Below are 144,179 nucleotides of genomic sequence, written 5' to 3'. Positions count from 1 at the left end.
AATTATAAAATCATTATTTTTCTTTAAACGTTTTCTGTATGCTTCAACCAGGGACATCAGAGGAAAGATTGAAGAAAAAAAAATTTTTCCTCGTGGAACACCAAATTTTTATTAGGCCATCTCTTAATGTAGAAGGTTTGCCTTCTGATGTCAAAAGACAGAATTCCAAAGAAATAGTTCTTGAAAAGTGAAATTTTAATTATTAAGCTCTGGGCACTTGGTCTTGCAGCACTTCCAATTCTCCTCAATAACTAATTTTACTAATGGACCAAGCTTTGTACTGAGTGCACTCTGGATCAAGGTAGATGTGATGGGAGCAAGCATGTTTCAATATTCTTGTGTCTGTCATTCAAAGGAGGGCAAGGGGTGTCCTTATTTTTATAACCAAAGATTATGAAAGGACCTGCGTCCTTCCCACACCTTGCCCAGTCATTTCAGACACTTGATATTAAGCAGCCCTGGGAGACCCCCTGAAAACGAGGAACTGTTGAATTTGGAATCCAGTTCCAAGCTAAAGTTGCACCTTACATACTATGTCAAAATGGGGCAATCAAGCCCCATAGAACTATCAAGCACCCACTTATTCCACACACTCTGGAAAGTCAGTGTTGCAAGACTGCATGGTTTGAAAACAATCTCCGGGCATTCTGAACAGGTAGAAGAACAAAAAGCATAGTAGGCAAGATGGAGAGTACTAAATGAGAAGCAGCTTGTTTGTATGGTATTTAATGGGCCCCAGTGGGAGCAGGGACAGCTGTGAAGAGCTTGGCTGCCCAATTTTTTTCCCTCTGTATTTACCTGGCACCTTCATTTTCTGGCTTGCAAATATCCAGGGAGTTTACAGACATTAATCTGATTATATTTAATACGGCAGGTTTATCAAACTCCACCTTACTGAAGACCTGTGGCCAGAGTGATGCAAGAACCGTGAGCGCATAAACAAGGGAAAGGCACAAGCAGGGCAACTGACCCAGTTTCAATGGGACCAGGATATTTCATGTGCCAGAGGGAGGGAACAAAAAAATAAAAGAAAAGGGTTACCATACTCTGGAATAGGAACAGTTTCCACAGTACAATCTTGTGCATGTTTATTCAGTAACAAATCCCACTGAGTTCAGTGGGACATACTCTCAGATATGTGTAGAGGGGATTGTAACCTTAGATGCATCCCGAAACTTTGTGTAAACTTTGGCTATTGGGTGGCACAGAAACGTAATAACAGTGATCATGTTATTACTAGCACACCTTTCACATAAATGCTCGTAGCTGAGTCAAGGAAAAGATGTCAGGGCAGAAGAGTCAAATGCTTAACCTATCACATGTCAGGGAAAAACACCAGAGAGCAGGAAACCCCAAACTAATGTTTGCTTCTATTGGAAATTCCTGAATGCCTGTATCAGGGATGCAAAGCTGTGTCCTGCCAAACTCTTTCAGGGCAAACAAGAAACGCCCCCCCCCCCGGGGGGGGATCGCATGCATGCCCCCCTCCACTGCTATCTTTGAGACACAGCACTTGCACCCCTTCCCTAAATAATCATATGACTGGGAGAGATAAGCAATTTTCAATTTAATCCTGATGAGAAAAAAGCAAAACCAGAAAAGCATCCATCTTAGCAAAGTCAAGAGGTAACGAGGAGTATTAACTGGGAGTAATTTGCATGGAAAGAGCAGTAACATAAAACAGACAACTTGATGAACCCATGAAGAGATTTTGTTGTAAAGGAAGGGCTTTGGGTACCAAAACAACTTTTCAAAATTCTACCCAATAAATTATACTTAGTGTCCCATGTTAACCAATAATTTAAAAGGAATGTTATGTTGGTGTTTCAACCTAACTTTTGGCCTCAATACCTGCATCTGTCGGAACAAGCTGATATATATATATTTTAAAAGAAGTAATATTTGTGGAACTGTTTCAGGCAATCTTTTAGCATTCTTGCAGCCCATTCTCTCCTAGAGCTAGAACTGTAGCATAAAGCACCTTCCAGAGACTCTTCACACCGATCTGCTGCATGCAGACCAAGCCTAAAAGAAAACCCTCGGTGATGAATATAAGAAGGGTGCAAGATTGAGCCCACAGGAAATTTTCTGAACGTACTTCTAAGAAGTGTGCTATGGATCTAAACAAAGCCACTGTGACTACGCTTCAGATATTAATTTCTCTATTTCCTATGAAATTAAGAGGACATCACCCTACAAAGTCTCATTTGAACAGAAAGGCACAGAGCAGACCTTCAGCTAGGTTCTGGCCTGTGTTTGCTCAGATTCATTCTGAGTTCTCCATCAGTGTTGCTGGTGCTGAACTGGTCCTGGTCTGTGAGGGCAGGAGCAATTGTGTCCATCGGCCTCCTTATTGCTCCTTTCCAGAGATCACCCAGCTCTTTGTCAGAGTCACCTGCTGAGGCAACGTGAAAGTCTCCATTGGCCTTTAGAAAACCATTCAGATGCATCAGCCTCTGGGATAGGCTATCTTAACTGGCCCTCTACCCCAGCAGAGCTTCTGAGTGGCAGTAAGTCTAAGCCCCACCAGGCAGTGACCTGTCCCTGGCAACTGAAAGGACTACAGAGCGTTTCTCCACTCTCAGAGCACTATCAACCCATCCAGCATAGAAAACAAGATCTAGAGGGTGCCCAGAAACAGGGGTAGGGCCAGATACCACTAGGACAAACCCATGGCTGCCATGGCAGACATGAAGTCCTGAGCTGCTCCTATCAGGACAATCCCAGCATGGATGTTGAGGTCCCCCAGCACAACAAGCCAAGAGGTTTCCAACACCAACGTCAACGCCACACTGACTAGCTCAGTGGGGTGTACCAACAGAATCCGTATTCTGTCCTGGGCTCCCAGCCTTCAGATATACACTTGAATCCAGCAGACTGTGGGGCAGGGGAATAGAATCCCAGGAGACCTGCCCCCCAGGTCTTTGCTGCCGGACAGAGAACCCTGGGCTGGGAGAGGTTCCAAGCAACCCAGCTTCATCCAGCCAGGCCTTGGGGATGCAGGCCAACTCAGTACGCTAATTCAGGATCAGGTCCTGGATAGTAGTCACTGAGTCAGCATTCAGCAGCAGCAGCAACCATCAGCCCTGGGGGTCTGTGGCCAGTGCCATCCAGGTTATTGGAATGGTGTGACAAAGCGGGGACAATCATCTCTGTTGACATTTCCCAGAAGAGGCTCCAAATGGCATTTTCCTTTTTTTTTTTTTTAAACCTTTCTGGTGAAAGGTGAGCTGTCAAGAGGAACAAACGGTGCAAGGGATCTCTGCATGCAAAAAGGGGGCATTCTGTGATCCCCCCCCCACCTCCTTCGCAGCAAGATCCTTATCTCTCCCTGCCCACTCAGCTAGGCCACATGCTGGTGCGCATTCTGCACTTTTCCCCAGGACTGTAGGTACTCAGGAGGGTGCAAAGGTGCACTCCCCCCCTTTTTTCTAGGGAAAAGGCATTCTGACAGCTAGCTAGGTCTCTTTTTTTTTAAAAAAAAAATCCTGCCTAGGCCATTTTTATAGGAACACAAACATATCACCACAAGTCCTTGTCAAAGCCACAGAGTGTCCTGAGGATCATGAAGGACTGTGATCCTGATCTCTTGCCCAGCCACCCCCCCCCCGCACCCCACGCCCAGTGAACGCTAAAGGGACAGCAAGCTGTTGCAAGCTGTCAACTGTACACACACAGGGCAGGAAGTGGAGAAAAGTGGCTCCTGTCACTGCTTTGCTCACTGGAAGGTCCAGGGTATGGGTGGCAGGCAACTCTGACTGGAACAGCAGGGCCAGGACACGGGTACTGGGCAGAATCTTGCCGCAGGCTCAGAGGGCCAGAAGCACAAGGCACGTCCAGAGTCAAGCCAGGCAGAGGAAAGATTCGAGCAACGCAGATTTCACAGTCCAAAAGCACAGTCCAAGGGACAAGCTCCGCCATGACCATAATGTCCTGGAGCAAGCAAGGTCAGGGAGGATGGATGCCTGGGGAGGCAGGGTCAGGCTGGAGACAAGGGCTGGGGCAGGAATAGGCAGGCCAGGCTGGAGCGAGGCAGAAGATGGGCAGGGCAGGGCTCAGCCAAGACGGTGCAGGGAACCAGAGCACAAGGAAGGCACCAGCACAGTTTGTGTTGGTGTGGCAAAGAGCAGCAGAGCAGGGAAGCTTCTTATGCTGGTCTCCAGGCCCTCCAGCTGCACTGAGCAATTGCTCATCGGAGGCGCTTCAGCAGGCACTTACCCTGACAGCTCACAACACAAGTACGGAAGAAAAGCCATGCTGGATCCACCATCCAAAGGTCTATCCAGTCCAGTAGTCCATCCACACAGTGTCCAACCAGCTGCCCACAAAAGCCCTCAAAAACAGGATGGGTACAAGAATCCCCCTGCCCAAGACCCTCAGCAACTGGTATATGAAAGCATGCCACCTCCAGTAAAAGAGGTAGCACCTCCCCAGCAAGGCTAGTCATCTCGGATATCCTTCTCCTCCATGATGGCCTTTTTAAGGCCAGCCCAGTTGCTGGACATCAGTACTTCCTGTGGCAGTGAATTCCATCTTTCCCTACAACGCCTCTCCTTCCATCACAGCTGATCACAGTGAGAGGCTTCTGACTACAATCTTTCTTGTAGCAAGGTCAGTAGCAAGAGACATCCGTCAAGTTAAGATGCTCTCATTTAGGAAGTTAGTTCTTACCCAAACTAGGTGCAGATTCCAAAGTGAATTTCCCATCTCCCTTCCCCACCAAATAAAGTTGGCTTCACCCTCAGAGAGGTTTGCATGGCTTGTAGGCAGATGGTAGGTTAACATTATACCAATATTTGCAGAGCTCCAAGATTGACTCAGATGGTGAGTCTTTCTGGATCTTTTAAATGCTGTAGCACTTGTACAACTCTACCGCTTTGCTTAAGGTATATGATTAAGACAGTGAAAGTACATTTATATTTTCTTTCTTTATTCCATGCCACAGATGGTTGATTGCAGTCTGTAAAATGCTGTCCATCTGAGTCCAAATGATTTTGCTCCTGTTCTGCTCAAAAGTCTAATGGTTATGTTCAAAAAGATGACAGGGAAAGAAATTGTTGACTAGAGTGGAACTGAAAGGGTAGATGGCTTTAAAATAGAAAATAATACTTCTGGAATGGATGTGGAATTAATGAACAAAAGGATTTACAAAACTAGATGGAATGCCTTGTATATTTTTAGTACATTGTTGAATCAGCCACACAATATCCAAAGCACAAGCCCCAAGCAGTGAATAGTGTGTGATTTCTAGATGCCTTAAAGGTTGTAGTTTAAATTGAAAATGCTAATAATTAATACTCATGTTACACCTACTAATACTAGATGTCCAAAAGACCTAGAACTGGTTTTGATGAATCATGAAGCAGAGGTGAACTGGTCCCAAACGGCACTTCACATGCAGCTGCTTGGGACAACAGTGTGTGATCCCGTGCAAGCTGATCTGTTTCCTTCTGTGAATGAAGGTGCTTCCAGAAGACAGGAGAAGAGGTAGGAAATACAAGAATACATGAACCAGTGGGAGATGACTCCAGACCGCCTTCCCTCAAATGATTATGTGAATGAGGCAGGACGAATACACAAGAAAAGCCTCCTCAGGAAGTAACCCAGAAAAAAAGAAGAGGAGTCTGCCTGTGATGTGCAGATCTGACCAGTCCATGGCTGTTGAGGGATAATGAAATATCATACCTGTATGAAAAACCAGGATGGCAGAATGCAGTTGGCTGGTGGTAGCGGACTACCTCCAAAATCAGCGATATGTGGGAAGTGAGGGGACATCATCAGGGATGCCTAACGACATTAGTGTAATTATAAATAAATACCAATGAATTGCTGAAATACTCTGGAGTCCCAGCCATATTTCCTGATATAAGCAGAATATTAGATGAACATAGCAACCAGTGCAGCAGTTTTTCCTGTGTCAGTGCTATGATGCTGCCAGGAGCAAGGTTCCCTCCTTCTCTCTTTTCAAAACAGACCATTCTTTGGCAAAAGCTCTTTATTTCCAATGTACATCCAGCAAACTACAGCCACTGAAGAAAGAGTCTTTGAGCAGGCACAGAGCGGTTAACTAGAAACTATTTTCGAGAACCCTCCCTTTGAATAACCACAGCTCCCACCCTCTGGGGGTGCTCCTCTGGAAACTGGCAAGCCTCCTGGCTGAATACCGCCCCTCTCGCTGGCCTGCATCATGGAGTAAAGGATCATTCCAGGCTTCTCCAGCTCCTGTGAGACCTCTCCATGGCCTCTCCTGGCACTTGCAGACGCTGATGGTTTCAGGGTCTTCCTGAACACTCAGAGACGGCAGCCTTGAGATAAGCTCTCCCACTTCTTCCATCTCTACACCTGGAGGTCTCATTTCTCAGGCCCATCCTCCACATCGGCAGAGTTCATGTCACCCTGGCCCTGAAATGCCATCCAGGACCACTTGCCTCTTTCATCCCCAGCTGATGCACAGCCGTGACTCATACCAGTAAGGTTTCCAACCCCACTACAGACTCAAGAGCTTCTCCCTAAATGGGTCCTCAGGCCCAGTGGACAGTACTTATGTAAAATATGGTGCTACTTCCCTGCTTCAACCAATGACTTGAAACCATACCAAGAGTCATTAAACAAGTGGAAACCGTTCCCCGTGCAACATACAACAGTATCAAGCTGTTAGCAATACCAGGAATTACAAGACTGCTTGTACTGCTTCACCCAATTGTTCTCAAGCTGTCATTAGTTTCCTGGTCTGTTATGATGAGAACTGAAAAAAATCAAAACAAGTTCTAGCTTGAAGGTAAAATCTTACTTATAACAAAGCCACTAAGCTGTAAACCCAAAGCCTAGCAATTACAGTAACAAATATATGTAATTGAAAATAACACTGCCTCTCCTCTGTGATGAAGGAAAGCAGAGCTTCCTGATTAAGGTGGCCATGTGTCCTTTTTTACAAAGAATACTCCTCTACCTGAAAAGCTGTCCATTTCAGGTCCAGTTTAAAGATAAAGAAGGAAGAGTCAAAGACAAGCTTGTCAGCGGACTCAGAAAGTCTTTCCCAGTATGGTGAGATTGTATCTATAAGTACTGCTAAATTTACAATTATACACATATATTAGCATATGCAAATTATATGCAAATCTACACCTTTGATTGGGTGGCACAGTTCCTCTTATTTGAAGATGTGTAAGTGGTTATCCTATTCCTGACTGTTGTGGGCATTAGTTCAAAAAGAATGGGCAATGGTCCCAGAGGGATGGACTTGTTGCTCTTGAAAAGAATTGCCTCAAAATATAGTGTTAATGGCATATGAAACCTTACATCTGTCTTTATCCTCAGTCTCAGTCCATTACCTCTAAATGGCCTCCCATCCCATCATCTCTAAATTTCCTTTTGACTATCCATGCTACCCATGCAGAATGCATTACATTTGCTATAGAAATGCTTGCAAATTTTCCTCCTTGTGCCATATAATAACTCCCTCTAACACACTGAATTATAATTACCTCCAGGAGCTTTAGCATTGTTCTGGCACACCATACCAGACCCACATTCCTGGCAACCACCAAATGTAAAGAGGAGATTCACAACGCAGAAATTCATGTTACAAGCAGTTCAACACACTATGGGGGAAGCAGACATTACTCACCACAAAGTGGCCACATTTGATAGTGTTGTGTTGTGTTATGTTCAGTTGCAAAGTCGTGCCCGACTCTCTGTGACCTGATGGACAATATTCCTCCAGGCATTTGATGGCATCCCCATAGCAAATACAATATATGTTTAAATTATAATGCAGGCATACTTACAAGGTAACCATCTTAGAGATGGGAAAGCATGGGGGGTCCACAATAAACTTCACAGGCACTGATTCTACAACTATTCCATCTAATGCTGTGCATATTTGAGAATGTAAGAGACCATTCTAGCACAGATTCCATGCAGTAATGGATAAAAGGGCCCATCCCTACAAAATCTGAACAATTTGTAGGTAAGAATTTTAAGCTACTATGCAGAATATTGTCTGTGCTCTCCTTTTCCCAATAACCATAATTAATCCAGAAGTGTTAATCCATGGCCTTCCTAGACTGCTATGTACCCCATCCTTAAATCTAAGCCTGGGAGCATCTTTTTCCTTAAAAATGAACATCCTTTTTCATAGTAACTTCAATAAATAGACTTTGACTAGACTGAGCTCTATTTTTACAAATTCTGTTCTATTTTATAAATTCTATGTTCAGTTTTCTGGGCAGGTGCATTGCTATAATTATGGCCTAAAATGACATCAAACAAATGTGCAGAAATGTTAAAAATGTGCTGCTAGCTAAAACAGATGAAGTCCATAGTAATAACTTGAATTTTATGAATAGTCTAGAGAACACCAAAGTTCAACTATCTATTTAATAAAAGACAGTTGATAGCAGTTATATCTCCCCCTCATAATTCATACCAGTAATTGTTGGCACACCAATATACAGTTTCTTATAACTTATAATTGATTTCAATTTCTCTTTAAAAAAGATGGCTGCAGAATCTGTACAATCCAAGAAGAAAGGTTTATACAATTGTTTCCTAACAAACATGGGAAAGAATCAGAGAAAGGACAGGGGACTAGACTTTTCCAGTATTTTCACCCTTGGAGAACCATTCGAAAAAAGGTTGCTATCAACAGTCGCTTGGCAAGCATTAAGAGGCAGAAATATACTTTTCAAAGGAAGCTTTCCTTTTGTAGCATTCCCCACAGCAACCCATTGTTTATTGGAAACTTTGCTGAAGAAATTAAGGACTTGTCTAAGCTGATGTGCTTGATGATGTAAAATTAGATGGTGCCAAGTCGTCTTTTTAACTGTTCACTTTCTGGCAGAGTTTGCAGTTGAGGCTTCTTGTTGCTATCTCCAAGAAAGTCAGCAAATGCAAGTAGGGAAATGTACTGATAAAGTGTTATTCTCCAAAAAAAGACAAAGGGATTAGAACTACGGTGACATTTTATGAGTAGTAATACCGCCTATGTGAGAGAGCTTGTCTTTTTCCAAAAACAGTAATTCCCTTGTCAACTTGCTAATTGTCTAAAGTTGGCATAGATAATGTACTGTAAACTGGTTCTAATCCCTATGTCTCTTTATGACAAAAGAAAAAGAGTAAGAGAAATACATTCCCCCATGCCTTTTATCACTCACAAGCAAGACTAGGCTAAAATAGTTCACTCTGAAGATTAACACAGAATAGTTGCCACCACTCCACCCTTTGCTTAAAGCCAGGGATTGCTCTGATTCCACAGTCAGATGTAAATTCCATGTGCACTCTTATTACTGAGTATTTTCATCCTACTGTTTAACTCTTCTCTGTAAAATGAGAGCAGTAATGCTTGCGCTATCAAAGGAAGAAATCTGAGCTCTGATAGGTCTTGGCTAACCAAAACCGAACACATATTCAAGTAAACTAGAAACACCAATGGTATTTTAATAAATACAAAGTCTCAGATTTTAAACTAGATTCATTTCAGTCAGGCTTTAGGCATGGTTTTGGAGTGGAAATTACTTTGGTTGACCTATGGAATGATGTATTCCAAGAGAAGAACAAGAGAAATGCAACGGTATTGATTTTCTTGGACCTTTCAACTGCTTTCAGAACCATTGGCCATGGTATCCTTCTGGATAGGCTGTCAGAATGGGAGCACTTTAATGCAGTAATTTTGCCCCTTCTGGGAAGGCCAATTCCAGAAGGTGGAGGGGGAGTTACGTGTTTGGGCTCCACGGGGTTCTATTCTGTCCCCAATGTTGTTTAACATCTACATGAAACAGCTGTGTGAGGTCATTTGGACATCTGGAATCTGATGTCACCAGTACATTCTAGAAACACCCTCTCTTATTCATCTAATCCAGCTGAAGGAGTAGATGTTCCTGAAATGGACTGGATGAGGGCCAATACAAAGAGACAATTCAGACTGGATAAATGGGGCTGCTTGCATGGTTCTTCTGTACAGATCTTCCTCCAGATCTGGAGGCACAGGGGGTGTCAGTGAGGCCACTGGTTAAATCAATCCTGGCTAGTCTAGTGCCTTTCAAATGCTTTGGACTTCTCTCATCAACCTCAGCCATCATGGCCAATTGTCAGGAAACATCTGGAGAGCACCAGGTTGGAGAAAGCTAGCTTAGGCTAATATGCCATTTGCAACCCTATCTAGAAAGAGAGAATTTTGTTTCAATTATCCATGCTTTGGTAATGTTCCACTTGGATTAGTAGAGTACATGATATGTGGGGCTGTCTTTGAAAACAATCCAGAAATGTTGGCTGCTCCAAAACAGGGTAGCAAGAGTGTTGACTAAAGTTTGCTGTTTCAATCAGATCACACCAGTGCCTTTCATCAATAACAGCTGCTAATCTGTTTCTGGGCCCAATTCAAAGTGCAGACTTTAACCTATCAGTCCAAAATGGCTTGAGGAAACATTACCTGAATGATCATCTTGTTTCCACATTTATATACCTGGATGCTAGGATTGGATTCAGAGGTCCTTCCCAAGGGGTTCTCATCAAGGTTGGGTGGGTACCTCCCAAAGAAAGGACCTTTTCGGAGAAGCCACCATGATTGTGGTATGCCCTTTTCAGAGGTGCTCACCTGATGCCTAGGTTGTGCTCTTGTGAGCACCAGGTGAAAATCTTTACACTCCCAGCATTTAAAGAGCTTTTTAAGCTCATTTAAAAATGAATATTTACAACCTTTTAAATTCACCAGTGTTTACACTTCCAACACAGGTATTATTGTCTGATTGTTCAAGATTTATGTTATTTAGTTAGTTTGTACTGTGCATGCATGTGGGGGTGATCTATTTATTTATTCTTAATGTTTAAAGACTGCCCAATAGCCCAGATGGCTCTCTGGGCAGTTTACAGTAAAATACAGTAAGATCAACGGTACATTACTAAAACAATTAATAAAACAGTAAGTTGCTATAATAATTGGCCTTGCCCCCATCAAAGGGCCTGGCACCTGAACCCCGTGTCGAACCAGCTCCGCTGAAGAAGAATGGATGTTGGGGAAGCCCAGTCCCCAGCCAACAGATGGGCTTGGCTTGGCTCTCTCCTGCTCTCGCGCTTTCTCCCTCTCCCTCACCACGTCATGGCCATGGTAGAAGGCTAGTCTAGACTTGTAGACTAGGTTTTGGGTTTTGATCCAAAATCCATTCCACCTCCCCTATTAATCCCTCTCCCTCATGAGGCAGAGGAGCCAGGCTGGCCACATTTGATCTATTACAGTTCAGTGAAAAAGGATAACCATGATAAATCTTAACACATTTAAAGTATGAAGCTAAAATAGGTCATTGCTTTTCATAGCCATAAAACACATCCTTGCAAGATCTGAGGTTATGAGGGGCCACATATACTATTGTAACTCATCATTATGGCCAATGATTTCTTAGTCCATAAAACAGGAACCTATATTCCAAGTACCTTCTGCTCAACACAGGCTCAAAGGAATGAACACGTGCCTTCCTTTACAAAATAAGATATTTGTAGATGGAAGATATGAGAACGGAATTGATTCTGCTTGCATCTAAACAGCAAAGGGATCATTCCATCACATAAACAAAATCACATTCATTGATACATGCACTGCTTCAAAAGGAAATTATTGCTTGTAATTACTGTCAAACATGCTAACTGCAGGTTTGCAAATGCACACAAACTGCATAATCCTCAACTTGGTTTATTATTTATTTCATTTCTATACCGCCGTGCAGCTGAAGTCGATGTTTATAAAAATGTATAAAAGTTTGTAGTGGTGCTTTGGTAAGCCCTGCACTGAAGGACTTAGATGGAAACCATTAAAGAGTTCAGACAACTTTATCGGCTTGCCCAAATAGGCATAACATCTTCACTGAAAAAGAAAAGATTCGGTCTGGATGTGCAATCATACGCATGCACAGCAGGAGAGATCAAGTGGCATGCACAACCGATCACATTCACAACCCCAGGTTTTAGAAAAATCATGCTGTGACATGTGAACCAGGTACTAATGTACCATAGCAACTTTTCCAGATTGGGAACTGTTACATTTTTTTCATGAGTTGTTACACAGGCAAAAAGCTGGAAATTTACTGAAATGACTCAGAAAGGTTTTGTCCAGGGTGGATAAACAACCATTTTTTAAAATTAAAAAATGAGATTTTTTATTTAAATCAGACATTTTATTTAAATCAGATTTTTAATTTAAATTGATTTTTTTTAAAAATAAATTGCTTTTTGAGGAAAAATCTATTGAAAGACAGTTTTTATTTAAGATACGTTCTACTCCTTCATGGATCACTGCCTTGTCGTGGCAAAGGGGCTTGAGTAGCTCAATGAATCTATGAGCTATGCCGTGCAGGGCCACCCAAGACGGACAGGTCATAGCAGATGGCAACCCACTCCAGTGTCTTTCCCATGAAAACCCCATGGACAGTACCAAAAGGCAAAAAGATATGATGCCGGAAGATGAGCTCCTCAGGTCGGAAGGTGTCCAATATGCTACTGGGGAAGAGCAGAGGGCTAGTACTAGTAGCGCCAGAAAGAATGAAGCGACTGGGTCAAAGCCAAAAGGACACTCAGTTGCAGATGTATCTGGTGGTGAAAGGAGAGTCCAATGCTGCAAAGATCTATACTCCATAGGAACCTGGAATGTAAGATCCATGAATCAAGGCAAGCTGGACGTGGTCAAACAAGAGATGACAAGACTGAACATCGACATCTTAGGAATCAGTGAACTAAAATGGACAGGAATGGGTGAATTTAATTCAGATGACCATCAGGTATACTACTGCGGGCAAGAATCCCTCAGAAGAAATGGAGTAGCCTTCATAGTCAATAAAAGAGTAGGAAAAGCAGTACTGGGATTTATCGGCCCTCGTTATTTGTTTATCGGCGCCAGGCGAAGACCTTTTTATTTAAGCAGTATTTTAAACGTTAATATTATTGAATTTTATCTGGCCAGGGCGGCTTGTTTTATATTGTATGTTTTATATCGTATATTTGTATTTTATTTAATGTATATATTTTAAAATGTTATTTTAATTTATTGTTGTAAGACGCCCCGAGGTTTCGGCGAATGGGGCGGCATAAAAATGTTTTAATAAATAAATAAATCCCAGCTTACTAAAAAGCAGAGACATCACCCTGCCAACAAAAGTGCGTATAGTCAAGGCTATGGTTTTCCCAGTTGCAATGTATGGCTGTGAAAGCTGGACCATAAGGAAGGCTGAGCGCTGAAGGATGGAGGCCTTTGAATTGTGGTGCTGGAGAAGACTCCTGCGAGTCTCTTGGACAGCAAGGTGCTCAAACCGGTCAGTCCTAGAGGAGATCAACCCTGACTGCTCTTTAGAAGGCCAGATACTGAAGATGAAACTCAAATACTTTGGCCACCTGTTGAGAAGGAAGGACTCCCTGGAGAAGAGTCTAATGCTGGGAACAATAGATGGCAAAAGAAGAGGGGATGGCAGAGGATGAGGTGGCTGGATGGAGTCACTGAAGCAGTCGGTGTGAGCTTAAGTGGACTCTGGGGGATGGTGGAGGACAGGAAGGCCTGGGGGAATGTGGTCCATGGGGTCGCGATGGGTTGGACATGACTTCATGACTAACAACAAATAACAACATAGTTCAAAGGTTATTCATCATGAAATAAGGATTAGTTTTTAAATATGTAGCATGAGGCTGTATATTCACGCAATGTTTTAATTTTTTAGTAAATGAATGCTATTAATCCAGTCACAATGTCATGCTCTTCCAAAGTTTTCTGTAAGATTATTAAGCATTTTTTCTGTCTAGAAGATATTATCACAGATGCTTGCTTTTACAGTTCTCAAACTGTGAATTTGAGTCTGCAGAAATCACGTCTCCTCTTCACAGCAAATATGTTATAAAATAAACAGAGCTGAGAAAAATCCCATTGTCCCTTTACAAATTATGCACACAGATTCAACCCTTACCTCTTAAGTAGTACTTTTCAAAACAATTCAGTGAATAGAAAGAGATTGTTGGGAGTGGAATAGCTCTGCACAAGAAGCTAAGTGTGAGGAGGGAGGGACAAGCACTAAAATGAAAGTGAAACCGTTTGAGCAGAACACTCCACAAGTCTTTGGATCTTTTTGTGTCCAGCCTGAGGTTTGTCATGTTATTCTTTCCCTGGAGGAGAAGACCTATAATGGCAGCGGGCCATAAAAGCAACCCAGTTTGGGAATATTTTAATAAAGTTCCTTTGCCTACAGGTAAGGCGGGCGTGCATGCAAATCATGTACAAAACCATGATTTAAATGTAGGTCTACCCACTAGTGATTTAAATCAAATCGAATCTACCCTGGTTTTGTCTGTGGTGGAATTTAAATACAGGCCTCAATTCTAAGTCCAAATTTAGCATTGCACCTACTTAACCACTTATAGCAGCTTTCACATACGGTATTTCCTAAGAATCAGTGTTCGCTGCCAAGAACAACGTGGAGACAGAGTTCTCTATCCATGCTGTGCTGTGCTGTATTGTACATACATAAATCATGGGTTAAGGTAAAAAAAAAAAAACAGCTCAAGAGCAATCTTTACTTATGCTGAGAATCAGACAGCCTGCTTATTCTACCAATAAATGGCCTTATTTACATTTTCAAATTTAAAATAGAAACTGCAGATCCTCATCCATCATTTTGGAATCTATTTCAATTATTATGAAATGCCAGGATTATAAGATAATCCAGCACCTAATTTAATAATCTCTTCTAAATGTTCTGAAATGTAAAAAAGGATAAACTATAATGTCATCACTCGTTCAAAGGTACGACCATTCAAAAAGAAAAAAGGAAAGAAAGAAGACAAAAGTTTCCAGCTGTAGCATGATCTGGAAGCAGATCTCGCAGTACCTATTATCCTGCTTCTACCTCAGTAATAAGTCTGTTTTGATATGGAATAGACTATAGTGCTGCCAAACATTTGTTTACTCATTCTGCTACTAATGAATACAAACAAAAGCATTCTGTTTGAATGCTGTTAAGTCAGACAGCTAATTTAGATGTATTTAGCTCTTATTTTAGCATATACAGAACACACAAGCCTTTGGTGTTTTCTGTGCACTCTTCTAGGAGAAGTTTTTGATATACTGGATGATTTAATAGGAGAGCTGCTGTGATTTATTTGTTTCTTGCTCTTCAGTAATCCATTTGGATTATTGATATTTTGCCTAAAAAAGGACAACCTCTTACTAAGATCTTGCTTGGATTGTCTGCTGTCACTTTACTTTTCTCTAATAATCTCTTCTTGCATGAAGGAGGGAGGGAGGGAAGGAGGGAGGGAGGGAAAAGAAAGGAATAAAAAACATTCCAGCGTACTTCCTACTCTTCTTCTCAGTCTTGCAAAGAACCGAGAAAATGTATTGCCACTAGGAGGCAATAGTCTTAGCAAGCTCTATTTTTACCCTGCTACAAATAACAGTTGGAGGGACCAGTGAGGTGTTTTAAGGTGTGATCCTATTCAAGGTTAGACAGCGATAAAAACCTACAAATCCTAGCATGCCTCAAGACAGTAGTGAAAGCACACACAACCACACAGGGACCAAAGGGCCTCCTAAAGTTTGCCACCTTAATGAAAATGGTAACTGCCTGGGGGGCTTCAGCTGTGGGTCAATATAGAAATGACATTAATATTAATTATAATGTTGTTGTTATTAAATATATGGACTTGCTTGAATTGTTAACAATATAAGCTTTAAAATCCCCCAGATATGTAACCCACAATTTTTGTCACTGTTCTCAAGCCACACACTTTATTGAAAGGCTAATTTCCAAAAGCAATTAATTTCACAACATCTTAATTGTCTGCTTATCAGTAGGAGTCAAAAGAATATAGTATAAGAAACATAGCTTCAGTTATATAATTTTCCCCCCTACAGATTCTTCCAACCAAAGGTTGCCCCCGCCACCCATTATTTCTTTCTGTGCCAAGAATGGACCCAACAGATGCATTTACTCTTGAGATGCTGAGCCTACACATCGCTTCAGGGAGATGAGTGACAACCGTAAAAACAATTCACTCCCTGGTTAATTGCAAGAGCTTTGAAGTTGTACTAATACAGAGTCAAACCATGACTTGTAATTCATCAAATAAGGAAAGCAAAAGAAACACGCACTGCCTTCAAACCACCACCATTTCTGCAGCTTAGGCATTCAGTAGCCTGGGCCCACCTGCTCCCTGAAGCAGCAATGGCGTCAGCATGGCTATTTCCTATACTCTGAACTGTCAAGCTGAAGGTCACATCTGAGAACAGCACTGCCAGCCTCCCACCACCAGTTAGGGGCCTGAGGGGTGCTGGGGAGGCCTTTTGCAAATCTGCTCTGCACCCCAGGCAAGGTAATGGCCCACTTTCTTACTGTGGCCCCACTGAATATTAATTCCCACATGATTTCCCTTTTATTTGTTTCATACTGTGTTGCACGTATCCCTCCCTGCTCCAAACTCACTCTATTTTAAACAAAACCATGGCATTTTGAAAGGATCAGTGCAACTGGCCTGATATTATATTGCTATTTCCTGCCTTACAGGGACAGGCAAATGCAACCAGTATGCAAAAACCAATTAAGGCCATCACTGGCTTTTCCATGACCAAATAATGTACCCAGAAATTTGTGGAACAGGATCCATAAAATAATGTCAGTTTCCTGAATTTATAAATGCTTTAAAATATGCTCAGCTATAGCTAACAGAAAAAATCAATTATCCACAAACATTTTACACAGAATGGCAATTCTCTCATTTTATTAAGTACCCCTCTTTCATTTGAGTTTGGGTAAGTACTTAGTTGCCTTTGAGAAGTAGACTGTGTGTAGTATCATGACAATTTCTCAAAACATTAAAAAGATACATAGCAACCCTGGCTAAAAATAAATGCCGGTCTGTACAAGAGCCATGAAGAATTATATGAGCCCAGTTTAAAAAGACAGGCATTTTAGAATGCAACTCCGAGTGTCACCCGCTTTGCTGGGGAAAGCTGCTTATGGCCTTTTAAGGGTCAGAGAAGAAGATTAGTTAATTAGATGGAGTCCCCAGCCCTGAGTTAACTTGCAAGTGAACAGTGCAGTTGAAAGGCAGCTAGTGACAGCTGTCAAGGAAGTGTGGAGAAAATAACAGGCAAAAAGAGAAGTAACACTACAGAAAAAAGCATGATATATCAATCCAGTATATTCAGCTCTTTTAATGGAGTTTGCCTCTGTAATGCAAACAGATAGTTTATATAAAGAAGCCATGAAAAGAACATGAATTACAAGTCTCTTGTTAGGCAAAAGGTAACATTCCAAGCAACACTGCTAATCAAAATAAATCTAATGCTACATGCCACTGAGTTGCTTTTAAATGTTCTTATTTGAGGCACACAAAAGTTATTGTGAATAGCATATACATCTGGAAGCTTTCTCAGGGATATGCTAACAAAGGTGACCTATATAACAGAAACAATATAATAGCTTGCTTATTGTTATTTAGTTCCCTTAGAAATGTATGGTATAGTAGTTAGTTAAATTTCCTGGTTCTTCTGTCCAAGCAAAATCTACTCAGAGAAAAGAACACATCCAAAACACAGTTCACAGAAAAATGTTAAGGATTTATTTTCAATAATAAAGTCCTTAGTAAAACTCAGGACTAATGAGATACAAACAATGAAATTGTATGAACATTATTATTTGAACTGCATACATATTATTCAAAAATTATTTTGGCCCCTGCTATAAAATGGAATAGTGAGCTATAGCAGATATGGTACCATCCAGTCTAATATCTTATTTCCAATGATGGTCCATACTCAGAGCATATTTGCTTATACAGAAGCTACTAGTAATCAGTTACAGAAGAGGTTTCTCCTAGGGGATGTGTCTTCCTCTATTGTAAGTATTGGAGGCATAAGAGACATTATTTTATAATTCTTAATTCGTATAAGCACAGCTAATCTAACTGTGAATGCTTTCCCAGTCTACAGAATTGCCTTATGTAAGCTCCACCAAGCTCTTGAAGATAAAACTGCTGGCACAGTGCACCTCCTCTTGGAAAAGAACAAGACGACTTTTTTGAAATATTCATTTTATGTGATCTTTGCCATTAGGGGAACATAACCCTAGCTATGCAAGACCATCTCGAGATCTCCAGGCAGTATCGCCGGAGGCACCACCGGGAGGAATGCGGCTTCTTGGTTTGACAGCTGTGATTGCTCGCCAAGTTGGGTTCGCTGCAAGTATCCAGCAGCTCATGCCCCGAAGCAGAGCAGAGCAGAGCAGTTGGTCAGGCACCCTCCCTTCCTGTTAAAGTGGGGCTGCTGAAGCGGGAGGGGGTGCCCAATCCACATTCAGGCAAGAGGGAAGGGAAAATTTGCTGGGCAGTGCTGCGGAAGGGAGCAGTTCTGCTCAACTGATTCCCCCTCTGCCCTTTGGGCTGGTTGGGGAATGTGAGCTGCAGATTTCCCCATATCATGCCTTTGCATGCACCAGAGCAAAGCTCCTTAAGGGTATGAATGAGCCAGCAGCAGGGCACAGAAACAATTGAGGGGCAGTGCCCAGCTGGGGGCTGCATGCGGCAGCAGATTCCCCCCCCCCCCCCCACTGTTCTGCTCTCTCATCCTGGCTCCCACTTTGCAGGTGCGCTCCTTTGGCAAGCCAGAGCAAGAAGCAGAAGCACCTCCTTCCCCATCGCCACTGCCCAGCTGCCTCTTGCTTCGGCCACTGGGTCATCGGCACATGCAAGTCACTCCACTCTAGCATGTGCAAAGGGGCAGAGGGGGAATTCATTGCCCAAGCTGCTCCTTTCTGTAGCGCTGTCTAGCTGTTTCTTGTCCCTGCTGCTGACTCACAAGGAATGGCATGAGGAGTGTTGCTGTGGTGCATGCAAAGGCATGACATGGGAAACCTGCGGCATGCATTCCTCAACCAGCCACTAGCACCCACCCGCTTCTCGCCCTGCTGTTCAAGCGAGACATTGACGTGGGTGGGGATGCCCTGCAGAGCAACCAGGCACCGCTGTCCAAGGGATTCTGGTCACTCCCAGCGATGGTGGCAAGAGAATCAACTGAGCAGTGCAGCTCTTCTTTCAGTGCTGATCGCCTGCTGCTGCCCCAAAGAAGATCTTTAGGGCAGGAGGTGGGAGGAGCGGGGTGGCTCTGACAGCTTCACTAAATAGCAGCTGTCAGTGGCACTCTCAGTTTAGCTACTGGGCAAGAACAGCAGTGGGCCACTCTTGCCAAGTGGCTCTATGATTCTGGCCTCCATGAAAGGCTGAGAGGTGCTTTCTGGTTTGGAGGACCCAAGCACTTGTACTACTGAGAAATCATAGAATAGACACTTGTTTCTATTTGTAGTTTCTTAAAACCAAACATGCCACACTAAAATGCTGTGGTGGGGTTTGGATGACATGACCAACCAAAACAGGTAAAAGATCACTGTTGTTTGTTGTGTTGTGTGAACCCACCCAATTTCTTCTATCCTACACATAGCATGATTGCAGAATTAAGGAAATCATACGACTTGCTTTTTTAATCCTTTCCCTGTTCAGAAGGTGAGGTTTGTATGTTGCATAATTGTGAAAATGCACTATATAAGCTTCAGTGCAACATAAGTAACCATTTTTAAAGTTGTGATATTACTGATGAAAGCTTATTTCCCCATAAACATTTTAAAAGGGCAACATGAAGATACTAGAAACATGAATGTATGCATATTTATTCAGAATATTTTGGATCATCCTTCTATTCATTGAGAGTTTGAGGCATACAATAAAAAACAACAAATAAAATATACAAAATCTTGGAAAACCAGGAATTAATGATAAAAATAGACTAATTTTTATCCTTATAGTTTTCTGCCATATTCTGGTTTTGAAAAACAGATGACCCCATTCTTCTGTTCCCATTTATTACCATTCCCTTGTATATCTTTGTAATTTAGTTAGTACATCTGACAACAGGCCCGTGTCTCTTTTTTATGTTAGCCACTTTGACAGACAATTGTCTGAAACCTGTGATAAGAATGTAGTAAAATGAACATAAATAAATGGAACCTATGCATGTGGAGTAAAACTCACTGAGTACAATGATGCTTATTCTTAAATGAGTGTTCATTATACTGTAGTCTAGATGATTTTTATTTCTCCAGGATTTTCTGTTGACATGGAAGCTAACATCAATAAGAAAGGAACTGAGCAAGTAGTAAACATCAAACCTTTGCAAACCAACATGCTATCTAACATCATGACAACCTATAAACTTCATCATGCCATTTAATCACCATTATGTATAGACTTTGACCTTGCTTCATGATATCCAATATTTCTTTTCAGCAGCTGAAGGAATAAAAATAATGTTGCTTGGTTCACATTGTTGTGCACTCACTTTTTGTTAAAGCAACAATGAGCCTTCTTACCATATTATCTCTTACAGTGACAATGGATTATTTCCTAAGGACTTGTCTTCCTCTTCCTACTAATATGAAATATTTTGCAGCTATGGAGATTTATACACACTTAAATAAACCCCACCTTATTGAACAGAACCTATTACGATTGCTTGGAATTGTTGTCATTCCTTTCTAAATACTTGTCTTATTGTACAAGATTATATTTCATGGGGTGTTTTAATGCTACATTAAATGCATACACAGGTATGAAGAGTGGAAATGGATAGAAATAATGGATAAATTATGTGACGCATAGCATATCATACTGTTTTGCATTCCTTAAACTCCAATTGTTTCATTTAATTAGGAAACTTAAGCCAGATGGTAATAAAATACCATACAAATGTAAAGAGTATTGCTCAGTGCAATTTCTACACACAGTGCCAGAAAGGAAGCAGCAGAGCAAGGCTCCCGAGAAAGCAATTTTATGAAACCATTGTCTAATAGCTGGCACACAGAATCACAATAGCTGGCACACTGAATCACAGCAACTATTGCACTTCAGTGATGCAGTTTGCTGTCCCCAAAAGCTAGGGGAATGCATTTCCTATCTGATGAGAATTTTCCTTCTTGACATCTCTCTGCACTTTCCATTTCATCTCCTATCCCATGCCCAGTGAATGCTGCGGCAGCAGTAGTGCAACATTGTGGTCCAGAGCAGCAGTGATTGGAGAAAATCATGACACTGTATTTTTAACTTGTTTACTGACCTTTATGAATCATATTAAAAAAAGAAATTTCTAAGTGATGTACAACCAATAAAGCCATAAAATATATTGTATAAAACTGAAAAGAGCCAATAGTGTGTCAAGGACAAATAAGACTATTATTCTGAGAAAGCATGGGGAAACAAATACCTTTATAGTAGGTACTATAACCTCAGAAGAGTCAATGCCTAATTTGTACTGGTAGCAAATCTCAGAGAATGATACTAAAGGCTGTATTCCAAGCCATCACAGACCAGGCCTGTTTTACCTCAGGCATCACCAGGACAGTATCTTTTGATAAGCTCACAGGTTATGGGATCTGGCAGTCTCTTAAATACCCAGGTCCTGAATTTTTTAGGGCTTTGGAAAAAGTTTCAAAATCTTGAACTTGACCTAACATCCAGTGCAGTTCCTTCAACATAAGCCTAAAATGCCAGCTTAAGGTGTTTGCATTACCAAGTTGACTGTGGCATTCTGTGTCATCTGCAGTTTATGGACCAATCTTAAAGGCAATTCTACTTGGGATGCATTAGGTTGTATTATTCCTTACAGTGTTTGTATACCACTCCATATCTAGATAGATTTCAGAGTGGTGAATGATAAAAAGATAAAACTGATAAAATAAAAACATTGAAAGCAAGATTACTTTAAAACCATGGCTAGTCAGTGAGGAAGACACCCCAGAACAAAGATATTTCCAATAGGCACAATGTTGGAGCCTGCCACCTCTCCAGAAGCAGGGAGCTTCAAGAAGCAGAGCTGCTACACTGAAGGCTCTTCTCCTGGTGGACTCCAGTCAGGTCCCAAGTCCATGTGAAACCACAAAGAGAATACTCTCCAATGACCTCAGTGACCAGGCAAGTTGGTAAGGAAGAAGACAATCACTTGGGAATCCTGGACCCAAGGGTTTTGTATACTCATAGCAAAACCTTAAACTAGGCCTGATAGTGAAAAGACTACAGGCCAGGGACTCAAGAGATCTGAGTTCTAGTCTCCACTCAACCATGGAGCTAACTAGGTGACTTTGGGCGAAAGACTCTCAGCCCAACCTGCCATGATGAGCTGTAGTATGAGCCGGCACATGCCAAGCAGGATTTAACTGTTCTTCTAAAACAAGTGATAGGTTAAGGGTTGTTTAACCCTTGGCACAAGCCCTGCAGCCACAACATGTGCTGTTTGTAGAACATGAAAAATTGTAGTAGGATATTCAAAATGGCCACAGCCCACCAAAGCTTAAATAAGACACATATCTGTCTCTGTATATTGCAAGTGTATATAAAGTATATTGTTCTTTGCATTTCCAGGTATTCCTCTTCTCTCTTAACAGCCTGACAACCAGGAGGTGGATTTTTCCCATCAGTTTATTTCCTTGTCAAGAAAAGTTGTGCTATTAATTCGGGTCGTCACTTTCTCCCAAGGTTTAGCTCATATATAGAGCACGATTCTCATTTTGATTGCTTGCAGAGTCTAGATCTCACCCTTCTGGCTCATTCTCATACAATAAGCATCCTGGTGCATCTACCACACATCCCAAGCAACCAGAGTCTTTTTATAACACCCAAGTACTATAATTTGATTTGCAAGCCATTGTTTTCTGTGAGAAATGGGTGTTTTGGTATGTTGTTCTGAGCAACGTCCTTATGCTCCAGGGGTTTTTAATTACACAGAAGAGTAAGAGAAGTGTGTTTACATCTGCACTTAGACTCTAGGGGCAATGAGCTTGCCCCAGGAGTGACTTAAGGTAAACGCACTGTATTCTGCATTTAAGAAAGGTACTGCCTGTACCCAGGCGGCCATGATTCCAGCAACAGCAGCCTGAAGTTGACATGCAGTGATGGCTTTTAACGAAGGGCTAGTCTTTTACTTTGGTGATACCCTCACGGGTCTAAAATTCGCCGCAGCAAAACTCGCCCCTCAAAAAGCAAAGGCGTCAAAAAACGACGAAGGCTGCTGAGCAAACGGGCTTCTCCCTTCCCTTTCGTCTACTGCAATCCAATCCACGCACTTTAACCTCCACCAACCCATCTAAATCTCTCAGCAGCCTCCTCCATTTTACAGCCAGTTATTCCTCTACGTCCCCCCCCCGAACCTCCGCCTCTTGGCCTGGGTGACGTCACACGCACGCTCCCCTTCGTTCCTCGGCGTATGCAAATACGGCCCCTGGTTAGCGCCGTCAAATTTGCCCGGATGTTGGAAGCGCCTCCCCTTTGCTGTCGATCGCGATTTCGCGTTCCCTCCGCTTGGCTTTTCCTCCCCCTCCCCTTTCATGAGGCTGCGGGTCAGCGCGAGCCACTGCAGTGAAACCGTCGGCAACCGACACAAGCTGCTCGAGCCCCGTAGTAAATAACAGCCAAGCCCGGACGCAGGAGCTGCGGCAGAGCCTCACGGAAGGAAGGAGGAAGGAAGGGAGCGAGCGAGCAGAGAGGTGCGCGCGCTGCGGCTGCGGCGGCGGCGGGAGAAGAGGAGGAGGAGGAGGCCGGCACTCGGCGGTGGATTCAGCTGCGGGAAGGCTCTCGACACCCACCCGCCACCATGGTAAGGAAGTGTCGCCTCGCGTCCCCCCATCAGAGGCCCGGCGGAACGCAGCGCCCCCGACCCGGAGCGGGGAGAAGGCGGATTCTTCCTCCCCCCAGGAAAGGAAGGCAGCGAAGTCTCCCTCCAGCGTATTTATTTTTACGCCCACAGAAATTACGGGCGCAGTTTTCTCCGCCCTCCCTTTCTGTCAGGCCTGCGTGGAGTGCCGAGACCCTCTGTATAAGGCTTTTCTTCTCACGCCCCCCCCCCCCGGCAGCCCCTTCTCCCATAGTTCCCCACAAGCTTAGTGACGTCCTTTTCACATCCTCCCCGGTCCCCTCAGAGACGGTCTCTCTTTCCCCGCAACTCTCCTCCCCAGGGACCGCATGCGTTTTCTTTTCCCCTTACTAAAATTGGCTTCCCGCTTTTCCGGTAGTTGCCTTTACCCAGCGGTGACCTCTTCCCCGCAGTGCCCCACCCCTAGCAAGGAATCGTCTTTTCATTAGCCCCTTTTCACGCAGTAGATTTCTTCCTCCCCATCCACATTCTTTTAAGCACCCTGCTTTTCTGTTCTGAACTCCTCCTCATCTCCATATGAAAAAAATCCTGCGAATTCTCTTCATCCCACGCAGCTTCTTTTGCGTATTCACGTTGCTTCCTACAGCACCCCTCTGCAACCTTTTCTACCTAGAACAGTTCCTTGTCTCCTACTATGAGCTCTTTCTTCTCTCCTCCGTTATTCTCCCATAGGAATATATAATGCTGTATGTCGCATAAGGAGAACATGCTTCTCTGTTTTGTGCTAACTAGTCTGGAATAACAGCTGCTCTGTGAGTGGTTTTTGGGAATCACAATCACAGTGTATAGACCTCTGTATTTAACGGATAAATATGGTTAGAAGTAATTGGAAAACATTGCATTTTGGGAAAGGGAAAGTATTTTAAACCACTATGACTAGTAGTAAAAGTGTTGGATAATGGGTAAATCATTCTAAAGGGATAACCTTCTTAGGTTCTTGGTAGTAGAAAATTGGCTTGCGGCACCTTATGGATATAAACATTTATTATGGCATAAGCTTTCATGGACTCTAGTCCACTTCATCAGAAAGGTAACTAAAGCTGCAATCCTGTGCAACATTTATGTGGAAATAGGTCATAGTAAGTATAGACTGATTTCAAATAAACATGCATTGTCCTATGCATTTGTATTAACTGGTCTTGACTATACTCACATGCAGCACACTACTGTGATGTTTCCTTGCAAGAAGTCATGTTGTGTTCATTGGGACTTGCTTTGAAGTAAATATGTATAGGATCCTGCCTGCCATCCTGTTTTACCCTATGGCCATCCCGGATTCTGCAGTATTCACTAGTAGCCACTAGCACTATTCTATGTGAATCCCCACATATTGAAAGCTGCCTTGAATTCAAGTTTCATTGCTGCTGTATTTATATTTTTTTCTAGTGGCCCTTACTTTCTGCCTTTGATATCTATGTCCCCTGGGCAATTTCTTTCTCTTAATATCCTCTCCCACTTGCCTACCAGTCATCATCTTTCATTTGCTCCACCTTCCACATACTCCTATCAGAAAGGTCATCCTTCACTCCAGTAAAAATAAAGGCATTCAGGTGTTTTGCAGAGGGTCTTTTCTTCTGGGCTTACTGTTAAAGTAGGCTACTCTTTCCCTTAGTAACCTAGTCAGAATTCTTCTAATGCTATAGTGCCCAACAAAACAAAAACATTTTTGCTCAGCCCCATTTTTTCAGTGAATTGTAAAATAAAGAAGCCTTCCCTTCCACTAATCTTGTGTTAGGTGCCAGTAATCATCTGTTTTAGTACCTGAGTTATCCATTTTCCAGCAAAGGAATATAAGTGGTCTCCTCCCCTGAACTCTTTAGTCTCTTGAGTGAGACTTGAATTTGTCATCCCCACCACCACCCAAATGCATAAAAGGCAATATTTTAATATATGTTTGGTTGTAGGGTGCTGGTTTTGTGGTGGCTCTTTACTGTGGTGGCTCTTTACTTTGTATTTAAATGCAGCATTGACTATTGCAGGAGACTGCCTCATACTTTGTATTAGGGGAAGTTAACTTTGCATTAGGACAGCCAAGATTGATGATAGCCATTCAGTGGATAAGAAAGAAGAGGCAGAAAGGAGCTGCCTGGCTAAAAACTATGGCAATTAAAATTTGTCATTCACTGCTATGTAATTAATCTAGTGATAGTACTCCTGTAGTATTTTATGTCAACACTAGGGGTGTCTCCTGCTTGCAGCTCCTTCCAAGAATCAACGCCCTTTTGCACAAACATTTATGTTAGCATAAATTATCTATTAACTTTCCTTTTGTAACAAAGCATTGCATTTATTTAGTAAATTAATAGTAAACTAGTGTACTGTGTGTTTCATCATAACTTAATTGTTTAAAGTTTTAACCTTTCTAACTTGACATGTACTTTTTTGTTTTTTATTTTTTTAAAAATGGGGGAATGTAGTTCATGGAGCAACTTTGTGGGGAGACACTCTGAATATTAAGAATGCAGTTATAGTTATACTGTGTGTTAAATGTATGTGTCAGAGAAATTGGCAGTTTAAAGGCTACCTTTGTTACAAAATGAGCCTTAAATAGAAAGCATTAAAAGAATATAATAGTCACAAACTGTAACAAGGTCCAGTATATTGCACTCTGCTTTATTACTGAAAACAAAACTAAGATTTCATTCTTGAATATGCCTGCTTAAAAGAAAGTTTCATCATAATCAGATTCATTTCTGAGTAAATCTGGTTTGGAGAGAGTGACAAGATTGAGGAAAAATAATACTTTTAGGCAGATCTTCAGTAAATTCAAGAAAATTAAGGACAGTACATCATCTTGAGAATTTTTGTGTATAAACTTCTTAATATTTTATGAAACCACCTTTATTGAGGAGGTATATGTGCTACTGCATAAATTTCTAAATTTCTTTAATTTTGTTCAGGTGGTGATCAGTCTGGGTAAGAGTTCGATAGAGTAAACTATGTGAAGCTTATAGTCTCAACCAGATTGACCAGTAAAGTTCCATATGTAAAGCCTAATATTTGTCTCCATAGTAAGATCTGCAGGCATATAGGCCTTATTTTCAAAGTTAAGTGCATCCTGGGGCTGTGAATGGTGCAGTTTTTACCTGTAAAACAGAACTTCTTGCCCCATCACAGCCTGCTTTTTGGGGAATAAAAGAATTAAGCATGCCTGGTTGAGCCAAACTAGCATTATACTTTCACTGTTTGTTGCAGCTTCAGTACTAATGAAAGAATAAAAGCCACTTAAGGCATTCTGTGTACAGCTGGTGGCCATGGCCCATTTTTTTGAGAACTGTGCACTAAATATGTGTATTTCTCTGTATTTTTACAGGTGAGTTGTGTTTCACAAACTTGGTCATGTAAGGCCTTTTTGTAGGTTTGTTTTTGTGTGTATAGAGAAAATGTAGGCTTTTTTGCAGCACCTTTTTATTTCTGTAGGTAGAATATATGCTCCATCACTCTGGTTTTAGTGGTCAAAGTTTCTTCTGAATAAAGCCTTCAAACTTGTTACTGTCTTCTGCTCTTGCTGGCATCTGCATGTTTTCTGTGATATAACTAGTATTAAGTGATAACCCTTTAGTTTCTTCTGAAGCTTTCCAGTAATAAAATTCTGCAGAGATTATGTATTCCTCCATTTCTTTGTAGGAATGCTTATCCAGGCCTACTTCACAAACCCAAAAAACTAAACTTATTTTATTAACTACAATTATATCCCACTCCTTTCTCACAATAAATATATTGGAAGCTATGTTTTCCCCTCCCTTGTGCTAAAGTATACATCCAGTGAGCTTTAAAGGTAAGGGTGGGAGGAAAAGTGTTCAGTAGCAGGGAGAATGTTTCTCACACTGCCTTAGTGATGCTATTGTTCTTCTTCCCACCATGTCTGTTATAAGATGACATACGAAATTGCAGATTTGCCATGTTAAAGTCTTATAATTAAAGGAATATTGGACATATGTGATTGTGGAAGACCTGGCTGCATTGAAAGGTCCTTCATTATTTATGTTTATCTAAATAACTGATACCATTAGAACTTATAGTTGATTCCATAAAATGAGGTTTTTTATAATTAAAAAAAACCCTTAATATATTCATGGTGGGGGGGAGTGAAGTAACTTCTACTGCATTTTTGCAGGATCAAAAAATGATGACATATGCCAGAATATACTTTGGCATACATAGTAAATGATCGGAAGTAAATAATTTCAGTATCAGTAATAGGATTTTTAAAAGATAAAAGGCTATACTTTGAATTGAACTAGTAATAACCAAATTTGTTGCACATGTGTGGTAACTAAGTGCATTTAAATTCTTGTGGCATGGCAATAGGTTAGGTTCCAATTGCACGCTATTGATAAAGGTTTGTATTTAGTTATTCATTAATGTTCTGGTAAGGTATCTAGCTATTGTCTGTTCTTTTGATAGTTGGCCCTGTTATGTATAAGTTGTTACAATTATTTTTTAATATGAACTTGGGTGGTGAAGCACCTATTCTGGAAGTGAAAGAGCACAACTCAACAAGGGTAGTTACTGCATACTCAAGGAATATCTTAGATATGTGGAAATATATTGGTTATGGAACACATACCTGTAAGGTTCCAGGATTTACAGAATATTAATGGCACTTAGGCCAGTAGTGGTGAGCCAGTGTGATGGAGCGGTTAAGAGCACAGCACTGAGACTCAGGCAATGTGAATTCCAGTCCCCACTAAGCCTGGAGCCAATTGGGAGACTTTGGGCCAGTCACAGACTGTCAGCCCAAGCTACCTTACAGGGTAGTTATTGTGGGGATAAGATGGAGAGTAGGAAGAGGATGATGATGTAAACCACTTTTGAGTTCTTCAAAAGAAAAAAATGGTGGGATATAAATTGAATAAATAAAAACATGGAAAAGGGGAAGGGTCTAAAGTAGAGGTACAACTTGTGACCCATCTGATATTTTGTCCTACAACTTTCATCACCCCTAACCAGCATAGCCAGTGATGAGAGGTGATGGGAATAAGATTCTAACAATCCCTGGAAGGTTCCTGAATTTAGATCTATGGCAAAAATGAGTTGAAACATGGCAATGTTGGATATAGTGGGAGGGAAATGATCTGTTTAGTGTCCTAATAGGTTGTGGGGTGGTGATAAGGGTTTGTAGGGCATATATGTTATGAAGTTAACAAACACATAACTGCATGTATTATATTTTCCACAAATGATTGCTTATACACTTGAGGTACATTAAACAAGCAATTTATAGAACAGTGGCATTTTTACAGTGGTATTTTATATAAACTTGGAAAACTATGGAGAAAAAAACTTTCTGGGAATTAGACTATTGAATTCACTTGGCTTGCATTACAACCATGGGTTAAACAAGCCTGCTTGGCTTGTTTACACTGTGATGCAGACTGGGCAACATTTATCTCATCACCCACTCAACCATAACTTGTGTCATCTCAATGTGGGTGGCATGGTTTTTGGAACAGGAAATAACCAGCCCATGCTATTGATCAAACAAATGACACCCAGCATGCACTGTTGGCTAAACAATCCACTGTGGCTTGTTTAACACACTTTGATTGTTCAAATTTCTCCTTACATTTTAGAAGTACTAGAGCAATATTTTTATAGGGAGTTAGGCTTTATCTGCTGTAATTTGTGTAGATGGTGAACTACTATAGAGCTGGTTACAGTCATCAAAGGTATATCTAACCTAAGTCCTGAGTATGGTTTGAAGGCAAATAAGGTATCTCCATGTTGAAGCTATGCAGATTTGAGGCTGGCCTGAGCTTGGAGGGAAGATTACCTGGGAACCACATGTAGCCACCTTGAGTTTCACAATAGGAGGCTGATGGACTATAAATATTAAAATTGATTTAAACATCTGGTATGTTATACTCTTGAAAGTTTGACTATGAAACAGAAAATTCAGCATTTAAAAACTTAGTCACATCAGCTATCCTAATGGTGAAATTTTTTACTTGTCACATCATCTGATTAGTTAGAGGAGTTTATTGATCTGAAGCTAGTTAAAAGTGACCATCCTGGTTATAGACCTTTAGATACCCTTTTCCTCAAAGCCATTTGGGGCTGTAAGCAGAGAAAGCTAGCTGTTTTAAAGAAGAGCAGTGCACTCTTTGATGACAGATAATCTTTAGCACAGCTTCAGGATGTTTTCAAGCTAATTTGTTTCTAAAGAAATGCAGCATTCCTTGGTAATTGGAAATGCCAATTACATTGATGCAGAAACTTGGGGGTTCAGAAATAATGTGTGAAAAAGGGGTTGGATTCCAAGATTTATACCTGAGTCTTTGAAATAGAACTTGAATTATTTCCTAACGTCAGTTATCCCAATGAGTTGACACTAGAGGCTTCACAAATATTCTCAGTCCAGCATAATAAAAATAAGCCTTTCTTAATGATACAGTTTCAGGGTTCTATTGATGTTTGGAACACTAGCAGTGAGAGTTCTTAAATAACCTTACTTAGCCTGCTGAAAATTGCTTGGACTGGCATAGCATTTGTATGTAGAAGGAGGACGGAGGGTGTGGAAGCATGTGAGCCTAAGGCCTTCTGAGTCTCATTCTCATAATAGGAAACTATGGTTTCCTGTCATGTCTGAATCAAGCTAGTTAGTTCTGGTGCCTGTGCATGCATGAGTAGTAAAGCAGTAGTACAATCAATGTAGAGGATAACATGTGGTTCAAAACCAAGAAAGCAGAAACTAGTCACACTGTGTGACAGTCAGTAGTGAGTTACACGCGCAGACATTTGTGTCACATTTTCCTAAGTCAGAGTGCAGCAATTTCATGTTCAGTGGTCCAGGAGTTCCAAGGTGGTCAGCACAAACAGGGATCAGACAGAAGACAGAGGGCAACAAGGTTCTAAGCAGCAGGCAGTTCAGAAAGATTCACTTTAGGAAGCAGTCCAGTAGCAAGGCAAAAGAAACTGGATTCAGAAAGGTCTGGTCAATGTTGTTTCCAGCAGCTCTTATCCTTCCATCACTGTTTTCATGCAGAGGCTGTCAGAGCCATACCCTAACCTCAGTTGTTAGTGACTACAGTTTTAAAGGTCCCCCTTGGGAACAAGTCTCTTATGGTGCAAGCAGGGAAGGTGGCTACAAGGGAAGTGCCTTCTCAACTGTGGCATCCTGTCTGTGGAGCCAGTTCTACAAGGAGGCATGCCTGGTGCCAACCCTATATACATTTTGGTGTCAGGTTAAAAAATTATTATTCTCCCATTATTTTAATTGTTGAATAGGATGTTTTGTTTTTATATTGGTTTTCATTCATTTGATGATTGGTGCTGTGGATTAGTTGTTATATTGTCGTTTATCTGTTTAATTGCTGTTTATTATATTTGAACTTTTATGATTGTGTTATTGATATGCAATGTTTTCTTTTAATGTTTGGACTGATTATGCACCATTCTGAGAATTTTCCCTATAGAATGGTATATAAAAGTTAAAAATAAGTAAGAAGACTTTTTCTCACAAAGAAGCCTTTCATTCATTCTAGCACTTTTTCTTATTTTGTTTTGTTTTCAGGCAATGTCTCTTTTAAGGGCTTAGGGCATGAGTCCTCAAACTATAACCCGGGGGCTGGATCTGGCCCGCCATGCCCATTTGGATCCGCTGCTCGCACGCACGCTACTGCCCACCTCGCCCCGCGCACGGGGAGGCAATGGTTTGCTCACTTGGAGAAAACGATCTCCAAGCGAGCAAGCTGCTCTCATGCGCCTGCCTCACGGTGCATGCCCACCCTTGCCTTGCCTCCCCTTGCTGCACACCTTGCCTCAGCGAGCGCGCCTGCACACACCTCCCCCGCCCCCTCGCCAGTCCACACGCACCGCTGGCACCACCTTTCTGGCCCATGCCCAGCACTGGCACCTTTCAGCTGGCCCCTGGTGAAAAAGTTTGAGGACCCCTGGCTTAGGGGTTTCTCTGCCTGTACCTTTGAAGGGAGAGTCTTTTTCCTTCACAGGAGGGCAGGGGGATACTTTCCTAATCTGGTGGCAGAGCATGGGCATTGATGATTCTTCCTCCTCTAGCTTTTCCTCCTGGGTATGACAATGTATACCTTGGGAGTTGCTCTTCCCATTTTCCCTTTGTGTATATACCAAATCTACCCTGGAGGATCTCCGGACCCAATTCATTCTAGTAACAGGGTTGGTTTCACTGGTGAATGTGGAAGGAATGACATGGTTAGGTGCAGCCTATTGCAATGCTGTCCCTATATCTTTATATTAAATAAATTATGTATTAAACACAGTCCATAAATGATTGATTTTTTGTGATCTGCCACTTAAAGTAAGTAGCAAACACAAACTTGCTTGACATTTCTTAGAAAACATAGCAATACCAGATATTACCAAAAGCTAAAATTATTAGACTACTTTCAGATATTTAAAAAGCTTGGGTTTTCAGTCTTTATCCAGGTTTGCATGGGGTTATTCTGTCTTAAGGAGAATGACATTTGTTTTTTGAGATTTGTTGTTATATGTTTACTAATCAATAAACTTTGAAGGAATATTAATTGGAAAACTCTTAAGGATAATTCAAGTACCTTCTTAGATAAAGAAATAAGTAAAATTGGCAAACAAGATGTATTTTCTATGATGTATTCTATGGCCCATCATTTCACATTGAATTGTAATTAAGCCTTCAAAAATACTCAAATATTTTTATGAACACGGTAGGATGAATATAAGTTGAGTAAAAATAGTTCCAGTTTTTAAATATTATCTTTGGTGTAATAGTGAAATCAGAATAGTCAAAGCAGGTAACCACTAGATTTTCTAGGAAAACCCCATGGTGTATTAAATCAGATCTTGCATAGACTTCAGCTCTTTTGGTGGAATAGATGGCCATGTTTCTGCCTCATGCTTTTCTTAAGATTTCAATCCTACCAGCACTGAGCATAGTTTGAACTCTATTTCTTCTGTGTGCTTTGATAATACTTAACAGTCCAGAAACAGTTTGACAGCCCTTTAGCATGGTTAGCTTCACATACAAACCTTGCTTATAAACCTTTCTGTATGACCTTTTCCTGAAATCATTGCAGCTGTTTGTGTGAAAAATCAGCCTGCCATGAGTTATTTAACCGTGGTGAATGTCTGTGGTGAGATCAGCTGCCATTTTGAATAAGTAATCCTTGCTCAGGGTTTGTTTCATGTAGACCAGGGGTCTCAAACTCAACTTACCTGGGGGCCGCTGGAAGTAGAGTCTGGGTGAGGCTGGGCCGCATCAAGCATTCCACCACCGCGGTGGTGGTGGGCCGCTCATCCCGCCGCTGGCCCGTGCCCCACCCATCCCGGCAATTGGCCTGCGGGCCATGAGTTTGAGACCCCTGATGTAGACCCAGTGAGCATGGTTCACCTGTTTGCACAACATGACAGTCCTCAATTTGGGGATTGCCTATACTAGTCATAGTTTGAATAAATAAAACTGTGATTTCTACTTACCTGTCCTGTTCCAGAGGTAAGTGTTTCCACTTACTTCCAGTTACTGTATATATCTGCATATAAGATGACCCTCAAAAATGAAAATAGCAAAACAGAAATCAGTGGTTGTCTTACATGACCCACATATATAAACAGCACAAAATAGTAACCTCTTCTTATATACTGCAACAGCATGTCTAACAAGCGAATAGGAAGTATGTTTCAGAAAAATGCTGTATGTATTGGCGCATAAGGCAACTTGCATATATCAGCATATAAGATAACCCTTGAAGCCAAAATTAGCAAAGCAAAATTTAGGAGGGGGGCATCTTGTACACCCAACATATGACAGACACCAAAAAAATAGAGCAAATTATCGACCTAGCCGTAAATGCTGGTATATATGGTGTTTTAAGAAATGCTGTCTCCCCTTTGTGCTAGTGGTGGGCCCCACTGCTGCTCCTTAAGTGTAGTTAGTGGACAGAGATCATTTATGGTATTGTGGTGGTGGTTTGGTCTTTGCAGGAAAGCAATAGTTGTTCAAGGATAGGCTAGACATGCACATGATAGACATGACATGAGTGGAGCTGACTGGAGCCGGAGGTCAGACTAGATGGCCTGGGAGACCCCTTCTGACTCAATCAGTTTCTATGTTTCAAATGATCCTTTGCAGTGAACTTTTGGGAGAGTTTAGCCTGTGCTCCTGTGATCAGAATTTTCTTCAAAACATTGTAGCCTGTACATACATTTCTTAGTATAAGTCCTTGTAATAGGCTTTCTTGTGTGTTTAAATGCCCAAATTAACATTATTGAATGGGGTTTTTGTCTTAAGAAAATGATAGTATAAATTGTGAGCTTTATGTGAGCTTCCTAGACAAATAGTACAACCAGCTGCACTGGATTGTTACGTTTGGATAATTAATAAATTGAAAATGTAAAATTAACACTTTCAGATGGTATAAGTTGTTTGTATGTACTGTGGCAATTTCATCTTGATAATATAGATGAAATTTCTTTATTGACTTAATGATTTATTTATCAGGTACAGACTAGTTTCACATGGCACAACAACCCACTGTGGGTAAATAGCCATCCTGACCACTAGTGACTCGTTCTAGTGGCTGTTGGACCCACAGTGGGTTGATACGTTATCTAATCCTGGCACATGAACGTCTGGAAGCTGTGAGCTGTTGAGTTTCCTTACTCTTCTTCCAATCACAAATCCTTTTGCAGTCCCCCCCACCTTTTGAGATCACTTTTTTGAAGTGACAGCCTGTGATAGCTACTCAAAAGTGACCAAATGGAAAGTAGTTTGCCTTTTTTGCACCAGAAATGTGCACAGATATTTTGTTAGTTTTCAAGATAAAATTTCCTCTGTGCTTAGTCTAGAAAGCAACAGAAAGATTAATGGCATAGCTTTTAATTAATTGGCCTATTAAGATTGCCACAAAGTTGAGTGAGGGTATTCTATGGGTAGAAGATTTTGGAGCAATTATTTTACCTATATTAGGAATGATCAGATTACTTGCAAAATGCATAGTATGTGAAAGAGAAGTAATAAGCTTTCTTTCGAGGAAAAATCCTGTTGACATAAGACCCATTTTTTGAATTAGGATCAGGCAGCAGGAGTACTGCACATTTTATATAGGAAAAATACCTTTAATAATTTCTTGGGATTATATTTAATATAAAATTAAAACAAATAGAAATTTGCCCTGTTTTCAACATTATCAAGTATTTGCTACATAAATCTAGTTTCCCAGATAATTGGATTATACAGTGTTTAATAATTTATTGCATGTATAGTAGATGGACTATAGTGTGCCAAACCAAGGTGAAGTTGGGCAGGGGCTTAAAATTGTTAGGATGTGATGTTTGAATATTTATGCCAGCAACCCAGTGGCTCAATACAACATACAAAATGTAGGCCAGTAGATCAGCACTGTATTATGCAATATTATATGTATTATATAAGTACTTGTATTATACCAGTGTAATAAAATGGACTTGCAACTAAAACAAAAACAAGACAAACTTTCCCTTTATTATTAGCCAGTAATAGCAAATATAAAAAGGAAAGGTCTAGAGGACTAAATTGTACTTTCAAAGGAGTAAGAATACAGTTCTATAGAAACTACACATGGTATTGCCTTGGAACAAAGATTGCTGTAGGAAATGATCCTCAGCTTTCCTCAAGGCCAGGGAGGAACTTTCAGATTTTAAGAATTTGACCAAAAACCTATAATTTGGGTTAGGTGTAAATAATTTTCATAGGGATTTATGTTTCTTTTTTTGTATTACAAAGAAGTCCTCAGTTAATGCCTTAGTGTTCAGGAGCCTGCCTCCAGACACTTGCCTACCTAAATCTATGAATGTTACTAGTTTTATGGTTCCATTAGTTGCCTCAAAGGATAACACAAACAAAATCAGTTATCTCTAGTAGACTACAAACTTATATCTCAGATTATCAACAGAACTCTTCATCATGTGCAAGTAGGTACGTCTATCTGCATGCCTGCACTATGGGAAAGACATATGTGGGGCTTGCTTAGTTCATAATTTTCTGAAAATGCAGAAAAATTATACTTGGATTACACAAAGTTCAGGTATTTATGCCTACATAAATATTTAGAAGAATCTTGATGAAAATCTTCATGACCAGATTAGCAGATAGGTAGAGGAGCTACATTCCCCAGTCCACCATCACAGGGCAAGAGAAAAGGACCAGTTAATCCAGATTCACAGCTTTCAGGTTGAGTTTAAGACTACTATATAGTGCTTTACATGGAGCTCCCTCTTCAGACAATTAGAAGCTTAAGCTGGTCCATAACGTTTCAGTCAGATCTTTGGTTGGCAGTGGTTCCTGGGGGCATCTATACTACTAGTTTATTTCCAAGTAGAAATCAAAGTGCTAGTTATGACTTAGAACGCCTTATACAGCTTGGGACCAGGCTGCTTAAAAGATCACCTTCTCTCATATGAATGTACTGATTCTTAAGGTCCTTTGGAGAAGCCCTTTTTTGGAGACTGCTGCCCTTAGAGACACAATCAGTGGTGACCCAAGAAAGTCTTTTTGGTGGTTGCTCTCAAGCTGTGGAGCTCCCCACAAAAGGAAGCTAGGTTCATTCCCTTCCACTGGCAGGCAAAGGCTGCTTTATTCAAGAATACCTTTTCCGTGTAGGTGAGTTTCTTTGTTTTTTTGCCATTGGTGGTGTTGGTGTTCTGTAATTATGCTTTTCTTGTACTAATGTATTGTTTATATCAGTTTTATTTATTCCTCTAAGCTGCCTTTAGTGTCATTTTTGGTAGAAAAGTGTGGCATAAACAAATAAGTCTAGCCCAGTGTTAAGTTGCTTAATGCCCTCCTCATTCTTTGAATTAAACTCCCATAAACTTCAGTCATTATGGTCCATAGTGAACAGTTGTTCCAACTGTAGCCCAGAACATCTGAAGGTCAGCAGGTTATCTAAGGCAATTGCATTTTTAAGTTTATCTTTTTTCTTCTGAAAATTATACTCTTTCTCCAGGAACGAAAGGCCTCCTCTTTTAAAAAAAAAATTCTCACAACCTGGTATGCACTTCACAGCCATTTCCATTTTTAATTGACAATTGGGGAATTCGTTCCTGGGTTGTTTCATGGTGTACAGACCTGGAAATTCTGGGTTGTTTATGGATCAGAGAACTAACTTGAACCCATAAATATCAGGCAGCTCCCTTTACCCCACATTTCCTGGGGTTGTGCAGTATTGACTGGTCTACCCAAGGCAGCAAAATGTCTTTGGGCAGATCTGTCCATTTCTGTGTGCATGTTCTACCCCTGTCGTGTCCTATTGGGATGTTCTGTCTGGGGCTGTGAGTCAGTCTGCCATTTCTGAATATGCAATGTTTGCGTGTTTGTGTTTCTCTCTGTATTTAGATCTCCTGTGTTTGTATTCTGTGTATTATAATAGGGAAAAGTAATTCTTAGGAATATGTGTTTGTATTTGAGTCTTGGCATTGTCTTTTGGATATGGTATTAGTCTTGGCTTCCCAGGAAAAAGCTGAAGATTATTTTTACTAAAATAAGTTTAGATTTTTTTGCATTAGACAACAAATAGCTTTCTTTGACGCTGTGTGTAAGTGGACAAATTTGGGGACTGAGTCAGGTGGCCAATACAGCCCTTGACTTATAATGGGTATTGCACAGATGATTTTGAAATTAATATCCAAAACAGTGTGTGCTTGGAACAATCCAAGGAGGCCATGTGAGTACACAGAGTAGAATTGTACAGTTCTGTTTTTTTGCAATTTCACTGAAAATGCTCAGGCTTCTAAAGATCCAAGCTGTTTTTAAAAGGAGTTGCCTCCGAGATTCATATAGGACTGTGCAGTTGTTTCAAATCTAATTCAGATGCAAAATCGGGGATGCCACATAGGCACTTTAAAACTAAGCTGGCAGCATGCTAAGCATGGATGAAGTAGCAGAAACTGAAGTGCTTGAAAAATGATGCTCCATTGCTTTATACACAGCTTTGCTTGTGCTTTAGAAGATTTTTTTTTTATCTTTAACTTTGTAACAATTACCAGTCAACTTTAGAGCTTTTTCCTATTAAGGAATACACCAAGAGGAGGACAGAAAATTATGAGGCTTATACCTATGGAATGATGCGTGACAGAGCCTGCAGATTTGAAAGACTCTTGTTATTGGGCTTGACTACTTTGAGATCCTCTTCTCCCTTTCTAAGTGATGTGATTTGGGAAGGTTAATAAGGCCTCTGTTCTTCTAGCTTAATTGAACCATAATTTCTAGAGATGGTTTTCCTAGGAACTCCTGCAGTTATTGTTACTGTTAAGAAAATTTTGCAAGGCACTTCCTTAATTCACTTCTGTTCTGTATTGTCTGATTTTATAGTCAGTTTTGCACTTCATGCTAACCCACACTACAGATAACCAAAAGCAGAATTGGTTGTTCCCAGAACACATCATGGTGTGTCTGAAAGATTAATTGGGTTCATCATGGTTGTTTCTCCCTGCCCCCTCCTCCAGCTGGTATCCCAGAAGACTTGGCAGCTAAAGCTGCATTATCCTCTTTCCACAGTGTACCGTTTTTTGCTCACTGCAACTTTTTTCATGATTTCTCAGCTGACAACCAGTGACAGCCTCTTCAAAGTAGTACATTGGAGGGGTTGTTACTAGCTTGCCACCCCATTTTTATTTTTAAGTGCAAGACATTTGTGTGATTTTTAATTAAATTTTAATTTGTTATTGGTTGGACTTGTACAAGTGTAGAGGTGCATACTTGTGGAGTTAGGATATGGGAAAACTCACCTAGGTCATGTACTGGGAGGTGTCTGCTGTCAAAGTGCAGCCATGAATATTGACCCAAAGAGACTGCCAGTAGGCCCTTTGCATTCTCTTGACAGATGTCAAAAGGGAAGCTATCAAGGGAGTGCAAAAAGCTATAAATGATCTTTGTTCATGAAAGGCAATGGTGAGTAGGTATGCCCTTCATGGCAGCCTGTAGTGTTTTCGGTCAGACCTGACTCTTAGTGTTTTCACTGCAGCGTGGAGCCTGCTTTCAAAGTTCAGACTTCCTCTTAAAGTTTTTACAACTGCTGTTGTTTCAAGGAGGAATGTTCCATGTACAAAGGTATGGGTTATTGGAGGATGTCAACCCTGGAACAGACCATGGGCTAATTGATGGCTGTTTTTCTCTCCAGTGACTCCTTCCACCAAACATTTCAAATACAGGCTGCTATGTCAGAAAATAACATTTAACATATTTCAAAACCTGGTTATCAGTGGTGTTAAGCCAGGGGTCTCAAACTCAACTTCCCTGGGGGCCGCTGGAAGTAGAGGCTGGGTGAGGCTGGGTGGCATCAAGTATCCCACCACTGCGATGGTGGTCGCTCATCCGGAGGCCGGCCCGGGTGCCGCGGGCCGCGAGTTTGAGACCCCTGTAAGCTGGATTTTGCAAGGTCAGTTTAGCTTTTGGCATGATATGAACCTGATTTTGTCTATCCGCTCCCTATTGTTGTTTAGCTAGTTACTCTTGAGTGCCCCTGAATGGTGTGTTTTGCCTGTTCCATAGTGGGCATTTTTCTTGTACCACAGTGTCATCTGGCTTTTACAGTTGGATTGGGATGTAGCGATGTGACTTTACCTGGTGAAAAAGAGGTGGCGTACATGACCTTTGGTCCACTCCAATTCATATAAGAGAATATTTGAGGACAGCACTTCTGATCTAATATTAGAGGCTTTTCAAATACAAATATATGCATAGCTCTTGAAAAGAAAATATCATGGGTTCTATTTCTGGTATTTGATTATGGAAATACTTTATAGTGTTCTATACATTATAAAGTTCTGTAAATTTTACTTGTAATTCTGGTTTTGGAAAGATGTTAACAGGAGTTATGTAGCATACTCATGCTACAGGACTCTTGACAGGAGTTAAAGAATGTTATAACTCTCAGCTGTTCTTGTAGTAGGTTGTCTACATTATGTTTTGATTTGATTTTTCTGCCTCAGTCCTGGTTGAAATTCAGATACTGGTATGGGATATGGGTTTCCATTTTCTATGTTACCATCTTTATAATTGTGTGTTTCATAATATACCATTATGTATCTGTATTTTGATCTCAGTGGTGTTTACAAAAGTATTCAGGCTGAGATTGAAAATGGATTAGCGATTTATATTAGCAAAAGCATATTAAGAGATTCTCAGTATATCATAAAACTGATAATCATGTAATGCAATTCATAAAAGCAAAAAACATGTTTTGTGGTACAGTAGTTCAATAGCATGAAAGCTGAGCTTGAATTATCTTAATCTGAAAACTTATAAAAGTTTTGGTGATGGCAGTGATCCCTCTTCTGATACTAAACTAGGAATATGCAGGGGTTTATAATTTTCATTTAGGGAAGGTATGGACTTGTTTTACTGAGTAGAAACCATAGAACTCCTTAAGGTTCATCAACTAGAGCCAAATGCAAAACAGTGGCATTTCCTACTGTAACTAGTAACCACATTAACAATGTATCACAACAGCAATATACAAGAACAAATCTGCATCTGAGTTTGCTGCATATCGGGGATCCATCAGCTGGCCTGAGTAGGCAAACCTTTGTTAGTCAAACCTGTGCTGCTGTATTGTGAGTCCTCTGGTGATGTGCCAGTAGATCTAGATGTGCCCTGTTTTCCTAGCTGACAGTGTCAGTGGATCTGTGGCTATACAAACCGGGATTTTATTTGTGTGATTGCGTTAATGTTTGTGGGGAAGGTAAAAGAGCTTGGTAGAATACTTCATTCTCTTTCCTACTAATCACACAAAGTCTTCCATTTTAAGTATTTCTGCAACCTACAGAACTGGAGTGGACCAGTATATAGTCTTAAGAAATCTCAAATAGCAAACTATGCTATTTGCAGTTTATACATCTTGCATTAACTGGAATAGACTTCTCATGCAACAAGACTCCTTTACCTTCAGCCTCCTGGGTGCCCCTCAGATCTGCCTGGGAGGTACAATTCACTTAGGAGCAAATTTGAAGGGTGCAGAAAGCAGACATTGGTAGTTTCTGTTTTGTTGAGAGACTTAGATAAAGTGCTTGATTTAGCTACTTTGTTTCATGCAAACTTAGAGATGTTGAAAAAATAAATGTAAGTTGGATTCTTCATCTGCTTTTTGTTCATTTGTTGTAGCATCTGAAAATTAGAAGTAAAGGTGTAAGATCTATGTGAACAGCTAAGGGCCAGCACGTGCATGATATTCTACTCAAATATTCCACTGTATTGGTAACATCTCTAAACATTACATAGATAGTAAATCTGGGAAATAAGACTTTGGTCCCATTGTTGCATAGTTTACATCTATAAATATTACCAATTTAGCCTTATAGTGACTTATTAGAAAGCATATTACTATAACATCTCATTGGGGTCTCAGTTTCCCTGGGTAGTTTACAAGCCACTCTGCAAATATTCCTCAAACATATTTGATCACCAGACCTACCTGGGTTCAATATCTATTACTGCAGCAGGAGTGGGCAGTTTTTACATTTATAATGTGAACTTTGTTTTTACTAAGAAGCTTTTAAACTTTGTACACCCCTCATTTAAGCACAGAAACAGTATTTTAAATGATTAAGTGGAAAGACAGTGCCAGGTAGGGCTTAGAAAAATAAAATACTTCGTAAGATACCTGTCATAATTATTTCTGCCGTTTCCTGTGAAAAATATTGTACTGAAATATTTTTTTCTGATAGGCATTTAAGGATGCTCCATGTGATGCTATCTTCCCAACAGAACTGGAGAGACTTGACAGTTTGGTTTCAATCTGTTGAGTCCTGTGTTCCTGGCATCACTCTCATTAGATGCTCTATTAGTCAATGAATGCAACGTTAAAACCACATGTAAGAGAAACCCTGTGGTGTTATTGTCACCACATGTGGTAGAACAAAGCATGGGTTATCCCAGCTATATTTCTTTGGAACCCATTGCTACAGTTTTAATAAAGCTGTGAACTGGACCTTGCCATTGGATAATGCTGCTTTATCTATCAAATCTTTAACTGCTGCAGCCAAATTACAATACATTTTGGTGATGCAGGTGCTAAATCAGTTTGTGGATATAGTCATGGACTGGATTAGGGCCAGTAAAGTGAAATTGGATCCATACATGATGGAGGTTCTAAGAAATTGGTGTTTAATCTATCTTTGATGTGGCTGTACTTTCTGAAAGAGCAGGTTTGGAGGCGTAAGGGTGCTCCTAGATCTGGCCTTTTCATTAGAGGCCCGGGTGTTATTGGTGCCATTAAGTACCTTTTACTAGCTTCATCAGGCCAACTTTAACTGTTTCTCAACATTCCATGTCTCCTAGAATGCATCTCTAGTGACTGATTCCATTATAACTATGGGTATGAGACCCAAGAGTATTCAGATCCATGGGCTATAAAACATTTCTTTATAAAGCGATGCAGCATTATGCATATAAAGGCAAATCCTAACCCATCATTAATAACTCCTATAAGCAAAAAGAAAAAGAAAAAAAGAAAAAAGGAGGAGGAATCTTGAAATCTGTTTGTAATTGCCTATGCAGCTGTAAAGTAGACAGGACTTGGCAAAAGTCATGCTGGGTTATTTTGTACTTGGACAACCACTTAATTGTATAAATGAAATTAGTACCTTGAGGCAGGTCAATCCTATTGCCCCACTGTGCTAGTGTTTGTATGAACTACACTGATATTTTTTCTTACCTTAAGTACAGGAGACTAGCAGGTTTTTGGGAAAGCTGCACCTCTAGGAAGGGAATGTCTGACATGAGCTTTCCAGAGGAGGCAGGGCCATCCTCAAGATGCCAGTTTTAAGCTTGTACCTTGTGAGACGTAATGCTTTCTATTGTAATGCTCTACAATAAAAATAAAATAAAGAAGCAGCACCAACACTTTTTCACTTGACATGCATAAACCTTGGAGAAATGAGTGGCCTTTCTATTGCTGTTGCACAGGCTGCACCAGGAGGAGTTTGGGTAGCATATACTGGTTTTGCTAATTGAATGGCAGCCATTACATTAATTGATTGATTTAATTGATTAATTACATCAATGTAATGTAAGATTGTGTGCCCATTGCCTCATAAGTATGTGTTCCAGAGAAGCCACTCTGAGCCATGCAGGAGATGTACAGACACAGTGGAGAACACTAAGGCTCCACCCACAGAAGAATGAAGCAAAGCTTGCCAAGTCCAGGTGGCAGCCTCAACCTTCATCACTTCTCTGGGATCCAGACAGTATCAATTGGATAAGCCACCCTGCTACCCATCCGTAGGCCTAAGCAGGCCTTATGGTTGGGAGAACTCTTCCAGCCTTCCTGGGGCCCAGCAAAGGGCCTGTCATGAGCAGGTGTCTTGTTCTTTCCAGCAGACTCAGATGACACCAGAAACATAATCCTTTTATTAAAATTTCACAGGTTACAAAACAGTATACATCAAAATAGTCCTCTCTTTGAGATATGGGATATCTCCCGTGTGAAGGGTCAAATACTAACTGGAAGTTTCCTTCCTTTCCTCCCTTTTGGAAAGAGTCAGACTCCAACCTCAGATTGGCTCCTGGTTATGAGTTGGGATTTTCTTCCCTTCGCACATTCAAGGCAACAGGCTGTTGCATTGCAAAAAGGTCTTTAATTTACCAAAGTTTACTCAATAAACTCAATCAGCACAAAATGTATCCCTGAGCATGCACAGAGCAGGCCATTGAACCCAATCTAACCAACCACTTCCCGAAATCCTCCTTTTATGTATGTGGGGTCCTGATCCCTTCAGGTTGATCCATTTGAAAGTGAGCATGCTTTTTCTTTGTATGCCAGCCCTCTAATTGGCTGTCTTTTCCCTGACACCATGCCATGGGGTCAAGGGTTGTACCTGGTTTATCTTACTCCAAAAATTCCTCTTCTATGTCCCCACCCAGTAACTATACATTCTGGTTATTCTTAGAGCCTTCCCGAGCACCTCTTCTACAATTTCCTAGTCTGGTGGCCCCCTTTCCAGGCCCCCTCCATCTTCTTCTCTTCATTCTCTGATGTAGAATCCAGAAAGCCATGATCCAGGAGTAGATGCTAAGGGCAATTGTCACTCTCATGCCCAACACTTCTGCAGCTGGAGGGCTAGATAGCAGGAATGTTGGCCACTTCTTATTAGGTTCATTTGCTTTACCTGTCATCTTTTTACAAGGTCAAGGAACTTCCCTGTATTTCTTCCTGAAGCTCTGAAATGTCTCCCTGCCCTTTTGAGGTGGGCTAGTTTTCATAGTCTGTCTGAGAATCTCCACTAGGTAACTTTGAAACTGCAGAGGCGTTGTAAACAAACATAAATCAGCCAAGTTGCCCACTCCTGGTTTTATGAAGGGCCCCTTAACAATTCTACAGGGTTTGGCTCATGAAAAGTTCTTCAGGATTAAGTAGTATTCTTATGTACCCTTCCCTGCAAACCTCACATACACACTGATGGGGTCTAAAGCTGTCAGTGACTAACCAAGAAAGGGATTGTGCAGTTGTGGTGGTTAGTTCAATGAAAATGTCTACTTGGTATCTACTTGGTATGACTGAGTTTGCACATTGTGGCTTAGTGTGTTGTCTAAACTCAGCATGCTCCCTGCTCCCCTACAGGCTGGCTTCTTTGTAACAACACCCCAAGAAACCATGGCTTGTTGTAGGATTTCATAGTCACTAGTGAGCTTGCTGTGAACCCTGATGACATAACAAACCCAGGTGAGACCCTGAAGTCTGCAACGCATCCTAGCACGAGTAGCAGAAACATTTGCTGCTCTGGCCAGTCAGCTCTGATGACCATTGTCCAATGTGTCCAAGTAGTATTTTGGGCAGCTGTCATGGGCTTCTCTGCTACCTTGCACTGGTACCAGTGTCTGTCCTGCACTGCCTTCCTAGGCCCCTCTCTGGGTCTGATGAGGTGTTGGTACTGCCAGCATCCACCACACACTACCTTCCCAAGCCCTGCTCAAGGCTGAACAAGGCTGCATGTGGCAAAGGAATGCTCTGCTGGGTCTGTTCTGGAGGTGACCCTCAGAGCCCACCTGCTGCCGTGATTGCAGGGCTATCTCAGCTTGCTTGCAGTATGCTGTGGATCTAACTTGTAGTTCCATAAATATTTGGTACTCCAAGGAGAGTTCATACTTGTCAGCAGTAATAGTAGTTTGGGATGGGTATATTTTGTTAAAGAGGACCATGTTTGTGTTAATGTTGATAAGTATAATTTCAGTGCATTGTCTCCGATTGCAAAAATGCTGTTTGTGCCAATGTGCAAACCCTTTCCCATAGTATTGGTACATAGCAATAAATAAAAGCTACTCTGCATGTGCTGAAGTATGGGTATCTAATGGCTGAGATTTTGCTCTAAATACAGATTTTGGAACTAAGCCCTCAGTCTAAAAGATTACCTTCTAGTTTTGAGAATGACTGAGAGATAGTTTCAGAATAATTACATGAGCTGTTCAAGGGCAGCTACATATTATTATGTATTTTTTTAACTAATGCAACAATATCTTTGAGGTTCTAGTGAATTTCAGAATATTCTCTAAGTCATATAGTCAGCTAAATGTTTCTGTGATACATCAATTCTGTATTATAAATGGCATTGGAAGATCTGATGAAGTATTCTATAAGAAAGCTCATGCCACAGTAAACTGTTAGCTGCTCAACTTGATACAAAGTGGTTGCTCATAATTTTAATAGTGAAGGAGTAAGGAAGAGAACACTGAGTTATGAATTTAGAAAAGATTGGGAAAGAGTGTAGTTTTGTAGGGACACATGGTTCATATTTTATAAAGAGGAAAGAAATGTAACAGTTGTATTATGTTACATCTGCAGCAGCAACGCCAGGCAGGTGCAACACCAGTACCAGGCAGGTCCAGCAGCAGCAAGCAGCAGCGTCATTGTTCAGTGAGTTAAATAACATCAGAAGTAGTGTTTTTCTTTTCCTTTACTACATAATACATTGTCTTTATCATATCAACAGCTCTTTGAGAGGAAAACTATTACTATTCATATTTTATAAACAGAAACTGAGGCTAAGAGAGACTTGTGTAATGAATTTGTAGTAGTGCAGCAGTAGGGTGGGTATAAATCCAAAATCTTCCAGATAAAGGATTAGACCTCTTCCTTGGGGGTGTTAAAGCCAATGTTGCACCAGCAGAAATCAGCTAGCATGATGGGGCTTTCTCCCTTTCACTTACCCATTGCATCCCTCTAGAGCAGATTTTGAGGCTTCATGGAAGCTGCAACATGAGGGGAATCATCACCTTCCTGGTTCCACAGATGGAACTGTTTTCATCAGTAGGATGGCAGGTGTTGGATTGAACCATGGCCCCATATTATACAAACCCTTTCTTGATTTTTAAAATGGAATTCACCAAAGCTATACAAAAGAAAAATACATGATAGTTTTGTTAAAGAAATTAAAGTAACTCAATATATATTTATGAAATATATATTCATAAATATTACTATATAATTACATATCCAAGTATTAATAGAAATAGTTATGCATAAGCTTCAGAAAAAGTGGACCAAATTTTCATTTATCCATGGGTGACTGAATACCACCCATTCAAATATTGAAAGCATCACTTGGTCCTCAATGCATTGTGTTATAGGAGGTGGGCATTTCTTTTTCCTGTGTTGTAATACCAGTCATTTGGCTGTCCAATGGTGTGAAAAAGCTACTTTCATTGTCCCTGTGATAAGTTTCAAACAGCAGGTAAATAATTTAGAAGAACATGTGCCTCATTAAAGCTTAAAGAACATTCTATTACTAAGCTTATCCATACTGTGAATACCACTCCAAAAAAAAAAAAAAAAAAAAAGCAACTACTGGACTTGGAGTTAAGCAAGTCATTAATACTATTACATCTCCAACACTTACTGACTTTGACAAGCCCTTTTTAAAAAGTTCTTGTGCTGTCCAATAAACACTTTTTTATTTTTTGGCTGAATAATATGTAACCAAGATCCCTAGACTCTTCTGAAACAGATGCAAAAAAAATGTTTCATAGATTAGGCAAAATGGGACTTCTAATTCCTTGTTCCATTTGTCTTTAAGACTCTGTCATATTCATTCATAAACATTTGTAAAAATGAATCGTGTGATGTTATAACTGCTTAGCCTCAATCAATGCTTCCAGCTTTAAAAAGGGCATTAAAGCAGTTCAATCAGCACAGCCAAATCCAGATTCTAACAAATGTTACAATTGCAACTATTGTCATTCAGCTGAGGAAGGGAAATCATATTTGGCACACAGATCTGAAAATGACAGCAGTTCATCCACACCCACTAATTGAAAAATCAATCTGTCCAAGTTTTCTGCATGAACATTTTTTAAAACAGTTTTAAAATCTGGAGTCAATTTAGCATGAGAAAATGGGTCAAATTGTAACTGACAAAATATATGTCATACCTCTCTGACTGCTGTGATTGTGGGGAGCACCATGTCTGTTTTAGCATGCTGAGAACCTAATGGCATCCACTTGGAATTCAGATAAAGAATTCCAAAACTGACCAAGGTGGACAGTTTGATCTAAGTGGAAAAGGTCAAAATTCAGAACTGGTCAGCAAATAAGCTCTATGATATAAGGCAAGATTTGAAAAGCTAAACCCACTCTCTTTTGTTGAAAACTGCATCCATTTCAAATAAATTTGTGGGGGGAGGACCCCCATTTCAAAACAAAGCATTACATTTTTCAAAATGGTTGCCAGGTATAATAGGGGTATAATATAAGCAAATCATATACAATCCTATGTTCAAGGTTCAGCTTAAATGTATTATCCTTGCCCAACAAACTCAGCTTAAGAGATGCCCAACAGTCTGTGTCCTGTGAGACCCCATTGGTGAACTTGATCAGATTTAACTTGCTCATTTGGGATGGCTTTCTAGGGATAAGTATTCCCAATGGTAATAACATTTGAACACCATCAAAATTCCAGTGAGCTAATATAAGATACAGTATCTCCAACTGACATCCATTCTGGTGTCACCGATGAATTAAATAGACAAACCACCAAAATTATTAATCACCAGCATCAAAGGTGGAACTAATGATTAGAGTTTTAAGATAAATGGTAGAAGACTATTAGCATGCAGCATAATTATAAATTCTACATAATCATATACAAATTTATGAATGCTACTATTCTAATAGTAGATGCTAGGGGTTCAAACATAAATATTGGTGGAGAAAGTGGATACCCCTCTCCCAAGTGTAAATAATCCAAGGAAAAACACTGGTTTTGATACTAGTTTGCAGAGTTAGATATAAATTTTTGACACATTTTTAAAATTCTGCTGGAAGACTAATATTTTCAAGGTAGCAAAGATAAATTCCCAGTGAATTTTGTCTGAAGTGTTCTGAGCATCCAAGTCAAAAGGCTTTGAAATATGTGATTATGAAAGCTTGCTCATGGTTCCAGTGTGAGACAGAAAATAATGTTGTGAAGGACATTAGGAGGGTGAGCACCCGGAGGAGGGCTTTCTCTGCGGTGGTACCCAACCTATGGAATGTGCTCCCCAGAGAGGTCTGCCTGGTGCCGTTGTTATTTGCTTTTTGGCGCCAGGCCAAGACCTTTTTATTTAAACGTCATTTTAATTGTTGATTTTATTTATTGATTTTAACAACTTTGGCCAGGACGTCTCCAACTGTATTTTATTGTACTAATGATACTTATTTATTTGTAAGCCGCCCCAAGGCTTAGGCGAATGGGGCGGCTTATAAGTCTGCTAAATAAATAAATAAAAAAACAGAAATCCTTTTGGGTAAACAGATGTGCTCAAAACAAATGTACTGACTTTATTGCTTGCTTAGAAAAAATATTCCACCAAATATAATTTATTTAAACAAGCATTCAGAAGTTAAGTTTTTTCTTCCCTTAGTAGACCTGGGTTGTGTGAAGAAACTTGTGTAAATGATATGGAAGTAAATATAGAAATACTGTACATGCCATATATTGGAAAACATATATAGGAAGGGCTTCCACCATATTCCCCACTTCTCATGAGACCAACATTTTGGCCTCAGAACTGGAGAAGAAGGCTGGGTAATGGCCCAACCTTGCACCATCCCAGTACGGGTCCTGAGGGAAAGAAACTACAGGAACCAGGGCTGTTGACACCAACATGGGTCTGGTGGGTGGGTTACATGAATGCACAGATGACCACTCAAAGAACATCAGTTACAGGTAAGCAACTTTACTTTATCAAAGCATGGTTTTACTCCTATTCAGGAGAGATTGCAGTGACTGCAACAGAATTATCTGCAAGAAGGAATTTCGTACAGTGGTGGCCACTTGGCATTCGTTGGGACATGGGTGGAAAATCCAGAGTTGATGAAGATGAAAACCACCTATTAAATCAATGATTTAGGAAAAAAGAGAAATAGAAGACTTAACTACAAATTAAGGGTGCTATTAGATGATTTTGTGGGAGACACTGGATTTCTCATGAGGTCAGGCTCCCCCTTTTCCTATGTAGCCCCCGAACTATCCAGAGCGAATTTGGAAGGCATGAAGGGTGGAGAGGGTATCAGTTCCACCAGTAATGTCCATTCTGTAGGTGGACAGATACAATTGGATACAGCCCAATTGGTTTTGCTATGGAATTAACCAATAATAATAACTGAGTTCTTTCTGATAAGGATAATGGCAAATATTTCTGAATCAGCTGCCTTCTGATTGGCTGTATATGGAAGTTGCTTTCATAAATTTGGAGATGTGGACCTCAAACTTGAGATGTTTAACCCACTTTCTATCAGGAAATTCACAGCTTACATTGGGCACTCAGCAGCACTGACTAGGTTCCTACCTCCTTAATGTTTACATAGTAAAGTGTTGGTATTTGCAGATTAATCAGCTATATCCTACAAAACAAAGATGAAAGGTAGAGATTACTTACTCGCAAAGGTTGTTGAGTGTAACTCACCAGATCCCCCTATGTGTGGACTAAGCATTTATTTCATCACATTAGTTTTCCACCCTTCCTCCAAGGAGCTTAATTGTAGTGTACATGGGGTCCCTTCCCCCATATTACTTGAAATAATTGTGTGAAGTAGGCTTAGCAGAAAGAGTGACTTGACTAAGCCTACTTACTGAGTGAGATTTAGTTCTTCTTGATGCAAGTACAACATTATGTTATAACATCCTTTGGCTAGTGGTACTTGCTTCAAAATAGAAAAGGTAGTCTGAGGAACAGGAAGGAGAAGCGGGGGTTCTCCTCTTCCTTCATTCTGACTGTGTCTTATGGAATGAAAAGGATTTTCAGAAAGAATATGACTTATACAATTCAGTGGTTAATTCTGTCAGCAGTACCCATGCAAATATATAAATTGAAGCACTTCCCTCCCTCCCTCCCTCCCTCCCGTAATGATGAAGGGAAGCATATTGGGCAGGTACACTGTGTCCTTTGCCACATAAATATGGGAGTTTACTGAGTACATGTTCTCTGATTTTCCTTTTCCTCCAGAAATACAACCAGAATAATAATGGAAGAAAAGCTTGCAAAAAGACAACAAATAATGAGGCAGTTTGGAAGCATCTTATGTGTTATCTGAATCTGCTGTTAGAATATTTTACAAGAGTTCATACAAATTGCGATAATCCAGCCAATGTTTGTAAGCTAAGTTTTGTAGGCAGTGTTATTTTATAGGTGAAATAAATTTATTTAACTTCCGTGTATGCACAGGTCACTTCCAAGCTCCCAAGCAGATGTCTGAAACCACCGATAATATAGCAAACACTAAATAGTGCACTATAAAATAGCAAGTGGGCACCCATTGGTGGTGGCAGTGGCGAATTTATGGCACTTTACAACTTCTCTTTCAGGCTGCGGTTAACTGCAGTTAACTGAAATTGTGGTATCTGAGCCAGCAGATATTCTGCTGTATTCAAAGTGGGTGTTTTCCAATAAATCAAACTGAATACAGTAATTCATCTGGATACATCAAGCATCCAAGATAATGTGGCTTTTTGATTAAAAACGTTTTAGATGGCTTTTCTCAATCATTTTTATTTTGGTGTTGTGTTTTATATTGTCCGTTGTGTTGCTATAAATTACTTTAGGTTTTTGAAAATGGGAAGTGGTATAAACTTTTAAAAAATGACAAGTGACCTTGCATTTTGGCCTTGTAACCAGTGGGTTTTATCCAAAAAAAGGCTCCTGTGAATGGGAAGCTTTTGATTCAGGGGAGCTTTTCCACAAAATTGGTGATTCCCTCCAGAACAATGGGGGAGCTAGCGCAGGGGATTCATAACTAGTGGTAAACCTTCCAATATTTCCTTCCACTGCATTTCAGTGGCAGAAGCAGTCTGAGTGGAACCATGTTCAAGGACTTTCTTACTATCTGGATCCATCCCAACAGCCCCCCCCCCCCAAAAAAAGTGGGATTCTACCTTGAGGATCTTGCAATTTATATGGTGAGTGAGAGAACAAAGGGAGAAAAGCATCGTAAACTATTTCTCTTCTCTGTCCAACCAACCCCATCAAGATTCCCAGCAGTAATGACTGCCTCTGAGTTAAATGCAGGTTGTACTTAACTAAAATAAAACAGTTGTTACAGAAAATGGTGCAAAGCCCTACATGTCACAAATAGGCCTGTTGTTCTTCCTTCAAAATAGCTGTTGGTTTGAGCTATTCCTAGAGAAAGATGAACCACATGCACAAAGTATCATAAGGATTCTAGGAGAGTGTTTTGGAAAGTTACATCAAAATGGCTTCCATGTGTATAAAATTGTAATTTAATTCCTAAACATTGTATTTTCATAGTAATTTTTTGTGAAGAGAAATTGGTTAAGCTTTCTAGAAAGATTAGAAATTTGAAGCACCATCAAAACCCCCAACTGTTTGTGGTACATACTACTTCTCTTACATTAGTTGAGTAATGTAAAAAGTAAATAGCTTCTTGTCCTTTGAAATGTGCTGTAATCAGTACCAATGATTTTTGATAAAGTTGTAAACTGCAAGAGTGCCTGAATACTGTAACAGCTTTAACCTGACCTGATCCTGGCTATAATCCTAAATCCTGCAATCTCCTTTGCCGTGATTCATTATCTTTGATGTCTATACTTTTAAATGCTCTGTTCAAGAGGTATTAATCTTCATTTGAATTCTTTCAGTACCAAAGGTCATTTAACTAGAGTTTAAAAAAGGAAATCATAACTAATTAATTTTGTTGGGCATGAGAATGTTGAATGCTGAAATCTTCGTCTGTTAAGTTCACTTAACTCATTTTATAAAATTTCAAAAGCATCTGATTTTCCAGAAACATGCTACTTCAGCCATAGTTTTTAAGAGTTTCCATTCAACTTGGAAGGAAGGTACACCCATGATTTGTTCTTTGGATGTTGGAATTGTTGTTTGAACATTAAACAGGAAATAGAGAGATGGGGAAAGGATATGAGCTCATGATTCTTTTCTAATCTTCCTAACCATGTATAGTGGATGAATTCGCCATTTCTAATTCAGCATTTCAAAGAGAATGAATGACGTTTTGGTAAGAATGACCAAATAAATGATGTTCAAACTTATTAAGATTCCTTAAATGTCAACTTGCTGTTTTTCTCCTTGACCCACACTCACATCTGTGATCAAAGTCAGTTTGTTTTTGCGTGAACAAGAGAATTGCATGAAATGAACAGCCATTGACTATAACATGTTAAACATCCAGTCTAAAGTGTGGATGTTTAAAATTTGAGCATTTTGCAGATGGTGTTTATTTTGCAAGTACACTTTGCACAGTCATGAAGGCAAGTTTGGGAATTTGTGATTGTCTTTGGAGAAAATGAGCTTCTATTTATGCTTCTGTATATAGAAACAGCGAGTCGGAAGGGGCCGCCCAGGCCATCTAGTCTGACCCCCGGCTCCAGCTGGCTCCGTTCAAGACATGCCCACCATGTGCATGTCCAGCCTATCTTTGAACACCCTCACCAATGGGGCCTCAACAACCTCCCATGGAAGCCCATTCCATACCCTTTGGGTCCTAACTGTCAGGAAGTGCTTCCTGGCATCCAAGTGGAACCTTGGTTCTCTGAGCTTTGCTCTGTTGGAGCATATCCTGCCTTCCTCTGCAGGGGAGAACAGGTCTCTACCCATCTCCATGTGACATCCCCTCACATACCTGTATGTCGCCAACATATCCCCTCTGAGTCTCCTCTTCTCCAGGCTGAAGAGACCCAGTTTCCTCGATCTCACCTCATACGGCATCCCAGCCACCAACCTTGTGGCCCTACACTGCACTGACTCTAACCTGGCTATATCCTTTCTGTAATGAGGGGCCCAAAACTGAACACAATACTCCAGTTGTGGGTATACCAGAGTCGTATAGAGTGGTAGTAATACCTCTCTCAATCTAGAAGCCACACTTCTGGCTATGCAACTAAGGGTGGCGTTCACCCTCTTAACCACCGCATCAACCTGCTGACTCAGGTTTAGCTTGCAGTCAACCAGTACCCCAAGGTCCCTTTCACAAGTGCTGCTCTCCAGCCACTTCCTGTGCCCCAAGTGCAAGACCTTGCACTTATCCACATTGAACGCCATCCTGTTGTCTTCTGCCCACTTCCATAGTCTGTCCAGATCCTTTTGGATCTGGAGTACCTGCTCCTCAGTTGTGGCCACTGCTCTGGTTTTAGTGTCGTCTGCGAATTTGATCAGCAGACTGTTCACCCCTTCTTCCATGTCATTTATGAAAAGATTAAACAGAATTGGCCCCAGGACAGAGCCCTGGGGGACCCCGCTTGTCACTGGCCGCCATCCCAATGATTCCCCTCTAATGGTTACCCTCTGCTTTCAGTCAGTCAACCATGCCCTAATCCACCGGAGAGTGCTTTGGTGTATCCCAAAACTCCTCAGTTTCTCCACCAGGAGATCATGGGGCACTTTGTCAAAGGCCTTGCTGAAATCCAGGTAAACCACATCCACTGCATCCCCTCCATCTGGCCACCTCGATCCACTGCATCCCCTCCATCTAGCCATCTTGGAACTCCTGTCATAGAATTCCACAAGGTTTGTCTGGCAGGACCTGTTTTTGCGGAAGCCATGTTGTGTGGCTGCCAGCCTCCCTTCCTTATCTAGCATCACTTGATCTCTCACTATTATGAGCCTTTCCATTGCTTTTCCTACAATGGATGTAAGGCTAACTCATCTGTAATTCCCCATGTCCCTTCTACTGCCCTTTTTGAAAATTGGGACCACTGATGCCATCCTCCAGTCCTCTGGAACTTCACCTGCTCTCCACGAGGCCTCAAAAATGGAGGCCAGCGAGGGATTTTTTGAAGAGGGCTTTTTTGGAGTGATTTGTGAAGTAAAATAAAAGTTCTCATACATTGCTCCTTTTGGATAGGGAAGGTGAATATAGTGTTAGCTACTTTAAGAAAGAGGTAAGCCATGAGAACAGAGATTCAAAGTTGATTATAGCTAGTCAGTGAAGCAAAAATTACATCTTAATTGTAGTGGGTTCAAGAAGAATGGGGGAAATACAGTTGTAAACTTGTGAAATTTATTGCTATAAATAGGATTGAGATTGGATTTGGTGGGGTTTGTTAAATTCTAGACTTGCTGCAAACTTTGGTTCCCAATATCAGCTTGCAAGTATCAAGCATGCAAAAGGCATCTGGTCTTGGCTATACTAAAACAGCTATTTAAAATGTTGCAAAAATGATTTCCTATTGCAGAATAATAAGAGCAATAGCTGTTTGTGTGTGTGTGTGTGTGTTTGGCATGTCAAGCTCAAAATGTAGGCCTAAATTCTATTTTGACACTAATAAGTATTCCAAGTGGATTAAAGTAATGTCTGTAAAAATACAATAAATGTCAAAAATGCATTTCTCAATTCCATTGGAAAATTAATAATAGTAATATGTGTGTTAAAGTACCAGTATAGGTAGCATTGATCGGGCCTTAGCCGGAGTCTAGGCAAGCTATAATTATATTTCAACAGCACTATATAAATTGGGGATGGTTCATAGAACACTAGGGGCAAATTTCTTGTAACCTGTGATACATAGGAAAAGTTGGACAATTTTGTTTTTAGTTCATCTCTCATCCTCCCGTATATCCAGAACAATATTTTGTCTCTTTGGTAGCATGTGACATAATTAGGATTGCTGTTTTTTGTTTGGTGGTGTTTTTATGTTTTTTCTGGTAGACGAAGGAGGCAGAAATTAAAACAGCCAAACCCCTTTCTGGTGTAGAAATAGAGGGGCAGGGGGGAAATGGTTCTGCCTGTTGAAGGTCTGGCTGTTACATTGGCAGAGCAGCTCTATTGGTGGGGGAAATGGCATTTTAAGATGTAGCTCCTTAAGCACTTACATGAACTGGAAGCTTTTTTAAAAATCTGAAAATGGCAGACAAAGAAAATCTTAATCTTTTATTCCTCCATTAGTTTCTTCATCCGTGTCTGAAAATAAGATCATTCTCGATAGTCAGAGTACTGCCTTTCACAAAGGGCACAACTTAAAACACTTTGGACAGGTTTAAATATTGACTTAAGTCTGTTGTGCTTTAAATAGAATAGACTTGGTTCTTGGCTTTATATAGTGCATTGTCATAGGTACAGATAACATTATTTCCTTTGGCATGTGAGGAGGGATTTATGAATTTTTGGCACTGACACAGTAGAATAATCAAATGTCAAGTAAATGAAAACAAATTATAAAAATAGTTCTAAAAACTTTTCTGTGAATTGAAGCAACTAAAATGGTATTAATGTTTAAAATAGCTAAAATGAGCATGTAAAGGTAAAAATGCTTTACATGTCATTGTAAAGGAGAGTAAATTGGGCAGAATTCCACAAATGCATTATCTGTTGCCTTTCTCTTAGGCATAGTTGTTGAGTCATACCTTTTCCTTATTTTCATTTTGGCCAGCAAGAAACATTCAAAGCATAGAAGTAAATCTCTTAATTTTCATATCAGAAATTACAAGAATAGTTGGAAGACAGGTGAAAATCTGACATCCTTTTGGTGTAGGCCATTGATTTTTGGAAAATTTTGAAATGGGAAGGTTTGCATTTGTTTAAGAAACTTTTCAGATTTTTTACCATTGGGTAAGCTGACTCTAGCTGATGGGAGCAATAAGCAAAACATCTCATAGGCCACAAGTTGGCCACCTCTGCCCTAGAGAGATCTAATTTAGTATGTTTATTGTACTTGTACTTAGTAGACGAGTTTAAGAGGAAACCCTTTGGTTGGTTGGGTGGTTGGTTGGTTGGTTGGTTGGTTGGTTTTTTGTCCCAATACAATGATAGATAGGAATGAGCTAGTTTAAAGTCTGGTTTTAAGGGTGAAGATGCTTTTTTCTTACTAACTCACAAAACTGTCTCCATTAGCAACTACTAATGTAGAGAATTACAAACAATGGTTACAATTATTTTACATCCGTAGATCAAACTTGGCTGCAAGGATTCTTGGAAATTGGGCAGAAGTTTATCTTGCATCCTTCCTGTGTTAACTTTTTGGCGCTAGTGTACCTTCCTTTCACTCTGTCAGATTTTGAGTCAAAGAAGGGGCAAAGTACTTTCCCTCTAGTGCTTATTTTCGGAGGGAAGGAGTGGTGATTAGCTTTGGCTGCGTCCATATGATCCCCAGTATAGTCAACACTAATTTATGATGGTGACTCATCCAAGTTGGTCTAGGAAACTAAGGGTCCCATCAGAACCTGATCAATTTGCTTCTGCTTCCCTGGGTCTAATTTGAGCATCAGCACCATCTTTTCTTAATTTTTATCATACAGTAAAAATAAAAGTCCCACACCCCATTTTTAAAATTTTTTGTCTCCATTATTATTTTAGCTCATTTTGTCATTCTTCTCTGGTTTCTTGATCTCTTTCCTACTTAGAGCATAACGCACTAAGAGAGCATAACACACTTAGAAGTCTATGTAATCTTCCTTCTGCTCTCCCATTCTGTCTTCTTATGTTTCCCCTTTTTACCATCATTTTTCTATAAGTTTATTGGCAAAAATTAATGTAGTTACACCATTAGGGAAAAAATTTGAGTAGCAGCACTATCATGTCTTCAACTATTAAGTAGTTCTAATAAAGCAGCAACTTTCTGATGTTCATACAGCACTTACATTAACAAAATTTAGGATGAATTTTAGATTATACATCTTTGCAGTAACAGATACATCAGCCCTGTTAGCTGGTCGCACTACTTGATGTAGAAAAAGTGAAGAATGCCGTGTCACTGTGTAGCACATTTTCAGTTGTTATGTACCCCTCATACTCAGTGTTGCCTGGCCTACCTTGCAGATTAACCCATTTGTGGCAAAGCTGTTCATTTGCTTGAATATGGAAAAGTGGCTTTTCCTTTGAACATATTGAGACTTTCTTTGCTACTCAATCCCAGACTGAGGAGCAGCCGCTGAATTTATATCACGTCATGATGAGAGGGAATGATGCCTTTTCCTGTGCTTAAAGAGTATGGCTGTTTAAAGAGTGCGGCTGTTCTATTCGATGCCTACACTTTGAGTACACTGTCACTCCTCAAGGGCTGTGTAACAGCACATACTCTTTGTGCTCTCCAAATCTGCTGCAGAAAGTTGGGACAGATTTGGGGCACATGTGAGGAGGCTCCAGTGGTGAAGGGAAAGGAGAGGATGAAAGAAGTTTTAGTCTTCCTCATGCTGAAGAACATTACCAGATGCATCAACTGTATACTGCTGTTTGGTAGCATGCATAGCTTTCCTCCTAGTTTTTTAGTGGTTCAGTGAAAGGTGTGTTCAGTATTTGTATCTATGCTAACTAACCTTGGAATTTCTTGACACCAAAGGTGGGCCAGGCAGGTATTAGATTTGTAACAGAAGCTACCTAGCCTGAAGTTCGCTTTCAGTTCTTTCTGGGTATCTGCAGCCAATTTAGATGGATACTAAAGTAAGATCTTCTCATTATTACATTTTCTTAGCTTGATTATTTCCTCTTATAATTGTTTAAATATATTCTGCATACCTTTCAAAGACACAAGTAATATAAACTGATTCCTCCATTCCTGAGGTCTCCTACTTGGTTAGATCTGTGCATTACAGCCAAGTCTTAAGTTGATTCCTCTCTGTCACTATAAATAGTTAGTGAATCATAGACAACTGCTCCCCAGGTTAAGTGTCTGTCAGCTGTAGACCTCTCTTTCTGTCATCTGGTTTTCAGTGATCTTACTACTAACCTTTTACTGTCAAGTTAGAACAACTTCATTGCTTGAGGTCTCCTTATTCAGAAGGCTAAGTAGGGTTAGGGCCCTCTGTCACTAAGAAAAATAAAAACGTGACATGTGCCTGGGTTAGCTGTGCACCTTCCTGGGTTCTAATTGAGACTGGTCAGATGTCAACCATTACCTTTTTCTGGCTAATAAATGCTTCTTCAAACTGTCAGCTTACAAATCATGAAGAAAATAAAATTTCGCAACTGGAAAGCCAGCAGTGCTTTTAAGATAATCAGCATATAAGCTTTGATGCATTTAAATATGCAAGGTTTCAAAAGAAAACATAAGAAAATGTACTATTAGTTTCATGATCCTGCATTTAAATATTGAAAAAGGCAAATTTAGTACAAATGAAGCAAATGGAAATATTGTAAATATTCCAAAAATTCTGCTGTCATCAGCATTTGAAGAATAGTAAGAAACTTCATTGTCTCTCAGTAGTGGAAGTTGAGTGTTTGAAATTTGGAGAGATACAATGCTATGCTTGAAATATAATAAATATATAATAAGTTGGTTATGACTCGGAGTAAAGGGCTGAATTTAATCTATTCTCAAATGAGCGAGTGGACAACTAGAAGGGGGAATTGAAAAGAGAGTAAGGGGTTGAAAGAAAGAAGCAAAGCTCTTGAAGGCTAATGAATGTGGAATTATATACCTCCGTGACCTAGTTACAGACTTCAGCAAAAACAATTGATTTGTAGAAATGTTTGTAGCCCAGTTATAGTGTATGCATACCAGATTTCTTACAGATAGGCAGTGTTGATGAATGCTACTTATTTTTTGTTAGACAGTGTTGTCTAATACAAACACACATAGAGAAATCACGTAATATTTTCTGTGGCATAATATAGATAATTTTTCTGAACCTATTCTTTACTTCTTAATGAACTAAAGTTTTTAGTTTTTTCAGCAGGCCATCTCAATGATAGAAACCAGGGTTCCTAAATATTGTCAGGCACATTTAGAATTCTGAGCCATGGTTCTGGGCACAGTCACCAAATGGCTGCCATGGAGGTTGCCAGTCACAGATCTCCCCATTTATAAAAGTTAAACATGTGAGGATGAAAGGCAAGTACCATACCGAAGTAGGGTATTGGACACAAAAACATGTTTTTGATCCAGTGGAATATTTGTTCCCTCTCCCAGTTGCTTTTTTCACACTCCACCTGCCCCTGATTTGGGTTACTATGCTTTCTCCCTACAACCCATTCCATATACCATTTTCTTTCTGTTATTTTGAACATTTTTACAGGCTGCTTTCCTCATTGTCACTCTTGTTTTCTGCACAGCTATTTGCATGTCAGGCTCAGCCTAAAAAGTTATATTGACCTGACAGAGGAAAGTGGGAAACAGCAACATTTTGTTCTCTTCTTTCACCTGTTGTACTTTCCAGTCTAAGACTAGTAGCCCAGGTAGCCATCTCAGTCTTGGAAAGTATATAGAGCTGAAAGAGAAAGTGAGAGAAGGTACAGTTCTCGCTTGCTTTCTCTGTTAGCACTGTGTACTGTACTTTGCAAGACTGAGATTGCTCCCTGTGCTTTTCTGAATGCAGGGAAGACAGTGAGCAGGGGAGCAGGAACACAGAGGTGTTGTAGTTGCCAGGAAAGTTTTTAATGATATAATTTATGCTGCAAAGACTATTGAAACCCCACACGTATACTACTGATTTACTTTTTCTGGAAAGGAGTGTGTGTGTTTAGTTCCTAACCTGTAGCTCCTAATAGTTTTAACCAGTATGCTGTATTGGATAATGTTAGGCTGGTACTGAAGACTCCTTGAAACTGAACTGGATTTTCTTGGTTGAACCATAGGGTTTATTTAACCCACTTACAGGGGAGTTTTGAGGATAAAATAAGAAATCTCTGAATTCTTTGGAGGAAAAAAAATTGTTTGTTCACGAAGTTTTAGATCACTTTGCATCAAAAATAGGACAATATATATCATGAGATGTAGATGGGCATATAATCATAAAATATATGGAAAAATATAATCACAAAGTATATTAAAAGGCAATAAAATAGATTAATTAAAAGGCAGTGAAAAGGACAGACTAACTAGATCAAATGCTGGGGTACACAGAAAATATTTCATTTGGAACTGACTATTAACCAGCTGGGGCTGATGGGAATTTGTCCAGAACATCTGGAGGGTACCAGCTCAGGGAAGATGACTTTTATTCAGGATTACTGTTATGCATTCTATGAGCACTCCTTTAAAGGCTGTTTAGAAACTTCATCTGGGACAAAATGCAGCCATTCAAATGCTTTTAAGTAGAAGGTAGTCAGATTATGTGACTCATACATGCTGTAACTGGCTGCCAGTGCATTTCTGATTCCAAATTAATGTGTTGGCATTGGCCTTAATAGCCCAGAAAGCAGTTTTGCCCTCAAACCACACAAGTGTGAATTCTGGTCACAAGAAGGGTATCCTGAATGACTGTTCTAGAATGGTCATAAAATCTTGGGCTTAATCCTTTAAGTTGTACCTAGGTTTTTGGTACAAGAATTAAGTGGTACTGAACTAGTTGTGATGCTACTAAAACAACTGAAAATAGTGACTACCATGCTATTTGAATTTATAATTAATTTGTAGGATCCATGTAATCATGGAGTATACCTGTTTGTATAGTGTATTCCCTGCTGTCTTTTGCAGATGCATAAGTTCAATTTATGTCAAGTACAAATACATTCACAGCACTATAGCAATATTACTTAGATGGGAAATACAGAGTTCTTAGTGCATAGCACTGCATGAATGGAGTAGAATTTAAGATTTTTTTTAGGGTGTGAGGCTTCAAGCACCAGGCTTCAAGCAGAAGCCTTACTAGAAGTAATATGAACAAGTTCCTTTGAGATAGTTGCTTCATATGTATGACAATAAAAATGAGCCCAAGATGGCATTTTTCTTTGGATGTGTGTTTGCAGAAACTATCTTTAAGCATAATGCTTTGTCTTTCTGAAAGACTAGCAAAATTAACCATCATAAACAAGTACTCATCACTTGCTAAATCAACTCATGTTGCAGAGTTCAACATTGATCTGGATTCTGGATTTATGGAATACTCTTTTAGTTCAGGCACAGCTTTGCCTATGTGAAATATCAAGTGAGGAAAAGAATAATTAAAGACCTTGCCAGCCTATTTGTTGATTCTAATTGTTGGTAATTTAAACATTGTTGCCTTTTTTAAAAGAGTGCATGGTTGAAGTGTATCTTACAATTGGATTAGGTAGAATAATTCCATACATAAAATAGTTTTTAGCACTTGAGAGGTTTTCCTGGTTCTTTTGAAACAAACAAACTGAGAACTGTATATATCCTGCTATGAGTCCTTTAAAATGGGTACCCTTCAAATAAAACAAAGTCTGTATAATCAAAGAAATGTGGAATATAGTGTTTCAGCATGTATGATATTTACTTAATGTTTAATTTTGTACTAACTTGAATTTACAAACTGTGTAAATTGATTTAATATTTTAAGATGTATTTTAAAACTATGGTATGTGTGTTCTTATTTCAGGGAAATGAGGCAAGCTACCCACTGGAAATGTGCTCGCACTGTAAGTTTATGCTTAAATAATTTATTTAAAAATGTGTGTTAAATGTTTTATATTGGATAATTGTAATTTATTTAAAACATTTCTATGCTGTCCCATTCGCAAAAAGCCTTGGGGCGGCTTACAAAACAGAAACCATTCACATAATTAACCTTAAAAATTTTGGAGACATTTTGGCACAATATAAAACCCAATAAATAATCAGTTAACAATTAAAATAACTTTTAAATAAAAAGGTCTTGGCCTGGTGCCAAAAAACAAATAACGACAGCGCCAGGCGGACCTCTCTGGGGAGCACATTCCATAGGTGGGGTGCCACCACAGAGAAGGCCCTCCTCTGGGTACTCACCCTCCTAATATCTTTCACGGAGGGTTGCCGGAGGAGGGCCTCTCCCGCAGATCTCAGGGAGCGGGAGGGCATATATGGATGCAAGCACTCCTTTAGATAACCAGGTCCCAAGCTGTTGAGGACTTTGTAGGTGATCTTCAGTGTTCATGTGTTTCATAGTCATAAAAGTAAGATTTGATGCAGTATCTTTTATACAAAAATTTGTTTACATTCCCATATTCCTTTTTACTGCAAATATTTGGAGTATTTATAGTAGAGACTAACTCAGGGATTAAAAGCACCCTCACTTCTTTTTCTGAAAACGCTTCTTCCATCCTAATATATCATACGTTATGGTAGCCATTCAGAAACCTCTTTTATAGCCATAGTCCTGAGAGTGCAACTCCCCAACATAAGATTAAGAGCATGTGTGAAAGTTAAAGTTAATAATAATCTAGTTATGACAATTCTTTTTTCTACCCAAAGGTCAGGCTTCTGCCATTTGAGGCATGAATGCCGCTAAGATAGGACCTTGCCCTCTTCGCTTGATGGGATAGAGGTTCTACATATTCCAGTTTGAGCATGCAAAGATAGTACTTACCTGACCTCAGTGCTTTTAAAAAAGTATTGAGCATTGAGGGAAGTGCATAACACACACACACACAGAATGAGAGACAGAGAGAGAGAGAGAACAGTTTTCTTCAAATGCCTGAAAGTTGGTTTGGTTTGAATCCAGACTTAGTCATGCTTAGAATACATCTGTTGGAATCATTAGACACACGAGCAGTAACTAAATGAAGTCCCATTTTGATTTCAATGGATCTACCTCCTCCAAACTTAGTTTAAGTTGGCAACTAGCCTATTCTGTATTTAAATTATTATGTTGCTGCATACCACCTGTATATGTTTTATATTCAAGTGGTATACAGTATGGTATAGTAATTAGTGTTTGTTGTGGCTAGTCGCAAAGTCATGTCTGACCCATTGTGACCCCATGGACAACATTCCTCCAGGCCTTCCTGTCCTCCACCATCCCCCAGAGTCCACTTAAGCTCACACCAACTGCTTCAGTGACTCCATCTAGTCACCTCATTCTCTGCCGTCCCCTTCTTTCGCCCTCAATTGTTCCCAGCATCAGGGTCTTCTCCAGGGAGTCCTTCCTTCTCATTAGCTGGCCAAAGTATTTGAGTTTCATCTTCAGGATCTGGCCTTCTAAAAAGCAGTCAGGGTTGATCTCCTCTGGGACTGACCGGTTTGATCGCCTTGCTGTCCAAGGGACTCGCAGGAGTCTCCTCCAGCACCACAATTCAAAGGCTTCAGTTCTACAGCACTCAGACTTCCTTATGGTCCAACGTTCACAACCATACATTGCAACTGGAAAAGCCATAGCCTTGACTATATGCACTTTTGTTGACAGGGTGATGTCTCTGCTTTTTAGTATGCTGTCTAGATTTGCCATAGCTTTCTTCCCTAGGAGCAAGCGTCTTTTAACTTGTTGGCTACAGTCCCCATCTGCGGTGATCTTGGCGCCCAGGAAATTTTCTGCTAAATGATCATGCTTATAGAATGCTTGTGAATCCAGACAGCTGAGTGTGATGTGTCTTGCCTTCTCCTTGCTGCACCCACTCTCAAAGGTGCCTCAAAACTGGGAGAAACTTTGAAACATGGTGTGGTGTTGTATGGGTGGGCACATCAACTCTGCCTCCATGCAGACATTCACAGAAATGAAATGACTTACATCATTTTCTTTGATGAGCGCAGAACACAAATGTAGCTCGGAAATAGTTGTGGTATTTCATTTTCACATTTCCTCTTGATCTGCCTTAGCCAATATGCCCTTATACCTTTGACCCATGCTCCCCAAGTTTCACAATAGGCACCTCAAAACATGTTCTGCAGCTCACCAGTTTTAACTATCCAGTAGCACTCATTCTTTGTGAACACTGCTTCTGAGATCATATGAATTCTCTTGACTTGTATTCAGTGGAACAGATACTGTTTGCATATCAAATTGATCCTTCCCCACACAGTCACTTTGCAGCCCTTTCTGCTTCAGAGCATTTGGAGCAGATCTGGAGTATACATGTGTGGGGGAGGAAGCAAAGAAAAATGCTTATTGGGTGAGTGAAGTTCACATAACATTTGATTAAACATGACTTTTCAAAACAGGTAAGCATCTTGTACTTCAGTTGCTGCTTTTGAATTCTTCCGTCATTTGAATTCTTCCTCCTTCCTTTGAGCTAAATCTCAGAGCCATTTTAAATCAGATGTCTTTTTAAGAAAAAAATGCAGTTGGAGACAGTCCTTCAACTTAAAAGAAAAAAAAAATGATCTTGCATAAACTGTGTTCACCAGGTTTGCATGCCCCAGGAATCCCTGTTCAGGATTTGGATATGCAGAAAGGCAGTTGCATGCACTGAAGTCTCAACATTTGTTAAATAATACCACAATGGGCTGTCACTTTATGTTAACTGGCGCAATACTTACCCATCAGTTGAAAAATCATATTGAATGTATTTACTATTCAGGAGGTATAAGACTCCAATCCATTGTTTGGGAATCCCTGTTCATTATGATAAAGCTAGTATCTAAGCACTACCTATTTGATTTTAATAGAAATAGAAATTGATGAGATTTAAGAAGTACATCACTGTTCTATGCATCGTAACTGACTCCTTTAAAATCCTTCAGAGTTAAATATTTATGGCTTAAAGAGAAAGTCCGTGATCAAACATGACAGATGTTAATATAGCTTGTCTATAGTAGCCATGTGACTGGAATTACCTAAGTACTATCAGGCTTCTGAATGCTTGACCTAACATTCAGTGGTTATAGTGAGCTGTAAGGCTAAATGTGTCATGGCATGTACTGTGAAAAAGTAAAGCAATTTTACTGGATTATATGTAAAGGTAACCTCTTGGTGTAAAGGTATATGCAATTACTATTCACTCTTAAGGAGAGTTTAATTTGTTTATCCAGGAAAGACATGTCCTTGTATCACAAGAATGCTCTATGGAGTTACTATGCAGTGAATTATTTCTGAAAAATACTTTTCCTTATCTCTCATCTTCCTTTAGTTGATGCAGATGAGATTAAACGATTGGGGAAGCGGTTTAAAAAGCTTGATCTGGATAACTCTGGTTCTTTAAGTGTGGAAGAGTTCATGTCTTTGCCTGAATTACAACAGAATCCACTGGTACAACGAGTAATAGATATATTTGATACAGATGGAAATGGTGAAGTGGACTTCAAAGGTAAGAAGCAGTTTTCTTTTATTAGAGAGATATTTATTAGCAGATGCAAATAGTGTATTCTTGCATGCATATATTCAGGAACATTCCCCTGAGAATGGGCTCTTTGGTTTATATTAAGTACAAGTCCTACTTGGAATAGACTCTTTGTGATAAATTGGACTTAACAGAGTGACCTTTTGTGTATGGGTTTGTTGTTGTTGTTGTTTTTGGGCAGTGTCTTGCAGAAGTCTTCACCCTCCCCCTTTGCTTTTCCACATTTTCTTTTATTACAACCTGGAAATGAAGTGGATTTAATTAGCATTGTTACATTGGATGTACACAAGATGCTCAACACTGTGGAAGTAGAGAATAGTTTATTGTGGCCCAAAGGTTAAATAAACAAAAACAAACTGGCTTTTTTGAGTTGCACAAGTATTCACCCTTCTTTCCCAGTTAACACTTGATAGAAGCACCTTTGGCAGGAATTACAGCTGTGAGTCTTCTTGGATAAATATCATTTTGGTGCTTCTGGGTCTTGCAGTGTTTGCCCATTCTGCCAGACAAAACTGTGCCAGTTCTGTCAAGTTGGTGAAAAGCAGCTTTCAAATCTTGCCACAGATTCTCATTGGGCTTTGACTGGGCATTAAAACACTCACTTTCTTGTTTTTAAACTACCTCATTTTTACTTTGGCCATCTATTTAAGAACATTGTCCTTCTGGAAGGTGAACCTCCACCTCAGTATTAGGTCTTCATTAGTTTTCTTCCAGGATTCCCTATATTTGGTTCTTCCATCTTTCCCTCAGCCCTAACTAGTTTTCCAGTCTCTGCCATGAAAAAACATGCTACTACCATGTACTCATTGCAGCCACAAGCATACTTTCAACCATTCAAACCGTACATATACCATCAACCAGACATACACAGCCAACCTAAACACAGCCACAGAATTTCATCCACAAGTCACAGATGGGACATTCAGTCTACCAACTCTCTAAACAACATAAAAGATGACTTCCTCTACTACAGTCTCATCCTCAGTTCAACTCTTGCTTGGAGTGTTCTTGCTACTCCTCCCATCCCACTCTCAACAAGAGGGAGTTTTCTTTTTTTCTTTTCCATAGGCTTCTGCCCATAACAGAAGAAGCAGCACAAAATGCAAGCCTCTGACCCAGCATGGGCAATAGTCCCTAAGCCTATGGATCACTTCCCATCCCATTGTGAATCTAAGCACACAACCATGCAGCACAAACTTACAAGAAAGAAAAAAAGGACATCATTGTGGCATCCTAAAGAGGCACACTAAAGGGATGTGCCCCTTTTGGTGTTGTCCCTGCTAGCTTGTTCTTGTTCACTTAACTTTTGTTCCATGATTAAGATACTTTACAACTTCACGGTACTGAGTGTTGTGTATATCAAGTGGGAGTAATGCCAATTAAATCCATTCCATTTCTGGGTTATAGCACAACCAAATGTGGACAAGTCAAAGATGGGGAGTGAATACTTCTTGAAGGCTGTGTCTATAGTTATACCTTTAATTATTCTTGATTGAACTAGCACATCCTCATGTTTGGTAATTGAACATCCCAATTGAGAAATATACAAAAAGCTAGAAAGAAACAGAATGTTTAACATGACAATTTACTTCAGTTTAGAAAATACTTTACAAAAAAATACATGCAGCCACTTCAATTTGTGCAGGGACTTCACGTAAAATAGGTGTATTTGTTTGTGCTACTTTATGACATTTACATTATTCCTCAGTTGCTTGATGAAAAACATGTCATTTTCTAAGTGCACAGAGTGATTGCAGAAAATAATTTTGTCTCTAACAATGTGGGGAACTCTCTAATAAAAATAATGGTAGTGTTATATAGAATGATTTCAGCTAAGATCCAACATATGACTAGGGTTGCAATCCTGTATTTACCTAGAAGTAAGCCCCATTACTTCTAAGTAGACATATAAAGAAGTCAACTGTTTTAAGTTGAGCTTAATGTAAGGTTGGGAATTGCCAGTTTCATATTTGAAAATTAATTTTGGCTCTAAACTTTATAGTCTTTCTCAGAAATATTAAGGGTTAGGGATGTTCAACACTTCTCAGTGGCAAGAATTCTAAGTATGTTCTTTGTTTTCTCATGAAATCAATTTGACTTTAAAATATTTAATTTTGGCTGGATTGTCCTAATGTTGTAAATGTATTACTTAAAAAAAAATTTACCTTAACTTGGAGAGAGGCAAATCCTAATATGCACAGTTGAAAACTTGCTTCTAGCTCTTTAGGAACTGACATATTACAGTTATGGAAATCTCTAGTGGGCATTGCTTATTCTTGCAGGGAAAAATGTATACAATTTAGAATACAACTGAGTAGTATGCTTTCATGCACATGAATAACTGAACAGTTATTCCCAGATAAATAATTTTATTCAATTCAGGAAAGGGGAATAATAATCTACAGTTTATTTTAACCATCTGTAAATGGTTTTTGCATATACATCCTGCAAGAGTAGTTCATGGAAAGCTTAAAATGACACACCCTCAACAGTAGGAATAGATTCATCAAACTAAAATACATGAACTATTGTATATTTTTAGTCTTTATTTGGCCTTAGACAAGCCTCATAAAATGAATTCCAGATTTGGTGGTACAACAACAGAAAAGGCCCCATCCTGTTCCATTCCTTATGCCATTGCAGATGACACAGAAACTGCAGCAGGGTCTCTGAAGAACAAAATACACAGTCAGATAAGGGTGGAAAGAAGTGCCCTTTGAGGTATCCTAGTCCCAATGGTTTAGGGTCCTGAAAATTAAAAACAGTAATTTAAAATGTGCTAGGAAATGGACCGGTAGCAAGTATCACTGTTTCAAGACTGGTAAGATGCTCTGTCCTAGTTAATAACCTAGCTGCAATATTCTTTACTAAACGTAGTTTGTAGTCAGACTTCAAGGGCAGCTGCACATTCAGTGCATTAGAATAGATCATTATAGTCAGATTATTTCTGTCTACAGGAGGCTGCGTCTTGACACACAAAACCAAGCAGCATCTCCAAGGTGTGAACTTGATCCGAAAATGGAGTATAGCCTCATCCAGAACAGGACATACTTTGTGTCCAAAGGCATCTTACTGCGACTGAGGTTTAGTTAATTGGCTCTCAGTCCATTACCAGTTCCAAATACAATTGGTATTGACACAAAGTTTTCTCCCATTGTAGATCTAGAAGGAAGCGGTGGCATCTGAAATAAGAGCCCTAAGAGTAGCATATCAGAACATAACTTTTTCTGTTTGTTTCTTGATAGTTTCGCGCTAAGTTCCAGTTCAGCCCAGCTAATTATCTGAATTTAAATTTCCTGTAGGTATTACCTTCTATTCCAAGAAAGGGAAAGGCATATATAGCTATGGAAGCACCTTAGTTACTAAGTCACATGCTTATATCACGGGATGCTTTCTTCTTACTATATACCTTAGATTACTACCTACTTTTGATTTGCCCTTGATATTTAAAAAAATAATAATATATATCTCTTCACCTGATAAATTTTTGCATTACTCTTGTATTTAATGTGCTACTTGTATGTAGCTTATTAATAGCCATATTATTACCACACTGGAAATGTGTAAAAGCTGGAGAATTTTTATGTTTGGTAGATATGATTTTACTGAACCTGGTTATCTCAAACTGTAGTTCGTGGATGTGGTAAACATGACCTTGAGTACCCTTCATCCCCTTCTTAAAATGCAGAATATTATCCTGGAGTTATTGTAGTAGGTATTCAAAAATAATAGGAACAGAAATACAGTGAACTTGAGTTACCTCAGTTCTTACCTAATCTCTCTTACCTTATAGTTCCTGTCATCATGATAAGAATTCTGTCAAACTGTGAGTTAAAAAATATAGGTATCATTTTCACTAGGAAGGTTTTCTTATCCCCTCCTCTTTCACCAGCACTCAGAAACCTGCCTCTCCACTGAACACTTTGCCATAGGTCAGGTTGTGGCCTAGGAAAAGGAATTGGTAGAAAATCTATGAGTGGAGCAGAGGGTGTTTCTGCCCAATTTTGCACAAACTGGCTTTTGGGCATTTTGGGGGACTCTGGGTATTTCTTGAGAGAGAAAGTCACTGTTCACCTACGTCTTTCTGAGAGGAGATAGCTGCATCTACCACATACCAGTTTTTTCTTCACAATACTTGGGAAAATCCCAGCTTTTATTGAAGCCGAAGTTGCTCACAGGAAAGTGTGGCACCAAAAAATCACCCAAGACAAAACAAGCTATATTAGCGTTTAAAACTTATTTCTGGAGGATGCTAGTCAAGCATTACTAAATTCCACAGGGAGAGACAATTTAACTTGAATGTATTTTGGGATATGTAAAATATGTTATAAATGCTCTTCTTGTCTATGTTCTGTAGAATTTATAGAAGGCGTCTCCCAATTCAGTGTCAAAGGTGACAAAGAACAGAAGTTGAGGTGTAAGTATTTTATGTTTTCTAGTTTGTCAATAAAACATTCATAGTTGGAAACTTTTCTTTGTTTCTCCATGAAATCATACTTGACATCTGTAAAGAGATACTATTTTGAAACTCAGACTTAATCCTTAATTAAGTGAGGAATGGAAGGTTGCCATTAACTGTATTCTGGCCTCTATCCTAACTGTACCCTGGACTCACCAGAACACCCCAATTCTCTTTTTCTTTTGACATCAGGGGGAGCATAGGATATTCATACTCCAATGAGTATTTTAGATTTGAAGGCTCTTAAATAAGGAAATCCTTTTCCATTTCCTGTTGGCATTTTTACATGATCAAACACTGCATTCACAGTTTATTAAGGCTTTTACCAAGCAAATAAACATGTATGTTGTGATATAAATTTGATCTTAGAGCTAGCCTAGAAGAGTGTCACTATGTTGTGGGGTTGGTTTTAGTACTCAAGAAGTCCCATGGAAGTAAATGTGACACATTTCCAGCTAAATGGGTCCAAAATTTTACTTGTAATTTTATTAACTTTGAATGGGAGCATACCAGTCTATTTATGAAGTCAAGCCAGCTTTGCATAGTTTTTGGACATTTAAACAATGGTTATAGAAAGATAATTCCGATGGAACACAGACTTCCAGAAAAAATGTTTTTACTTTTATTCTTTTCACCTCTCCTAACAAAATAAGATGAAAGAAGGTCAAACATTCAGTCTTTGCAACTTCACTAAGTGAAGAATGTAAAAGCTTTTACTGTAATTAGTGAAGTATTCCTACCATTTGCTCAGCTTCTGAGATAAAAATGTTTATGAACCCTCAGCTGCTCAGAACTTATTAAATCACCAGTACTCGAGTCCTTAGGACAGATCATAGGAAAAGGAGCAGAGAAGGTTGGAAGCATTATTACCACATCATTAGAAAATGGTTAACATGGGTGTAAAGGGAAAATCATGGAGTGGAATGGGTGATGTTATGAATAGAATAAATATCTTGGCAGATTTCAAATTTGCTACTGAGTTTTTCTTAATTTTCTTGCAGTTGCTTTTCGCATTTATGACATGGACAAAGATGGTTATATCTCAAATGGGGAGCTGTTCCAGGTACTGAAGATGATGGTTGGGAACAATCTGAAAGACACTCAGTTGCAGCAGATCGTAGATAAAACCATAATAAATGCAGATAAAGATGGTGATGGAAGAATATCCTTTGAGGAATTCTGTGCTGTAAGTGTATTTTTACCAAAATGTCCCCCCCCCACACACACACACAGTGTTCCGTTTTATTTTCACTTTGAATTTGGTGTTATTTCCCATCAAATGCCTTACTTAGATAACTTAGCTAGTTATTAAAGAATTGTGTGTGTGTGTGACTCATCCTATGCCTTCACTACTTTTCTTTTCATCTTCTTGATATGGACTTCTTGCTTACTTGACATAATTGTACTTTTCTCACTAATGTGGCTTTCTAAGGAGTCCACTAAGACTACTTTGCAGTGAACATATTCTCCAGGGCACATGTGGGATGACTCCGCACATGCTTTCTTCCCCTGCAGCATTCTGCTCCAGCCAGCCTGCCAAACAATTGTTTGGCACTTTGTCAAGATAATTATTAAGGGAAATAAAGCATTTGTCTCCGTTCCCTGGAGAATCGCTGCAGTGGGGCAAGGTTAAAAGCTCCTCATCACCTTTGTTATGCTGCTAAAGATTTCTGTGATTCAGAGGAGAGTGTAAATTTGCACTATCAGACTGATTCTTGAGAAAGATTTGGCATCTCTGCTCCCCTTCCCTCCCTGTTGAATGAACCTTTTGGCAGCCCAAACAGCTTGCAGCAGCTATGGAGATTGTGGTGGGAGGTGGGTACATAGGGGCTCTACTCTAACTGATGTGGTAATATCACTCTAATTCTCACCTTGTAATCTTAAATCAACATTTCAGGTTGTAGGAGGCCTAGATATCCACAAAAAGATGGTGGTAGATGTGTGACTCTTTAGGATACCACCCAACACTTTTGCTTTCTTCTCCATCTCTGAAGATCTGCTCAAGACGTCCAGCAACGCTCTCTGTGTATTTAAATGGAAGTATTTTTCTCTGTGAAGCCACATTTTCCAACATGAGCCTCATGAAGCCAACTAAGTGTTATTGAACTTTTATTCTCTCAATAACTCAAGTGTAGCACTTTAAGGTCTGAAGGACAGCAAGATGGAAAGAGCATATCAGTGTGGTGGAGAAAGGGAAGGGGGTTGGCTTTTTAATTTATTTTTCTCATCTTTTATAACAAGAAAATATCTATCTATATATATATGTGTGTATTTATATATAGATATATATGTAGCTTTCTATATGTAGTAGCTAGGTGGGCTTTAATTTAATATACTTGATTCAGAAACAAAACTAGAGTACAAAGTGCCAAGCAGAACATTAACAGTTCAATATAAGGATATACATCTTTACTTTTATGTCACACAATTTTATATATATATAGTAGAAGAATGTAAAGTTTTAAATGGTTGTTGGGTCAACTCTTTCCTTTTTCCTGTGACTATTTCAGATATTTATATATTGACTGGCTGAGATAGCATTGCTTCCTGTTAATTTACTTAATTACTTTTTTGTAAGACAGGAAACTTAAGTTTGTTTATATACCTGTTGATATATTACCAGACACTGCATCTTTGCTTGATAGCTTTTAATAGAATTCTACTCAATAGTATGACAAAATGTAATTTAATGTTTATGCCAAGAACTAGTCATGGTGTGCAAATGCTTATGCACAAGATGCTTATGGCCATTTCATCTTTTCACATACTAAATAGGTGTTGTTGCCCATAATATACCCAAGTAAACATCAGCAGTTCCATTAATTACAGATAAAACAGTTGAAAACATTTATTTTTGTCAGCACTTAGCTTAAGAATTTAAGATTAACAAGATTGTGTAGGATTCCTTTTGCACAGTGAGACTATAAAGCCTCTCTTGCCATTAAGTTATGTTCCAACTATATAGTTTCCCTTATTCATTTAATGTAGTACTTAAAAGTTGCATAGAAAAACTGGTAATATTTTATATATGTGTATATAGGATTATTACAGGGAAAACATTTACCTATGCCATAGGGAAGGAGGAAAGCTTCACATTATCTAAATTTATACCTCTTGTTTTTCTCTAGTTCTTCACTGGAGAATTTTTTCTAGATTTTTCCATATCATGACTTGTAATGGATACTAACTTGATATGTGTGATATAAAAGTAGCGAGCCATGTTATACAACTTTATATCATCCCTTTCCTTTTCTGCAATGGTACTTATTGGCTAGAAGAAAAATACATTAGATTTTTTAGACTAGTACACCCTTTCCCATATAGCAGTTTTTCTATTTAAAAAGGTTTTATAATCAGCAATGGAAGGGGCAGGTTGTATGAACTTTAAATCACTTGCCTGCCTGCCACAGCTGTTCCTTCAACTGAGTGCTGCACATCATGGGCTCTGTCTGTGAGAGAGAAATCCAGGTGCTTGGTGTCCTTGCATGACATGAAGTTTTGCATGTAGATCGATTTGAAATGTTCCTCTTGTTTACATGATTTGCAGAATTTTAAAAAAGATACTGTTGCCAAACTTTGGTAAATGTTAAAACAGAGAATCTCCACTACGTGTAACTTTCTTCCTCTGGATCAGTACGTGGCTTATAATCCCAGCCAGTGGTTGTATCTGTTCCAGTGTCAACTGCCATGTGCTCTGCTTCAAGGGGGAACTAGTCTTTTTGTGAATTTTTTGTACATAAGTATTTGTTACAAACATTTTAGCAAATGCTTTCTATTTCTTAATTGCTTGTGCATATCCTGGCTGGCGTTATAGAAAATAGTGCTAACATTACTTTCTTATTGGGGGATAAGCCTTTTTTAGTTTGTGTGTGAAAAATGGATTACCTTGAATGTTTAGTTTTTCCTCTGCATGCTACATCATACAATGTTGGAACTATAGGAACCTTCATGATGTATGAATAAAAAATAAAATATTTGAACTTTACCATAGTATTGTGCTTAAGCCTCCATGGAACTAAAGAATGGAGTTTTAGGTTAATTAAAACTTGATTCTAGCGTATGCATAAATAATTGGTGCTATTTTATTCTCTCAATGGTAACTGTATCAGTGTTGTGCATTCATAGGAGTACTTGGTCCTGAAACCAGTAGAATGGTGTGGACAGACGCTAACAGATCTACATGTCATTTCACTAATCCAATAGTGGGGCCTAATAAACTTTAAAAACATAAGTAACTGCATTTGGGCTAGAAATGGGGAATCTTGTTTGGTCTTAATTTTTAACGAAACTGAGTTATACAGTGTCTAGACTAATTTGTGGATTTTAACAGCAATCCTTAGGACTACATGCTTCTCCAAATTTTGCAATGGTCTTTGGCTCAAATTGCATTGAAATGTAGAATGTAAATTCTTGTGCAGTTTAAGTAAGTTGCAGTTGATACAGAAATTATATGGAACACAGATTTTGGCTTGAAAACTGGCAAGATCTATATACAGATTGGTTTGCCTAACTCTAAGATGGACTTTCATACCTTTCTGATAGTGTTCTCATCTATGATTTCATCTGTGCTGTATCACATTACCAGAATTCCCTCACTCTTCACTGAGCTTTTAGAGAACATGAGCTGTTGCAGCTGGGCACCACTTTGTACATACAAAAAAGCATTATTTGCAAGCCAGGGGTACAAGTGCACAAGTACTTGCAGTCAGACTCTCACATTTAATTCTTACAAGCACTTAACTGAAATATGGAACTAACAAAGTTAGAGGTTTTTTACTACACCAAACCCTGGTGGAAAAACAAGAGTATTCACTACATTGTAAATTATTTTCAGGACAAATAATGTACTTGGTATACTGGAGGTAGGAACATAGGAGAAATGTGTAACTGTTGTGAGCTGGGTTCCGCTTTTCACACAAAGTCACAGTCCTTTCTTGAAAAACGTTCTTTATTCACCAAAGCATTTTTCAGATGCACAAATACCCAGAATGAATTTGAGCATGCACCGAGCAGTTTGATTTCAATTTAGTATACACCTCCAAGAACTTTCCTTATGAGCATGCTTGGGCCCCATCCCTTAAGGAGGGGCCTTCTGAAGGCAAACACGCCGCCTCTCTTTATGATGATTCACTATTTGGGCTGCCCTCTGCCGATGTCAGGTCATGGGGCTGAGAATTGTACCTGTTTCGTCTCTCTATGAGAAACTCCCCTCCCATTAACTCGGCATCTTGGATATTCCCAGGCTACCTGCCCACCTGGAGAGCTTGACCTTGATATAAGCACCTCTGCTTCTCTCACCTTAATATCTGGAACTGACTCACATTCTGAGGCCCCTTCTGCTATTCCTCCAGCTAGGCAGCCTTGAGATGGTGCACCAAGAGCAACTGACTTTCACATACCCAAGAATAGTAGTTGCCTGTTTATCCATCACCATGCTTGTAAAACACTGTCATGCATATGAAAGGGTTCTGTGAGTACACACTGCAGGATTTTTAAAATGCATTAATTTTAATGTGTCTAATAAGTTCATGTGCTTGAAGCCTGCATTTTCGGCCTTTATAGGCAGATGACTATAACCAGTACAGTTTTCCAGGCCACAGTTTGAAACTGGGAAGTTTAGCATGGGCTTGCCACCCCTTCCCCGGGGCATGGAGCAGGAAGTCCTTGATTGCAGGGGCACAAATAAGCATAGCTTCACTTTGACAGGTGTGGTTATTTGCTTTCACTGTGTCAAAGTAAGGGCTAGTCTCACCATTGCAAAAGCCAGGTTCCATTGCTAGTTCAGAAGAGTTAAAAATCCCCCGATTCAAACCATCATAAAAATGAATTCATTTACAGTAAAAATGTGTAAATAAAGTCATGGTCTAATTTTTGGTAGTGCTCCCTTGCTGTAGCTTGCATTCACTACAGTTAGCAGTAAAAGGGTCAACTGCCCTGGTTCAGTCAGCTGTTCCCACCACTCTTTCAAAACCATGGAGGAAACTGTTTAGCCAGAGCTTAAGTATATTGTACAACTCAGGTTGATACATTTAACAAACTTTTTGCATCCCCATCTCAGTCCCCCAAATTTTAAGAGCTAGCCTGCTGATGGTGCAGTGGTTAAGAGAATGGGACTGGGACTCAGAGGATCTGGGTTCTAGTCCCCGCTCAGCCATTGAGCCAACTGGGTGACTTTGGGCCAGTCACAGACTCTCAGCCCAACCTACCTCACAGGGTTGTTGTGGGGATGAGATGAGAGGAGGAGAGATGATGTAAGCTGCCTTGAGTCCTTTGCAGGAAAAAGGCAGGATATAAATCACAATAGAAATCACAATAAGAACTTGGTATTATGGCTTGCAAGATTTTGGTGTTACATTACTGGGGGAATCATACAAGGATTCTTTTGTTTTTGGTGTTCCCTGAAAGTACCTGGATAATGGCTAATAAAACTCTCAGGGTCAAGAGAAAGATTCCCTAGAAAGTGGCTCCAGTAGATGCTGGAATAATAGCTAGGCCTCAACAGTCTGCTCCTTATGCTGGGTCTTCCCATTGGGGGATGGACAAGATAGCATCCTGAGCAGATACACTGGTGCATTGCTCCCACCTGCATTTTGGTTTTAAGTGTTCCTGTGTCTTCTCTGACCTATCTTCCTTTGAACTGAAGCTGACTTGTTGCTTGCCAAAGAATGAAGAACATCTCTTTGGTACTTATCCTCAGCTTTTTCCTCCTGAGGACATTCCCCAGAAAGTGGAAAAAGCATTCTTTATTTTATCATCAGCTCATGAGATTTTTAACCAAAAAAATATATTAAAAAGACATATATGAAGGTTGTGCCTGTCTACTATTTTCCATTCGGAAATAAAATACACAGTAGGAAAAGTTTTTTAATGCTGTTGGGGGGGGGGGTTTAACCCCCAGGAAATTAAAACATACTGCATACTGTGAACAGCCTGAGATCCATTTCTCATTGATGGGTTTCTGTGTTGGAGGTGAACTTCCAGACATGCTTAGTAAGAAAAGGAAAATGCTGGCTTAAGCACAGTGCAGGCTACAAAACTCTAATACAGGCAGCCCACAGTTCACTGCACAGAATTGGTAACCTCGGTTTACTAGCTAAAAATGCATTCAATTTGAAACATGGACGCATTAGACAAGATAGAGTGAAAGCCAACATGTGCTACCTTTTATTACACATACCAGTTAACCCAAATACATTCAAGAATCTGACAGTATGGCTGGCTTTGAACACAACTGTAGTAGCTGTCCTTTGGAGTCATGTTGGAGCTGTCAGTCTGTTCCTGTGATTCTGCTTCTGCATACATGTTGTTTCTTGTGTAAAAATTCCTATAGCACCAAACTGAGAGTCCTTGGTTTTAAAACCTTTCCGCTGCTCTACTAGCCACTGCTCTAATATTGCCATAAACCTTTGATGGAGGACTTCCTGTAGAAGAAGGAAATATGTTAATACTACTGATCATAAATACATTATATCATCGATTAGAACAATTGAACATCTCACTAGACAGTCTTGAGCTGCAAGAAATGCTCACACCAAAAGCAAAAGGAGTCATGGCACTGGAGTTTTCTACAAAGCAGCATATCCTAACTCTGAGTGTAAATTAGCCACTGTACAATGCTTATGTAGTCAAGTGTCTACTACTGCTGCCATCCCATCTTTCTACTAAAAAAATCAGTCTTTTCTCTGCAGCAGTATGTTACTAAGATATACTTAACCCCAACTAGAAGGGAACATTACTTCGACGACTATCCCAAATCCAGAGTATCAAAGAAATACACTACATTAACACTAGTATTTAAAAGCTATTCACAAGTGTGAATACAATTTCATTTCAATTTCTCTAAATAACAAACAAACATGGGACCCTCAAGATATGGCTATACTGCAATTCTCTTTAGCCTTAGTATAGGCTGTATAGGTGAGGGATGATAAAGGTAAAGGTTTCCGCTTGACATTAAGTCCAGTCATGCCTGACTCCAGGGGGCGGTGCTCATCTCCATTTCCTAGCGGAGGGAGCCAGCGTTTGTCTGCCATGACTAAACCCCAAAGTGCACGGAATGCTGTTACCTGCCCACCGAAGTGGTACCTTTTTATCTTCTTGCATTTGCATGCTTTCGAACTGCAAGGTGGGCAGGAGCTGGGACAGAGTATGGGAGCTCACCCCATTGTGCAGATTCGAACCGGCAACCTTTCAATCAACCAGCCCAGCAGCACAGCGGTTTAAACCACTGCGCCACCTGAAAGTATCTTTCTTGTAAGCTACAGTCCATAGCTTACAAGCCTATTTGCCTATGGTGGCGATGCCTACCTTTATCACCTTTTCTACTTTTTTGCACCATAAATGCACTTTTGTCATTCACCTCTCCAGTATTTATTTAGATGTGAAGTGATATTTACATGTTGTAAAGAAATATGTAAGCTATCACAGTGAAGTTTTGCCAACCATTGGAAGAAGTGAAGTTAGTTATAGCCTACAGCCAGGAGCCACAAGACAAAGTGCATTTAATTCAAATTTTATTTTGTTAAATTAAGCTTACCTAAAATGAGATTGCAAATTGCTGTTCGCGCCATTTTAATATTCTGGAAAGATCCTAAAATATGAATTTTCCTGTAATTTAAAACAAGTATTATTTACCATGAAATATATTTGTGTTATTTAAAAATACTTCCACGTATTCCCCTTTTACTGACTCAACAATCTTGTTCAGTGCTTTTCAGCACCTAGCTGAATGCTAATATAAGGAGAGATTTCAGCCACTAATTAGATGATCATCCTGCTTTACAAATCCTAAGCATTAAAAGTAGACATGACATACTACTATCCCCATCTACTTCATTTCAGATCCACTTTGCTGCATTGCATGGTAACACCTGCACCATCTGCCAGAGTACACTGGAGCCATCTTAATTGGGGCTAATCCATTCTTCACTTATCTCTTCATGTAGTACTCTGTAATACAGTACCATTCCACCATTAACTAAACTACAGCTGTTTGCCTTCCTGCCAACTTTCCTGTAATTGCAAACAGGAATTAATTCCATCAAGGTAATTTATACACGTATTGGGATCACTCAGACAACACAGTATTCCAACAGGATTCCTCTGCTGCACACAAATAAACCATGCATACATTAACCTACATATTCATTTAAGCTGCAAAATACTCTACAATAATGCCTTCAATATTTCTCAGGATTCAGCAAGGCCACAAACATTCTGTTCGCAGAATACAGTGGGCCAAACTGTACTGAAAGGCAGCGTTATCGGTCTGTCAGACTATTCGAGAATGTTCTGTGCTTTTGACAACCATCATGCAAATGTTTCCAACATGGGGATTAATCAAGATAAGTCTTCCAGAACTAAATCTGACCCAACAAATGTAAGACCTTGTTAAGATACATCCAGAATGCATCATATTCACCACATATATGTGAAGGCTCCAGATATATGCAAAATCATGGAGTTATATTAGAAACTCTCCTTTACTGAAAGCATGCCAAAATTGCCTCAAAATTTACAGTAAAGTAAGGAAGATGCACTTCTTTATACTTACGAGTCTGCAAGAACTATTCGTGTTCTTGTTACATTTTCAATAGTGAATTTTGTTTTTCCACCTTTCCCTGCAATTCTTCCTATTGCTCTAGAAAGATGATCTCCTTTTAAAGGCTTGACTAAAGAGAAAAGACCATGTTAATGCATCACATATACATTACACTAGACCTAAATATGTTTATGCTGGCATTCAATGAATGGTCTGGGAGCACCTGATGCTGCATGGTTGCTAATGCTGAATATGTACGAATCTACTTAATCTTTAGGATGGAAGGTCACTGTGAATCACGTGAGAATGAGATAATATTGTAAAGTGCTTATTCCAAAATGAATCATCTAGGATAATGAGACTTACTGGAATGAATACTTAGGAGTGCATTCTCAGATGAGATTAAAAAATATTCAGAGAAAAATCCACTTGGAAGATGGAATTATAACCTTCAGAAAGCTAGGCTACAGTAGGATTCTCTTGTATACACTAATTTCCACAGGCAGGGAAAGCCTTTGGATCTAAATTCCTCTGTGCACTTTCTGAAGTGGTCCAGGCATAGGAAAACTGTGTTTTGCTGAACATTTGAATTGTTTCAATAAATAAGGGGGCAAAGCAGTAGTCTATTAAAATCATGCCCACATCTTAGTTGCATGAACTGGAGTTGTGATGGGAAGTTAGGAGAGCATTGATTTTTTCACTTATATGGCTGAAAGACTGCTATGAATAAAGTCGGGTGAGGGGATGCATATGAAAGGATCAAAAGACATATTAACATGCTCTCAGAAGGCTTCTTGTATAGATTTTACTGAGGGGCAATAGTTCCACTTTCATAAAGATGATCCATAATATCTTGTGTAACAACAAAAATGTAGTAATATTTCAATAGCCCTGTATTGTTTTAAGGCATGTCAAGGTAGCGTAACAAAATGGGAAAAGCTGATACTGCTGCAGTAGTCAGTTAGATAACAAAGATACTATTATCTCAGAAATTTTAAGACATGTTCCAAGTCCCAGAAACAGAAATCAAGAAACAATTGACTTGTATAAAAGGAAATAAAATTAATAAATTCTATAAGGCTGCTTAACATTTTTAAGTTCTTACACGATCTATACATTTGGTTTAGTTGCTCCAATATCCTGACATGGAATACTCACCATCTGTTACTTCAAATGATTCTAGAAAAAGGTCATCTAATCTGATGAGAGCAAGTGCATCCTAGAAGAGAGTGATGGAAACTTACAACTTCGCACATCAAACCAAAAGAAAAAAAAATCTGAAAGATTACTTATAGCTTGTATAAAAGTTCCAGAGCAGGCATATTGACATTAGCATGACATTCAGATAACACTAATTTGTCAATGTTAGTTCTGAACACTGTTGCTTTAAAAAACTAGACATCCACTCTGCTAGCCAAATTCTGCTTTTGTACCATAAAAAGGTAAAGGTTTCCCCTTAAAGGTGACATTAAGTCCACTCACGCCTGACTCTAGGGGGTGGTGCTCATCTCCGTTTCCTAGCCGAGGCAGCCAGCGTTTGTCCGTAGACAGTCTCTGTGGTCATGTGGGTGGCATGACTAAACACCGAAGTGCACGGAATGCTGTTACCTGCCCACTGAAGTGGTACCTTTTTATCTACTTGCATTTGCATGCTTTCGAACTGCAAGGTGGGCAGGAGCTGGGATGGAGCAATGGGAACTCACCCCGTTGTGCAGATTTGAACCGGCGACCTTTCGATCTACCAGACCAGCAGCGCAGCGGTTTAAACCACTGCGCCACCTGCAGTCCTCAAAAAAAAATCCAAGTGAAACTCTGTTACACAGGACACATTTGGTCCTTTACGGATTGATTAAAAATATTTAGCCTAGAGCCATCTTTAGGAAACTCTGCACATTAACAGATGAAACAGAAATTCTGCCTGAAAATCATCTGAATAAATCTCTCAGCACTCATGATTATACCTCATGGCAAAGCCAAAGAGGAGTCAAATTTTGCATTTGGATTACAAATTACTAAACTATATATATTCAATTATCCAAAAAGCAAGGTAAAGTCCCATACCTACAAAGGCAATTAGATTTTGGGGGTACCTCAATTTCACTTTAATGAAGTTATTCAAGATGAAATGAACACTCACCTCTACTTGGAATCCAAGTATAAAAGCTTTCACAAAATCAGCTGCTTTTGTCAATGCACTTATGTCTTTAGTTTCTTTACAAGTCTAGAAGACAAAGTAAGTATTAAGAAGGCTTGCAGAAAGAAGGCACCTGTTTCACCCCTGGCTTCCCTCCCTCCACTTTAAAAGATAACTCCATACATTTGCCTGTAATTGGTGAAGTTAGGGTTTTCCCATGTCAGGACATGGTTCCAAACTGAATCCCCTCCTCCCTTCAAAAGGGGCTGGTTCCACCCAGTGGGAACACCAGACATTACTTAACTTGTCTGTTCATTTGTTTGATAATAAATCACTGAGTTGATGAACTCCCACCCTCCCTCTCTGACCCTCCTTGTTCTACAGTGTCTCCCCTTGAACCAGGAGTTGTCAGGCATTCACCAGCCATCTAGCTAATCTTACTATTTAACCTTGACATTTCAGTAACACATTCCAACCTGTCCTCTTCTTCTAGCTCACCTTCAGAGTTTGAGCTTTCTGACTTGAAATGTTGCATTTTGAGATAAATGGGCTCAATCCCTCAAGTCTCCATAAAGCAGATAAATAATTTAAAAGCTTGTGCATTAGTGAATATTAACGATTGTCCCAGGGCGGAGAGAGGGAGGGAGGGAACCTTGCAAAAAGAAGCCACTGCTGGATAAAAGCAGCATTAGGTGTATTCCACCCACCTGCACTTAGACAATCCCTTATTTAAAAGACGGTGTAGTGTGCTATAGGGATGAAACGAACTGGTTTTATTGAAAAATACCCAGTCTAAGTTCTGTAGATGCAACAGACAGAAACAAAGCAGCAATCCACTGATCAGTCATTTGTGGTGCTTCTCTAATTCCCAAATATGCCCACAGTCCTAAAAGGTCATCCTCTGCACCGTCTGGAACCTTCTCTTCCCCCATACTTAAGATGGAATGTCTCTCCCCATATGCACATGCATATGACTGCAAACATCCTGCAGAGACTCTTCTTCCAAGCTTCTCCTTATTTTAATATGCAGAAGATGGCAAAAACAGAAGGGGGTTTCTTTCTGAAAGAAAACTCATTTAACTTTTTGTACTTCAGGCTAAGACTTCTATGTTTTCCTCAGGCATACAAAATATTTTTCAGTATTTAATGTCTACAATTGTAGGCAGTGTAATGCAATTCAAATTTTGTACCTGCTGGTAGGTTTTGCTTGGAATATGAAGAGATTCAGTTTATTGGGAAGCATGAAAATATAGCAAATATACAAACTGTACTATATTTTATGCTGTATAGTGGTTTTACAGTGTTAGATGTTGTTGTACTATTATGATTTTGCAATATTATTTTACTACTGTTTTGTTTTGATTAAATTTAACCTGGAAAAGTCCTTTCATTATGAGTTTAGCAAACACCAAAGAAAAATAAATATTCTTAGTGCTGAGAAGCATACCAACTAAGGTACAACATATAACCAATGCAAATGCAGAAATGAGAGTGATAACCTTTCACACACAGCAAATCTTCTAACTCACCTTTATCTCTACATTCCTTGTTTTTAAATTAAATCTAATCTGAAGCTGCAAGTGTTCTACAATTGGTGTAAAAATTTTCATCCAGTTCTCTTTCAATGGTGTGTATCTGTTTGCTGGTACTGGAATTTTCCTCATTTCAGCTTTTCCACCCTTGATGAGACAACCAAGAAAAGACTAATTTGCAATCCAAACAAAACTGCTTAACAAGTAGTTAAATATTAACATTTAATCTATTATTAAATAAAATGGTTTACCTTAATTTACATTCAGTAAGAATAAGCATATATGGTTATGGCAAACAGAAATCCATTTTCCCCCAACTTTTAGCAGATTACAGAAATACTTGCTTCTAAAGTAAGAGAATTTTACTTTCCCTTAGAACTGGTATCCATGTTTATACAGTACTGATTTAAAACATTATCTTTGGTTTCCATCACATTTATTGCAGACAGGAAAAATCATCCTGTCAGAACCTCTTCAGAAATACCAAGCAGATGCTCAAACGTAAAGGTGATAAATGCTAATAGTCCCCCATATAAGTTTGACAAATATTCATCGACTAATTCCACTGAAATGCATGTGGGAGGAACGCGGAAAAACAGTGTACATCTGACCAAAGATTAAAACTGTACTTAAAAGCCACTCGGTACAGCAGCTGACGCACAGAGAGTCGACACCGGAATACACATTTGGGGCGACAGCTAAGCACGGCTCCTCAGCTACTACAGAGGTGTTAAACACGCGTCTGCCATTCACCTTTCAAATCTATGGGAAATAGATTCAGGCGGCTGAGGTCCACCTACAGTAGTCTATAGGCGGCTGAGGGCCACCTAACCCGCCACCAAAGACTTCCACGGCCAGGCTTCCCATGCAACTGCGCGGGAGGCAACAGGGATGACCTACCTCGAGAGCTTCGCCGCGAAGCGGTGGGAAATCGGGCCTCTTCCTGGGCGTAGGACCCCCGCTCGTGTCCATGGGGACCTCGGCCGCTCGCCTCTTCCGTTTGCGGACACTGGTGAAGCCCTCCCCACCGGCCCCATCTTCCACTTCCATCACGGCGGCGGGCGCAGGACGCCTGTAAGCACTTGCAGAGCCCCTCTACTCCACGCACATGTCGAAAGGAAGAGGCGGAGCCGCCTGGCAGCTGGTCTCAATTGTCCCCTCTTGCCTTACGTCACTTCCACCGATCGTTCTTGTGCTCTCTCTTGGCTCTAGGGCTGTGCCCCACTTGTCTCCTCCCCCCTGCAACAAAGGCGTGTTAGGCTCCGCTCTTCCGCCAATGCCCCCTGCTTCCGGCGTCCCTGGCAAGAGGGGGGCGTATCTCGAAAGAAGAAGGAAGTGTCTCGCCTCTCGTTCGGCTTAGCCAATGGGGCGGGGGTTGGTGTGGCGAGCCGGGAATGGCACAGCCGACCGTCTTGCTCATCTCTGTGGTTCGGTGCCCCGGATGTTGGGGGTTGCCTGACGGCCGCGCATGCGCGGAGCCGCTGAGGGTGGAACGCTCACGGGCGGGAGGGGAGCGGGAGGAGTAAGAGGGGGCGAGAGCCGTTGCACTCGGGCCGCGGCAGCGTTATGTCGACGGCAAACTTGCTAGAGAAGCCGCAGATAATCGCGCACACGCAGCAGGGCCTGAACTACACCGTCTTCGATTGCAAGTGGGTGCCGTGCAGCGCCCGCCTCGTCTGCCTGGGCAGCTTCCCGCGAGGCACCGGCGTCATCCAGCTCTACGAGCTGCAGAGCGGCCGCCTCAGCCTCCTCCGCGAAGTGAGTGAGGGGAGCCGGCTCTTGCTGGGAGGCGCCTTCCCCTTCCGCCCTCCCTTTCCTTGCAGGCGCCCCGCTTCTCACGCCGCAGCAAGGCGCCGGTGCGTGCTTGGAGAGCGAGGGGGAAGCGACCGCTAGAGAAGCGGGGCCTCTGCAAGCAACCCCTGCAAGTTTACTCCGAAGTAAGCCCCACTGTGCTCAGTGAGGCGTACACCTAGGTCGGATTGTAGTCACCATGCTGCCTACAAGGCAGAGCACATGTCCCTGAAGCCATGAATTAGCACTAGGAAATCCATTCTCCGTATTGTGTCAGCTCATGTAATAAATCATAATAATATAATGCGAGGGGTTCAACTGGAATCACAGCTGTGGATGGGGATCTCCCTTTCATCCTCCACTATACAGAAAACTTAGAAGATTTCATACTTCTCCAGCGAGGGTTGCTCCAGATGTATTTGGCTATAGTGCACAGATTAGTTGATGTACTTGAATACACACCTTACCTCTGTCCTTGCAGTTGTTGAACTGTGTTGGTGCCTGCTAGGAGATGAAAACTGAACCTGTTACTGCTCTTTGTGTCTATGCTTGTGTGTGTATTTATATAGATAATCATTGGAAAAGACTTGAAACAGTCAATTATTTGAAATCAGGGTGGCTGATTAGATATTAGAGCTCAGTTCAGTCACAGCCTTGATTTCTTACACTGTGTTGCATTTGTCTTAGGTTCTGTCAATAGTTTATGGCCAGTTTGCCATCAAGTTAGTGTTTATGGCAGTAGCATCATCAATGTATTTCACAAGCATGAGCCAGTAATAACCATTATGCCAAGTTCACCTCATTTTCTGTAGAAACCCTGACCATAATTTGGTTGAACTTCAGGACCTATTTGAAGTTAAGTTCGTTTGGAAGCATGTGGTTTATGGATCTGACTTAGAACTTGTAGTGCTTTAACATCGTTTTGAGACAATGGTGAATTAGGGCCTTCAGTGTGTTTACACTGTAACTAAACAGTTCTAGTCATCTGTATCATTCTGCCAAGGAGGTGCAAATTTATAGTAAGGTAGTCATTCTTTTTAATCTTCTGAAAGATTGATGCTTTCAGGTTGTGATGGCACCCTTCAGTTCTTAATTTTGTATCAAATATTATTATTATAAGGTTGTGGTACAATAGCTTACCATTTGTTATGTAAGTTGCTTCTTCAAGACTGTAGAGCACAGAAATAGATGCATCTTCTAGGCTGAGTTTGTGTATTCAGAAGTAAGCCCCCTTAATTTTAAGGGGCTTTCTGCCAAAGAAGTGCACTTTGGATTGCAGCCTTAACTAAATTAGCTCCTGTGTGCAAGAGACAAAACAGAATGGACCTGGCCTGACAAATGAAAGGGTATTCCAGATTGTAGTGCGACATAGTTTGAAAACTACTGGTATTCACTGAAATGTAGCAGCTAAACAATTTGAGGCTGGAGTGCTGTACAAATGCTCTTCAGATGGATGAAGGTCTGTAATTACTAACATAGTTTAAGAAGGTGGGTGGCTAACTTCAGTTTTAACCATTTAAATTAAGATGAATTTCCAGTGAACTGAACACACATTAGTGCGTTCCAGATCAAGATCAAACAATAAAAGAAATGCATATATATGGGCATCCTAGCCGTGTTTTTTCTTCTATCCTAGCCCACCACTTGCCAAGCTAGTGTTCAGGAATCAAGAACAGGTTTAATAATGATGAGGAGCACCATGCTGGTCACCATGGTGATAACCATTAACTGCTTGTATACACAGCATTCTGCTTCCCACACCACAGAGCACTGGTTGCTGTAACTATAGCAATACAAGAACACAACACATTGACCTTATAATGGATTATGAAGAATTATTGCTCGCCTGCTTCTGAGATCTTGCAATGATAATGTTTTACTTAGTTGTAAGGACTTTCAGTGACTAGCAACCTGGTTTATACCAGTAATCTAGAAACTGATTTTTGATATACATTCCTACCCAAGACCTTATTGCTAAATAACAGGTACTGGTTCTTTATATATATTTGCTATATAAAACTAAAGAAGATAAAAGTGAAGATGGGAGGCAAGATCTAAGAAAAGGCTTTTTCATATAATTTTTTTTGGTCAGAATTTCACATCTTTTCATGACAACTAATTTTTTTAGGCTATACACTATAAAAATCAATGATAGGACATCTTAGCAGTACAAGCTGCTAATGTGCAAGAGATATTTTGAATTATACTTGTATTTACACTCATTACAATGTTGAACTTGTGTTGGTTTGATTTGATTTATTCAAATTGGGCTCCAGGCTTGTGGTCTGTTGATCTTCTTGAATTAGGGTGCTAAGTTCTTAGATTTATGGATTTATGTTTACTGGTTGCCAGAATGTAAACTCTTGGAAATAAATCCAGCTGGTTGATTATGAGTAACCTGTTTAAGATTAGGCCCTTAATAATAAAGGGGGAATTAAAAGGAAAAAAAGTTATTTTGCAATATTGGAACATCAGGGAGAGTATTAGACATCTATACAAATAATCAAAGCATCAACTCTATTCGGATGTAGTTCTGCCGTGATTATCCTCAGTCCCTGAAGTTGGAGGCTTAGCTCTTCCAGTGCTGGATGAGAGGAGTGGCAGAGGTGGTCTTCACCCTCAGGACCTTTTTCACGGGACAGGCTTTGTCACTGTCTAGGCAAAATGTTTTAGAAGATGGGGGAGGGGACCGCAGAGGCTGGAGAGGCCTCCAGATAGCTGGTATCCTGACCTCTGCAATGTCTGCCCCTCCTTGACCATTGAAGTGTCCACTTTTCCTCCTCTCCCACTTTTTCTCCCAGGCATATAGGGGCAGCCAGCATGCTCAGAGTGTGGATTCCCAGCTCTGAAGTCTACTAAAACTTGAAAAACATATTATTGTTTCTCTTCTGCTTGCTAGAACTCACTTGACCTGCCTCACGCTTTGTTAACTGTTGGAGGTAACAGTCAGGATCAGGCTTCTAAAAACACAATCCAGGGATCCCCAAAGCTCCAAGACCAAAGGTTTCCTTCTGGCAGATGATAATTCAGTATGACACCATGGTAGCTAGATTACAATGACAATACAATTCAGGGCATACCCAGTTAAGAGGTAAACCTCATTGAGTTCAGTGGAGCTTGCTCCCAGCTAATGCATATATGATTGCAACAACTATAATTTAAACGTCACTCCATGTTCCTTGGCAAACCAATTAAATTCCAAACCATGACTCATACTAAAGATATAATGTACCCTTGTTCCTATTAACAGCAGTTTTTTGGGTTTTTATATATACACATGTATGTATGTATGTATGTATGTATGCATGCTTTGCTAAAATGTATCAACAGTCATCTTATATTTTAAGGTTAGAGTAATAAGTTCAATTTTTAAAAAGTCTGTTTTCCAGTGCTTAATTTTAATGGAAACTATCTATTAGATAGAGCAAAACAATAGATATAAAACTGTTAAGGATTCCTCCTAAAATTGTTTGCTTCTGATTCTTTCCAGATTGAAAAGTCAAGGCCTATTAAATGTGGAACCTTTGGTGCATCTTCCCTTCAACAAAGATATTTAGCTACAGGCGATTTTGGAGGAAACTTAAATATATGGTAAGAAATGCTGGATTTGCAGATTAATAATTTGCATGTTCCTGTTTCATGCTTGACTTCATTCTGTTTTCAGATCATTCAAAATTAGGATGCTAACAAATCGTTTTAGAACAGCGAAATTTAGATTTTAGGTAGCAGTAATCTAATACAGAGATTCAGATGTGTAGATGTTGAATTAATTTTATCACTGCTGTCCGCTTTTATGGATGCTTACATTTTTATTGTTGCTCTTGTTCATAAAATTAAATTGCATTTTTATCCCACCTCATTTTCCTCTTGTGAGAAACTTAAGGCTGCTTACATAGTTCTCCTTCACTGCATTTTATCCTCACAACAACAATCCTGTGATGTAGTTTAGGCAGAGAGACCATGATTGACCAAAAGTAACCCAGTAAGTTTCCTGGCTGAGTGAGGAGCAGAATCTGGATCTCTCAGATCCCCAGTCCCACCCAACCTGCTCTCATTGTTTTAAAATTCGAAAGTTGTCTGGATTCCATAATCATACAACTGGTTCCACACAATCAGGGGCTGCATTTCCCTCAAACAATATTGCCTTCCTTCTCCTTCCTCCTACGTCAGCCACATGGCAAACTGCTTTTGAAACTCTGGCTGGGTTAATGCAGCACGCTAAGCCACAGTGGGCTTTGAGCTTTTTAGAGGCAGCAGGACTTACCAGGATATGCAAATGTGGCACAAAAGATGCAGCAGTGGTTGTCCTTTGCTAGCGAGCCCCCCTGAGCACCCATGGTTTATACTAGGACTGTTGAGGGTAACTTCTTCTCAGGTGGGTTGTGATGTGCAAATTCAACAGTGTGGTTTTTATCAAGTGGCAGTAGAGCCTTTGCCACTCTTCTTGTCCTGCTAGTGCCACCTCCAGCCCCGCTTGCCAGCAGCTGCCCTTCCATTTCCACTGATGTAGGAATGGCGTTTTGCAGGGACTAAGTCGCTCTCCACTTTTTCCCCCTGGTACTTCAGGAGTACACGAATGGGTTCACAATTTTTAATTAAAACATCCCTGGCTTTCCACAAGCGCACAAGCATGCAGATTCTCTGTGTGTATTGCCCTGTCGATTTCCTTTTATGTTACAGCTGTCAAGTGAAATAGCTAATATATCGGAAAGTGACCACAGTAGATTTTGCACAGGCTAAACACTTTTTAAGGACTGGGAGAAAATAATACCAAATGTGACTGTAAAGCCATTTGTGCAAATCAGGGCATTGAAAAAACGCTAATCAAGCGAGCCGCTGTAAGCATTTTGTTTCAGGACCTTTTCAGGTTTTCTCATATACCATGTCAATGCATTTTTCAGTCTCATTCTGCCTTCTTTTCTAGTTTCTATATTTGCCTACTGGATTTTGCAAAAGGTTGAGGGGGATTTTTTAAAATTATGAGTGATTCTTTGCGCACTGTTTCATAATTCCTTACTGAAGATTATGATAAATTGTGAGACTCAGAAGGAATAAAGAAGGATAGAAGTTATGGAAGCTTCAGAAGCACGGAGGACCAGTACTGACAAGAGTTAGTTCAAGGCTTACTAGAGATATCATGACATTGCCCAGGGGTAGTTGACCCTCCACTCCTCCTGTGTGTCCTTTTTGGACCAATTACTTCACCCACATTGCTTTTTTCTTTTGTGGGGGTGGGGGAGAGAGGAGGCTTTGCACAAGGGCACACAATTAGTCTTTGTGAAGTCTCCCCGCATTGTTTTCCTGCTTCTCTTGACAGCTAATGCATTTATTTCTTTATTTAAAACATTTCTATCCTGTCGTATATCTGCTTGGGATCTCTAGATGTCTGTAATCAACAAGGAAACTGACAAGATGAGTCTGTGCATAGCAGATGTGTGAATATGTGCACATGTCAAGGAGTGGGGAAAGAAGGAAAAACACATTTGTGTGCTTCCAAAGAGCCAGGCGTGGGAGCGTGGAAGGTGGTGGATGAAGTATGTGCTCTGAAAAGGGGTAATGATTAGAGTGAGGAGGGGACTGAGAATTTCCAGCTATAGAAATGAGGACATGAGAGGGATGGCCACAGAAAGTCCCCGGGGAAAAAATGAGTCACAGCGAGCTGCCCAGCAGGCAGTCGTTTATCAAGGAGCAATGTGGGTTGGCAAACAACCTGTGGTGGCTTGTCCACAGCATAGCTTATCGTAACATTCGAACCAGCCCTGTGGCGGTCTTTTAAAGGAGCTTGCGATACGGTTTGGTACCCTACTGTTTAAAGAGATGGGTGAGGTTTCATTGTCTCCACTGGGAATGCCTAGAGTAGTTCTTCGGACACTAGTCTTTGGTTTTGCAAGTTCACATTCTGAAATGCAAGTAGAAGCCTATTCTGAAGTCTTTCACTGGTGGAATACAATGAAACAGAATGATATTTGTCTATCCTCTCCTTTTCTCTTGCACCTGCTTAGAGTGTGGGGTTTCTTTTTGTTTTAATCTTTTAATGGTGTCACTAGAGGAAGGTCCTTGAGAAGCCTAGAGTTAGTCTTAAACTTTTTAATGTATACTGTTACAAGGTAAAGCTTAAAAATAAACATAAACTATAGGCAGAAAGAGTATTTCTTTTTCTAAGTAGCAAAAATCATATTTGGTGTCAACAGTTCTGTGTAGAGTTTAACAGAAAACTTCAAATGTTGATGTGTAACTAATATTTGGTTGATTAATAGTCTAGCTTTTTTTTTCTGGCCCCATTGTAAAGCTTCAGAAAGATTAAGAAAAACAACCTTTTTCAAGTCCTCACTTGAAGAAAAACTAAATAACAAGACCATCAGACCTTTCAGTATTTGTGAGCCCAACATCCTGAACTTGAACTGTAATATTACATCTTTATTTCATTGATTTTTTAAAAAACTTTTATAATTCTACCAATTTTTGGGAGGAAAAAGAGAACTTTTTAAAAGGTTTCAACCAGATTTGCTGTTGAATATTAATAAAAAAAAATTCTTCTGCTGCTTTATGGCTCAGGTAAATGAAGATCTTGAATAACCAATCTTTATTTCCAAAACTTCTTGACATTGGTTCTTCACAAATGGCATTTCATATCATATAGATGACCACTACAGTATGAAAGTAAATTGGGGCTAGTTTAAATGAACACAAAATAATTGTTCCATTTCTGCTATTAAGGAATTTGGAAGCTCCAGAAATTCCAGTATACTCTGTAAAGGGACATGAAGAAATCATAAATAGTATTGATGGTGTTGGTGGCTTAAGGATTGGGGAAGGAGCACCGGAAATTGTGACAGGAAGTCGCGATGGTGAGTTTACCCTGTTGCTCTGCTGTTGATCAGGAGGAAAAAGGGAAATGGGTCAGGTTAAACGCTGCCAATAGCCTCCTATGACGTTGATTCTTCAGTCTTATGATCAGGCAGCTTAGATATTTGTTTTAATGAGCCCATTTAGTTCTATCACAAACCCAGAAGGAATACAGTCTCCATTGCTTGATGGTTCAGTCTTAATTTTTGATGGTTCAATCTTATATGATTCCTGGAGAGTCCAGGACTTTGTAGGATTTTTTGGCATCCCTGCTTCAAGACCTTAGATACAGCTACAACCTTCAAAGGGGGTTCTGATTTCAGATCTCTCCTCTCACAGCTACTCTGGAAAGCACTGCAGTGCCTACATTAAGAGGTTGTAAAAGTTGTCTCAGAAGAACCTAAAGAAGTCTGCTATGATTTAGGAAGGGAAGGGAGAGGAAAAGCCATGATGCAAGAAATCCTATGGCCACTGCAGCCCTAGAGACATGTAGAGAAAAAACACAGAGAGGTGGCCAGACAGGTGAAAATTGCCTCCATTTCTCTTCCTGTCATGTTGGGCACAGCCTGGTAGGGCATTATATGCTTGGGAGCCTTGGCATGGGAGAGTTTTGTCTACTAAGGGCGCAACCCTTAGGATTGCACACTAAAACAGAGTTGTTTCTAGAGAAATAGTTACATGTATTTTACTGGAAAAGAAGCAGTATACTGACTACATCTGTATTCTTGCTTGCAGAATCTAGCTAAAAGAACTGTTTTCACTCATTATTGTGCTTTGGCTTCATAATGCTAATATCTGCTCCCTCAGAAGATAGCGTGTAGCTGATTCTGGCCTCCGGGGTGGCAAACAGGAATCTAGCCCCTTCTGCATGGCAGTTTCCATTGTAGGAAAAGGGGGTAAGAGGAGATGGGCATACATGTAAGAGGACATGTGGATGCACGTGGACATGCAGAGGAAGGACAAAAGGATACAGTCCTGCTTCCTTGCTTTCTCCCATTTTCTTGACAGTTCTCTGAAAGAAGTGGCCCGTTGCTTTTACTAAGTCCCTATTTCATGACCATGCCAATGGCTGCAATGTCAGCAGAGTGGAGGACTGAATAGTAATCTGTCTGGGCGCACCTGGTGATTGCAGCAGTGCTGAAATGATGAATGCTGCAAATGTTTTGCTACTGCTTGCCTGGAACAAAAGGCACAGCAGAGGCAGGGGATTTCTTGTGGGTGGACTGCAAGTTGTGTGCGTCCATTTTAAAGAAGCCTGCTAGTTCTCATAGAAGCACCAAAGTGTGCTGCACCAGGTAAGGGATTTTTTTTTTATGACAGACAAGCCTTGGCGGCATCTCATTGGCCAGCAACCGGAAATGCCATTTCCCCTGCAGTTGGGCAGATTGTTCACCCTAAGAATCAATGTTTGTCTCCCTTATTTTGTTAACATAGTTTTTCCACATTAGCTAGTGCACAAAGATACTAATAGTTTAAGGAAATTTGATTTCAGTGGGTATATACCTTGTTTTTAATAGATTTAGATTCTATCCAATATCAGAGGAAAGCGAATTAACTGTTTAGATATATTTGAGGACTCATAAAAATGTATTGATTTCTGTTTCAAGTCACTTTAAGATAGCTGATTAGTGAACTTATATTATGAAGCAGTGTTGTCCTGTATGATGTTTGGTGAAGTGGTTGATATTAGCAACATACTGGGTTAAAGGAATGTTAGGGGAAGACCAGAGTGGTCTTTTTGTGTATAAAAGCTGAGTAGTAACAGTTCTTGTAGAGGTGAAAGAGGACAGTTTTATAGCTCCAGCTATAAAGACTGCACTTACTGATGAGTCCAGTCCATCACTGCCATGCCATAGATTTTTTTCTTAGCTAGTATATACTTGGTAACAGCAGTATTGGCCAGCCCTTTTACATTCTAGGTTCCTCTGCTGCCATATGATATGGTTACAAGGATACTGCAATTGGATCTACATATGCTGTATATTCTATTTTGAGCCCCACATGGAAAGGGGTTTTCACATAAGTCATTAGAGGGCTGCAGCAAGCTGATATCTTGCATGATGATGTGAAAAGAGGAACATAAGACAGTTGCAAACAGCTCTGTGTAATATATCAATATATAGTATGAGTAGTCCTGTCACTGACTGAAGATTACATCTTCCAAGCACTGGAAACTAATATTTTAATTGAGTTACATTTTATTTAGGTTTATCAGTTATACCGTTCCTTGGATAAAGCTGAAAGACTCTATCCGTCAAACTTTTGAAAACATGGAAACAGACTGTTCTGTTCTGGGGCTTTTGCCCATAAAATAAATATGAATAACTGTGAAGGAGAAGTAAAGAATGTTTTCTTAAAAAGCAAATTGAAGGAGCTGAAGCTGTAGTGGAAGAATGAATGCCACAAGCCTTTTTGTCAGTAGGAAAATAATGCAATACAATGATTGCAGGGACTGTGAAGGTGTGGGACCCAAGGCAAAAAGACATTCCCGTTGCCAATATGGAGCCAGCACAAGGAGAGAGCAAGAGAGACTGCTGGACAGTAGCATTTGGTAAGTTCAGTGAACTTGTTACTCCTTAATGGCATACAAAAGTGTATCATGGAACTTGTCTCGCTCCCACCACTTTAGTCTCACATTGTTGTGACATTGAGGTTCCAGGTGCTTTGCTTTGCTTCTTTCCTTTTGCAATCAGTTGGACATTATCATGGTAGTCATAGCACACAATGAGATTTAAAAACTTTTATCTGAAATGCAACCAGTAAATTTCTTTTTCTAGAAAACCAGTTTCTAACTGCTGCCTCTTCTCTTTGAACCTCTGCCATTTTTTTTGCAGTAACATCAGTTCAAGTGCTTCTATTTTGTGGCACAGAATGCAACATGAGAATTTGAAATTAGACAGACAGACAGACAAACTGGTGTTGGCATTAAGTTTTCTAGCTGATAAGTTTTTCGTCTTTGAAATATCTTCATATCCGCTAGGGTCAGAGGAAGACTGAAATTTGTTCATGCATTTCCTTTCCGGAGCTGTTTCCTGCCACAGATGTACAACCCTAAAAAAGTTGGTGTAGGAATGTAGACTTGCTGTAAGAAAATTTAGTCATATGGTGATGAACTAAACAGTAGTCCTTTTTCCCTTATTCAGGCAATGCATATAATCAAGAGGAACGTGTTGTGTGTGCTGGCTATGACAATGGGGACATCAAGTTGTTTGACCTTAAGAACATGTCATTGCGATGGGAGACCAACATTAAGAATGGGGTGAGATTTCACAAAGACATGGCAGAATCTTAATATCTTGTAATTAAGAAGCTCAGTGCTTCCAGAGGATTACACTGCACATGATAAAAATTACATAGTACATTGTGATTTTGCCATTGGTCTAATTTAAGATAGTTAATTTATGATTTGCCTTGTGGATAATGGCCACATTCCTTTCCTAAGCAATGAGATCTCAGAGGCAGAGAACTTTGTTCCATATGATTTCTCTCCGTAGATACAATTTTTTACTGTTAAACTACTCTTGTAGATTGGGCTTTTGAAATGCCTCTGAAGGAATCCTTGCTACATGCCATCAGTGAACTGTTAAATAATGTAAATTCACCCAGAGAAAATGAGATATGTAAGAATATGATTCTACGCAAAATTTCGGCATGGTTAAAAGAATCCCACAACTGACCTCGCATCCATGGAAAGGCATGGACTTCTGTTTTTCAAATGGCAGCCCCTGGCAATGGACTTTTGAAACTGCAGAGAGTTTCAGAACCTGTTTGTTTGTTTGTTTGTTACAAACATTTATATCCTTACGACAAGCGCTCAGGACGGCTTACATAATATAAAATTACAATAATACAGTAATAAAACCACAATTATTAAAACAATATAAAACAGGACATCATAAGCTAAGAAAAAAGAAAAGGGAGGAAAAGAATAGAAAATAGATTAGAGCATGACATTGGCATCTCCCATAAAGAAGAAACACACTCAGGAATCCCAGTAGGGGTAGTTTACCTCTTGGTTGCCATCATGAGTCCACAACTGTGCTCACCATGGTATGGACTCTGCTGCCCTCTGGTGGTCATGATGAGCCCCTGCCTTCCTGCAGTCTCATCAACTGGCAGTTGTTCCTGCGGTTCTACTGTACTTTGGTGCTCAGAATGCCTTTGAAGGGCAGTACAACTGCAGAGGGAAATCCTCACATCTACCCTAGCTCCATGGTTGGAAGGGAGGTTTGGAAGGACAGCTACAAAAGCAACTCTTTGAATCTTTAGCAATCTCTAACTCTGCATAAGACTGGACTGTTTGGTTTCAGTCTAACTTTAATGGGACTTGCTTTACTTAGGATTGCACAGCACTGTAATGTCTCATGGTTCAGCTGAAAGCTAATGCATGCTTTGCATTTCTAGGTTTGCAGTGTTGAATTTGACAGGAAAGATATAAATATGAACAAATTGGTAGCCACATCACTTGAAGGGAAGTTTCATGTTTTTGACTTGAGAACTCAGCATCCAACAAAAGGCTTTGCTTCCGTTTCAGAGAAGGTATGGTATAAAATACAGACTGTTCTGATGAAAGTTTTTCTAACGTCCCTGCACACCACAGGGAAGAGGCAAACAATGTTTGTGGGACAGATACATTAAGGAACAGGAGCCCTATGTTCCTGGGAGATTTTTTTCTCTTCAATATCCCACTATAATCTAAGATTGACTAAGGAAATCTTTTTGATGAACAAATCTATTCATCAAATTTAAACGTTGGTTAATACATAGATAGAATCTTAGAAACTACTGTACATTTGTAGAGTTTCCTTTCTCCCTTTTTTAAAAACATTCTGATCATTTCCCGGAAGCGGTACGCCCACCCTTTTGCATATCATGCCATGTTAGGAACGGCGGAGCATCAGCCAGGGTCTCTGCTGCCTTTGCGTTGGGCGGTGCTCAAGCACACACATTCAGTCGCATTGGCCCTCCTGGCATGGTCAGTCATCGGGGATGCTGGGAGTTGCAGTTCAGAAGAGCGCAGGGCTACACCTCAGAGAAGGCTGCAGTGCATGTAGAGAGACTGCAGCACCATGGCAACTGTACCTGCAGCACTCCCCCCACTCCACGGATTGCTTGTGCATAATGTTAGCTTGTCACAGGCCGCTGGCTGTGTAGAGCAAACAGATCCTGTTTGTTATTTTTATTATCTAATATCCTTCATTGGCGTTTCAGGTTGACTCATTCCGTGTAAGAGTATAACTTAACATATAACAGTAAACAAGTGTGATAATACCCAAGAATAAATGTTTGCCATATTTACATCTAACAGAAATCGTTAGACTAATTTATGTCCATTTTTGCTCCACGTTGCTGTTAGGCCCACAAGTCTACCATGTGGCAAGTCCGGCACCTTCCACAGAACAGAGATGTCTTTGTGACTAGTGGAGGAGCTGGAAACCTTCATCTCTGGAAATAGTAAGCATTTAATTTTCCAGCAAGGGCAGGGGATGGGGTGTGGGGGAGATGACTCTTTTCTGTGTGCTTCAAACACCATATGTGGTTATATGGAAGCTCTATAGATAAGTAGGCAGCTTTTCCTGCCTAGGAGAGCTTGCAGTAAGTATTCCCTGGTAGCTGGCTTAGTTTGCATCTGCTCCAGTCCTTTGGGTGTAGATATTTATTTAAACTTGTCACAGAGATGTTGCTACCACTTGAAATGGGTTGGATCCAGATGTGGTCTGTCTTAAAGTAGATCCACTGAAATAAGTAGGTCTTAAATATGACCAAATCTGGATCCAGAACATTGTGTTGAAAACATACTATTGATTGCTTTATGTTTTTTCTGCTGCTTTTATAAGATGTTGTAACTTCATGAAAAATTATTGAGTGCTTAGTGCCTTACTCATATTCCGAACAAATCCTTGACATAATAATTACTGTGGCTTGGTCCTTCTCTGCTTAGTTCAGATCCTATAAGCTGATCTAGCCTTAGTTCCCCCCATTGCAGGGTGGTTAATCTTAACTCAGGTAGTACTTGGGAAAGTGACAGCAGAGTTACTGGGTGTTTCCAGCACTGGAATGATGGCATGCGTTCTTACTCCAGCCTTCTTTGTTCCTGCGCAGCTGTCATTTGAAAAGACCTCCTCTCCAAACAGAATCACGGGTCCCCTCTGATCTTGGGTGAGGCCGAGGCTTAGCCTTTACAAATGGCTGTATTGAATGAAAATACTGACTGTACGTGCGCTGAAATGTAACCTTTTAACATTAAGAATGCTCAGCTAAGAACACTTATCAAGAGCGCCTTCCTCTCTAGTTTCCTCCTTAGTTTTTGTCTAAGTTGCTAGTCCTAAAATGTTGATGTCTTCTGCATCCTGCACAGATTTTCCCCTCTTTTCTTTTTTCTGAAGAGAAGAAGTAAGCTGCTGTTGCTGGAGGGTTGGTTTTGAATGTAAAGAAAGCTGTTGTGGAAGGTCGACTGTGAAATTAATGGAGTGACCTGTAGTCTAACCTGACCTCATGGAATTGTGAGGATCAAATGAGAGACCAGCCTTGTAAGCCAGCCTTAATTCTTTGCAGGAATGGCAAAAGGAACATGAAATAGATGTGGAATTAGATGTAGCAAATGTACATGGTATCTGTTTATGGCACGAGATTTGTTTGTTCTTTTCCCCTAGTGAGTATCCTGCACAACGCTCTAAGAAGGATTCAGAGGGAACCGAGATGGGAGTAGCAGGTTCAGTTAGCCTCCTCCAGAATGTGACATTGTCAACCCAACCGATTTCTAGTCTTGACTGGAGTCCTGACAAAAGTGGTCTCTGCGTTTGTAGTTCATTTGACCAGACTGTGAGAGTACTCATTGTCACTAAACTGAACAGGATTTGATCAACTGAGTTCTAACAAAGGAAAACTTTCATACATGTTCCTGAACCAGCTTTTAGAAGTTTAATGAAATGGCACTATATGCCATGCAACAACACATGGAAAACGTTTTTTACCTCTTCAAGTCAAATCATACTTTTCTGCAAACTGTGCCTTTGATTTCAGCACACTGAAAAAAAGTACTGTTTGATCTGCCCTACAACACCCAGAATTCCCCAGCCAACATGGCCAGCTGAGGAATGCTGGCAGTTGTGGGGTATTTTTTCTGTCTGAACATGCATAGGAGTGTACCTTTAATGTCAGAGTACCTTATGTTCTTTACTACTTTGTGCAGTAGTATCCATTTATTGACACTAGTAAACATGGTTCTGAATATGTATTTCATGTGTGTTTCGCTCACGAGTTCTTTGATATCCTAGAAAGCGTCTTTCACAATTGACACATTTTAGTACTGTAAAAATAGTATCTTTGTTATGTTTGTCAGTGTGGTTTTGACAGTGCTTACCTTGTGCATTTGAAATTTGAATGGTTATACTTTAATGGAATAAAATCAAATACTTGATGTTCTGTTACAGACAACGGTGTGTTTAAAATGCTATGACTGTACATGAATGAAGTAACATTGTTTTAATTTATGCATTTTCTATACCCCTGCCAAAGAGAGAAATTCATGCTTGGATGCATCTCAGTTTTGATATTAAAAACATTTTCTCAAATTAGTAAACATTTTGTGTTTAATATTACATTGGATTAAATTGATGTCCCATTTGTGGTACATTAAATATTAATGAAATAGATCCCCCCACACAAGAAGTGTAATTTATGTAGGGGTTTGGTATAAGCTTGTACCCTTCTGCAGTCCCTCAAGCAGGGATTAGGCAGCATCTGTCCAGGTCCATTTAAACTGGATTCCTCTAATGGGTTGAACAGCCCTTTCCAACTCTGATTCTGATTCTCTAATAGCAGTGTGACATCAAACCTGTCCAATAAAACAACATATAAAAATGTATATTTAACAAATCAAGGGAAAATACTATAATATGGCAGACATTTTAAAGGAGTGTATAAATACATGTACCACGGTTGACTAACTTCCATGCTTTTAGGGATTGTAATTAGAGTTCTGCTTTGGTTCACTGAGTAACCTCTGGTTTCCCATGTGTAAGCACAATGCATTGAGCACCTCTGCCTGAAAAACTTTTCTACATGACTTTTCACATAGGAAAATCATAGTCCGCTTAAGTGCATGCACATGCAATGGGAAGCTATGATAGGTTTTTGTTAGGCACAGATCTAACAAAGTGGAGATGTTGATTTTGTCACACTGTGTGCATGAATGTGACATAAATAGTTCAGTGGACTGCCATCTTATTTTTAACGAAAATGCAGAGAAGTACTTCAACTTACGGAAAAGATCTGTGTCTGAGCTTTTCCAATATAGAAGAGTTTTTTTAAAAAGAAACTTGTACATGTAATGATTTCCAGAGCTTCCCCAGAGGCTGTGAGGTACCATCATGCCTTAGCCCGATAAAACATTTCTTTTACCTGATAACCTTTGGCAGTATAGTATTTGTGGCAAACATTTTTATCTTTCCATTGTTCTGTGTGGATGGGACTTACAAATAAATGTAAATACAGGTGTTTATACCTTTACTAGAATGCAACTGAGAACCCTATTAACAAGTTTCTAAAGTATATTGGAGTCCCATCAGTTTGTCAGTCTGTAAGTAGTATGAGAATGCTTTCTTGGAGCATATACAATAGATTTCAGTCTCTAAATGCAAGTGAATATGCAACTCGGACCTGCTGGATGTAAGAAGCTTTAATGTACTATCTCCTTCTGGAACTAGTGTGTATCTTGACAGTTCTTGCTATGCACTGTCATCTTTGCCTCACGGCAACCCTATGGAGGAGTGCGCTCCAAAATATCTTGTCCTTCACAGCCCTGCTCACCTCATGTAAGCTCAAGGCTGTGGCTTCCTTTACGGAATCAATTCATATGTTATTTTTTTCTTCTTCTGCCTTCAATTTTCCCTAGCATGATTGTCTTCTTCAGTGAGCTGCCTTCTCATGATGTGTCTGAAGTACAACAGCTTCAGTACCACCTGTTTTGCTTCTGGGGCTTGATTTGATCTAGGATCCACTTGCTCATCCTTTTGGTGTCCAGGGTATTCACAAAGCTCTTCCCCAGCACTGCATTTCAAATGCATCCATTTTTATACATGTCAGCTTTCTTCATGTCCAGCTTTCTATGTGCACATAAGTGAATGCGAATACAATAGTGTGTGCTACACCTGACGATCTTTTCTTGTTCCTTCATTGCTGCTCTTCCAGGTCTCAGTCTTCTTCATATTTCTTGGCTGCAGTCTCTCTTCAAATTGATAACTGAGCCAAGGTATGTGAAATCTTTCACCAGTTCCATATCTTCATTGTTAACAGTCTTCTATAGCCATGATTTTCATTAATGTTCAGCTGCAATCCTGCTTCTGCACTTCATTCTTTCACTTTTATCAGGTGTCGTTTCAATCCATTGGTGCTTTCCGTCGTTAATAAAGCTTTACCGGCAAAGCATACATTATTGCTGTATCTTCCCCCAATTCTCACTTCTTTTTTCTCTGATCCTTATCTAACTTTCCTAATCTAGCCTTCATTCCCTCTTCCCCTTCGGTGTATACTTCACAAGCCTGGGTAAGACTCCTTCCCACAGTCTCCAAACTACTCCTAGGCCTGGGGCCCAGCTTTGCCAGCGATGCAACTCCATCTAAGCATAATTTGGTGAAGGGTGGAGCATCCCTGGTTGCTGTCAATGTTAACAACTTTTGCTCAGCTAATTGCCCCCAGGCCAACTTGTGCACTTCAAATGCTGCAAACTTGACTAAACATGCCCCGTGGTGTTACCCTCTTGAACACTTTCTGAGTAGTGATCTCTTTGGGTGGAAATTAGCCATAGACACTCTGTTCACCCATGTGGTACCTTATAAGCCCAGGTATCGAAACATGTGGGAGTCTGTACATGGCTCCAACAAAGGCACATCGTGTAACAAGATGCTGGGCATGAACATGGGCAGTTTCGGCATGCAAAACAGGTTCTATGACTGAATTCGGGTCCCCCCAGAAGGATTAATCCCCCCAGAAGGATTAGCGATTTAGAATCGCTAATCTATTTTTTAAAAATGAAGTGTTCTGTAATTTGAGCTTTCATGATCTGATGTGATATTAGGAGAATATAGAACTAGCTAAGCTGACAACAAAGATCAGTGGCTGTGTATTTGATACATGTAGCCTGAACTCTACCTTTATTTCTGAGCAGCTGTAGGATTTCAAATGGACAATGCAGTGAAGGCCTCATATATCCTTTGTTCCCTACAGCAGCGCTAGAGATGATCACCCTTGCCTCTAGTGGCAGAGAGCATGTATCACATAAAATGAAGCCAACATAAAGCCAGGGTCTGACGGTTAAGATATGCAGCGCAGGAACGTGAGGAGAGCCATGCTGGATCGGACCAAGGGTCCATGTCAACGGCTCAAATGCTAAATAAGACAGGCGTGCAGCCTCGCTCCAGCCCACCTCTGATTTCTTACGGATAGTCCCAGTTGATTCCGTGATGGAGAGCAACCTGCATAAGGCGCAGAGCAGAGTGGAGAATTTTAGGATTGTTCCAGGAGAGGTGAGCAGGCGCCTTGCTCCCTCCCCAGACAATCCTCATGCAGATTGCTCTTTCCCCACTGCTGCCACGGTCAGGGAATCCTGGTTTCGCAGCCTGCAGGAATGTACACTTGGATCCCTGGGGAGACCTCTGTGTTACAAACCTCAGCAGTTTTCTTGGTAAGAACATCCAGGAAAAAACCCTCTGCAGAGACAAACCTACAACAGCACTGCTGGGTAGAGGTATGTAAACCAGCTTCAAGTTTCCAGAACATACACAGAGTGTTTTATTTATTTAAAGTTTTTTATATGCTGTCCCATTACTAAAAGTCTCTGGATGGCTTACAAAGAAGCCGTTTCATAGGTTTCTAGTCACATACACAGGAACAGGGCAGATGATGAGGGACAAATGGGTACCTAATGTATTTATAGTCAAAACAATGTGAGAAAGCTGCAGAGGGGACATGACCTCATGATAAAGGAAATAGCAGTGATTACAGAATATTGATATGGCAAAGAGAAAGGGACATGGATCATAACAGGGTCTGAGTGGGGGTATTGATATGCAAGAAGGCTACTCAGGATTGTTTGATGCAGCCCAATATGCAGATTAACAGAGCCAAGGCCTCAATGCAGTGAAATGCCCAAGGTTAAAACATAACCAGCTTAACTTTGCAACTAAATGTAGCAGCTGTCTCAGGCCAGTGGAGAGTCTCAGTCTCTTAAAGAGACAGATGACTAATAAAGCTTCAGGGAAACAAAAGAGCCTGGCTTGGAATTCTGGTTCTTTCTGGGCAAGAGAAGCAGCGCCACTGCAGATTTGATTTTATATCATGAAGGGATATATAAGGAACCTTTCTCTATAAAAGATTTATTTGGATTTTCCCAACACCAGCAAAGCTATTTTTGTCAGAATTGTTGGTGTGTGTGTGTGTGCCGGTGGCCAATCGGGCTGAAAAGATTGTGCATTCCTGTTAGACAGAAATAAACAGTCCCAAAGGTATGATGAGTTCCAACCAAACTCAAGAGCCTGAGATACTATTAAGAAGACATTGTCATTGGCTCCATGATAGCATTGTTATACAAAGTGAGTTCTAGGTACATATCAGATTCTTGTTGGTCAATTTGGGGAAAACTGGCACTTAATGATTTCCAAATTAAGCTGCCCCTGACTGCTCACTTACCCACAATGTGCCTATTACATTAAAAATAACTGGTGTGGGGTTCTTCCAATGAATGCACAATGCTCAATTGCTTTTCTTGTAAATTTTGTAATTTGTTTTTCTCCAAGTGTGGTGTTTCTTGCTTGGGCGGCATGAGAGATAGGTACATGGGCATCCTCAGCTTCCACCTGGCCCAAAAACCGGGGTTGGCTGAATCACTGATCAGACCTGGGCAACCCCAGTGCCACCCCCTTCCTCCCACTGCCAATAAATCAGGTGTTCTATCCTCTCCACATTCTTTGGGAAGCTGGAAGCTCAGGAAGAGCTGGCATGTGAGTACCTTCAATCCACATCCTCACATGTGGCATCGCCACTGGTACCCATGCATGAAACTTGCCAAGCAACAGGGGGCAGACCAGTGAGATCCCTACAGTTTATCCCTTCTGGGAGTGAGGGGAAGAGAGAGGAGAAGCAGTACTTGCTGCTACTTAGTACTCCGGTATCAGCGTGCTTGCCAATAAAGCTCTTTTCACCTGCTGTAAGTTATGGCTGTTCAATTTGTTCAGGAGCACGTATAGATTGTGTGGCTTATGGTTAGCACAGTTTATAGCAGAACAGCTACTAAATCATGCCATTACCATTTTTCATTCCAATAAAGTTGTCTAACTGAAAGGAGTTCCTATTGACAATCTGACAGGAAGAACCCAATCTTGATAATAAAATTTGAATTACTTTGCCTACATTTCCTAAATCCAGACATTGTGGCCATTTGTTCCCGAAACAGAGCAAAGGAACAGCTTTCTCCAGGCTCAAGCAGAATTTGTTCCTCGGCTAGACTATAGGATGGGCAGGATGCTTGTATGTTGCTGACATGAATGTTGCCCTACACACAGCCCCGAACATACATCCCTATTCTCTACATATATACTCTATAATGAACCTCACTGAATTCTGTGGCACGGTAGGGAAGCCACTGTGGGGCTGAGAATGGGCTGCGATCTGAAATGGTGGCGTACTAGCTCACACCCTAGGGTGCAATCCTGTACATGCATATGTCGAGGTCAACCTTGCTGTGTCAGTGGGACTTACCAACTAGGCCAGTGTCAATGAATTTGCAAAGAATCCTAACTGGCCGATCTTCCACCTGCAGGAGGAGCTGGAGTGAGGCAGACACCCTCCTGGAAAATGCCTGCAGTCTGGCTGCAGCAGCCAGATATCCATCCTCTAGCAGACCCCTGGGATGGGGCAGAATGGGGGAAGCACATGCCCCCATCCGCAGCCCACAGCTGCCTCCCCAGTGCAGCCCCCAAGGGTGCAGGCTAGTCTTTTGGGTCTTGCAGGGATAGGGCCCGTGAGTGCAAGGCTGTGTGAGCCGGCCCTCTGCACGGAAGCTCTTCTCCACATCCTAGGGGCAAAAAGGATGGGCGAGAGTACTCATTGCATTCCCCTTCCTCTCAGCCACACTCTTTCTGTGGACGTCCCTCCTTGCACGATGCAATGCGGCAGCAACTCTGGCTGCTGACTGGTGCATCGTCACCCCACTGCACCTCCCTCTCTTGCCCACCACATCTTGATCACAACCCCCACATTACCAGGCTAATCACATGGGAAACAACTTGCTGCTGTTCTCTTGGGCCCCCAGGCAGGCAGGAATGGGTGGATGAGTGTGCGTATGTGGGAATCATGTGTGGTGCATTGCAGCTCCACACTGGCAGGTTGTCTGGCTGTATTAGGTGGCAATTCCTGAGTCAATTCCTCTGCCCTGCCTTGGCTGCCTCTCCCATCTGGGAATAGAAAATAATTGCATCAAGTGGCTATTCCACTAGTTTAACAGGGCTGGACTTGATCCCAGTGGATTTCTATACTTAAGACTGATCAGTCTGCCACTAGACAGGCATAAACAATTTTAATTTGTTTCTGGTTTGTAAAGTATAACAAGTCATAATAAAAGTTTGTGTTTTCCAACGAATTCTTTCACATACCACGTGGCTGTGGGTGCCCCAACACATGGCCACATCCTGTCTTTGAATCTAGCTGATGTCCAGGATATTCCTTTTGATATATGTTAATTATCCTTATCTCAGTGGAGATCTCTGTTCTGCCTGCTTCTTTAAAAGAAAAGGAAAAAGAAAGAAAAGGCTTTAATCAGAAAGGATAATCTCAGAAAAATAACCCTAAAGCTAAATCATGTGCTTGTTTACTTTTGCATTTATATTTTGATGAGAAACACTCTCTTGTAAAAGGAGGGAGGGTTCATTCAGAGATAGGGAATCTTTCTAATATAATTAAAATGAGAGGAAATACACTCGTTTGACTCAAAGGTTAATGTAAGGTCACTAAGGCGGGCAGGAAGGCAGGCAGTTTTCCACACTGGCTTATATGTCATCATATCTGACAGCAGTCTGTGTACTGGCATGGCAGAAAGCCTCTAGGCCTGCCTTCCTGAACCAGGTATTTTGAACTAGAAGCCACAGCATCCTTGCACATCCATCACGCTGTGTACATTTATGGAACTTGGAGCCCAAAGCTTCTGGAGGGCACCAGGTTGGGGAAGACGACTCTGGTGGCAGTGTGCAGCTGTTCTCTGATGTTTGCAAGTTCACTTTGGCCTTCTTCCCATTTCCTGTGCTGCACTCCTGTTACTGAGCTCAACCAGGATGACTTGTGTGTCGTTTGCTTTATTCTAGCTTTGTCAAAATCGTCCTAGTCTAATATGTGTCACTGTGGTGTAGTGGTTAAGAGCATGGGATTGGGACTCAGGAGATCTGGGTTCTAGTCCCCACTTGGCAGTGAAACTCAGTGGCTGACTTTGGGCCACTCATGGCATTTCAATCTAACCTACAGGGTTCTTGTAAGAAGTAAACGCAGAGGAGGAGAATCTTGTAAGTTCCCTTGGGTTCCTTGCAAAAGGAAAAGTTAAGGTGTAAATATAAAAATAAAAATAATATACATTTCGTTCTGGCTGCCTGAACAAGGGTCTGATTGCATCCAGGGGCAAAATGATCCTGCTGATTGTATGCTAGGCTACCTGCCTTCAAATTACTGCAAGAAATATTGCAAGGAAGAAGATTTGACAATCAATTATCAAAAAGCAAAAATCATGACCTTTGCAAGAAGACCAAAAACTTGGTCATGGAAGATAAATCAGCACAAGATCGAGCAGGTTTCCCAGTTCAAATATTTGGGTGTAGACCTACAAGCAAATGACTCCAGGAAGACCCATGGCGAATATGTGGCATTAAGTGCCCAGAGAAGCTCATCAGTCATAATACAGTTCATGAGATCTAAAGGTGGCCATTATAGCCCCCTAGCCCTCCAACTATACCAAGCAAAAGTACTATCTCAACTACTGTATGGATCTCAACTGGGGCCTTTCCCGAACACCCAAGTACTACAGTGTGTCCAATCAAAATTTCTGAGGGCAATACCGGGTATTCCTAGGGACGTCTCCAATGCAAAGATAAGATTGGAGACGGGTCAGATCCAAACTGAAGCCAGGATCTGGGGGACCATTCTTGTGCACTGGCTCAAATTGGTATACTTTCCAGTTGGCCTTGTTCCACTAATCCTGCAAGATGACTTCAAATCCAACTGGATTAAATCAATTGAGCAGAAAATAGCCCTCTTGGGCCTTCACCTGTGGACTGTACTAAACATGAGGTTTGAACAGGCAATGGAAACCGTCAAGCAGCATATTACAGATATTGAAAGACAAAGTGATCTCAATTTAGCCCCTGAATTCTATCTTGGGGAGGACTACAGACACATTGTAATAGCTGCACCATATCTCAAACAGTTGGAACTCCATAAACACAGAAGGGCTTTTTCCTTGGTCCACCTTAACGGACTCCCCTCAGCAGTTTTGGAGGGACCGTACAAAAAGATCCCCTGGTCAGAGCTCCTTTGCCCCTGTGCAATGGAACAGATAGAAACCACAGAGCATGTTTGCTGAGGTGCACATTTTACAGGGATATTAGCACTGCACTCATTTCCCCACTGATGAATTGCTTCCCAGGCAGTATGGAACAACAATATATTCATATATTGCAGCTTGACATTAACCCGACAGTAACATAGTGTCGCCAAATTCTTTGTGGCCCCGATGGATGTCCCAAGACAAATCCTGGGGGACTGTGGCTCTACCTAGTCGAACAAGGACAAAGTCTGGGACTGTCACCAATTTAAGATGACAGATATTGTGTTGAAGCATTTGTTAATCTGAGTGGGGTTTTAATATGTTTTATGTATTAACTTTTTAAATCTACCGTATGCATTTATTGAACGGAGCTGGTCTTTGACCGAAATAAAGTTTATGTATCAGCCTTCAAATTTATGAACTGCATGCTTCCTCTTTAAGAGTGATTTCCCTTCGCAAATAGTGTGGGGACTCCGTAGAACTGCAAAAGCCTTTCTGGCACTCATGCCATGAGAACGAGAAAAGCACGACCCTTTGGCTGACCCTTTATTAATGGACAGAATAGTGCGGAATGCTGGGAGTTGTGGGCCTAGCCCTTCCACGCATCGGATTGCCCCTAGAAGGCGCGGTTCCACGGCGGGAAGCGGCTACTCTCGCGGCTCGTGCTCGGCCTCCCGCGCTTGCTCCGATGCAAGCCGCGCTTGCCGAGCAAAGAAAGCAAGGCGGAAGGTCGCGATCGACTGCGGAACAGCCATCCGCGCCCTCGCCGGCGCTCGCCAGGCAGGAACTCTGCCCAGCCCAGCCTGCGCCCGCCCCGCTTCGCCGAAACTGCCAGTGGAGGCCCGCCCCGGCGCCCCGCCACGCCACGTTCGTCTCCACGCCGCAGGTAGGAAGCGCCGCCTTCGCAGGACCTTGGCTGCTCGCCGGCTGCACGGGCGCGACCCGCTTGGCGGCGCGTTGGCCGTGAAGGGGTGGCGGCGCCCCGGGGGCCTGGAGCAAAAAAAACGTGGGGGGCGGGGGGCGAAAGGCTGTGAGTGCGCGCGCGCGCCAGTGTCACTCCTGCCGGCGGGGGGAGCTTGGCCTCACTGGCCACTGGAGGGGGAGTAATTATTGCTGCTGTTCTTACGTTACAGTTACACCCCGCCTTGGCTTCTCTTGCAAGGTTCTCCTCTCCCCTTTCCCCTCACAACAACCACCTTGTGAGGTAGGTTACCCTGATAATCTGTGACTGGCCCAGAATCCCTCTGTGAGCTCCTGGCCTATTGGGGGCTAGAACCTCCGGGGTTCTGCCCAAGCACTCTAACCATTATGCCACACTGGTTCCCTGTGTAGTTGTGTGCTTGTGTGAGAGAGGCAAGCTGAGCAAACAAGACTCCTGTTGCATCAGCTTGCACAGAAAGCATGGCCATAACGCTGTTTTCCCACTTTTCCTCTCGGTTCTCACCGTTGTCTGGTATCCAGAGGCTACACGGCTCTGACCCTGCAAGTCCCAATTTGCTATTGCAGCTAATGTTGTGGTCCTTTCTTTTCCGGGTTACAGCCAGTCATGGTTTGTGCTGATTTGGTACCTCTCAGGTCTCTTGGATGTTTTCTGATGGTTGAGGATGCAAGCTAAGTCTATTAGGGAAATATAGATAAACAAGTCCAAAGTATCTGTGGGGCACTAGTCCTAGTAGAAAGCATTCTTGGGCCCATTTTATAAGATTTTTGCACCATTCAACCTCCTCTTAATCATCTGTTGATCCCATCTGTAATTATTTGATGTTGCAAATCTGTTAACAGCAGGTTACAGTCTTCAGGAGGCCCTGTAACCCTCCAGATGTTGTGGAAGTAGAGCTGCCTTTTTCCCTCCATGTTAGTGAGGACTGAGGGCATTGCAGTCCATTAAGATCTGGAGAGCCGCAAGCTACCCACTGTGTCAAGAAATTTGCTTACTGAAATACTGTATCTCGGTTAAACTCTGAGTGACACAAGAGAAAAAGTAATGAATGAGCCTTGGAGTTATGTATTCACGGAATAACTTCTCAGGTTGGCAGTTTTTTGGCCAAAAGTATGTTGAAGAAGACCAGTCTTTTAAAGAGTTAGAGATACAAGAGCAAAATGTAAGAAACGGCCTATTTAGCAAGTAGAAAGTGGCTTTCTCTTGAAAACAGAGGTTTAGGTTAAGTATCTTTGCAACATCAGAATTGTTAGCCCATTGTTGAATGTTTCATACTTATTTGGACCTTACTGCACATCTTTTCATAAAAAGACTTGTGACATCTTAAAGGCTAACTTATTCTGGTGTTTTAGAATGTTTTATTTCTTAACATTTCCGTTTCCTCCAACTCTCCTCCCTCTGCCCCTGCATGTGTGTATAATTTGACAATTTGAGGTTAATTCATCATGCATCTGATGGAACATTGCTTCCAAAAGAAAACATAAGGTTCCTCCTGTTAAATTATTCTGGTAACATCTTTCAGGTTCCATTACCAGCTGGGATTACTTCCGTCTTGTCTGGACTAGTTAGTAAATAAAATCTGATTCAGACAGTGTGCCTCTTTACAGAATAGTTTACCCCATTACACATTCCTTGCCTAGTGGCTCTCTAGAATATTCTACTTTTTTTGGCCTTCTCTCATGACTGGAATTATTTGGAAACACATTTTTGTTTTTCTTTTATAGGGCACCCATCCAGTTTTGGCAACACTGTTTTGTTGTTAAAAAAAATGAGGCTGGAAAGTAATCAAGTTTCTGCTTGTTATAAGAAATACCTTTTTTGTATGGTTTAAGTAATTGCTTTGGTGGATTAAATAAATGAAATAAACAAGGAGTCCAAGATTGCCTCTAGATATATGGAATCATTAATCCATTATTTTCCCTTGGCAACATCTGTTCCATAGCTACAAACATACCATATGTGTTGATTTTGGCAACCAAATATTTTGTAATAACGGGCAGTGATCTGACTCATTCAGTGCCAGAGTTTGTGTATATTTGTTTGAACTAAAATTTTAATAGGAGTTTTAACTGCTGAACTAATAGATTAAATACAAGTGTCTTCTTAGAAGCTGCCATTTTAGAAGAGGGCATCTAACCAGGCATCCCTCTTCTCTCACACAAATCCAGAGGGGTAACTGTTAGCCTGCTTCAGCAAAACAAGTCTTGTGGAATCTTCAAAACAAATTTACCATGTCATAAGCATTTGTGGACTATAGTCAACTTGCATAAAAGTGCTATCCTAAACTGCGAGTGTGTGCATATAATCTCCACCTCCCCGCCACATGCACATACAGAGGTTAGTGAGGTCAGAGGGGAACAAAATGCAGAAACTACAGACAGTGATGATTATATTATTAGCAATGGTCATTTATAAAACAGTTGTTGCTGATAGCAAAGAAATACTGGCACTAGGTAAGTTAATTAACATGAAGTTACCTGCACAGCTAGCAGCTTTTGTAAGCACTTATGGTAAATTAAATATCTACTGCCTGATTCATTGGGGACACCTACTTATTGGAGGGAAAGATTTTAATTGATCCAAACAATCAATTGAATCCACACGGGAGCCCTCGCTGAAACATCCCAAGCCTTGCCTTAGTGCAAGTGAGTGACTGGGGCAACGAGTTCTCTGTGGCTGGGCTCCTCCAGCCTGCCTCTGTGTCAAGGGGAGGCCTCTGGGGCACTTGCGAAGGGCCTTACCTTTGCAGAGGCCCATCAGCAAGGGGACCCTAGCAGCCTCCTTGCTCACCTGCCTCTTGCTCTGCTGGTGGGAAGGAGGAGCAGGAGTGGCCGCTAGCTACTTGTTCACTGGCCTGCTGGGCCAGCTGGTGGTGGCAGTGATGGAGCAGCGGTGCCTGGAAGCACACGCCAGGCAGAAAGTCGATTCAGGTAAGTTTGTCTCCAGGGTAAGAAGAGTAGCACTGGTCCTTTCCCACCCACTCGGTGGATGTGCACAACTGCTTGCTGGGTAGACCCAACTGAAGGCAGTCATTCTTTTCTGTTTCAGTCACCTTGTAGCTAGAATTGAAAACATGCAGTGGGCCCAAGTGGGCCTGCTCCATGCCTTTTCTTTTGAAAAATCAGATCAAGACAGTGTGCTTCCACTGCTGCTTCTGCACAGGCAGGTTTCCATATATCGAATTATGTCCTGGGCGAGAATCTCCCATGCCCACACGCAGTGGAGAGCAAGACCTGGCGTGGGGGGCAGCCATGGGATCTGGGCTCTCCATTGGAAAGAATCCTTCAGATGTTGCCATTACCATCTGCCAACTAAAACAACTGAAGGAAGTGGGGAGGGAGGTGGAAGCAGGCAGTGGGAACCTCGAGGTCTGCTCTGGTTGGGCTGCCCACTTTCTCCCCACTGGATGAAAGAGGCAAGGCTATTCCACCAGCTTTACTGCAGACCTGCTTAGGGAGCAATCTGATGCATGTCTACGCACGAAAAAGCTTTGCCACGCCCAGCATTCCACACTGCCTGGGGATGCTGGGAGCCCTGGGTTTTTTTCCTATCTAACCATGCATAGGATAGCACCCTCAATTTTCTTCTTTTCCCTCTCCCTACCCTTGCCCTCGTGTGTTGTGTCTCATGAGATTGTAAACCTGTGGGCTGGGACTGATTGAGTGTAAGGTATTCTGGGAGCCTTTTTTAATTTTTTAAAAATGCTGGCAAGATAGCCATGGAGTGAGATATAAAAACTCATTTGAAATGAAGGGTTTGGCTTTTGTGGCTCTCCTGGAATGGGCCAAGAAACTTGCATTGTGCGTCAATGGCAGTGCTTTTGTTCATGGCTTGCCGTCCTTTGCTGCTGTTGCACACAGCAGATGATTACAGTGTTATCTGCCATTACCAATAGTGAAAACTGTTCTGATTCTTGTGTGTAGAGCATCATGTCAGAGATGGATCTTGTCAGAGAAGAATATCCAACAGAGATTCACGATTACCTTTTGGCGTTTGAAAAGTCTGTTGCTTCTGTCGATGAGATGCTGAAGACGATGATGTCTGTGTCTAGAAGTGAACTTCTCCAGAAGGTAAGGAAGAGGAAGATACAAGGACATGTCCAGCTAAGGCTGCAGGTGCACATTCGTTTCATTGGTGACTGCTGCCTTGGGTGGTCTTGCTCCAGAAAGGCTGCTTAGGTGTTTGTGCTTACACTTGCATAGGATTGTGCCTTAAATATTTCAGTCAGTTAAAAATAGATAGAATGTGGGAGCTCTTGTACTCCGTAGTATTTAGTGCTCAGTTTGCCCAGAGGACAGAAAGCAAGATGTCTTCTTCCTGCCCTCAAGTTTGAGAACAAACAGGTGATAGAATGTAAAATCTGGCCTTTGCACTTTTCCACTCTCCCTTCCAGCGGTGTTACAACACATCTGAAGGAATACATAAAGCATCTCTTTGCTCCCCCCCTTTTCACACACAGTACCTAAGGTTTTTGTGCATGTATTTATGCACTTTTATTTAGAATCCAATTTGTAATTTCTCTGGGGCAAAATAAAGGCTCACTCATTGGGGAATTTCACCCCTGAAGCCTTCCAGCCATGAATAAATTATGAGCGCAACAGCCTCCACAGCTCTGTCCTCTGGCAGAATCCATGTCCAGTCTTGTAAGCCGTACGCTTGTGTAACCTGCGCTTCCTGGAAATCCTACAGGAACAGAATGATAGATTGGCTTTGACAGCCAAAAAATGTTTCTACCTTTGGTGAACCGCCCCGCTTTTCCTGCCTGCATTTTATATATTTGCGTGGTGGCAGCGAGGCACAGAGCGCCCATTCTGCTGTTAAAGAGAAGGAACCTGATGGACTCGCAGCACTTTCATAGTTGGCCTCTGAGAAGCTCCACCGGCATGTGGGCTACCTCAATGGATCTCTGCCAGAGCCTGGTTCAGACAACACAGTAGCCCGCAGTGACTGGTTGGATGTGAGTTGCTGAATCATAGGTAGTTGTTGAAACATGGTTGGTCATGTCTGAACTGAGCTGCACTGACAAGCTGTGGCTTGTTAACTGCACACAGCCCATAAAGAGACCTATGGTTTGTTGTTGGACTGTGAACTGTATACTCTGCACTATGGTTTGTTATCTCAGCTAGATTCAGACAAGAATGCTTGGTTCAGCAGCAACCCACACTCAGTCTAGGCTCAGCCCTTGAGTTATTATGTTGTCTGAAACCGGGCATTATCAGTGTATTAGCTGACACACAATGAGGACCAGCATAGCATAATGGCTAAGAATGAATTGCAAATGGGAAGCTGTGTTTTGATTCTTAGCTCTGCCATGAAATTAGTAGTTCAGTGATGGGCAGCCTATGGGCTGCAAGTCCAGTCAGCCCTAGCCAGCATATCAGTGGTAAGAGATCATGGGAACTACAGGCCAGAACATACGGAGGGCTGCATTCATCCCTGATGCACTAGCCCATGCTGGTAAGCCACTGTCTCTTAGCCTCAGAACTTCCACCTGCGGTAGGTTAGTCCTGGCCTACCTTACACAGATATTTCAGGATCACTGCAAATAATATGTGCCAAGTGCTCATACCATTCAGGTCTACCTTACAGATGCTGAGTCCACTTTTTTCATCTATGTCATCTTGTTTTCATCATCACAAGATTGCACCCTTAACCTTTTAGATGATTTAAGCGTTGTCTTTCTTTGATGACTTTGATGTCAGTTTCTGAATTGATGTTTATGTTAGATAGATAATATTTTAATAGGATGGTTGGAATAGGTATCACAGAATCAATGCTCTAGATACTCAGTCACACCTATATAAAGGTTACATTTCTTGAGCCTTTCATTAGAGTTTTGTTTACTTGAAGTTAAGGTAAAGGTTTGATTCTGGATACAAACAATTAAGATGAAACAGTTTGGTGCTCAGGTTTGATTTTTATTTGTTCCTTCCAAGGAACTCAGGGTGGCTCACAATTCTCTTCCTTCCCTCAATTTTATCCTCATAACAACAGCCCTGTGAAGTAGGTTGGGCTGAGAGACTCTGTGACTGGTCCAAGTCACGCAGGGAGTTCCATGGTTGAGTGGGGACGAGAGCCCAGATCTCCTGAGTCCCAGTCCTGCCCTGTTAACCACTGCAGCACACAGGCGCTCTGGGGGTTTTTGAACCTGAGTTCCGTGGAGTGTGCTGTAAACCTGGCTAGATTAAGCGAAAAGTGGGACTGGCTCTCTGAAGTGATTGTAGTTCGTGCCTATTGCTGTGAGCTATTCTGATGTCTCAGTGAAACATAATAAAATGCACATGATGATGATCTTATCTTTTTGGTTTTAGCTGGATCCTCTTGAACAAGCAAAATTAGATTTGGTCTCTGTTTACACACTGAATTCCATGTTTTGGGGTGAGTTTGTAGAGTAAGAAATTCATGGTAACAACTTAAATGCTTCATTATGTAACTTCATTATGTAACTGTATATTTAAATAAGCAACTTTTCAACTAGTTATCTATTGAATCCAGTTTCTAAGAATGATTTTACTTCTACTATACTTTTATAAGTGATGTTAAAAGAAAAAAACTCAAGACATCACCACTTATAATCATCAATCAATTCCCTTGTCCTCTTTTGTTTCCCTTCTTACCATTTTTTGGTTGTAGAGCTTTTAACACTTTTTCTCCTAAGTGTTAAGGATGATTAGAATGGTGCAGGGTTGGATTTAGCAAAACCATTTTGCAGTCTTGCAATTGATTTGTGTTCTTGCATTTTATTCTATTTGTTACATTTATTTTCTGTTTTTTCCCTTGTAAGGAGCCCAAGGTGGCTCATTATTCTGTTACTAAAGTGTTTTTGATGATGATGATGATGATGATGAATTTTGCAGTGTACCTTGCCACTCAAGGAATTAATCCAAAGGAGCATCCAGTGAAACAAGAACTGGTAAGTTTTTACCAGTACTGTCAAAAACAGTACAAAATTCCTGATTGTGCTTATACAGTATTCATTTGGAATTTTAAAATTTGGGGTTGACATGGATGGATGACACATTATATACCTAAGATGCTATAGCAAAATATTTTTCCTTTCTTTTTCCTTATGGAATCATGCACAATTAATTGAAGAACAACCGTACAACACTGTCAATTGCAGAGCAATCCTCTCATATCAGACATGTCTGTTAAGTTAATCTTCTGTAGAAGGGCAATTATAAGCATTATTTTCAGGGCCATAGTTTGGTCTAATTTTCAGACTGTCAGCTTTTTAACAGCAAATAATAACTGTGAAAGTGGCAGAACAATGGTGGGAACAAAAGGCATTGCAAATTATCTATCTGAATTTATCTGCATGGATGGTGGAAGACTGAGCTGGTGCAATTTGTTTGTGCACTTCATATAGGGATCACGCCTTTTTAAACCCTGCTATTAAAAATGGTCAACTTGCTGTTCAGCAAGCAGAAAGCGAGCATCGAACCCTGATATGCCGGTTCTTCTTGTAGGGAGCTCCCCCCCCCTTATTTTCTGGATCAGCAATTGCAAAATTCTGCGATATGTATGGCTCTGACTTCCGAGAGTCACCTGTGCATACAGTTTGCCTTGATCCAAAAGAAAATGAAGTTACTGCATGCTGGATCACAGAATTAGTTCCTTGGATGTGGATGTTTATCAGTTTCAAAAGTTTACAGATTGGTTATGGAAGCACAAAATGGGTAAAAGAAAGTGTCATGCTTAACAGGTTATGGCACTGAGATTAAGTGAATGTACATCTGGTGAGTGGCTGAGCCTGAATTCACATGGTCCAATAGTTTTAGTGTGGCAATAGCTCCATGTCAGCGGTGTGCTCTGCCAACTCACTTGTGACATGACTCTCCTGAATTGTACTTGCAGCAGCCAGCTGTGCTGCCCTTTTCAGCAGTGTGAGAAATGTTCATACATTGCATGAGCACTTAACGTCATAACATGTTAACATGTCATAGCTGGGGATGCACGGATGGTTTTCCCCAGCCTGGAGGAAAGATAGAAGCAGCCAGAGTTTTCTGCCCTTCAGAGTACACATGCATGGCCTTTCAGCCACTGTGCAAACAGCCTTAGACCCTGTTGGCTTGCAGGGATCAGCCACAATCAGCAGCTGCCTCCCATGAATGCCCCTTGCCTTGTTGGGAGCAATGATGGCTCTGCCTTGGTATAGCATGTTTTGCTGAAGTGTGTTGGGGGTGTCTCATTTTTGTAGGGCACACATCCATACTGCAATCTGTTCTGTTGTCAAGGAGTCCCCACAACCTTCAGAAGGCACTTTTGGGAAGGAGTGGGAGCTTAAAAGAGCCCAAGGGTTCGTGTGAGCAGAAGTGCTTCTGTTCAGGCAGAGCTGCCATTGCATGCAGGATTATTCCCTTACTTTCCTAAACTGGGAAGGAATTCCAAGGTGTGTGTGTTCAGGATTGTATTGTCTGTCTCCAAAAGCTGAAGCTTCAGTCTCAGTGAAACTCTAAAAGGAGTGCAAGCTCAAATAAACTATCCTTTCTCCTCTCCCTGTAGAGAGCTGAACTTTATGCCAGCCAGCTTTTCAGTTACGGAATGGAAAAATGTTACATGTCTAATAATTATTTATAACTTCCAGTACTGTGTGTTTTCCTCTAAATACGTGGACTTGTGTTAATCTCTGAGGCTACCGTTTCCTACTCCTGTATGACTTTAAATGTATCGTGTGGTTGATTTACTAGCAAAGACGGGAAGGATTCCCCCTCCCCTTTTCCAATCCTTCCATTAATTCATTTTCTCAGCAGTAAAGAATCCCGTTCGGCAACAAAGCTAAAAGCTTTTTTGGCACCAGTTGCATGTGTACTGTCCAGCGATTCTGCATTAGTGACATATTTACTGCCTATAATAAATCTTTTAGGTTTGTCTTTATAATCCATTTAGATGCATGAGTACAGTATATAAGACTGGGTATCTTGGAAATTCTGCTGACTCCAAGAATCAGATCAAATGATTTAGTTTGAAGAATAGAAAAACTCTAGATCAAATCTGTGGCTGTCAGAATTGCTGTATTATATTATACACATACACACTATTGTTAATAGGATAAAAAGTAGGGAACCATAAATGCAGATTGTAGGCAACACTCATTGCAAAACAAAAGCACTGTTGTGAAGGGAAATGTAACCTCATGTCTCTACATACTAGGTTGTTGAGCTTATAATTCTTCTTTTGAAAAGAATTGGATTGATCCAATATTTATCTGAACCAAATCACACTTCACTTTCTTTTACTCCTCCCAAGCTATGAAAAGTCAGTATGAAGTTGTCTCATTAGCCTATAGCAAATATAGTCAGTGCAGTGCTGATAGCTAGAACTCCTTAAGAGGAAAGGGGTTATTCTTTGCTTCTATTCTTCATTGGGAAATTACGATTGGAGGGGACTGAGGGTGCAAGTGGCCGTTGATTCTTTCTGAAGGATGGTGTGAAGTCCTTAACTGGCATGTGGAAAGTCAATCCATGGCTGTTCCTTACCATTAGTTTGGCAGGATGGATTTCCCGTGTGCTTGAAGGGAATGCATATGGAATGCTTAGTGAACATTTTCATTAGGCTCCGAGAATTCATTCTGTGTGTCGTGTCCACCTCTCACCCACATTGGCCTGGTTCACGTATAGCACTAAACTGTGATTTAGCATTACTTGGAAGCGCCTCCTGCACTGGAACAAAGCCTCAGGCCCTCCCTCTCCAACTGCCCCCTTCCTGTCTGGCTGGGAAGACTTGGCCATTGCTCTCATTAATAAGTGAACCAGGATCTGGGGTTTAAAACAAACCCTAGTTTGTAAAACAAGCCAGCTGAGCGCCTCCTTCCAAAAATGGCTGGTTTTATCAGGCAATGAGAGTTATTTTCTGAATTACCAACTGAAATGCCATGATGTCTGAATGGAACATTTGATAAATGGCAGTGCCAGTGGATGCTTTGGATGTGCAGACACAAATACCGTGTCTGTGCATTCAAGTTAGTTTGATGAAGGTGTGTTGTGGTAGTAGCTGATCTTACAAACACAGCTTGCGTCTAAACCCGCAGGTTCAGGGTGCTTGCTTGCTTGTTTTAATTTTCAGAGACATTGTTTAGTGTTAGAGATAGCACAGAGTAAATTATAGGTGTCCCTTTCCTTGAATGAGTAACAGTTCTGTTAAAAGTATTTTGTGCTTAACATTTTGTTTTAAAGGCAGCTATGCTGAGGTTTTGGTCACAGAGTATTTTAAAACTGCCTTTCTCAAAAGATCTGCTAACAATTTAATTGGCTAACCTTGTTTTAAATGCAAGTCACTGAACATTCCAAGTAGAATTTTACTGTTTGGCCAGTTAAAAGTCTCCCTTTGGATTACGCAAATAGCTGTCCATTGTAAGTGGGCTCATAGCATATCGCAGACTCCTGCAGTTTGGTCAACTAAGAAGAATTTTTATGTTAGACCTACTCTATTGGTTCTTCTCATTTAGCAAAATATCCTGCTGGAATGAATGTGATGACTCTGCCAAGTGGCGTCCATATGCTGTAATATTTGTTTTAACACTGAAATTTGGAACACAAAAAAATAGTTGAGCCTCTGCAGTGGTACCTTTTTGTCCCTCCTGTTTTAAACTAGCTACTCAGGGAGATGCCACATTTCTCAATCTGGGATCTCCCTCACAACTGCGATCCTTTCAGTGCAATCAGGGAATGAACAGGAGAACTCTTTGTTGTTGTTGTTAGTCGCAAAGTCATGTCTGACCCATTGCGACCCCATGGACCACATTCCTCCAGGCCTTCCTGTCCTCCACCATCCCCTGGAGTCCACTTAAGCTCACACCAACTGCTTCAGTGACTCCATCTAGCCACCTCATCCTCTGCCGTCCCCTTCTTCTTTTGCCATCTATTGTTCCCAGCATTAGGCTCTTCTCCAGGAAGTCTTTCCTTCTCATTAGGTGGCCAAAGTATTTGAGTTTCATCTTCAGGATCTGGCCTTCTAAAGAGCAGTCAGGGTTGATCTCCTCTAGGACTGACTGGGTTGATCACCTTGCAGTCCAAGGGACTCTCAGGAGTCTCCTCCAGCACCACAATTCAAAGGCCTCAATCTTTTTGAACTCAGCCTTCCTTATGGTCCAACTTTCACAGCTATACATTGCAACTGGAAAAACCATAGCTTTGACTATACGCACTTTTGTTGGCAGGGTGATGTCTCTGCTTTTTAGTATGCTGTCTAGATTTGCCATAGCTCTCCTCCCCAGGAGCAAGCGTCTTTTAGTTTCTTGGCTGCAGTCTCCATCTGTGGTGATCTTGGGGTCCAGGAAAATAAAATCTGTCACTACCTCCATTTCTTCCCCATCTGTTTGCCAGCAAGTGAGAGGACCGGATGCCATGATCTTAGTTTTCTTAACATTGAGTTTCAAGCCAACTTTTGCACTCTCCACCCGCATCAAGAGGCTCTTTAGTTCCTCTTCACTTTCTGCCATGAGAGTGGTATCATCTGCATATCTGAGGTTGTTGATATTTCTCCTGGCAATCTTAATTCCAACTTGTGATTCATCTAGCCCCAACTTTCTCACGATGTGCTCTGCATATAAGTTTAATAGGCAGGGCAACAGTATACAGCCTTGCCGAACTCCTTTCTCAATTTTGAACCAATCAGTGGTTCCGTGTCCAGTTCTAACTGTTGCTTCTTGACCCACATATAGGTTTCTCAAGAGAAAAATAAGATGGTCAGGTACTCCCTGTGGCCACTGTTGAGTTTTCCAAATTTGCTGGCATATTGAGTGTAGCACTTTTACCGCATCGTCTTTTAAGATTTTGAATAGCTCAGCTGGAATACTGTCTCCTCCACTAGCTTTGTTGTTGCTCAGACTTCCTAAGGCCCATTTGACTTCACATTCCAGGGTGTCTGGCTCGAGGTCAGTGACCACCCCATCGTGGTTATCAGGGACGTGAAGCTCTTTCTTGTATAGTTCCTCTGTGTAATCTTGCCACCTCTTCTTAATCTCCTCTGCCTCTGTTAGGTCCCTGCCATTTTGGTCTTTTATCATGCCCATCTTTGCATGAAACATTCCCTTCATATCACTAGAAGTTAGCAATCCCTTTTAACAAAAGTTAAAATTTCAATAACTTAGCCCTTTAGATTTTTTTTTTAATGTTGAAATGCTGTATTGATCTGTGTTTGTCAGCCACCTTTCATACTTGCATTAATGCCCGCTTCCAGTTGGGTTGAATTCCAAATGTGTAAACCAGGGTTAGGCAACTTGTGCCCCCTCAGATGTTTCAGCCTACAGATCCCATTAGCCCTAGCTAGCACAGTCAATGGTGAGGGTTGATGGGATTTGTAGACCAAAATATCTGGATGCTAAAAGTTGCCTATTCCTGGTATAAGCAAATCTAATCTATTACTTAATGCTTTCTACATCTTTCTGTCCACTTATGGAAATGTAAAAAATATACTTCCTACTATTATGTTTCAGGAGAGAATAAGGACGTATATGAACAGAGTGAAGGAGATAGCAGACAAGAAAAAGGCTGCCAAACTGGATAAGGGTGCTGCTTCAAGATTCGTACGAAACGCATTGTATGAACCAAAACCTCAGAGCAAGACTGCAAAGAAAACTTCCGTCCCAGCTAAAAAGAAGAAAACCCACTAGGAATTTTCTGTTTTGCAGTCATTGGTGTAGAACAGTAAGATTTTAATGGAGTTTTGATACGTTTTATGTATTTTAGTAGAATATGTTTATTAAAAAATTCTTTCGTATTACATCATTGCTGGCCTCCCACCTTGCTACTTATTTTGACTCCCACTGGAATCAGTCATAAATCTCTTTTCAAATGATCTCTTGGGAAACAGCACTGATCAGAGTAACTTGCACAAAAAAGTTGTTTAACTGATCAATAGCATCAGTCAAGATCCACGACTCAGTTTCTTGCTTGAAGTGAAGCACATCTGTGTGCTACTCAGGATTCAGTACATTGGCTAGCAGACCACTGATTTCTCCGTCTTCCACCTATGTACTATGACCTGCTTCCTATACGTGATCCAACTCAAGAGGAAAGGCAGTAGTGCAACATCCCAGCATTCCAGCTGGTCGGCATCCAGTTGTTGCTTGGTGTTATTCAGGAAAAGAAAAACATCTAGTTGCAACATTTCTCATATAATCTCTTAAATGAGGATGAAGAACACCAGTCTTGTTGCTGTGCTAGCTCACTTTTCCCCTGTATGGCTCCCTGCAGAGGTATTTGGAGGAAGCCTGGGGGAGATTGCGGAAGACGGTTCTAACTGAGCTGCTGCTGTTGGACTCGGGACTGTTACTGGACTCTTCTCTCCTTCATGTATGTGCTGGTGAAAGTGCCCAGAATCACATAACGAATTAGGTTGCCTGGAACAGTTCTCAAAATGTGGGACACATGGCTGCCCACTGCTAATTTTCATCCCTACTAACACTTGAAGAATGATAGGCCTTCCTAGTGGATGATACTTTGGTGGAATTCTGTATGGGATAATCCTTTTAATATATATTTTGACTTCCTTTGACAAAAAGAGTGCTGTAAATCTTTGGGAACTGCTGCTGCAATGTTAAGTAAATGCCCACTTTCAAATTGATGGAGGTCTATGGGTTTATTTTTGCATAGTATGATGGGGAAAAGGAGGAGCTTCTTTCCTCATGGGTCATGCTGGCAAAGCGCTCTCCTTCCACATCAGTGAAGCTTCCCAGGCCTCATGCTCAGTTTCAATATCCTGCAGGTGGGGGATGTTTTGTGCCACAAAAACCATGGTTGCACACCAAGGTAACCTAGTCAAATTGTGTAAAGCCAGCATGGCAAACTTCAGGCTTGTCAGTGAAGTCTGGGGACCCAGTCTGTCCCTTTGGGGGTCTCCCTATGGCCCTGCCCTCTTTCCTTACCCATGGATTGTGGGGTGGCTTCTTGACTTTTTGTGGAATTTGATGGGCCCCTCCTAAGGCATGTCACAGGCAGTCACGACTGTGAGCTTGAATGCATCCCCAACTTTGGCATTTTGGCACTGTCCTATTTGCATGCAGCTCCACCTGCTACTGGGCTAAGTCTCCAAGAGCGTGGGGGTTGGGGTGGGGTGAGTTGTTCGTTTTTATTTTGAGAACCCTCCGAACAAGCCTAAGGTCTTCTCCAGAAGCTTGGAGCTTCCTATAAAATGGCATCCTTTAAAAATGAGTCCTTTAGAAAAGCAGTTTTGTGCTGTATAGCTGCCAGTAAACGATACATGGCAGTTATACGTGATGGAATTGCAGCCTGCAGAAGACCTTGTTAGGTAAGAGTTTAAAAAAGGAAAAAGAAGGCTGTTCAGACTGACTTCCCCTTTGCAATGTTAATGATCCCACCAAGGGTCTAGCAGTGGGAATTCCACCCTCTGGTTGCCACATTCAAGTCTGTTTTCACACCCAATTTACTCTGGAACTCCCTATTAGTTTAAGCATGATGCTGTTTGAATGTTGATTCAAAATCAGGACATGTTAGACTTCCTCTGTTCCACTTCATTGAGAGTGATCGTCCTCATAGCTATTCTGCAGATTTACTTCATAATGCGGCTACTTCTGATATAAACTGTTTGATTAGAATGAGAGGCCCTGACCAGCGCTTGCTTCTGCAGCTCAACAGTTACACTCATAACACATGCAAAGAACTTTATCAAAGAATTTTGCTAGTATACATTGGGGGCAAACAGAAGGTAGTCTAATCATCTTTTCTAAAAATATATCTGATAATGAGTCCAGTTCAAATTTTAAAAGGCAAAGAATATTTAAAGCATAGGATACGACTGTTCAGGAATGGTATTTATGGATCTGTAATGATTTGCTCTTTGTGTCTGTGGATTTGAATTTTCTTTATATGCCACTCTTCCACAGCAAACTTCTCCCAAAGTGGTTCACTGTAAACATTTAACCTGTCTCCAAGAAACAGTACTTGAGAAAGCAATTTGTTACACAGCATATTAATTAAATAAGGCAAAATCAGCAATTCAGTAACCTCAGGGCGAGTTTGGGGTTCAGACATCATGCTAAGTAGCCTTGAGGTAGATGGATAGATATAGTGATAGAGATTTTTTTAATCACAGCAGGAATGGACAGATGCAAGGGAATGAACAACAGGCAACGCACTTGTCTTCTCAACAACCCACATCTGGCTAACTGCGGCTTGCTAGGACATGCAATTCAGGTCAATTCATAACAAGTAGAGAGCGAAATCAATGAATTAAATAAATTAAATGATGAATCAGTCATGGCAGCAACAAAAAGTAGCAAATGCCTGTTTGAATCAGTTTTCCACACACTCAACTCCTTCTATTCCCCCATTCTTCCTGGCAGCTTTGCCCTGCAGTGTTTGTCCAGGGGTGCATTCAAGGAAACACAAAGCACAATTTGGTTGCCCATGCACGCTCCAACACTTGCAGTGTTTTCTGCATTGCCTTTGATCATGGTGGAGGAAGGATACCTGCATAAATACCTGATGACTTCTGGACCTATCTGTGCCTTGGCTGCACCAGATAATTCTGAACAGTTCTCACTTTATATATAAAACCGTTGACCTCCTTTTCACCATTCTTTGCCTTGATTCAACATCCCACTTCTCTCACTTTGTCCTCTCCTGTGTTTTATTTGTTATCTCCAGTGTATGCAGCTTTTCTGCATCCTGTTTTCCTCCAGTCATTCTGGCCCACAGATTTGTTCGGGAAAGATGCTGGAACAGCAGCATCCGGAAGGCTGTGAAACTGTTGCATCTCCAAAACTGAGGATGACTGAGTAAAATGGAGATGAGTGTTTAGTCTTACGAGATCAGGCGTGTTAAGTGAGGGACTCACACTACCTCTGCAAGGACTCAGCATATACATAGACGCTATAAGAAGAGAGCCCTTTAGCTTACTAAACTTGAGTACCTTCTTCCATTCTAATGAGGACCACAAGGATTTTCAGGTGCTATGTCTTACCTGTCTGTTTTCTGCTTCAGGTTCCAACCTCCCCGCTGCGCCCCCCCCCCCCCCCGCTCAGACTTAGGTAACATAAATACTTGTGGGGAGGGGGAGAGACTATGTGGGAGTGATAGCTTTTGATAGGGCACCAACCTATGCACAGGATCTTCTTTAGAGAAACCTAAGCAAGCAAAAGAAGGAAGTGGGGTGGAGGAGAGACAGGTCCATGCCTCGGGGAGTATGCAGTTGCAATTTTGGCAGATGGAAGGGTAACAAGAGAGGAAAATTTGCAAATGCAATTAGAGAAGAATCTGAATAGATTAGATATTCGAGATTGGTCTGCACAGGTGTCTACAAGCATATGATTTGGAATGGAGGATGTAGAATTTGGATGGGGCTTTGGCTGCACCCTCCAACTGAGATCCTCATCGGAGTTGTTACTGGCTAAGGACAGGCTTTAGGCCCCCCAACAGTCCTGCCCCGCTGTACACAGCCCCCACATCCAGCAGCAGCTGAAAGGTTTGCCCATCTCAGACATACAGAGTGCGGGTTGACTGGCTGCATGCGTGGAGAAAGCATATGGGGAGATTAGGACTGGAGAATGGGGACAGCCAGCAAGGGAGTAACCACTGCGTGCCATAAAATGAAAGCTCCTCTCCATCTTGGAACTCTGAACACACAGTCAAGTCAGCTTTCGTTCTTTTCTTCCCCCTCTTTAACTCTGTCCCCCATGCACACACCCCTGCTTTTTATAATATCCCACCTTCCAAAGAAATCTAGAAAGCTAGTACTTCTTTGTGATCTTTTGGTTGATCCAACGTAGGCATTACGCTAACGTGGATTTTGGAATTGTACTTACAGTCTACATAACTTCAGTGCAGCTGCAGAATCTACAATGCCACAACGTTGTGCATTTTACTTCTAACATACTGCTTGTTATTGCTTTTGATTTGCTGTGGACCGTTAACAGGCTTAAATTCAAACTACTGTTAGCATAACTGATCTATGTTTAGACAGGAAGCAGTAAAAGAGGTTTAAACTTTCAACTGTCAGGTGTTACGCAGGTAACAGGCTGTCCAGGTGGAGTTTGCTACAATAAATCATTCCGTTGACATGTTCCTACCAGCTATGTGTTTGTGCCAAGGGAACTTATGTGGCATTACTTTTGCATGTATAAGAACTCGGAGTGCTTTATGGAGCAAGGTTCTTTCCCCTCAAGGCTGGAAGGGTTGCTTGTGAGCATGTCTCCCTTTCTGTGCTGAAAATGACTCCTCTTGTATTGACATTCCTGTAGCTAAGAGATAACAAACACGATCCTCATGGAAAACTGGCATTTTAAAGTGGCACTTCTTTTAGACACAGAAGATGATTAATTACTCACTGGACATGAATGACTGACCGACCGGCCGACCGACCGACCAGCGACAGCATTGCCAACTGGGCTACAAACAAGGATTTTAGAAATTTGTATAGCTGAAGCCAAGCATAAATTATGGATCAAACAGGGAATTGAGCAGAGCTGTGAGAATCAAAAGACTAGGAAATAACTAAACCATTTGATGAACACATAGCAAAGAAAAGGCATGGGATGCAATGAGAAAAGAAATGGGAAGACAAATTCTCAAAAGTGCCGAAATTTATTAAAGTCCAGTGTGTTTTGGAAATGTCATTTTTCCTTCTCAGTGTTTTCATCTGACTCATTCTGTCCCCTCATATTACTCCAGAAGAAGGAAAAGTACATTTCCAAAAAGAGTTGGACTTTAATAAACTCGAGCACTTTTGTGGACTTGTCTTGCCTTTCCTTTAAACCATATGTTTGCACAATAAAAATTAAAATACATTTGGCTAGAAAGGAAAGGCATTGAGTGTTGATATCACTGCTGATAGAAATGGTAACTAAATCACGGCCCATCTTCTACAGCCATTTCAGGACAGGTGCTGGAGTTCATAACCAATTTTGGAGAAGGGCTGGAAACATAAATTAGTATGGCAAAAGAAAAGAATAACTTTTCAGAAGAAGTTGGTCCTGAGAAGGGTTGTTAAGTGCAGGTGTCTGTTACTGATGCTAAAAAGCAGAGAGCAGAAAATAGAGGCCTTTCTTTAAAGGCATCTGACTGCCTTAAATAGCATGCTTATTGTTCAGAGCCTCGCTTAGCAGGCAGTTATTTTCTGTGCAGGGAAATCCAAAGTGCTAAAGCCAGATGGATTGGCTGACTTTATGGATTCACTTGAGAGCCAGTGTGGTGTAGTGGTTAAGAGCATGGGACTGGGACTCAGATGATCTGGGTTCTAGTCCCCGCTCGGCCATGGAGCCAACTGGGTGACTTTGGGCCAGTCACAGACTCTCAGCCCAACCTACCTCACAGGGTTGTTGTTGTGGGGATAAGATGGAGGAGGAGAATGATGTAAGCTGCCTTCAGCCCTTTGTAGGAAAAAGGCAGGCTATAAATCGAAAAGTAAGTAAGTAAGTAAATAAATAAATAAAGCCAACCATGAATTGAGTTGTTGCTTCATATGTCAGGCTCAAAACTATTGCTGGTTACGGAAATGCTCCGATAGCATGTCCTATCTGAAAGGAAGGGTGATGGTTATAGCATCCTGGTCTCGGGCAGCCTCTCCCCAGCTCATTATCACCTGCCTGCTCATTGCATGGTAGCTTCTGAGAACACATCTGGCCAGTGAACCGTCTGCAGACTTCGTATCCTTCTACACAAGCAGGCATAGGAGGACACAACATTTACCACAACCATGATTTCAAGGTTTCCTTTGATCGGGGTGTGGGGGGTGGCGGCAATAGGTTCTTTAGATAGTGATTCCGACACTATCCTACAGACCATTCAATATACAAATATTACCACCAACTAATTTTGATGCAGATCAGTTCCCATGTTCCAAGAAATGCACATGAAGCTTCCATAGTAGGTAAATTGCATGAGACTGTACAGTACATTGTAAGTATTTACCCCCTTAGACTTTTCCACGTTTTGCTGCATCTGAACAGGGAACTGAAATGGATTTAATTGGCATTGTTACCTCTTGATGTAAACATGATAACAGTGTACAGGTACAAAATAGTTTTATTGTGGCACAAAAGTTAAGTAAATAAAAACAAACTGTCATTTGTTGGTTGTGCAAGTATTACCCCCACTAAGTGCTGGATGCATAGAAACAAGAAGCAGGGGGAGTCAGAAGGGGTCTCCTGGGCCATCTAGTCTGACCTCCACTCACGACATGCCCACCACGTGCACGTCCAGCCTATCCTTGAACACCCGCACCGATGGGGCCTCAACGACCTCTTGTGGAAGCCCATTCCACGCCCTCGGTGTCCCGACTGTCAGGAAGTGCTTCCTGGCATCCAAATGGAACCTTGGCTCCCTGAGCTTTGCTCCGTTGGAGGGTGTCGTGCCTTCCTCTGCAGGGGAGAACAGGTCTCTACCCATCTCCATGAGACACCCCCTCACATACCTGTATGTCGCCAACAGATCCCCTCTGAGTCTCCTCTTCTCCAGGCTGAAGAGACCCAGTTCCCTCAGTCTCGCCTCATATGGCTTTCCCTGCAAACCGGCCACCAACCTTGTGGCCCTACGCTGCACTGACTCCAACCTGGCTATATCCTTTCTGTAATGAGGGGCCCAAAACTGAACACAATACTCCAGTCGCGGGCGCACCAGAGTCGTGTAGAGTGGTAGTAATACCTCTCTTGATCTAGAAGTCACACTTCTGGCTATGCAACCAAGGGTGGCGTTTGCCCTCTTGACCACCACATCACACTGCTGACTCATGTTTAGTCTGCAGTCAACCAGCACCCCGAGATCCCTTTCACAAGTGCTGCTCTCCAGCCACTTGTCACCTAACCTGTACTTATGCAAGCTATTCCTATGCCCCAACTGCAAGATCTTGCACTTATCCACATTGAACGCCATCCTGTTGTCTTCTGCCCACTTCCATAGTCTGTCCAGATCCTTTTGGATCTGGAGTACCTGCTCCTCAGTTGTGGCCACTGCTCCAGTTTTAGTGCCATCTGCGAATTTGATCAGCAGACTGTTCACCCCTTCTTCCGTATCATTTCTGAAAAGATAAAAAAGGACAGAACCCTGGGGGACCCTGCTTGTCACTGGCCACCATCCCAATGATTCCCCACTAATGGTTACCCTCTGCTTTCGGTCAGTCAACCATGCCCTAATCCACTGGACAGTGCTTTGGTGTATCCCAAAACTCCTCAGTTTCTCCACCAGGAGATCATGGGGCACTTTGTCAAAGGCCTTGCTGAAATCCAGGTATACCACATCCACTGCATCCCCTCCATCCAGCCATCTCGAAACCTTGTCATAGAATTCCACAAGGTTTGTCTGGCAGGACCTGTTTTTGCGGAAGCTGTGTTGTGTGGCTGTCAGCCTCCCTTCCCTATCTAGCATCACTTGATCTCTCTTTATTATGAGCTTTTCCATTGTTTTTCCCACAATGGACATAAGGCTAACTGGTCTGTAATTCCCCATGTCCTTTCTACTACCCACCTTTGGTAGCAATTACAGCACCAAGTTTCTGGGTTGCACCAGAGTTTATGCAACCAACAAGCACCAGTTTGTTCTCTTTATGTAACTTTTGTGCACAATAAAATATTTTGCACCTTCACAGTGCTTTGTACTTTGCATACATCAAGTTGTAATAATGCAATTTACAACTTACTTGGAACTGAAATAAATCCATTTCAGGTCCAAGTTCTGACACAACAAAATGTGGGAAAGTCAAGCTGGAGGTGGTGGTGAATACTTCCACATGGCACTGTATCTCTCTGCCATAGATGCTCTGTGCTTAATGCTCTGGACTCTAGGAACTCCCATTCAGTTATTACCGGCTACCCATCTGGGTTCCAAGGTGGTGCTAGTCCTTTTTAGCATCACGTCAGTCAGGAAGCCAGAATGACGCAGTTCGAAGAAACCACATGGAACAGCCTTCAGATAAGGCACTAATGCCCGCTCTTCATTATAGATCCGCCTAGAGCAGTCCTTGCCTTCCTCACAGAGGCCAAACTATCCACTATCCAGGCTGAGAAGGGGTGGGATGGGGAAAGCTGGATAAGAATGTTCGAAGTCCAGTTTGTGCCCTGCAGCCTGAAACAGCCACATGAAGACACGCCAACTGTATATTATCTGGGGCAAGGTTGGGCAACCTAGCCTTCTCCAGATTTTTTGATTACACTCTGCATAATTGGAGGTATGAAGGGAACGTTTCATGCAAAGATGGGCATGATAAAGGACCAAAATGGCAGGGACCTAACAGAGGCAGAGGAGATTAAGAAGAGGTGGCAAGATTACACAGAAGAACTATACAAGAAAGAGCTTCACGTCCCTGATAACCACGATGGGGTGGCCACTGACCTCGAGCCAGACAGCCTGGAATGTGAAGTCAAATGGGCCTTAGGAAGTCTGAGCAACAACAAAGCTAGTGGAGGTGACAGTATTCCAGCTGAGCTATTCAAAATCTTAAAAGACGATGCATTAAAAGTGCTACATTCACTATGCAGCAAATTTGGAAAACTCAACAGTGGCCACAGGATTGGAAAAGGTCAGTTTACATTCCGATCCCAAAGAAGGGCAATGCCAAAGAATGTTCAAACTACCACACCGTTGCACTCATTTCACATGCTAGCAAAGTTATGCTCAAAATCCTACAAGCTAGGCTCCAGCAGTATGTGGACCGAGAACTACCAGAAGTACAGGCAGGGTTTCGAAGGGGCAGAGGAACTAGAGATCAAGTGTGGTGTGGTGGTGAAGGGCATGGGACTGGGACTCAGGCGATCCGGGTTCAAGTCCCCGCTCAGCCATGGAGCCAACTGGGTGACTTTGGGCCAGTCACAGACTCTCAGCCCAACCTACCTCACAGGGTGGTTGTTGTGGGGATAAGATGGAAGAGGAGAATGATGTAAGCTGCCTTGAGCCCTTTGTAGGAAAAAGGCAGGATATAAATCGAAAAATAAATAAATAAAATAAATTGCCAACATACGCTGGATCATGGAGAAAGCTAGGGAGTTCCAGAAAAACATCTACTTCTGCTTCATTGACTATGCTAAAGCCTTTGATTGTGTGGATCACAACAAATTGTGGCAAATTCTTAAAGAGATGGGAGTACCTGACCATCTTATTTGTCTCTTGAGAAACCTATATGTGGGTCAAGAAGCAACAGTTAGAACTGGACACGGAACAACTGATTGGTTCAAAATTGAGAAAGGAGTTCGGCAAGGCTGTATACTGTTGCCCTGCCTATTAAACTTATATGCAGAGCACATCATGAGAAAGGCGGGGCTGGATGAATCACCAGTTGGAATTAAGATTGCCAGGAGAAATATCAACAACCTCAGATATGCAGATGATACCACACTCATGGCAGAAAGTGAAGAGGAACTAAAGAGCCTCTTGATGCGGGTGAAGGAGGAGAGCGCAAAAGTTGGCTTGAAACTCAACATTAAGAAAACTAAGATCATGGCATCCGGTCCTCTCACTTCCTGGCAAATAGATGGGGAAGAAATGGAGGTAGTGACAGATTTTATTTTCCTGGGCTTCAAGATCACCGCAGATGGGGACTGCAGCCAAGAAATTAAAAGACGCTTGCTCCTGGGGAGGAAAGCTATGGCAAATCTAGACAGCATACTAAGAAGCAGAGACATCACCCTGCCGACAAAAGTGCGTATAGTCAAAGCTATGGTTTTCCCAGTTGCAATATATGGCTGTGAAAGCTGGACCATAAGGAAGGCTGAGCGCCGAAGAATTGAGGCCTTTGAATTGTAGTGCTGGCGGAGACTCCTGGGAGTCCCTTGGACTGCAAGGCAATCAAACCAGTCAGTCCTAGAGGAGATCAACTCTGACTGCTCTTTAGAAGGCCAGATACTGAAGATGAAACTCTTTGGCCACCCAATGAGAAGGAAGGACTCCCTGGAGAAGAGCCTAATGCTGGGAACAATGGATGGCAAAAGAAGAAGGGGACGGCAGAGGATGAGGTGGCTGGATGGAGTCACTGAAGCAGTTGGTGTGAGCTGAAGTGGACTCCAGGGGATGGTGGAGGACAGGAAGTCCTGGAGGAATGTTGTCCATGGGGTCGCGATGGGTCGGGCATGACTTCGCGACTAACAACAACAACAAATCCACAGCCACTGGTTCTGCAGGTTGCGATTTAAGGGGGCTGTTAACAAGCACATCTGGAGGGCTGTGTATCCCCGTTTGCCCTTTATTTCTGTATACACACGCATGTGGACGCGCACGCACACAAACACGCACAGGAAGAGAGAGAATTAAAACAGCCTCTCCCGATCTGGCGTCCTTCTGATGTGCTAGACTACAGATCCCATCGTCCCCAACAGTCGGGGCGCTGTCGTCCGGCACTGCAACCGCGGGGCTGTCAGGCGGGGAGGGCTGCTATCAACCCGAGGAAACCTCCCCTGCGTCGCTCCTCCTGCCTCCCCGAGGAGGCGACTTCGACTTCGGGCCGGCGGGGCTGCGAGGAGGGAGGCGCGGGGGGGGGGGGCAGCTGCTCCGGGGCGAGCTTCCCGCGCCGCTCCCCGCCGAAGCCACCTGGCCTGCTGCAAGAGCGCTGTGGGCCACAGGCGGACGGGCCCTCTCTGTCCAACCCCGTAGCCGGCGCTGCGGGAGAGGCCCACCGCGCCCTTGGCGCAACCCAGGCCAGCCTTTCCGCCGGATTTCGCCTCTCCCGCCCCCTGCCGCCAAGCAGATTTATATGCCGCTTTCCAGGGTGCTGCCGAGGCAGCGACACGCCTCTTCCTCCTCGGTTGTAAACATCAGCAGTGCCTTACCGGCCAGCAATGAAACCGGATCTGGACTGGCTGAGAAAACCTGCATGAAGAGAAGGGTCTCCAGCAGATGCCTAAAGATCAGACAAGTCCAAGTGCAGTCCGTAAAGAAGGTGCCTCCCTGCTTGGCTCTTCGGTCCAAAAAGGCCTGCCATCCAGTCAATGAAAGTGCCTGATGCAAGCCGAGCGCCTGCAGCAGTTTGAACAGCGCTCAAACATTTCCTTAAGAGGCCACGTACTTAATCGGGGAGGGGAGAGAGGCTCTTCCCGATTTCCTAGGAATGTCACTCATAAGCCCGACTGCCTCTGTCACTGCAGGCAGCGAAGCCCCCGGAAAATAAGCCCCAGGGCCACCTGTGAACTGGCTGGACAGCCGTAGGGGAGGCTGGTGGACCTGGCGGGATCCCATGCAGCAGCGCCTGGCTAGAAACTGTAAGCTGGCAGCATTGCAGGATCAGGGCCACCGGATGCAGGCAGAAAGCAGCTTCCTCCTTTCCTGGGCAAGGGCACAGAGCCTCAGGTCTATGGGCCCAATCCTGCCTGCTTGCTTGCCTGAGGCCCCCTTCTGGCCTCCTGGGTTCTCTAGGTGGCCACCACCCCTTCTCCTGAAGTTCTCTTTTGCCCCAGCTGATCAGTGATGGTTTCCCAGCTTTTCCACACCCTCTTTCTTCCTCTTCCCAGCCCCTTCTAAAGACTTGGAATATCTTTCCTTGGCTAGCTTGCATTCAGGAAGTGCATCAAGCTAAAAGATGCTGGTATTTCAGCCCTGTCCCTTTGGCCTTCAGCCCCACCCATTCTGCTTTGGCACCGGCCCACCAGCTCCTGAGAACTTCTTTGAAACTGAAAGTTGACATTTCAGCCCTTGTGCCGTGGGTGATTAAAGTGCAGAATGTGTCACTTTCCGCCGAAAGCCCGACCGCACCGATTCAACTTTGATCCACATTGTAAAATGCTGAAACTTTGCCATGGAGCTTCTTGGGGTGAATCGCTCGGGTGTCACATACAAAGCACTGAGCTGCACAGCACCCAGAATATTTGGGCTTCAGTGCTTTTTCTAAGGGGTGCTCTGAAGACAGATTTGGGGTTCTGAGTTACACGTGCTGGTTTTCCTACCTGGGAGAGGGCTTATAAAACATGGCGTCTTTCTTGCCACAGGTAGAGGTATGTAGAGCTTCACATGCAGTTGGCAGTGTTTTGCTCTGAGCTCCCATCACAGATGGGTCTATTTATCGTCCAAAAGCTTGCCAAGCCCTGTGAACCCCTCCTGTATTCTTCCCCCACCTTTTAGTTTATTTCTACAATGCCTGTATTTATATATCATCTGTGAACCAAAGGCGTCTGTTATTCAACAGAATGTGAAAAGACAAAAACGTCTATTCAGAGGCCCAAACGGAAACTGACTGTTATCTATCCACATCTCTTCTCAGATGGTACATACAGCACATATGTGAGTGAGCTGATGGTGCAAATGGTTAGTGCGTGCGGTTGCATCAACAGGACTACGCAGTAGAAGGAAGCTGAGCTCTTCTCCGTTTTATTTCCACATACTCCATCCACTTAAATGTTTCCCTCTCCAGCCCGCTTCTGGGATTAGAGCTGCACGGAGAGAAATAGTTCTCAGAGGCCACGTTCCAGTGATGGGCAGCTGAGGGCAAAAGGGCGAGGCCAAAAAATCCCAGATAAGTCCACATGGTGGTGGTGTTATTGGTGGTGATGGCGGTGCGTTGTATTTGCCCCCTGCCTTTCTTCCTCTTGCAAGGACCGCAAGCTGCTTCACAAGTTCTCCTCCACTCAGACCCTTGTACTGGTGTGAGGGCTCTTTCACAGGTAAGATCTGGGAAAAGGCATCCGTTTTCCTAATCCGTATACAGTTTTAGAGGAAAAAGTAGCTGCCTGCCCACCTGCCGCTTGGCCTATGGGCAATTATGCATTTCAACAAAGCTGGAGAATATGTTGCAATTCAGCCTTTTTTTTTTTTTTTAAGCGTAACATCATTTGAAAACACAAGTGAGCAGACAGGTTCTGCTTCAGTTCCCTGCCTGCATGATAGGAAGAGTAATGGCTTCTTCATGTAATGGTCATGGGGGAAAGAGCAACTGAAAAACATGTCCCCCATTAAAACAGCTACAGGAAAGATTAAGGTAAAAAATATTGATGACAATGCATTCAGAAGAGGTCAGCATTTTAGAAGTCCCCCACACCCCCAGCCCGTTTTCCCTGGGATTTGCGAACTGAATCTTGCATCGAACTGCAATTTAATTGGCAGAGTTTCCATTCAGTTTAATTTGGGCTCGAATGAATGTATGTCAGACGATAAATCTCAAGTGATGTATTAATCAATCAGATGGATTTATGAACCAGGGATTTTTCAAATTCATACAGAGATTACTTAACAGGAGCAGATGAGATTAGTAAATATATACTCCTTTCACACTTCTCTTTTACACTCAATTAGGTGATGTAAATAAATGTAAATTTCTTGGGTAATTACAAGGAACAGGTTTTTGCAAGTTATGGATTTAGAGAGGAGGAGAACTGGGTATAGTCAAAGGCAGAGCAAAACGACGGTGGCAGTGGGTCAAGACTGGAGGGCAAGCTCAACAGCCTATGACAGCTGTGTGGTCTTTTGCAGCCAAGGCACTGCTGACAAATCATGCTGCTTTATTAAACTCATGAGGACTAGAAACTTAAGCCTGGCTTATGATGACCTTCCTATTTCTATGCTGTGTAATGCTGGCAATAGAAATTGGTTCCTCATGGAATGTGCATGGATACAGGCTATTCAGTTTTATTTCAGTTTCAGGCAAGAGGTGATAACATGTTTTGACTGTCTTTACAGAACTTGTCTTTCCCCATTTAAGCCTGTGGCTTTTGTCCACCAATTCATTTCACCTGAATACATGGTTTTGCTACCTGGTAGTCAGTTTTGCGTCATTAAGAAAGAATTAGCTATTGTTTAAGATCATTTGGTTATGTTATTTATAAGCTGAAAGATACCGGCGCCTTGCTGGTGAATATTGTCAGGTAGGATATAAACAGTCTTCTTAATTTGCTGCCTTGGGGCTGATGAAATCTCCACCCCTCAGAGAGAAGGAATGAACATGTGGTGTTTCCATGGAGAAGAGTTTTCACCGAGCATGTTAACACCCCAGCCTGTTGTTTGAGTCTCACAGTGAGCTCTGTCACTGTGGGTTGAATGCTGAGTTTGTCTTTATGAGCTGGTTTGAGGGGGTTTTCTGCCATGCCTCTGTACAAGGCTTGATTTATTTTTACTCCTTTGTGTTAAAAAAAACTTCCTCCAACTTTACAGAAGATAAGGAACACTGGCAAAACACAATGTGCAAAAGCAACCATGGGTGTGAGGTCACTGAGCCAGATTTAACAACTTTATGGATTGGGTTCATGTGGGGTAACTAGGCGTGATGGGTTCTTGTGTTATATGAATTGGCAATGACCCCAACAACTCATAGGTTATTCTAGAGGCTGTCTACTCTCTTGTGGGTTGTCATGTCATCTGAACCCAGGAGAGAAATTTCACTGTGGGATTGGCTAACAAGCCACTCGGCAAGCGAGGTGCCCTCCCTTTGCCGTCTCACAACGGCTGCTGCCCGTGACAACCCCTCCACCCCCTCAAGTGCCCCTCAACCAACATTTTGGAGCAGCTCTCACTGGTTTGTCAACCTTTTAAAATGGCAGCAGCCGCGGCAAAAGTAGGTGTATCAAAAGGCAGCAGGAAATATCTCCCGCCTAGCGATGGGACCCTTACAAGTTTAAGTGTTGAACTGGCACTCCTCATTGTTCTTGGCCATTTCAGTACTTTCCAGAATCTCCAGCTAGTTCAGAAAGGGGAGATATTAGTTTTCTCCATGCCTGCTTCTCATGGCTGTGTGTGTGTGTGTGAGAACTGCTGTGGTTATTGCACTTTCTCTGCAGTTCTAAACAAACCAACAAATGAGCAAACACCTTGAATAGGTGAATGGGGCTGCATGGAGGGTGGGTGGATGCAGACACTGCCGGTGTTGGTCCCCCATTTGCGTCATCCTATCCTGCCATCTGTAAGGCTTTTTTCCCCTTAAACCGATGCGAATTCTTTGGACTGGGAAATATATTCAAACTTAAAAGCTGAAAAGTAAATGGAGGGGCATTCACACCAATTTAAGTGTGCATCAGTATACAGAGGGGAAATTTGCACACTTGTAGGTGTCCTCATTTCCTCTCATTTACTTCCCCACCATTAAATTGGCATATATTTCTGGTCCTGCCATCACCAGAATTGCTAGGGAACTGGAGAAACCACAACAGTAAGTATAGCGGAAAGATCCCATGTGGGGGTTAATATCTCCCCTTTCTGAAGAAGTGGTAGACTTGAGGAAATGTTGAAAAGGTCAGGACACTAAGAAGTGACAGTCTGGCACTTAAAATTGAGGCAATTGTTGCCCCACTTCATCTCCTATTTTTGCATCTTCCCCCTTTCAGTGTCAAGCGATTGACACCTCAGCAATTGGCAACCGTGCACAAATGACTCTGTCAGTTTCCTTGTTTGTTTCCTGTTCCTTCTTGGCTGCCTTGAACAGCTGAACAGGTCAAGAAGATTGGCCAGAAAAGACCACACTTATCCCACAGCTGTAGAAGTGCACTTGCCTGCTTGCAAAAGGCTGGTAGCGAGGAGCGGTGAGTCTGGAGGTGAGGTAAACCAGACAGCAGGATGTTATTTCATGTTCAGTGTCTCTAAATAGGGAAGCAGTCCTGTCTCTTCAAGCCTGGCTTCCTAGTACTTCTAAGCCTACCTGCACTGTATTTGTGCTTGATGGTTATCTTCTTTCAATAATTAAGGCAAGTGCTCCATTAAGACTCCGTTTCAAATGGAAACCCTGGGGCAGTGGCCAATGACTAAAGCAAATTAAGGTGCCCAACTTCAGACTCCTGCTGTAAAACACCAAAGGAGCTGTCTGGCATGATGTAATTCAGTCCCTTGAGCTAGCGCATGGGATCTGCGGATGTGTTCCATCTCCCATTTGTGTTTCTCAGACTGTAGGGTGTTGCTGTTCCAATGTCTGCTCATTGATGGAATTAGATTTTTTTTAAAGGGCTATACAAGAATCTCATGCCATTTGCACAAATGCTGACCTGTGCTAAAAGCCCATTTGCCTCAGTCCAAATTTGTACAAATCCCCCTCAAAAGGGGGAAAAAAAAGAATAGGAAATGTTTGGCAGAATGTGTGTGACTTGGAAAAAGCTGGTGTGCTGCAGACTCAGCAGGTCAGAGTCACAGAAATCTAAACTCATCTGAATCTATAGAAGCATTTCCTGACATCCTTAGCTAGCACAATGCTGTCCGTGTTACTGGAATGAGAATGCTGGATACTACCCAGGGAGGATTGTCCTGTGGAGAAACATAGAAACAGAGTGAATCAGAAGGGGTCTCCTGAGCTCATATGGTTTCCAACAGAATGGGCATTGCATGATATGATTGCATAATAAATGCATGCACGTATGTATATTGCATGTATGCAAGCGGAATGTCTACAAAGTTAACACTAGAGTTTAGGGAAGAGATTCTTAAACTCTTTTTTTGACATACCATTTTTTACAGGCAGGACATTTTGTTTGTATGTGTGCCTGACTTCTTGTTCTTCCTCTAATGTTCAAAAGGGCTTCCTTGTCATTCTGGGTTTTTTTTCTTGAAGTTGGCTCTTGTTTCCCCATTTCTGTTGTGAACAGTCTCTTGTTCCTTTCAGATCTCCCTGTTTGTCCTGTGCCACAATTCCTTTCTCCCCACCAGCCTTGTTCTCCTCTGTTTCCAGTACAACAGTGGAACCAGTTGCCTAGAGAATGCCACTGGAGGCATTCAAGATGCAGCTGGTCAGCCATCTGAGAGGAAAAGTTGAACTTGGAGTCCTGCACTGAGCAATGGCTTGGAGGATGACTCTATGAGTCTATAATTCTGTGATTCATGATTGACACCAGCAGAATTCTTTCCAGTGGTCTCAATCAGAACTTTACCTGTTTCTTTCCACCACCCAGCACACATTTGCCTTTCTGATTTTACCATTATTCTTTGAAGTCTTGTGAATATACATCAAACCACTGACCTTTCTTACCTCTGCAAGAGTCCGCCTTGTATGCTGTGTAATGCAATGGTGAATCGTCTTTCTTTTGTGGTGGCAGATTTCTCCAATGAAAAGCATTCTGAGCATCAGTGCAACACCTGCAGCACCCATGTCATTCGCTGTCCTAACCTGGAAACAGGCAAAACAAAAGATCTGAAGATCAGTGATGCTGCTTGGAAATGTTTAGACCCTGCAGATAATGAAGACTTTCCCATAGTTATTTTCTCTGTTTTCTGGCCTCAGTTTTGGTCCCCAGCAAATTACGTGTCACAGTGTATTATGGCCAGAGCATCAATTAAAAGTATTTATTAATAATAAACCAATAAATAATTACACGAATTAACAATTATTGGTATAGTATTCATACTAGAGCATATTGGTATTAATTCACTACTAATGATGAATTATATTAGTGCTATATAAATAGCACAATAAAAGTTACCCATCATATCGACCTTCTTCCATGCTCCTAGGGGACAATAGTAAGCAAAACGTTGGTTCAAGGAATTGCTTCTCTGTTCTCTTTTTTCCCTTTACAGATAGGACTCTTCTGTACTGAGTTTGGTCATGCCTCACTTTCCCAAGGGCATTCCACCTCTCACAGTTCTTCCTGCAGTCTGGAACGCCGCCAGCTCTGCTTCACGGAGGCACGCGTGAGGCTCTGAAACGCTCCCTTGAATAAGGCAAAACATGCAGCCATTTGCTGCTCCCTCTGGAGGATGTGTGGCCACTTGGCGCCAGCAAAACCAGATTCATCCTGGTGCAAATGTAGCTGCATGCCTGCCATGGCTGCCAGCCATGGCTGCCTCCTCCAATGGCGATGGCAAGGTTACAGCTGTGGCGCTGCCCCCTTTCCAGCAGCCTGGTCTGGTTTTTCCTCCAATCTTAACTGCACATAGGTGCAAACACAAGGGCAAACCATTCTGGTTTTTTTTTAATTGGGAAGTTCAGTTGATGGAGATGGGACTCTTCCCCCTTAAAAAAGGAAAGAAAAAGTCTGTCTGTCTGTCTGTCTGTCTGTCTGTCTGTCTGTCTGTCTTTCTTTCTTTCTTTCTTTCTTTCTTTCTTTCTTTCTTTCTTTCTTTCTTTCTTTCTTTCTTTCTCCAATTTATGACTCACTGCACAACTGAAATTCTCAGGGTAATGCACAATAAAAACCAATCCAGTAAAACAGTGTGTTTTTTTAAAGCAGCAACAATCATTTAAAATAATTTTAAAGGAAGAAGAACTGAATCTCCCTGCAACTAAAACCTGGGACAAGGCATGAAAGTTGGCCTGAAAACGGAGCAGGGAAAAATGAGTCCAAACGGGGGAGTTCCTGGCAGGCGCCCGGAGCATCCTGCGGACGACCACTGGGTGGCAGCAAAGGAACGCGAAAGGCGGCGGCGGCGGCGGGGCCCCGGAAGAGCCGCGGGGCGGGACAGAGCCCGTCCAGCTGGCCTTTGGCGCGGCAGATCCCCTCCCCCCCGCCCCCCAAAGGAGCATAGGCGATTTTGGATAGTGCATGATATCGGGGTCGCTTTGTTCGACCCGCCGTTTCCAGGTTTGCCGGTCCCAGCACTGCCTGCAATCCTATCAGCTGCCGCATTTACAGAGGAAGCAGGAATTCAGCACAGAGAGTGTGATTGTGGGCGAAGAAGCGCCTTGCTTTCCCTCAGGCTTCGCATCGTGGCATTTTCAGAGGAGACGCCAGAATTAAAAGCCAAGCTTGGCCAGCAAGTTTCAGCAAGTAGGGTGTAGTATGCCTAAGGTTGCTAACCTGATTACTGGAGAAGGCCTTAATTATTTATTTAATTTATTGAAAGCTTTTCTAAGCTGTTCACCACTAGGGTCTCAAGATGGCTTACAATAGCAGCCGCCTGCTGGCTTTCGCGGCCTTGCTGCTGGTGGCAACCCAGGAACAGGCCTCCTTGGTGGTGGCATCCGCCTTCTAGCTTGCCCTCTCTCTGCTGAGCGGGAGGTGCCAGAGGCCTTTTAACGTCCCTTCCCAGGAAAACGATGATGCCCACTTAGCCTGCTTATTAATTATTATGCTTTTAGCTTTGGTTTTAAGTATTTTAAATATTTCAACTGGTGCAGTTTTGTATTTATTATGATGTATTTAAATCTCCATGTCTGTAAGCTGCTTAGAGATCTCTTCTGATAGGTTAATTGGTTAAATTAATAAACGAATGCTGTATCTTCTCTGTCCTATGTCACATATGTGTCACTCCCCCCCCACCGCAACATATCCAAACATAGTTGCCTTTCCTGCCTGTCCATGAAAACAAAACAAGGCAAGACAAGACAAAACTCCTAATTCACTTGTAGAAACTAACTGCCTTGCTATAACTTCATCAGGTTGAACAGTAATCCCTTCAGGGAATCCTGGGAATTGTAGTTCTTTTGGCTAGAAATCTCACCATACTGCCAGTGCCAGGATCCTTGGGTGGAAGCCATGAGAATTGATGTGATATAAAATCAATACACATTTGTAGTATAGATTTGTCTTGGAAGGGTATATCTTGTCCCTTCTATTTCATTCACAAGGTAGCAGAAATTCCAACCATTTAGCATCCCAAGAAATCAACAGAAATTTGTACCTTCTCAAATATAACTCGGATACTTTTTACAGTCTAGCATTAAAATTAATTGGCTGCACAGTGTGCTTCATTGCTTTCTGGAAAAAAAGATTGTTGTTATCTGCCACCAGCTGCAAAATCAGCCATTAGAGACTCCATTATGCACTTTCAAGCTTGCACCAAAGCACCTGTCTATTGAGTTGAACGTATCATGAGAATGATCTTCAGTTCTCTCACAACTGCAGGTACAAATTCTGTCTTCATCCTGACGTTAGGATGCCTCTCTTCGGGGACTCCTGTGCTCATAGATCGAAACCGGAGTGCTGCAAAAGCTTTTCTCTGTGTATAATGGTTCAAAATCAGTAGAAACCTGGCAGGTCTGATGACCACTCAGGCAGGGCAGGGTGTACCACTGGGCAACATGAGGAAGTGGATCTCAGGGGTGGGGAGCTGCAGCGACGTGTTGGGAGTCCTGGTTCCATGTGCCACATGCCCCCTAACATGGCCAGCCCTCTCCTTGGGTAGAGTGAGACACTGACCTCAGGTAGCAGATGATAGGAAGGGGCAGCAAGGAAGAGCTGTGGCCCAAGAGACCTATGCTCATGTCCCCAGGCTAGTCTGCAACCCTCAAGTCTCAGTATGTACTGAAGAAAGTTTCATCTGCTGGCCTTTTGTATGTCGAATGGGAGGAAGAGTGATCTTTTCCTTTGCCTCAGATGGCGAATTGTCCTGTTTCGCTTCTGCTGCTGGATGATCCTGAGCACAGTGTGGGACATGGTGAGGTGCCGGCATCTTGCATTTGCGAAGAGGTGGCACGGACGCACAATCGTTGAAAAGCATCCAGCTGAACGCCGTCCTGTGTCCTTCAGCCCCGGAGATGCCCATCAGAGCACTGTGAAAAGACCATCACATGTTGTGGCACATGGGTTCATGCATCCAACCATCTTGCTGAATTCTTGTACAAAGGCATGTGGCCCCATGTTCTTTTTCTCTTTTGGTAGAGGCACCGTGCAAAACTAAAATTAAAAATATCCAGTGTGTATGAGTGAACTTTATCTCGACAGATTATCAGCAGACTGAGTCTCTTTGAAGATCCCAGTCTCAATGCGACTCATTCAGATAAGGTTACAAGGGATTCATTCCAAGGCAAAAGCTGTCTGTTTATGCCGCACACTTCAGAGAAAAAATGCAAAATCCTTGGCTTCCAAAGCTGGACAAATAGTGAAGACTGCTGGCTTATAATGGTGGAAATTTAATCTGCTCTTTTGGAAGGAAAATGTAAACCAAACAAAAAAGAGAAATGGAGATCATCCAGAATATTGCGTCGTTCTCTGTTTCTTCGTTTTCTGTTTCTTCACGCTCGCGCGCTCTCTCTGTCTCCCTCCCTCCCTCCCTCCCTCCCTCCCTCTCTCTCTCTCTCTCTCTTTTAAATGGCCTAACAATTAGGTTAGAGCCACCCATGGCCCCCTTCTGTTCCTTTTATTTGGGTCAACTGCATTGGTGTTTGGAATAAGAAGAGAAACAGTAAACTGGAGTGGGAGCCTGATCCAAGAAGGAGAGGTTATGTGCTTCCTTTGCATCTCGAAGGATTCAGTTCCATCCATGCACTGTCATGGAATCCTGGCATACCAATTCGCTGCCTCTAAAATTAGCTTGGGAACATTTCTGAATCTTAAGAGGTATTGTAAAAAATGCATTAATGCGCTCATGTCGAATGCAGAATGTAAATACATTCCTGTAAAGTGCGTTACTATGGGGGAGATGTGTAAATCTCACCATAACTCTAAGCTGTGGAAGTGCTGGACTCCTTTAGTGGATGCAGCTTCCTGCAGCTGACTGACGCTGGAGAACATCCAAAATGTGTGTGCAGACGGGAATAGCCAGCCCAGTGCCCACTTGTCTTTGGCATAGAGGTGTTCATGTATTCGTTACAATGGGGCACCTACTTGGGCTTATGCCAGGGGAGGCAACCTGGGGCCCTGCAGCTGTTCCGGACTACCGAGCCCATCTCCCCCCAGCCAGCTCGGCCAAATGGGAGCACAGTGAGAGCTAGAGTGATTTAGTGGTTATAGTTCTGGACTGGGACTCAGGACATCTGGGCTTTAGTCCCCATTCAGCCCTGAAGCTCACTGGGTGGCTTTGGGCCAGTCACTCACTCTCAGCCTAGCCCACCTCACAGGGTTGTTGTTATGAGGATAACATGGAGAGGAGAAGAACCTTGTAAGCCACCTTGGGTTTCTTGCAAGAAGAGGCAAGGCAGGAGACAAAATAATAAGAATAGTAGTACAGTCCAAAATCTCGGGGGCCCTGGGCTGCTACCCCTTGGCTGAGACTCAGCTGGATTCAGACTTCTACTGCATGCAGGCAAAGGGCTCCTAGTGCTGCCCATGGAAAGGAATTGTGGTGCCATCCTTTTCTTAACAGAGTTTGTCCTGGCAAGAGAAGGGATGGATGGAGCAGCGCCAAACACAGGAAGGTAACATAGCATAGACAAAGTTGTTTGGCCTTCACCCCAAAATTCAGTGACTGAGGCCCAGTGACTGCACATCCAAGGCTCACCTGGAAGCATCCTTAGGATGGAAATGTAGAGGACAGAAGGGACGCACGATTCACTTAAGTCCCGTTCATTTTGGTGGGTCCCTTCTTATGATGTCATATTCTGGATCTAATCCACAGAACAGGTTTCCCCAACTTGATGTCCTGTGATAGTTCAACTCCAAGGAGCCCCAGCCAACATAGCCTGGAATGCCAGGAGCTGCAGGCTAAGATGTCTAGTTGGTGCTCAGCTTCTTTGCTCCTGGGTTGGGTTCAGCCCTGACAGCTGTTTCCAGTGCAGAGAACAGGAAGTGGAAGAACAGAAGATGGAAAAACTCTGGGCATGTACCCCGATCAGCCGATACAAACATTTATTTATTTAGGAAGCTTCTATGCCACCCCATTCGCCGAAGCCTCGGCGCAGCTCACAATAATAAATAAATAAACACAATATAAAAACAATATAGCACATATCTGATACTGAACGGAATGGATCCAGATCAGAGGGTAGTTTTCTAGATGGCCTCTGGTACCGCCATCTTCCTTTCCCATCCTGCAGAACCAAAACACTTCACTGGTAGTAGTTTTGCATTTGTGGTACTTGGAGAATGCACTTAGTGCATCGGCACATAATTATCCTAATCTGCACCAATACAGGACGTTCTTTTGTATGCAGAAACACAGAATCATAAAACAGAAGAGAAGGGGGGGGCCTTGAAGGCCATCAAGTCCAACCCCCTGCTCGTGGCCTTGCTGGGTCCAAGGCAGCCAGCAGGAGTCCTGCTTGGGGAGGGGCAAACAAGCAGAGGGTGACTGTGATTGGCTCCAGCGTCTGCTCTTCAGATGCCATCCCCTTATATGGCAGTTTAGCTTAACTATCAGCTAACCGTGAAAAAGATGTGGGATGCTTTTTTCCCTTATGCATGAATGCCCTGCAAAAATTCCAATTTTCACAGAGAAACAGGATTTTCTGCAAATGTTGACACAGGTTTCCCTGAGCCACAGACAGTTCGGAGTTTTGGAGAGTCTGGATCTGATAAGCAGAGACCCACCTCAGAGGTAAAGATGGGCACGAATGCATTAACGACCTGGAAGCCTTAAACTACATTTGGGTCGCAGTGTCATTATAGCAATGGGGACTGTTGCAGCAATTTGCCAGGACTTATTTTGGCTCAAGTCTGCTGAACAGAGCTTTCAGTGCCTGACATACCAACTTGCCCGGTGTGTGCTTTTGCACCGCCCATGGCAGACGAGCTGGCCAAGCCTCCGGCACTGTTGGTCATGGGACCACTTCGCCAAGGGAGGCCAGTGTCCATCGGCATGGCATGGAGGGAAGCCAGATAGTGTGGCCGGCAATGCATCAGGTCTTCTGTACATGCTCAGCATATGACAATTTATGGAAGTCTTCCTGATGGTTTGGCTTA

At 41.6% G+C, this 144,179-nt stretch overlaps 4 protein-coding genes across 7 annotated transcripts; 3 read left to right on the top strand and 1 right to left on the bottom strand.

Moving 5' to 3' along the window:
* The first annotated feature begins 23,336 nt into the window (after positions 1–23,336).
* Positions 23,337–73,460, top strand: PPP3R1 (protein phosphatase 3 regulatory subunit B, alpha). Of its 2 annotated transcripts, none has more exons than XM_044454707.1 (6): positions 23,337–23,659; positions 61,365–61,404; positions 64,807–64,983; positions 69,374–69,433; positions 70,477–70,661; positions 71,373–73,460. In XM_044454707.1, the coding sequence occupies exons 1-6, from the start codon at positions 23,657–23,659 to the stop codon at positions 71,418–71,420; spliced, it is 513 nt and encodes a 170-aa protein (XP_044310642.1). In that variant the 5' UTR covers positions 23,337–23,656; the 3' UTR covers positions 71,421–73,460. The 2 variants fall into 2 exon arrangements, with proteins under 2 accessions (XP_044310642.1, XP_044310643.1); XM_044454708.1 differs by lacking the exon at positions 23,337–23,659 and adding an exon at positions 44,755–45,555.
* Positions 73,461–76,611: 3,151 nt separating this feature from the next.
* PNO1 (partner of NOB1 homolog) lies at positions 76,612–107,857 on the bottom strand. Of its 2 annotated transcripts, XM_044454704.1 has the most exons (10): positions 107,845–107,857; positions 104,524–104,527; positions 98,073–98,079; positions 83,583–83,808; positions 82,680–82,829; positions 81,154–81,237; positions 80,175–80,235; positions 79,029–79,146; positions 78,012–78,082; positions 76,612–76,896 (listed from the first exon to the last, which is right to left on the bottom strand). In XM_044454704.1, the coding sequence occupies exons 4-10, from the start codon at positions 83,730–83,732 to the stop codon at positions 76,829–76,831; spliced, it is 702 nt and encodes a 233-aa protein (XP_044310639.1). In that variant the 5' UTR covers positions 83,733–83,808; positions 98,073–98,079; positions 104,524–104,527; positions 107,845–107,857; the 3' UTR covers positions 76,612–76,828. The 2 variants fall into 2 exon arrangements, with proteins under 2 accessions (XP_044310639.1, XP_044310638.1); XM_044454703.1 differs by lacking the exons at positions 98,073–98,079; positions 104,524–104,527; positions 107,845–107,857 and having other exon boundaries at positions 83,583–83,969.
* Positions 84,213–98,896, top strand: DNAAF10 (dynein axonemal assembly factor 10). The gene is made up of 8 exons (XM_044454702.1): positions 84,213–84,440; positions 87,964–88,064; positions 91,191–91,321; positions 93,769–93,870; positions 94,463–94,578; positions 95,724–95,858; positions 96,676–96,773; positions 97,973–98,896. The coding sequence occupies exons 1-8, from the start codon at positions 84,249–84,251 to the stop codon at positions 98,178–98,180; spliced, it is 1,083 nt and encodes a 360-aa protein (XP_044310637.1). The 5' UTR covers positions 84,213–84,248; the 3' UTR covers positions 98,181–98,896.
* On the top strand, positions 107,568–120,570 carry C1D (C1D nuclear receptor corepressor). Of its 2 annotated transcripts, none has more exons than XM_044454705.1 (5): positions 107,568–107,788; positions 111,766–111,912; positions 114,154–114,220; positions 114,700–114,755; positions 120,279–120,570. In XM_044454705.1, exons 1-5 carry the CDS (start codon positions 107,591–107,593, stop codon positions 120,453–120,455), a joined length of 645 nt encoding a protein of 214 aa, XP_044310640.1. In that variant the 5' UTR covers positions 107,568–107,590; the 3' UTR covers positions 120,456–120,570. The 2 variants fall into 2 exon arrangements, with proteins under 2 accessions (XP_044310640.1, XP_044310641.1); XM_044454706.1 differs by lacking the exon at positions 107,568–107,788 and adding an exon at positions 108,030–108,106.
* Positions 120,571–144,179: the final 23,609 nt, after the last annotated feature.

This window comes from Varanus komodoensis, unplaced genomic scaffold (assembly GCF_004798865.1).
Source record: "Varanus komodoensis strain SLA01 unplaced genomic scaffold, ASM479886v1 scaffold7_3, whole genome shotgun sequence".
Classification (NCBI taxonomy): Eukaryota; Metazoa; Chordata; class Lepidosauria; order Squamata; family Varanidae; genus Varanus; species Varanus komodoensis.
Note: the sequence above shows the minus strand (reverse complement) of the source record. Positions and strands in the feature narration are given on the sequence as shown.

Coding starts and splice junctions, on each gene's coding strand:
- PPP3R1 (XM_044454708.1), top strand. CDS start 45,469: ATGTTACATCTGCAGCAGCAACGCCAGGCAGGTGCAACACCAGTACCA. Junction 61,405..64,806: donor ACTGGAAATGTGCTCGCACT/GTAAGTTTATGC, acceptor ATCTTCCTTTAG/TTGATGCAGATGAGATTAAA. Junction 64,984..69,373: donor TGGTGAAGTGGACTTCAAAG/GTAAGAAGCAGT, acceptor TATGTTCTGTAG/AATTTATAGAAGGCGTCTCC.
- PNO1 (XM_044454704.1), bottom strand. CDS start 83,732: ATGGAAGTGGAAGATGGGGCCGGTGGGGAGGGCTTCACCAGTGTCCGC. Junction 82,830..83,582: donor TTCGCGGCGAAGCTCTCGAG/GTAGGTCATCCC, acceptor TGTCTCATCAAG/GGTGGAAAAGCTGAAATGAG. Junction 80,236..81,153: donor TACTTGGATTCCAAGTAGAG/GTGAGTGTTCAT, acceptor ACTCTCTTCTAG/GATGCACTTGCTCTCATCAG.
- DNAAF10 (XM_044454702.1), top strand. CDS start 84,249: ATGTCGACGGCAAACTTGCTAGAGAAGCCGCAGATAATCGCGCACACG. Junction 84,441..87,963: donor GCCTCAGCCTCCTCCGCGAA/GTGAGTGAGGGG, acceptor GATTCTTTCCAG/ATTGAAAAGTCAAGGCCTAT. Junction 88,065..91,190: donor GGAGGAAACTTAAATATATG/GTAAGAAATGCT, acceptor TCTGCTATTAAG/GAATTTGGAAGCTCCAGAAA.
- C1D (XM_044454705.1), top strand. CDS start 107,591: ATGCAAGCCGCGCTTGCCGAGCAAAGAAAGCAAGGCGGAAGGTCGCGA. Junction 111,913..114,153: donor GAAGTGAACTTCTCCAGAAG/GTAAGGAAGAGG, acceptor TTTTGGTTTTAG/CTGGATCCTCTTGAACAAGC. Junction 114,221..114,699: donor ACTGAATTCCATGTTTTGGG/GTGAGTTTGTAG, acceptor TGAATTTTGCAG/TGTACCTTGCCACTCAAGGA.